The sequence below is a fragment of the Oryza sativa genome, chromosome 8 (assembly GCF_034140825.1).
Source record: "Oryza sativa Japonica Group chromosome 8, ASM3414082v1".
NCBI lineage: Eukaryota > Viridiplantae > Streptophyta > Magnoliopsida > Poales > Poaceae > Oryza > Oryza sativa.
Window position 1 is genome coordinate 1,036,210 of NC_089042.1, and position 139,542 is coordinate 1,175,751.

General features: G+C 43.0%; 16 protein-coding genes, 2 long non-coding RNA genes, 2 other non-coding genes and 1 pseudogene across 29 annotated transcripts; 13 read left to right on the forward strand and 8 right to left on the reverse strand.

Annotated features, from left to right (window-relative positions):
* The first annotated feature begins 14,564 nt into the window (after positions 1-14,564).
* Positions 14,565-15,207, forward strand: LOC4344531 (auxin-induced protein 15A). The gene has a single exon (XM_015794116.3). It carries the CDS (start codon positions 14,695-14,697, stop codon positions 15,022-15,024), a length of 330 nt encoding a protein of 109 aa, XP_015649602.1. The 5' UTR covers positions 14,565-14,694; the 3' UTR covers positions 15,025-15,207.
* A 2,124-nt stretch (positions 15,208-17,331) lies between these two features.
* On the forward strand, positions 17,332-17,403 carry TRNAG-UCC (transfer RNA glycine (anticodon UCC)). Its single transcript has one exon. It is a non-coding gene; the product is annotated as a tRNA-Gly (tRNA).
* A 1,214-nt stretch (positions 17,404-18,617) lies between these two features.
* TRNAG-UCC (transfer RNA glycine (anticodon UCC)) lies at positions 18,618-18,689 on the forward strand. Its single transcript has one exon. It is a non-coding gene; the product is annotated as a tRNA-Gly (tRNA).
* A 1,890-nt stretch (positions 18,690-20,579) lies between these two features.
* Positions 20,580-21,288, forward strand: LOC107277215 (auxin-induced protein 15A). Its single transcript, XM_015793669.3, has one exon. The coding sequence runs from the start codon at positions 20,728-20,730 to the stop codon at positions 21,034-21,036; it is 309 nt and encodes a 102-aa protein (XP_015649155.1). The 5' UTR covers positions 20,580-20,727; the 3' UTR covers positions 21,037-21,288.
* Positions 21,289-21,955: 667 nt separating this feature from the next.
* On the forward strand, positions 21,956-24,998 carry LOC4344534 (probable adenylate kinase 7, mitochondrial). Its single transcript, NM_001422888.1, has 4 exons — positions 21,956-22,413; positions 23,499-23,639; positions 23,786-24,037; positions 24,590-24,998. Exons 1-4 carry the CDS (start codon positions 22,060-22,062, stop codon positions 24,740-24,742), a joined length of 900 nt encoding a protein of 299 aa, NP_001409817.1. The 5' UTR covers positions 21,956-22,059; the 3' UTR covers positions 24,743-24,998.
* Positions 24,999-25,638: 640 nt separating this feature from the next.
* On the forward strand, positions 25,639-29,940 carry LOC4344535 (COP9 signalosome complex subunit 3). The gene is made up of 11 exons (NM_001422889.1): positions 25,639-25,957; positions 26,084-26,205; positions 26,343-26,589; positions 26,672-26,729; positions 26,805-26,894; positions 27,856-27,918; positions 28,322-28,411; positions 28,605-28,763; positions 28,839-28,960; positions 29,509-29,581; positions 29,671-29,940. The coding sequence occupies exons 1-11, from the start codon at positions 25,770-25,772 to the stop codon at positions 29,737-29,739; spliced, it is 1,281 nt and encodes a 426-aa protein (NP_001409818.1). The 5' UTR covers positions 25,639-25,769; the 3' UTR covers positions 29,740-29,940.
* A 1,224-nt stretch (positions 29,941-31,164) lies between these two features.
* On the forward strand, positions 31,165-35,102 carry LOC112936168 (FLUCTUATING-LIGHT-ACCLIMATION protein 1, chloroplastic-like). Its single transcript, XM_066303861.1, has 6 exons — positions 31,165-31,823; positions 32,963-33,065; positions 33,702-33,757; positions 33,881-34,057; positions 34,184-34,297; positions 34,421-35,102. The coding sequence occupies exons 1-6, from the start codon at positions 31,200-31,202 to the stop codon at positions 34,748-34,750; spliced, it is 1,404 nt and encodes a 467-aa protein (XP_066159958.1). The 5' UTR covers positions 31,165-31,199; the 3' UTR covers positions 34,751-35,102.
* Positions 35,103-37,289: 2,187 nt separating this feature from the next.
* On the forward strand, positions 37,290-40,898 carry LOC136351398 (FLUCTUATING-LIGHT-ACCLIMATION protein 1, chloroplastic-like). The gene is made up of 6 exons (XM_066303473.1): positions 37,290-37,847; positions 39,447-39,550; positions 39,694-39,749; positions 39,879-40,052; positions 40,206-40,319; positions 40,571-40,898. Exons 1-4 carry the CDS (start codon positions 37,341-37,343, stop codon positions 39,881-39,883), a joined length of 672 nt encoding a protein of 223 aa, XP_066159570.1. The 5' UTR covers positions 37,290-37,340; the 3' UTR covers positions 39,884-40,052; positions 40,206-40,319; positions 40,571-40,898.
* A 2,738-nt stretch (positions 40,899-43,636) lies between these two features.
* On the forward strand, positions 43,637-46,816 carry LOC4344536 (FLUCTUATING-LIGHT-ACCLIMATION protein 1, chloroplastic). The gene is made up of 6 exons (XM_026019933.2): positions 43,637-44,421; positions 44,574-44,682; positions 45,549-45,604; positions 45,763-45,924; positions 46,082-46,198; positions 46,393-46,816. The coding sequence occupies exons 1-6, from the start codon at positions 43,729-43,731 to the stop codon at positions 46,489-46,491; spliced, it is 1,236 nt and encodes a 411-aa protein (XP_025875718.1). The 5' UTR covers positions 43,637-43,728; the 3' UTR covers positions 46,492-46,816.
* A 2,110-nt stretch (positions 46,817-48,926) lies between these two features.
* Positions 48,927-49,932, reverse strand: LOC107277996 (uncharacterized). The gene is made up of 2 exons (XR_001548051.3): positions 49,664-49,932; positions 48,927-49,373 (listed from the first exon to the last, which is right to left on the reverse strand). It is a non-coding gene; the product is annotated as an uncharacterized lncRNA (long non-coding RNA).
* A 290-nt stretch (positions 49,933-50,222) lies between these two features.
* On the forward strand, positions 50,223-51,732 carry LOC4344537 (uncharacterized). Its single transcript, XM_015793325.3, has one exon. The coding sequence runs from the start codon at positions 50,312-50,314 to the stop codon at positions 51,092-51,094; it is 783 nt and encodes a 260-aa protein (XP_015648811.1). The 5' UTR covers positions 50,223-50,311; the 3' UTR covers positions 51,095-51,732.
* Positions 51,733-59,468: 7,736 nt separating this feature from the next.
* LOC4344538 (zinc finger protein CO3-like) lies at positions 59,469-61,740 on the reverse strand. The gene is made up of 3 exons (XM_015793558.3): positions 60,991-61,740; positions 60,728-60,913; positions 59,469-59,764 (listed from the first exon to the last, which is right to left on the reverse strand). The coding sequence occupies exons 1-3, from the start codon at positions 61,675-61,677 to the stop codon at positions 59,723-59,725; spliced, it is 915 nt and encodes a 304-aa protein (XP_015649044.1). The 5' UTR covers positions 61,678-61,740; the 3' UTR covers positions 59,469-59,722.
* Positions 61,741-64,803: 3,063 nt separating this feature from the next.
* LOC4344539 (photosystem II core complex proteins psbY, chloroplastic) lies at positions 64,804-66,044 on the reverse strand. The gene has a single exon (NM_001403370.1). The coding sequence runs from the start codon at positions 65,601-65,603 to the stop codon at positions 64,986-64,988; it is 618 nt and encodes a 205-aa protein (NP_001390299.1). The 5' UTR covers positions 65,604-66,044; the 3' UTR covers positions 64,804-64,985.
* Positions 66,045-66,172: 128 nt separating this feature from the next.
* LOC4344541 (succinate dehydrogenase [ubiquinone] iron-sulfur subunit 1, mitochondrial-like) lies at positions 66,173-69,709 on the reverse strand. 3 transcript variants are annotated; one of them, NM_001403369.1, is made up of 3 exons: positions 68,967-69,709; positions 66,537-66,708; positions 66,173-66,420 (listed from the first exon to the last, which is right to left on the reverse strand). In NM_001403369.1, exons 1-2 carry the CDS (start codon positions 69,638-69,640, stop codon positions 66,537-66,539), a joined length of 846 nt encoding a protein of 281 aa, NP_001390298.1. In that variant the 5' UTR covers positions 69,641-69,709; the 3' UTR covers positions 66,173-66,420. The 3 variants fall into 3 exon arrangements, with proteins under 3 accessions (NP_001390298.1, NP_001390297.1, NP_001390296.1); NM_001403368.1 differs by having other exon boundaries at positions 66,231-66,708; positions 68,967-69,702; NM_001403367.1 differs by lacking the exons at positions 66,173-66,420; positions 66,537-66,708 and adding an exon at positions 67,634-68,226.
* Positions 69,710-85,525: 15,816 nt separating this feature from the next.
* On the forward strand, positions 85,526-90,805 carry LOC4344542 (protein STICHEL-like 2). 8 transcript variants are annotated; one of them, XM_026027503.2, is made up of 6 exons: positions 85,526-87,008; positions 87,197-88,372; positions 88,488-88,704; positions 88,947-89,132; positions 89,288-89,497; positions 89,916-90,805. In XM_026027503.2, exons 2-6 carry the CDS (start codon positions 87,221-87,223, stop codon positions 90,548-90,550), a joined length of 2,400 nt encoding a protein of 799 aa, XP_025883288.1. In that variant the 5' UTR covers positions 85,526-87,008; positions 87,197-87,220; the 3' UTR covers positions 90,551-90,805. The 8 variants fall into 8 exon arrangements, with proteins under 8 accessions (XP_025883288.1, XP_066159441.1, XP_015649700.1 ...); XM_066303344.1 differs by having other exon boundaries at positions 85,526-86,769; XM_015794214.3 differs by having other exon boundaries at positions 85,526-86,500.
* Positions 90,806-91,941: 1,136 nt separating this feature from the next.
* Positions 91,942-95,293, reverse strand: LOC136351349 (uncharacterized). The gene is made up of 3 exons (XR_010734373.1): positions 94,072-95,293; positions 92,830-93,027; positions 91,942-92,434 (listed from the first exon to the last, which is right to left on the reverse strand). It is a non-coding gene; the product is annotated as an uncharacterized lncRNA (long non-coding RNA).
* A 1,491-nt stretch (positions 95,294-96,784) lies between these two features.
* LOC4344544 (MA3 DOMAIN-CONTAINING TRANSLATION REGULATORY FACTOR 1) lies at positions 96,785-101,458 on the reverse strand. The gene is made up of 4 exons (XM_015794215.3): positions 101,313-101,458; positions 100,921-101,218; positions 99,167-99,261; positions 96,785-98,948 (listed from the first exon to the last, which is right to left on the reverse strand). Exons 2-4 carry the CDS (start codon positions 101,183-101,185, stop codon positions 97,158-97,160), a joined length of 2,151 nt encoding a protein of 716 aa, XP_015649701.1. The 5' UTR covers positions 101,186-101,218; positions 101,313-101,458; the 3' UTR covers positions 96,785-97,157.
* A 1,486-nt stretch (positions 101,459-102,944) lies between these two features.
* LOC4344545 (fructose-bisphosphate aldolase 6, cytosolic) lies at positions 102,945-104,572 on the reverse strand. Its single transcript, XM_015794216.3, has 2 exons — positions 104,451-104,572; positions 102,945-104,186 (listed from the first exon to the last, which is right to left on the reverse strand). The coding sequence occupies exons 1-2, from the start codon at positions 104,476-104,478 to the stop codon at positions 103,126-103,128; spliced, it is 1,089 nt and encodes a 362-aa protein (XP_015649702.1). The 5' UTR covers positions 104,479-104,572; the 3' UTR covers positions 102,945-103,125.
* A 2,002-nt stretch (positions 104,573-106,574) lies between these two features.
* On the reverse strand, positions 106,575-107,750 carry LOC112939885 (UPF0481 protein At3g47200). Its single transcript, XM_066303491.1, has 2 exons — positions 107,576-107,750; positions 106,575-107,455 (listed from the first exon to the last, which is right to left on the reverse strand). Exons 1-2 carry the CDS (start codon positions 107,748-107,750, stop codon positions 106,575-106,577), a joined length of 1,056 nt encoding a protein of 351 aa, XP_066159588.1.
* A 16,217-nt stretch (positions 107,751-123,967) lies between these two features.
* On the forward strand, positions 123,968-125,568 carry LOC4344546 (UPF0481 protein At3g47200). Its single transcript, XM_015794221.3, has one exon. The coding sequence runs from the start codon at positions 124,039-124,041 to the stop codon at positions 125,404-125,406; it is 1,368 nt and encodes a 455-aa protein (XP_015649707.1). The 5' UTR covers positions 123,968-124,038; the 3' UTR covers positions 125,407-125,568.
* A 4,417-nt stretch (positions 125,569-129,985) lies between these two features.
* On the forward strand, positions 129,986-131,400 carry LOC107278533 (UPF0481 protein At3g47200-like; annotated as a pseudogene).
* Positions 131,401-139,542: the final 8,142 nt, after the last annotated feature.

Here is a 139,542-nt window from a genome sequence, read left to right on the forward strand (position 1 = left end):
CTGTACGTAGGACGGCTAGCTTTGAGATTTCGTGCCACATACCCAAACCTTTTTTTACTCTAATTTTCTCTCGATGGCTATTTAGCAATGCCGGTAAAAATAATCAGAAGACTTGGGTTGGAATTTTTTTGAATTTTGGATTTTGTCATGGTTCGTTGTATTTTTCCACGGAAAATTAAGTATCCCTCTGTATCAGGAGTATAAACTTGTGTACGACTTTATCTCTTTTTTGTTCCTGTTGACCAATATCAATCCTTCATTATTTAAAAAAAATAATCCGCCGTTCTATTAGAGATTCAAACAGTTGACCAATTAATACGGTGCTCTAAAATACAATCCTACTAATTAATTTTAAGTCAAACGATAATGCTGCTTAATTTACTGGGTTGAACCTCTGATCATACAGTTCCATCTGTCTTCTTTTATGTAAACGACTATTCAGCACTAATTAATTTGTGTGATCGGCTCCCATTTTCTATGAGCTGACCAATGCTGCCATTTGTTTTCATTATTAAGGTAAACCTACTCATTTTCCTTGAAGAATATTTGATCGATCTTGCCTTGTGACAACCGACAAATCAAAGACCATTCGTTTCTTCAGTAGCTTCTTGAGGTAAGGTAGTCGACTCAAAGATACATAAATTAAATGAAAAAGTACGAATTATCTCCTTGAACTATTGCGGTCGACCGAATTACCCCCTGAACCACAAAACCGGATATTCTTCACCCCCAACTATGCAAACCGGACGAATTACCCCACTCTACCCAATCCGCTGAGGTTTTGGTCTATGTGGCGTACGCGTGGCAGTCCAATCAGCATTCTATCTTTATATACTAAAAGTCCATTAAACTTCCTACAAACACTCCTAATCCGCCATGTGGCTTCTACAAACGCTCCTATACCGCCATGTGGCGCTCTAACAAATTATAGAAATTCTAAGGAAAAAATAAAAATCCGACCATCGATTTTCCCTTAATACGGTGGACCCACCGTTTCACACCATTAGATATCTATCTTGTAACAAGGAAAAAAAATCACAAAACCCATCCGTATCCCCTCCATCACGTACATACCGTACGTACGTTCCCCACCTTCTCTCTCTTTATTTCCATTTATTTATAGGTAGCAAATTTTTCTATTAAAATATTAATATTAAATAATTAGAATTTCTTATAATATATTTGATTTTAATTATGCCATGTGTTGGAGTGTGTGTGTGTGTATATATATAAGAAATATATCATTTGCATATAAACTCATATCCTTTATATAATAACTAAATATTAATACATATTATGCAATCGTAAATGATCTACTCTCTCTCCTTACTCACTTTATTATCCTTATTTCTGGCTAGCAGCTTAGTATATAAATAATTAATATATAATTCTTATTATATAATAAAGATTTGTTAAGCAGATCCCCATAAAATATCATGCAGATCTATTTATTATACATCCTTTATAGTGTTTCTAGCTCATCACATGGCACATCTAATATATTATAAAAAGTACTATAAATGCTGCGAAAGAAACATTTAATCAATGATTTTCATTTAAATAGATAAACCTATTATTTTCAACCATAAAATCTATCTATATAAAACTTTTAAATAAAAAACGTCTCCTCCCCTTCCTCCTCCTTCCTCTCATCTTACATTATTCTGGAAACATGCATATGTAAATTAAAACTACAATGTCAAACAAAAATTAGAAATTCAACTATTAAATAGTGTTTTGTCAAGAGACAGCATCCCTGCTTTTTTTTCCATGTCATCCGAATTGACATAATAAAATATGAAATAATTGAAAAAAATCACATGCACTCATAATTTATATGAAATATGCCTTTTACCATGGAATCATTATTTTTTTACCATTAGATTTATCTTAATAGATAGACAAAAAGAGAAAAGGCCCAATCCCAATCCTCCTGTCCTATTACATTATATCCGTACATATGCATGTCTGCGCCCTCCCCCCTCATGCACGAGCACAACCTCGCCTCCTATTTTCCTTCTCTCCCATTGTCCTATTTTTATGCTTATTAATTAGATAGAAAACATATTTTGTGATAGCAGTTTCTAAACAACTATACCACCTAAACTAATTTTTTATCTGTGCACCTCATTAGATTATTTGCAGTAAACTTTCATGAGTCGAATCCAAATTAACTACTACCTCTGTCCTAAAATGTAACCATTTTTAGCTATGAATCTGAACACATGTGTGTCCAGATTCATAGCTAAAAATACTTACATTTTAGGACGGATGTAGTATATTTAACAAGTAAAAGAAATAAATTACTTTAGACCATATTTTGGAGGCTAGCTATTGGTCAGTCATAAATATTTAGGAAAAGCCAAAGATTTTTAAACCATATGATTAACAACATGTTGCTTACATTACAACAATGTGAAACACTTTTAAGTAGTTAGATAACACATTTGTGGAAAATAACAAATACCGACGAAGAATATTTGTGGAGAAAACATACTTTGAAGTATGACGGTGCTATCCGGTTAATATTATGTTCTTATAAGTTTTTGAAACATGCAGACCACAATAGATGCCCGCGCGAATGTGCGGGCTACCTTCCTAGTTTATAAAAATGTTGTGGGGTCCACTTGTCATACTCTCTCTCCTCTCTCACTCTCTGTCTCTCTCACTCATCCTCCCTCTCGCGTGCGGGTCAAGCCGTAGCGGTGGCGCAGGACGACGTGGACGGTCGGCGCGCGAGGGCCGGCGACGGGCACCGTCGAGGTGCTCGGCGACGACCTCTTCCGCCTCCCTTCCCCCGCCGCCGCGCTGGTGCGTGCCACGCTCGCGGACAGGTCCTTCCGCGCTCGCCACCACACGCCGCCGGTCTTCCTCTCTGCGGCCTCCGCCTCCGGCCTCGTTCCTCCCTGGCGGCGGCTGGGCCTCCGCCTAGTGGGAGCTCCTCCTGCTCCGCAACCACGGCGTTGCGAAGAAGCTCGCCGTCGCCGACCTCGCACACCTCTCGCCCCCCGCGCCGTCGCTATCCTCCATCCCCGCGTCGCCGCCCACCATGAGCTCCGGCTGCCTCCTCCACGGGCGGCCAAAGGGAAGAAAAGGGCGGCGATAGCTGGATTTGGGGGAATCGGCTCGCCTCCGTCCCCAGCCGCGTGAAAGAGCTCCGCCGCTGGCCATCCGAGTACGCGCATGAGAGAGAGAGAGAGCAAGGGGGCTGGGAGAAGTTGGGTTAAACAAAGGGATGACAGGTGGGCCTAGGGATTTTTTTTAATTTTTTTTTGCTGACTAGGTTGCCACGTTAGCGCCACGTGTGATAGCTCAAATCAAAACCGCCTAGAACAGTGTTCATGGGGTCGTTTGTTTGGTATGTATAGTTTATGGTGTAAAATGTTCGGTATTTGAGTTTAGAGAGGTAATTCGGTTGACCGCGATAATTCAGAGGTAATTCGTACTTTTTCCTAAATTAAATGCCGGTGATGACTGCATAAGTGTACTATAATAAATCCACTCATTATTATCTCGCATCTCACATATGTCCTAATTCGAATTAACCAATGCAAAAGGATATCGATCGAACGAATAGATAAGTTTGTACCATACTTGTATTCGAGCATGCATCCATTGACAGTGTATGTCGAGGTGAGCATGGATCGACATGAATGCGAGGCATAATTGAAAAAAAAAGAGATCGAAATGGCCATGATTCAGATGAAGACAACGACACGTCACGTAACCACGCTAGTTAGTTGCTGCTTTGCTTTGATCGTGTATATATATGTCAGTGTCGCACATCCTGCCCAATTTGGACCATATATAGTGGAGTACATCTTAGCTTAATTACTATTACTACTGTAATGATGTTTCATCATACGACTCCTGGATCCGCATGATATCCAAGATGTTTGCATCCGAATTGTACGAAATTTGATCCTCTTTTTTCTCCTTTCATCATCTTTTTGAAGATCGGATTGGATAGAAACCCTAGGATCGATCGATCGATGGATTTCAGGATCATGCACGCACGATTCATGGGGAGAGAAAACAGAAAAGGGAGGGGAGAAGAAAAAGACACTGTAGAAAAGAAGAAAGAAGAGACAAGAATCTTTGAATCTCTGACGGCGACGCGGGGAAGGAGAGAGAGGCGCCCCCACCATGCACGCAGCCGAGCGGTTTTCGCGCCATCGGGGCGGCATGAATGGAGGTGTTTTCGCGCCAAAATAGGGGCCGCGCGGCGCGGGAAAACGAAGCCTAACCTCCACGTGATGGAACTATGGCAGTGTTTGGTTCCTCTGAACTTCCAAAAATTTCGTCAGATTAAATGTTTGGACACTTGTACTAAGTATTAAATATAAAAAAAATCAATTGTCTAGTTTGCATGTAAATTACGAGAAGAATCTTTTAAGCTTAAGTACGCCATGATTTGATAAGGTGATGCTATAGTAAACATTTGCTAATGATAAATTAGTTAGGCTTAATAAATTCATCTCGCGGAATCTGTAATTTATTTTATTATTAGTTTATATTGAATACTTTAAATGTATATATATATACATACATACATACATACATACATACATACATATGTATGTATGTATGTATACTTCAAAAAATTTTGGCACATAAACTAAAGTGGGCCTATGAATCGTTCACATTAGTGCTAGGAGTAGTACTATGACCATCCTATCCTTGGAGAATTTGGCGCCAAGGTTTGCAGAAAAGGGCAGGGAGCCTCCTCGTACTACTAGCGGTAGGCTCCAGATCCAACAAAAGAAACAAGACAAAAAGAAGACAGAAGAGGAAACTGTACGTATATATAGCTGTGGTCACATGATCGTACAATAGTAAACACGGGCCCCGTTTGGAAACTCGCAGCCATCCTAACATGAAATTCAAATACAAAATGTGCATGAATGCTAGTAATTCGCACACACGCGCTAGTTAGTAAGCTACTCCCTCTGTAACAAAATAAGTGCAGCCATAGTTTTTCACGCCCAACTTTGACCATTCATCTTATTTGAAATTTTTTTGAAAAAAATTAAAAACATAAGTCACGAGTAAAGTACTATTCATGTTTTATCATCTTATAACAACAAAAATGCTAATTATAAAAGAATTTCGAATAAGACGAACGATCAAAGTTGGGCGCGGAAACTCATGGCTGCACTTATTTTGAGACGGAGGTAGTAGCACATAGTACCTTATCAAGAAGGGCTATGTTAAGGTTAGGGTTTAGGGATTGGGTTGAGAGAAGGGTGATGCTGGAGAGGAGAAGGTGGACAATGTGAGCTTAGAGCACCCGCAATGATAAAGTAAGGTGCTCTCTATAAAACATGTACATCTCAGCAATAGACTAGATTAATAGTAAACCACCTCAATAGTATGTCTATATGGGTATCTATAGCTCTCTCATGCATTGCCTCGTTTTTCTCTATAGACTATTTCTAAGTTAGTAGATAGTTTTGCTCTCTCTTTTCATTTAATATCTTCCATGTAGAAAAATATTCTGACATGAATCTCTTGTAGAGAGCCTATAGATAACCATTATGGGTGAGGAATAACTGGAAAGACGACAGACAAAGGCGGGTGGTGAGGTGGCAACGGCAGCGCTGCTGAAACCATGGGGGTTAACACTTGGCGGTAGGACAATGTTGATAGCCAGGAGCAAAGCGAGACGAAGGGAAGTGAGGGTGCCACACTTTCATGTTGACATCTTTCGACTTTAGCTAAGTCTATTGGCGGTGGTGGAATCAGAAGAGGCGAGAGATTAGAAGAGTGTGGAGGGAGCGAGGCACTCAATTTGTTTCTTACGGCACCACCGCTTGCGCTCAATGAAATGATAGAAGGAAGGCGGAGAATAGGAGAGGAAAATAATAACATCATGTGAGTTGGGCCATCAGAAGTTCGGAACGCTGATTGACTTCATATGCACGACTTAATCCGTCGATACGTGCATTATTGGAACCCAAGAATGTGTTACTCTTTATGTTCCTAAAATATATACCTTTTTTGCTTAACAAAAACTAAGATCGAGAGAAAAAAAAATCCTTTTCAGCCACCCCATTGATTGAATTTTGAATTATTTGGATTACTTTCTTGAGCACATGAGGTTAGCTGAAAATAATTGGATTTATGTGCATTGAAATCATTGTTAAAAATTGCTTATATTGTACATATAAAATATAAACATTAGAATTGTTTATATTTGAAAAATAGAAAAGGAGCATATTTGGAGAGATTGGGAGGCTTGGAGCGAGCAAATTAGTGGCTAGCGAGTGTGGATCATACCCACTCATTGCCGGATTGCTGCAATGTTTTTACTTTTAGGGGGTGTTTAGATTCAGGTGTAAAGTTTTGGCGTATCACATCGGATATTATATAGGGTGTCGCATGGGATGTTCGAGCATTAATAAAAAAACTAATTACAGAATCCGTTAATAAACCGCGAGACGAATTTATTAAGCCTAATTAATCCATCATTAATAAATTTTTACTGTAGCACCAAATTGTCAAATCATAGAGCAATTAGGCTTTAAAGATTTATCTCGCAAACTAGTCGTAATCTGTATAATTAATTGTTTTTTTAGTCTATTTTTAATACTTTATGCATGTGTTAAATGTTCGATGTGATGTGAAAAATTTTAGGGTGCCATATAAACATGCCTTTGTTTGCGTGTTCGCGGAATAAAAACTCATTGCCGCAATGTTTACATGCAAGAGTCAAACGTACATTCAAGTCAATTGACTAGTGTGGTTCAGTTGCCAACTTGCCATGTCCATTTGTCTGTCTGCGGATTCACGTTAGTACTACTACTAATATCAATGTGTTCAGATACATAAGGAAAAGGAAATTTTGGGGATCACATCGGACGTTTGACCGAATATTGAAAGGAGTTTTTGGACACGAATAAAAAAACTAATTTCATAACTCACCTGAAATCCGCGAGACGAATCTTTTGAGCTTAATTAATCTGTCATTAGCACATATAGGTTACTGTAGTACTTATGGCTAATCATAGACTAATTAGACTCAAAAGATTCGTCTCGTGATTTCTCCCCTAACTGCGCAATTAGTTTTTAAATTTATCTATATTTAATACTCTATACATGTGTTCAAAGATTCGATGTGATATTTTTTGGAAAAACTTTCTGTAAACTAAACAGGGCCTAAGATCCATGAGAGGGGCACTGTAGCACATGGTACAAAATGCGCTGTGTTCTTTTACTGCTGTGCAACATCGACGAGCATGGATAGCATTGATGAATCAAAGGATGGATTGGGAAGGGTTTTGCTGGCTGGCCGTTGGGATGGTCTATTCCAGGAGGCAGCTTGCCTAGAGCACACGGTTTCTTTGGAGGGTCCGGCTCCAGCTGCACTGCCAGCTTCACTCGATCACCGTGCCTCTGCCTCTGCTTGGTTTGTGTGCAAGCAGCAGCAGTAGAAGCAGCAGAGGCAGCACGCCGACGGCATGTGGCGTGCTCGGCCGGCCGCTCCGTCTCTTTCTTTTTTTCTCTCCTTTTTTTTGGTTGGGTTTCTTCGCTTTCACCGGCCTGGTCTCGCTGACCGGCCAGCACATCTGTGTGCTGTGCCTGTGCACTGTTTGAAATGAAATGAAATGCTGCTGCTATATGCCTGTAACCTACTCCATCCGTAAAAAAAAAAGACAAACCCTAAATTTCCGTGTCCAACGTTTGACTGTCTGTCTTATATGAATTTTTTTTATAATTAGTATTTTCATTAGTGTTAGATGATAAAACATGATTAATACTTTATACATGACTTGTCTTTTTAATTTTTTTCATAATTTTTTCAAATAAGACGGACGGTCAAACGTTGGACACGGAAACCCAGGGTTTGTCTCTTTTTTTAATGGAGGGAGTATTAGTTTTGTCCGACAGAAATTTCAAATCAGTAGCACTAGTAATCCATCCGTGTTTTTTTAAAAATCAAACATCAAACTTAGGTATATGTGTTTGGATATGCCTTCCGTCCCCTTTTTTTTTTAAAAAAAAGATTAACCCTAACTACGTATTTGGACATAACACATAGCTAATATTAGAGCATGTTTGGTAGAACTCTAACTCCTAAATTTAGCTAAAGGAGTTGCGTTCAGGGTGGAGCTGTGAAACAACCTAAACCTAGCTCCATCTCTCTATTTTATTTTGTGAGAATGTTTTATCCAGCTTCATTCCCATTTTAGTTGGAGTTGAAACTGTTTGGCTTTGCTCTACCTCTAGGAGAGGTGGAGTTGTGCTAAACATGCTTTTAGTTTTTTTTCTTTTTGAATGGAGGAAGTAATTCCGAATTTCTTTTGCCGGGCGGGTAGTAGCCATAAATTTCTAGAGTGAGTAATGGTTTTAAATTTAAGAGAGTGTTTATTTCAGTCAGTGATAACTGACATTATCCGTGAACCTTCCAAACTGGAATAGTTTGCCGACAAATGAAGTAAGCCTGCCACCGCCGGCTTTTGAATACCGTAATAACTCGTATGGAGTATATGCATATGTAGCCGTAATAACTCGGGGGAAAAAAAGAGAACTTTGTAGGTCTCTTCTCATTTCAGATAAAAGAAATGGAGGCCAAACCCTTGCTAAAAACAAAAGAACTCGGAATAAAATGCAGTGAAAATTTGAAATTGTTTTATTTTTCCTAATAATTCAGTGCTCTGCGCGACGTGTGGTACGGCCCGTGCGAGGATTTGGACATCATTGGTCGCATAAAATGCAGCTCAACTCGCGGTGCAGCTAGCCAAAACAATAAATGCACACATCCATCAACCGGCTGGTATGTCGGATCGCCGTCAGATGATCGATCGGATCCATCCCTGCCGTACATCTCTCTCTATGCATTGCCGTGGCAGCCAGCTTGCTGCATCGCACCATCCTTAACTGTTTTAGGAGTACTGCTACTGCAGCTGCAGGCTTGACGAAGATTTATGAACAGATCGAACGGTCGGCATGGCGAGGAATCAATGAAGGAAGCTAGCGCGAATCACGAGATACCCGCGCCCTGCGCTGCATGCGCGCATTCATTTCAACGACCTCGCCGGCGCCGTCGTCGGCGACGGTGGTCGCCCGGCCGGCGATGGCCCACAGCAGGAAGGGAGAGGGAAAGCAATAGTGGTGCGATGCAGGATTTAACAAATCGTTTGGGTGGGGTTGCCGCTATCCCGCATTTGGCGGTTATCATGAGGTATAACTATGGTTTGGTTTTAGAAAACTGAAAAGATTAACGTACGTGATAATTATGATAACCATACGGCTTTGTAATCCCGGGTGTTTTGGTGGAGTTATGGGTGCATAAATCCACCACCACCACCAGGGTTCGAATCATAACGCTCACAAATATTACACATATGTAAGTAAACTTTTAATAGGGTTTTAGTGAGATCAAGGACACGATGTTGATTTCTGTCTTTAGAGCATGTGTTAGGGGAACATATTCGTAAGAGTGGGAGTATGATGTTACGTGTATAGTGGTGTATGTGTGTGCGCATGTGCAGTGTAATCTTAAAACAAATACGGAGTACAATTTATCTTCTTTTCTTCTTTTCTTTTTTTTTTCATTGCCGAGTTGCTAAGCAAAGCGAAAGCAATGGTGTCTGAAAATGGCACGCGGGGAACACGTGTGTTGTGAGGGGATGAGAGATGAGGTGTCTGATGAGTCTGATCTGGGGGCCGGACCCCGGTCGGTGTTGGGTGGATCGACAGCTGGGCGTCATCTTGGGGCCCTACCTGTCACCTACTCCTTCTTCCTTCTTCAAGCAAGCAACCTCTCTGTCTTCTGTCTCTGCAGCGTCCATGCTCCATGTCCGGACTCCCTACTGGATTCATTGAACGCCCAACAGTGTGCAGATCCTCATCACCTGAACCCAAAAAAAAAAGGCATATGCTTATGCTGTGTTTGGTTTCTGGTGTTGAAACTAGAGTAATTATATCACATAAAACGAACGACTCATTAACACATAAATAATTAAGTATTACTAATTATTTTGTTTTGAAAAGTAGATTAATATGATTCTTTAAAAGCAACTTTTATATATATATATATATATACACCGTTGAGTAGTTTAGGAAGTTTATGCGAAAAACGAGAGATGTGAGTTATGAAAAGAATGGGTAAAACATATGAGTGTTTGAGATAAGAGGATTAGTGAAGATTGAAAAGAATATGTAAAACGAGATGAATTATTAGTGTATGATTAATTGATTATTATTTATTTTAAACTTCAAAAGAGATTAGTATGATTTTTTAAAAATAACTTTCATAAATAAAAAGTTTGTAAAAAAAACACCGTTTAATAGTTCAGGAAGCGTGCATGTAGAAATGAGAGACTTTTTTTTCACTCAATCTGCTTATGTCGAACGCACTCCATCAGTTCTAGAATTTGTTTTTTTCCCTCCCATTTATTCAAAATAAACCATTGCATCGGAGTTTATGAAAATAAAAGATAAATGCATTGGGAGTGGATAATGAGAAGAATAATTTCATTGAAATTTGATAAAGTGGGGGATACTATAGTTGTCGAGGGGTGACCCTCTCTAGCGGGAGGCTGTGAGGCCCCTCTTTGAGAGTTCGGCCGGGGGCAGCGGGTGAGATTCGAGGATTTGGTGAGTGAAACTGTGTGAGATCTTGATCTCGGAGGCTCCTCCAAGACGATGAGACAAAAGAGGTTTATACAGGTTCGGGCCGCTATGAAGCGTAATACCCTACTCCTGTGTTTATGATTCTTCTGTGCTTAGAAAGTCCCTGAATCCCTGGTATGCAAGCTAGGGTTAGACAAGCTTTGGCTCAGGGATCCTCAGTCCGATCCCCCCTCCTCGCTAGGCATGGTCCTCCTTTTATACTCTAAGAGGATACTACATGTGCTGCGAGTGCTACCTAGGGAGAAGGGAAAATATTCTCTATATTAATTACATGTCTTCTGCCTTAGCCTAGAAGCTATCTGCACGTCGGTTGCTACGCGGGGCCCATCAAATCATGCATGGCGCCCTTGTCATTCGTCATTTAATGGATGAGAACTTCCAGGTTCTCGTTCACACCAGAAAACGGGAACCCGGGTCAGTTCAGAGTGGTTGGACCAGCTCTGACTGGGGTAAGAGGCTGTGAAGCCCCTCATCATTATGATGGGACGGGACGGAGCACGCCGCTCACCGCCTGACACACTGACAGGACGGGGGTACACAGTCGCCGTCCCATCGGTCATTCAACCGGTCACAGACCGGTCAGATGCGCAGCACGCCGCATTAAATGTGACATGATGCGGTTGCATAGACCGCTTTAAATGCAGTTAGGTGGGCGTTAGGCACGCCCACCTAACCCTGTACACGTGGGTTGATACGTGGAGGGGGTCAGGGAAGCTCGACCCCAAGCGAGGGCGGCCTCCTCCCTCTAGCTTGGAGGGGGCAGCCGCCGCGCCACCCCGGGCTCGACCCCCCTCGGGGGGAGCCACGTGGGTTTGGGGGCGGCCCAACCCCAAGCTGGGAGGGAGCAGCCGCCGCAACACCCCGGGCTCGACCCCCCTCGGGGAGAGCCACGTGGGTTTGAGGGTGGCCTCCTCCCTCTAGCTGGGTGGGGGTAGCCACCGCTCCACCCCGGGTTTGATCCCCCCTCGCGGGGAGCCACGTGGGTTTGAGGGCGGCCTCTTCCCTCTAGACGTGATATCTCCGGGCCCATATCATCGACAATAGTGTTTTTGGTTTTGTATTGGTATATGAGGGATGTGCGAAAAATGAAATTATTTTGGTACTGAGGGAGTAAAATGCTAGTAGGTCAATTTGGTATTGAGTTTGGATTGACATGTTTCCTCAGCCCAATTCTCTTCTTCTTATTCTACTACTTAGTTGACAACCCAGTTCTGCTAGCGGCCTACAGCCATCTTTTTCATTGCTATTGGGCCTACATATCACGAGTACTTACTTTACGGCCCAGAATACGGTAGCCCACAATCTCCTACAGTCTCAACCTCAGAATAGTAAGGCCCGTCAAAGATTATGGGCCCCCACTACCTGTCATTGCGATTGTAACACAGTGAGGCCCAAAATGCAGTCAATACGGAGGCCCACGTCGGACGGGCCACACACACCATCCGTACCACACTTTTTCTCGGGTTTGGTCCCCGCTTTTTACAGAAGGTTTAGCACGTAGAAATAAAAACTTACGGCATGTTTGCTTTGCGGTCTTAAGTTGTCACAGTTTGTCACGTATGATTGAACAATTAGACAATTGCTTAGGCAGTTACAGTTCTAGCAAAATTCCCTCCAAACAAACAAGCCTCACGCGTTAATGACTCAGAGAGATATGACAAGACTCATGGCTGTGTCTTATGACATAAACCGGATATGTAATTCATTTCCATTATCTAAAAAAAGAGAAATATGACAAGACTAGCTACACATACATGCATATTACATCATTAATCATTTTTAAATAATAGAAATGGATTAGATGTCCGACATCTGTTATAAGACACACAATCACAAGTTTATATTAAAAAGAGATGAAATATAAAAACAAATAAAAAAGCTTCTACTTATACTTCACTTACTTATAAAGCTCGTTGATTGAAGTCTGTGTTGTAGCTAGTTTCAAATATGTAGTTTGTTATTATCTCAATTCTTCTCTTTCAACTAAGTACAAATATGTGGCAACTAATATTAGCTTTCTTTCAACTATTTTTTTTCCAAATTTCTACTAGCATTTAAGTGAGAAATAAACTACTCCCTCCGTTTCAAAATGTTTGACACCGTTGACTTTTTAGCACATGTTTGACCGTTCGTCTTATTAAAAAAAATGTAAAATATGTAAAACTATGTGTGTACATGAAAGTATATTTAACAATGAATCAAATGATATGAAAAGAATAAATGATTACTTAAATTTTTTTAATAAGATGAATGGTCAAACACGTATTAAAAAGTTAATGGTGTAAAACATTTTAAAACGGATGGAGTATGAAATAGAGTTTAATTTTATACGTGTAGTGAGACTTACTGCATCTCTAGCGGTGAGCACGTCGTACGTACAAAAACCGATTATCCAACATTCATCACAAGGCGGCATATGCAAATTACAAGCATGTTGCAGGTTGCACAGGGCTGGCCGTACACTTCTACTGCTACCTCTGAATTCTCAGGACCATCCATGATCAAATTGATCGAGAGACATGCAGGTTAATTTCTCTGTGCCCACATGTACTCTCTGCAGATTCATTCAGGCCCAGACAAATAATCCCCTTTCCTGGTTTCCTCCATATTCTCCTCGATACCAAAACCATCCATCCATGAATCCATGTGAGATGTGATCTTGGAGCCCCCGGTTTTGGTATCCTCCAGCCGCTGTTAGCCTACAGTTTATTGCTCGAGAATTCTGGAGCATTCGGATATCGGGAGTAGATTCTGATTGCATGTTTTGTAAATGGTTATAATTTTATTTAAAAAACCAACAAGTTACATATTACATTCCACAAACATGCATGTTAAAATTTAACTTCTACAAATTGCAACAGAAAAAAAGCTATATGTAGTTAATGTATATTTGTACAAGTTAAATTCAACCTTATATATATTTGTATATCTTGTTGATTTTTTTATTTTCTTCATACTTATTTGAATGACATACAAATAATGAGGGGATGTATTAGAGTATAGAATAATGTCCCTACGGCTATCATTTCAGTATGCAGCCCATGTGTGCGTGTGTCTGAAAAATCCTAAATAATTCAGGCCAATTTGCACACGCCCAGCAAACAATTCAGGCTGCTAGCTATAGCTAGCTAGCTGACCGTCCAATCATTGCAGGATAGATGCCGTCGTCTTCTTGGAGAGCTCCATGATCGAGTGGCAGTAGAATCCCAGTGCGAGTGTCGTTGATGCGAGTGGCAGCCATGGTCCATGGTTGGTGGAGCTGCCTCTCGAGCGAGCGAGCTTGCTCACTGTGCAATGTACAATGCACTGTACTGTGTCATAGTTGCTGAACCCAGACATTGGCAGCTGGTCCAGGTTCGATCATCTATATGGATGCAGCTGCATTATATTCACGACCATGCCACATATGTAGGCACAACTACATAAGAACTTGTATGGTCCAATATATTGAGTACAAATGATTTAATAGTATAAACTACTTTATTTTTTCACTTAAAATTTATAAGTTTTTTTACACACACCTGCTATGTAACTTATATTATTTAACTGGTAATTGGTCATAACCAAAGTACATAGATTTTTTTAAATAATGATTAGAATTGAGCAGCAATCGTTCGACTGCAATGCGTCTCTCATGCGCATAAATGAGATCCAGTGACGGCATGAGCATGTCCCAATTAAATCGGATTAACTCTCAACCACGAAATTACTCGAAAGTGCTTTTTAATTTTCTATCCTTTTTGCACATCTATATACTACTAGTATATAGAGGCAGTATATACCGTAAAGTTCTCTCTCTCTTTTTATATTGCATGACCATGCATGCGTCCATGTGACATGTCCAGCTTGCCAACAAAGAAGCTAGGCTACTGCAGTGATGCTGATCGAGTGATCATCGAGCTCACGGCTCACCTATAAATAAGCAGCTTTGCCTCTCACCACTCTCCACTTCACTTCACTTCACTCTTCAGATTTCAGACAAACACATACAGCAGCATCACCAGCTCAGTTAATTGCAAGCAAGAATAAACAAGCTCGATCGATCACTGTGATAATATGGCGGGGAAGCTGTACCAGCTGATGTCGAGGATGCACCTGGCGAGGAGCCGGTCGTCGTCGTCGTCGGCGGCGACGGCGGCGGCGGCGGCGGCGGACGTGCCGAGGGGGCATTTCGCGGTGTACGTCGGCGAGAGGCGGAAGCGGTTCGTGATCCCGACGGCTTACCTGAAGCACCCGTCGTTCGTGCTGCTGCTGAAGCGGGTGGAGGAGGAATTCGGCTTCGACTGCCACCGCTGCGGTGGCCTCACCATCCCCTGCGCCACCGAGGGCGACTTCGCCTCCTTCGTCGCCGAAGCCATCGCCTCCGACGACCACCACCACCACTAGCTCGCTGTTAATTAGTTAATTAGTAGCTTCTAGTTAATTAGCTAGCTATGACGGCTCGGATTTTTGTGTTCTCTTTTCTTGTTGCTGAGGATTAATTGGAATCCTTCTTGCTGATGAGATCGTTCGTTGTACTACTTGTATGATAACATCATTTGATGGAAAGTTGTTGCCAATTTCGACCCATGTCCAAGTAATTTTTCAAGAATGTGGGGTCGGAGTCCAATTCTCCGAACCCCATGTTTCAACGTTTGCCCGAACTAAATCGGTGAAAAAAAAAGAAAAAAACAATCAGACAGAATGATACGGTCATTAACCTGGATACATACATCATTCCTACAGGATGGGGGAATAGAGTAATTTTCATCTTTCAGGATGCAGATAATCGAATAGGGAACTTAGCCCTCAAATAACCTAATCTGAAATTCGCTTCGACAGAGATTTAAACTCAGAAGCTTGGTATGCTACTCAGGTCACTTACCACTAGGCTGCGTGCAATCTAGTTGGACTCTTCTCTGTACATGGAGAATTAAACAGACACAGAAATCCGGATTAATGGGATTATGTTTCATTTTTTTCTCTCTCATCGTTTAAGAACATCATCGTTTCAGCCATCCTGAACATTTTGTCAGGCATCGTTGGATCTGCAAGAACGGAACAGAAGGTTCAGAGTGAAAAGAAGTGTTGGTGGGGTTCGGAGTTTTATTCTCGCGAACCCCTTTTCTCATCGTTTTTATGCACTAAGTCAATGCGAAAAATTATGAGAAATTTTTTTCAGAGGCTTTTTAGGGCCAGGTGTGAAAAACTGCTAGTCTGCAAGAACGTAGCAGAAGGATCAAATTTCAGAGTTAAATTTTGGCGATTCTTGGGGAAAAAAAAACCTGTAGGGTGGGGGTTCGGAAAATGAAACTCCGAACCCCTAGTTTCCTTGTTTTCCCGATCGAGCTAAATCTATGTGAAATAACCATGGAATGGAAGAGACGTTAGAGTCTTAGAGACAGGGAGTATAGTGATTTTAACTCTCTATTAATACGAAGATACACAAATCCAATGCGTTGTGATTTCAACCTGCAAATAGCCGAGCTGGACACTGCGAGGAAAAGAGACTGAAATCCTGATAAACATGAGCTGCATGCATTCATAAACATCACTGTCCAGATTTGCATCGTACATTCAGAGCATTGGTTGAAAGCTTAAAATTGTGGGGGAGAGATAGAGAGAGAGTGAGACAGTCCTAGACTTGGTGCCCATCACAGAGCTTTCAAGACTGCACAGAGCACTGAATTTGCTGTGCTTTCCTGGATTCAGACTTCCGTATCATTTCCTGGTATACGGACGGATGAAATGAAACCGGATGCTAATTCATTATGCCGCGTGCAGCTAAATGATTATATATGTGTTTCAACTTGTCATTTTTTGTTACGGAGAGACAGCGGGTGCACTAGATGGTCAGAGTGCTGTTCCTGGAGAAAGAAGAATTCAGCAACAGTTGCATATGAAAGTAGCAGGCCTTATTATTTTCTCCGTTTTTCCCATTTAAAACAGGCATCATCAGTTAATAATTATGTAAAACAAAATATGGTCATCCGTTATGTATTAGGTTTGGTACCCCCAGCATTGATCCTATCCTAATAAAAAGAAGTTGCAGCAAAAATTGCTTATCAGCTATATGAGATACTTTTTGCAAGCTGTTTTTTTGGCCCAAAACTTTACACCCCTGGATCTAAACACCTTCTAAACAGGGCCTGAAACTTTTTGGAGAGAGACAGATTGGGACAGTCCTAGACTTGGTGCCCATCACAGTGCTCTCAAGACAGCGCAGAGCACTGAATTTGCTGTGCTTTTCCTGGATTCAGACTTCCGTATCATTTTCTGTTATACGGATGGATGAAACCGGATGCTAATTGATCATGCCGCGTGCAACTAAATGATTATATATGCTTCAACTTGGCATTTTTTTTAAGGACAGACACCGAGTGCACTAGATTGTCACTTTGTCAGAGTGCTGTTCCTGAACAAACAAGAATGGAGCAACAATCGCATATGAAAGTACTAGGCCTTGTTGCTTTTTTTTTCTTCCGTTTTTCCCATTTAAGTGCTCATCTGAAACACATGGTCTGTCTCATGCACAACTCATTGACGAAAAGATAGTCATCGGTTAATTATCTAAAAAAAAAGATACCCATCAATTATGCATTACTGCATTAGGTTCAGTACCTCAGCATTGATCCTCTTCTGACAAAAAAAAGATGCACCAGAAATTAAAGATTTGTTGATAAGATTGCAGTTTTTTTAAATCTACCATAAGATGCGTTTGTAGTCCAACGGTTAGGATAATTGCCTTCCAAGCAATAGACCCGGGTTCGACTCCCGGCAAACGCACTTTTTTGGTACTGAAGTTTGAAAATTTAAACGAAACCGCTTCATCTTGCAGGTTTTCGAACTTTTATTTGTACTGAAAGTTTAAAAAAATTAAACGAAATCGCTTCATCTTATTGAAATTTATGACTTCGGTGTGTACTGACCAGGAACTGAGAATGAACTTTTAAATACAGCAACTTCCAGCAAACGCACTTTTTTGGTACTGAAGTTTGAAAATTTAAACGAAACCGCTTCATCTTGCAGGTTTTCGAACTTTTATTTGTACTGAAAGTTTAAAAAATTTAAACGAAATCGCTTCATCTTACTGAAATTTATGACTTCGGTGTGTACTGACCAGGAACTGAGAATGAACTTTTAAATACAGCAACTTCCAGATATTTCTCTGTTACAGTGTTACTATTATTGAGTTTGAACAACAAAACTTACAAAATACGGCCCGGCGAAAAGAAAAATAACTTACAAAATACGAGTACATGACAAATTGGTAAGAGCAGACAACTCATCGATCTTCTCATTCAAGTTTCAGACTATCTGAACTTTCTGAAATCGTGTGAGATAGTTGTGCAGATGCTGAAGAAGCTCCTGTACAATGTGTACATTGGAACAATTTTTCAGCCAGCGTATGTGTAAACTACAAACTAGTCAAGCAAGAGGCGTCTTAAACTTCAGCGCGGTCATGCCTAACTTATTTTGAAATATTGGCCAAAATTCAACTTTGAGCACCGCCAAATCAGGTCAAAGACTAACAAAAAAATGAACGAAAAGGAATACATTTCAAGGGGCAGCCTTCAAGCTGCTGCTCTCTTAACAGTATACAGAGTACTTAATAGGCATCGCTGCCTGTCAGATTCAGACTTGCATCCATGACATAGAAATTAAGTGCTTCCTGTTCTCGGTTGACTTTTTCCACAGTGGACAGAAATTGTCAACTTCGAACTGAAACACATGCCTGCTGTTTGATTAAAACTGAAACATATGCAGCTAGCTCTTGAATCGAAAGACAAGCATAGGTGCCGTTGATGCTATTGTTCCCTATCCAGAGTCAAGAACTTTAATGGAAACACATGGGATGCATATTGCACATAAGCATAAGCTAAGTTTATTGTTCATATTAAGACGTGTACTTTATGAACTACTCCTACATCATCATAAAAAAGAACGAATTAAGATGCCCCACTGGTTGAATATTTGTTTTTCATTCAGATGTACGCATAGCGTTTGTAGTCCAACGGTTAGGATAATTGCCTTCCAAGCAATAGACCCGGGTTCGACTCCCGGCAAACGCATCTTTTTGTTAGCTGAATCTTTGGCAAACGACTTGGATTTCATCTCTGCATTTTCTAATTTGTTAAGCTCGATCTTTGGCCAACAACTCAGACTGCCATCTGCTTGTAATCTAGATTTCATCTTAGGACATTCTCTCTTTAGTTAGCTGAATCTTTGGCAAACAACTCAGATTTCATCTCTGCATTTCTTCTAATTTGTTAAGCTGGATCTTTGGACAACAACTCAGACTGCACATCTGCTTGTAATCTAGATTTCATCTTAGGACACTCTCTCTTTTGTTAAGCTGAATCTTTGGCCAACAATTCAGAATTCATCTCTGTTTTTCTTTTGTTGCATCTGCTCTTTTTTTTTGTTGCTCTTGTAATTTATATTTCATCTCTATTGTTTTATTCTTTTTTTGGTTGCACCTGATATTTTGTTGTTGTTGTTGTTCTTATAATTTAGATTTCATCTTAATATATATCCTTAGCTGATGCAAAGACCGGAAGTTTTACTTCCTTTGTCCAACCTCAGTCTTTAACTTCAGTAATCGAACTTTGACTGAAAACAAATTGTTCAGCAAGAACCTCAAAGTCATAATTCACTGCACAATCATGCAACACAACCTCCCGATCCAAGATCTGCTTATGCAGTTATGCAACCCCAGTCATCACTGAGCCTACATCCGAACAAGTCTGTCAGGGAAATGTGCCGGATCATGTACTTGATCTCGGCAGCATGCCGCATGTTCTCTTGCAGTTGCAGCCATGATAGATTGATCGACACTGTCACTCATTTCGCGACGAGTCGCCTTAGCTGTCCAGCGATCGATCATGCGCCGCTGCACCGCACATTGCGCAATTCTAGGCCACAGAAGAGCCAATACCATATTACCATGGTCAGGAAGCTGTGGGTGCCGAGCTGGATGATATCTTGATGCAGCAGATGTCCTCTGGGATGTAATGTACTACTGTGCCTGAACTCTGAACACCTCTGAAGATTATAGCCTTTTCAGTCTGAAATCTGAACATTTTGGCCTTCAAATTCAGAGATTTGGCTCCATTGATCCTCCATTTTCAGGTCCTAATGATTTGGTGGTCAAGCACATGAGGATGGATACCCATACGGCCATGTCTCTGAGTATTTGTACACGAGTTGAATTGAAATTTTGCACACTTGGGGGTCCATCTGCATGTCCACTTGTTGCAGCAGCAGCATGCTGGCTAAACAACAAGCATTTTCTCATGCAGCATGCCAAGTGAGCCGGTTTTGTTGTGACGTGAACGAACGGCCACCACCAGTTCTTTTTTTTATGCAGGATTTATATTGGAATGGCCATTGATATTGATATATTTTTCGTGTTTGTCGCGCGACGGGATATGCGTCTTGCGTGGATTTCATTAAAAAAGTACTAGTGTTTCTACTTTCTGCAAAAAGAAAAAGAAAAATCAGCAAACTACTGAACCCTGCACTGACAGAGAACTGAAATAAAAAAATTCTTTCAGAAAATGATTGACTGAAAAATTAGACTATGACAATCGGTTAGTTAGGTATGTTATCTGAAATGCAAACATCAGAATTTGAAAAAGCACCAGGACTTCTCACAAGGGATGACATGAAAGCTCAACAAGAGTCCATTTTAGCAGCATATGTGGGCATGCTGATACAAGGGATTATAATCATTAAAAGTCCTCATAGAAATCCAGTCTCATTCTAGTGAGAAAGGAACACATCAGAGAACCATCATGTGACACTGTCTCTTGGTCATCAGTCATCACCACGATAAACCTTGAGAAACACTTAATTCCATTTAGTCTTAACCCTGCACTAAAACGAGCACTATATATACGGCATCACCCTTGTCGACCTGCTGCAAAATTCAGAAGAATTCACATCGAAAATTCAGAGTTTCAGAGACTATAGTGCGCAGACAGACAGTTATCAGTTGCCGTAACTATCACTGTAGCAAATACTGCAAGGACGAGTTCAGACTGACATAGTGACAGTGAATCTGTGATCCAGTGAAGCTTAGCTGCAGCTGTGAGAGAGTGAGCTAGAATGGGAGGTAAGCTGCAGCATCTCATGGAGAGGCTTCACCTGGCTGGGAAGGGCGGCGGCGGCGGCGCGGCGAGGGACGTGCCGAGGGGACACTTCGCGGTGTACGTCGGCGAGGCTCGGGCGAGGTTCGTGGTGCCGACGGCGTACCTGAGGCAGCCGGCGTTCGTGGCGCTGCTGAAGAGCGTGGAGGAGGAGTACGGCTTCGACCACTGCGGCGGCGGCGGCCTCACCATCCCCTGCTCCGAGCGCGACTTCTCCGCCCTCCTCGGCCGCCTCGCCTCCTCGCCGCCGCCGCCGTCGTGGCGTTGATCACGACGAGCTCATGACGATGACTTAGCACATCGATCGATGAATGGCTAGCTAGCCGTGTTCCTGTTCTTGGTTTCTTTCATCCACGGCAAACGTTGGAATTCGTAGGATTTTTCTATTTATCAGTGGCGTGTAAGTGTAATTATGCAGCCATTGGTGTGCCGAATCAGCGCTTAATTTTTTAAGAGTGAATCAGCGCTTATTTGAAAAACATTTTAGGACTTGTTCATATGAATTTTACATGTTTTTTTAGGAATCAGTTCAATTCCCCCAAAAATTCTTTAAAATTCTTACATAAAAAAATTAAAACATTATAAAACAGTAATACTGTTCCAACGAAATAGCTAACCATGCTAACCTCATAATGGTACCTATGAGTATCGTGTATGGTACCATGATACTAGATCCAATACCGATATTGCGCTTACGTCACACTACCGTTACCACACATAAGTTATTATGTTAGAATGGTACTTACTCCATCTACTTTTGATAGAGATATTTTCAAATATGAAGAAATTACTTTTGATAGACATATTTCAATCCAACTACCTATTCTTTTAATGACTTTCTTGAATTTAATGCGTGACTCTCCATTCGTCCACACTGCATAGGCATCGAGAAATGTAAATATTAATGAATTGCTTGTTTATGTTTAAATAAATGATAGGTATAATTATTTATCCTTGGTCATTATGCCAAGATGAAATATAATTATCAAAAGTAGATGGAGGGAGTATATCGTTATGTATGCCCCTATGTAGTTTGCCCTCAGTTTTTATTTATGGGCCGGTCCATATCCGACACGCCGGCCCTTTTACTTCCCTTTGTTTTAAGGCCCACAACCATGTCGGCCCATGTGAAAGCCATCTTCGCTTTTCTCTCCGAAGAAATGGCTCTCCTCTTCCTCTTCACCTCCACCACCCTCTCGTTCTCCTCCTCCTCCCCGCGCCGCCACGCGCTCGCATCGCATCCACCAGCGCCCAAAAACCCTACACCTGCAAACCCTAGCCGCCCGCGGTAATGGCCGGCGTCCTGCGGCTCGCCGGCGCCGCGCGGTCCCCACTGGCCCGCGCGCTGGCCCCCGCCGCACGGAGGATGGGGGCGTCGGCGGCGGCGGCTATGGAGGACGAGGCGTACTGGACCGAGTGGGAGGAGGAGGAGGAGAAGGCGAGGGCGCGGGAGTCCGCGCCCGTCGCGGAGATGTGCCCCACCGGCGGCGGCGGCGGTGGCCCGCAGTGGGTGGTGATGGGGAGGCCCGGGCCGCAGAAGCACGCCCACGCCGCCCGCCTCGCCGAGGTGCTCGCCGTGCCGTACATCTCCATGGGGACGCTCGTCAGGCAGGAGCTCAGCCCGGCGTCCTCTCTCTACAAGAAGGTTCGCCCGCATTTCGCTCCAAGCCACCCGCTTCTTTATACGACTCTTTTTTTTCCTCGATCGATGTTTCTGCGCTTCAATTTGTTGCGATTTGAGTTTGTCCCCTCGATTGATTTGGCGATCACATATTTTTTTCGCTTGATTATGTCGTTTCGAGTCGGAATCGCGCCACACATTTTGGAAGGTTTCTTTCTCCCAGCAATTTTGGAAACTTTTCTTGAGGCGAATCTCTAACTCTAATTTGAGCTTTTCCGCGAGGCTTTTGCTCAATTAATCATAAAGTAGGCTAGATTCCTGCGTTTCCTGGCCACTCTTTGGGAGTGCTTCTGGAAATTTCTTGTCACATATCTTTGGATCATTACGAAATCTTCGATATTTGCCTCATGTTTTTCCGTAAGTCCGTAGCCACAACTTTTCACCAGAGCAAGCAAATCCATTATTTTTTCCTTATTCCCCACGAAATTGGCAAACCAAACAATTTCCGAGCGTTGTTTAACAGCATTATTACTCTTTGATTCTTCGATTTCTCTGGTGCTTGTAAATTATAATGGATCGCATGATGCTGAGAGAAAGGGCGTGTGGCGGCCATGTCCTGGTCAGCGTCCTCCCCTCTGCACGAATGGCTGCGGGGGCATCTCCGTAATTTGCTTGCGTCCACACGATGCCATGGGGGCAATTCGGGGATTCCACACAATTAGGGTTTCACGTCGTAAAGTTTGGAACTTTCGATCTTGGAATCTTTGTGGCGGGCGGCCGCCTTCTTTTGCAGGCTTCCCATTTTGCCCTCTTTGTTGTACCTTCGTTTGGCTGGCTCTCCTGTAGCTTTCCCTGAACAGCTGATAGTTCAGGTAGTATTCGGTAGAGCTTCTCAAGTTATCATCGCAGACAATGCCAAGTTGAGAACCATATATGGCTTGGTTAATCAGCTAGTTGGGTAGAGCAGTTTGACAAGTTGAGAACCATTTCACAAGTGGGCAAAGATATATATTCTGAATGGAAATTTTGTGGCTTTGGGGATATGTTATACAACAAGTGTTTCAGGGTATTGGAATATGCTGAATTGTTTCTGCATTTGACATGGACAGATTGCAAATTCGGTGAATGAAGGGAAACTTGTGCCCGAGGACATTATATTTGGATTGCTGACGAAGCGTCTTGAGGAGGGATACAATAAGGGTGAAACTGGATTCATCCTTGATGGGATCCCACGCACTCATATGCAGGCGGTAAGTTCCTGTTTGCCTTGTCTGCTTGAACTAAATAACAAAGTTCTCGGTATCATGTAATTAGCATTGACATTAGATGTATTGAATTTAGTTATGTCCAACACAGTTACTAATTTCATTGATCTGTCTGTTTTTGAATGTTTCAGGAGATTCTCGATGAGATTGTGGATATCGACTTGGTTCTGAACTTCAAATGTGCTGATAACTGTTTTATGAAGAGGCGGTTTGGTGGTGACATCTGCCCCCACTGTGGACAGCTTTTTGATTTTAGCAAAACTGCGTCTTCAGACCGTAATCCGAGCCTTGGGAGCTGTACATGGCCTTCTCAGGTGCAACATGCTGCAGTTTTAGGTCTGGAGGACTCGAGAATGGAGAAGATGCGTGCTTATGCTGAACAGGTATTTTCAGGCCACCCAAACTTATTGGGTCTATTACTAGCATTGATCTGATGAGCTTTGCATTGCACCATGCACCCAATGAGGCCTGCTTTATGTATCACCTGATTGCATACCTAGGGATGGCAATGGGTTGGGTTGGGTTGGGCACGGACGGAGCAGGAACATGCCCGACCCATAACCGAATGGGCCAAGGGAGAGATGGGGCCAAAAATCAGCCATAGATATACAAAACTTGGGTCGGGCATGGGTTACCCATGGGCAAAATAGAAAACCTGGCGGCACCCACTAAGGTCTTGGGTCGAGCGTGCCCCTGGGCAAAAAATCGAACCCATGCCCATCGGGCACAGCGCCCGCGGGTACCTGGATCCATGGGCAAGATTGCCAATTTGCCATCTATATGCACACCCCTAAAAACTTGCATTTTCAGAAACAAGAAGTTTAAACTCTGAGAGGAATTGTGAGGCATGATACTAGTTCTTATGGAGTTCTCTAGCTTTGTTCTTGTAGTACAGTAACATGATAAACTCTAAATGTGAAACTCTCAATATGCAGACCAAGCTACTGGAAGACTACTACAGGAAACAGAGAAAACTTATGGAATTGAAGACATCAGCTCGCCCTGGAGAAACATGGCAGGGACTTGTCGCTGCCCTACATCTCCAGCATCTGGATGCATCCCCGACGCCGCACAAACTCACTATGTAAATATCGTTTGTGTGTTGTCTGAGAAAGATCAAAGAACTTGAGTCTAAGGATCTAGATTGTGATCCTAGCCTGCAACATATGTAGTATTCCTATCCTATGTTTGTGGATTCTGACTTCTGAGGAGTCAGCCGGCTGTCATTTTTGTCTCTCTGTTTTCATAGATATAAATGTAAGCGATTTTGCGGACGCACTTATATGTTTGTAATGAAGAATACTGGACTTGCGAGTGCAAGTATACCAGCTTGTTTTCCTCCTTATCAGTTCTTCTATACTGTCTTGTTTACATAGATGATATATCGTATCTCCTGCTTTGATCTTAGTTCTTGAGTATTCCATCAGTGAAGCCGATGAAATCTTGGAAGCGTCTGTAAGTTTTGGAAAAGAATACAGTTTCCTGTGTAATATCCATTTTTGCTAGGTCACCTGGGCACTGAGAATAGTTGTAAAACAGAGATTGTGGAGTGACTATCTGCATTCCAGTTTGGTAGCTGTTCATGATGAACCTCTGTTTCTATCTCAACTCAAGGTGTTTTCTGATTGTGGACTGTTTGACCTCCAGTTTGGACTGTAGGAATTTCGTCAGTTTTTGTAAAACTTGCATTCACATGCAAGAGCTACACAGGAAATTGATGTACAGTTTCTCCATATATTGTCAGGCGAAACCACCTCCAGTTCAGTGAATTTATGATTCAAATGCACACGAGCATCTGCAAATTCAAACTTCTGTTTTGAATAACAAAAAAAAAATCAAACTTCCTTTCGAAGCATATTTGGATTCGATTTTGTCAGATCACATCTGAATCTGCTACAAACGGCACAGATTACACCCCCCCACTCAAACGGACGGTCCAGATCCCCGCACAATTAAATCGATCTCGCCATCAAAATCTCTCCGCATCCAACCAAACAGGTCGACGCGAAGAGGAAGCCGCAGCACAAGAAAACCAAACCCCAACCGCGGCGACGCGAACGGCAAGCAAAACCCCCACACTTCCCGGCGGCGGCGGCGGCGGTGACGGCGGCGGCGATGGAGACGGTGGAGACGCTGGTGGCGCACATCCAGGGCCTCTCCGGGAGCGGGGAGGAGCTGGCCCACCTCCACAACCTTCTCCGGCAGGCCGACGGCGAGCCCCTGCGCGCCCACTCCGCCGCCCTCCTCCCCTTCCTCGCCCAGCTCCACCCGAGCGCCCACTCCCTCGGCTTCCTCTACCTCCTGTGAGTCCCGTCCCCTTGATGCCGCCGTCCGCGAAAACCCTAATCCCGTATGCTCGCCGAATCCAATCCGTCGCGCTAATCTACTTTTCCCCCACCTTGCGGGGGGTTGTTTCGTCCGTGATGCAGGGAGGCGTTCGCGTCTTCGGCTTCCAACCTGAGGGCGCAGGGCGGCGGGGACTTCCTGGTCACCACGGCCGATTTCCTCGTCTCCTGCTCGGCGGAGCAGATACGCTTGGCGCCTGATAAGTGTGCGTGCTGTTCAATGATCAAATCGAATCTATCTAATTCTGTCATGCATCGATTATTCGTTACTAGTACTAGAACATTATTCGTGGACTAAACATTCCACCTTTTTTTTTCTTCGATTTGTATTTTGTATGTGCAGTTCTGAGTGTGTGTAGGGTGTTCAAGAATGAGGTCATGCAGCTCAACGCGCCGATTAGAGGGATTGCCCCTCTGCGGGCGGCAATCCGCAAGATTCAGACTTCGTCTGAAGAGCTGACCCCGATCCATGCGGATTACCTTCTCCTGTGCCTGCTTGCGAAGCAGTACAAGGCTGGCCTAAGCGTCCTGGAAGACGACATACTCGAAGTTGATCAGCCAAAGGACTTATTCCTCTATTGCTACTATGGGTATATGGACGAATGTGCTTTATCCTTTATGGTTTTTTAATATGTACCGTTTGTTTACTTAACGGTTTTCCTTCTCTTGCAGGGGAATGATATACATTGGGCTGAAGAAGTTCACTATAGCACTGGATTTTCTTCACAATGTGAGGCTTTAAACATGTTAATTTTGTGTTTGATGTTTAATGGTTCAGTGTTTACAATGTTATGCATTTTTACAGGCTGTTACCGTCCCAATGTCATCATTGAATGCTATTGCTGTTGAAGCTTACAAGAAATACATCCTAGTTTCGCTCATTCAGAATGGGCAGGTATGTTCACCACTTCCTGCTTTGCGTCCTCTGCTGCTTTAGTGTGTGGAATTGTGGGACTTTTAGGGAAAGCTTGTTTTTCCTTAGCTTTGACCAGCGATCTGGTGCTCTCTAATTGATATACACCAGCTCTGGCTAAGATAAGATTTGTGGTAAAACATATGTGATATATGGTTGAGAAATTCAGATACCATTGCTAGATAAAGGTGAGTCTATATTTATGGTAAGCTTGTGAAACAAAGTATAATGCATGTAATGATAGGAACATGTACACAGGTGATGAAAGATAAGTTTAGTCAACCTCTAATTCCAAGCTAATTGGGTACTGTCCTTTTTCCTGTGTTAATGGGATAATAGGCTGGATGCCTAGGTTTGCATCCGCTGAATTGTGATCACAATCTTAGTGTTGCCATCTTTAATTGGTCCAATATTTTGGGCTCTCAAATGAAAACAACTACGGTTTTGTAAATGGGTTAAAAATTGGCAGCAGAAAAGCAGTATGGTACCCAACTCATAGGGATCCAAATCCATAAGCAGGTGGTTTAACCTTGATAGACAGAGATATACTACTCTAGTTAGTTTATCACTACTAAATTTCTGATCATGCATTCTCTTCCCACTTCTTGTATCAGGATATTTAGTTTTCCCGAAAATGTCGAATTTGCACACGTGCACTCAGCTTTAGCTTCTGGTCTTTAATGAGAGCTCAGATCTCCTAAAATTTGTTATGTTGATAGATCATCCTGTGGTATAAGAACTGCCAGTTGAACTGATGTGGTATATAATCTTCATAATTGTATTATGAGCTATAAGCTGGACATTTCTACATGTGCTCATCAAAAGATTTATTCTCTCCAATTTACTGGTTGCCCCTCCATAGCAATGCTAATAGGTTGTTATGTTCAATAGTTTATATAAAAAGGAGGATTACAAGCTGAGATTTATGCCATTTAAATGACAGGTTCCATCATTTCCAAAGTACACATCTTCAACTGCTCAAAGGAACCTCAAAAATCATGCTCAGGTATATTCAGGGAATCCTAGTTTCATCTGTCCCATGAAAGAATGTATGCTTGATAGTCGCATGCTGTTTAATGTAATGCTATAAGTGTTAGCCATGCCCCATGCTTTGTCTCATCGTTTGGTTTTTGATTTAGTGGTTTTTGATTCATTTTTGGCATGGTCAATGCTTTACCTTCTTTTTTTGTTTTGCTGCATAGTTTGTTCTCGGTATCAAGTACATTTGTTTTACTCACTAGAGGCAATGCTCACATTTTTATGTTCTACGTTACCGTCTATGCCACCCTAGATATAAAGGCTAAATTTTGCTCTTGATGCAAGTTCATCCTTTTTAGTGTTTAACTGCATACACCCTTTTTAGGTTGCTTCTGAAGTCATTAGTGCTCTGCGCTGTTCTTTTATTTCAGGTTTATGTTGACCTGTCAACATGCTACAGCAAAGGTAACTACTCTGAATTAGAGGAGTATATCCAGCTGAATGCTGAGAAGTTTCAATCGGTGAGTATTTCCTTTGTCAGTTGCTTGAGCTGCCCTCCTTACTATATCTATTTCCTTATCAGGAACTGTACTTAAGTTGCTATCTACTTGACGTGCTACGCATTATTTTGTTGACAGTTCTGCATGGCAAACCCATTTGTAGATTTATCTGAACCACCTCCTTCCTTTCCTCTGTTTTTTTTTTCTTTTTCAGGACAACAACCTTGGACTTGTGAAGCAAGTGCTCTCCTCAATGTACAAGCGAAACATCCAGAGGTTGACACAGACCTACTTGACTCTTTCGCTTGAGGATATTGCCAGCTCTGTTCAACTTAAAACCCCGAAGGAGGCTGAGATGCATGTGCTTAGGATGGTAGGTGTTTTTTGCCCCATACAGTCTGATCACATTATCTGTACTATCACATATTTTTACTTTTTGCCAATCCAGATTGAAGATGGTGAGATCCATGCAACCATAAACCAGAAGGATGGGATGGTCAGCTTTCATGAAGATCCTGAGCAATATAAAAGCTGTGAGATGGTTGAGCATATTGACTCGTCTATTCAAAGGTATGTGTCTTCTGTTTACCACTCTTGACTGCTACGTATATCTTGGGCATGTACGCAAGGTGCCAAGAGAAGAGAATCAAGGACCCTTCGTGCTGCTCTTCAGCTCTTGGCACATTGCATGTAGCTTTCACTTACAAAAATCGTATCTAGTACAATATGCAACCTTATGATTTTGGAGAACTTCACTGAGGTATATCATGGCCAGAGGGCAACCTTGTTTGTTTTCATACTCAGTTTCTGAGTTTACTCTTAGTTAAATTGGTGGCGTACTGGCTGTTTTTTTTAGATAATGGAAAATTTTACATTGCCGGCACACTAGGTGCACACAGCCTAATTTTTCAAATAAATCTAAAGAAGCATAACAGTAAAACAGAAAAGAGAAGGGAATAAAGCAAAAGAAAAGAAGCTACCAATAACTTAGTCAGCATAACTGCATATCCTTCTAATAGTGCGCCACCCCTAAGCTGAGTTGGAAATTAATATGAATGAAACATTAATCGTTTTTGAGTTGTATCAGATGATTCAGTCTCAAAACATATGTATGTCAGGTTGATGGCTTTGTCCAAGAAGCTGTCTTCTATTGATGAGAACATCTCGTGCGATCCTGCATATTTAATGAAGGTTAGCTCAGATTTTCATCAGAAAGGTTTCAGCTTTTTTTTTTTCGTTGTCACTGCCCACTGTTTCCTAAGTTTATGGATTTGATGCAGACTGGAAGAGAGCGTGGTGGAAGATTCGATTACGATGACTTCGACTCAGTTCCGCACAAATATTTTTGAGACGACCTCTGCATTATGTGACTCGAGGTAGTACATTAGTCAAACTAGTTGTTCTCATGATTGCCAGTTTGATCCGTACATTCCGCCCATCAAAATTTAAACCCTGTAAATTCTGGCGTTAAAGAATGGTGCTTTTGAACCAGAGACTGAATCAGTTGGTAGTTTATTCAATCAGCTATCCTCTTGGATGCATTTTGCTGCAATTCATCCATTTTTCTGTGGAGTTCTTTTCCTTTTTGTTGTTGCTGTTCACGTGGGGTAAGGTTTGGCCATTGCAGCGAACTTCATATAAGGCCGAAGCTAACACTAATAATGATGACGTGGAAATTAATTCACGTTTGCATGATGCCTCAGGAAGGTTATGAGTTATGACTTCACAATGTGTGCTTCTGTACTTTTGTTAGCATGCAATTGCTACAGTCAGATAAACATTTTCACTCAAAATATGTCTACCTTAAGATGGTCTATAGAAAATATTTACACCTTTAATTGCAATTTTAGGACCTTAAGATGGTCTATATTATTTATATACTACCATATAGAAAATATTTACACCTTAGAATGCAATTAAAGGATGGCAATGGTTTGGGTATAGCACGGGTAGAGTAAAACCATACCCAACGCCGTCCGCCCGAACCCTACCCACTAAAGTTAGCGAGCAAAACTTTCCTGGCCCACCCGAACCCTACCCACTAAAGTTAACGAGCAAAACTTTCCCTGCCTGTTCAGTGGGTATACAAGGGATCTCACATAAATAATAACTCAAAAGATAGGTAATTTAATAAAAAGAAATAAAATAAAAAAATTATCAAATTACTAGAAAAATACACGTGCGTTGCAACGGGTGAAGGATATTTTAATCTTATTATTGTTGTATGGTTTAGCTAAGGTGAAAATTCACTGTGGGAATTCATATTCTTTTTACAAAATCATCAACCGCAATTAGGGGTTCGATCGTCTCAAGTTAGCATGCAAGTTTTTTTAAAGAGACTTCTTATACGACTCCTGTATTTCTAAAAATGAACAAAATTAAATACCAACTCAAACACGGATCTGTATTTCCAAAAACGATTGAACTTAAAAACCGATTCAAACACAGATGACGTATCAAAAGTACCGGCAAAAACATCTTTAATTTTTATAATAGTAGAGATCAGTTATCAACGATAATTTGAATTACATCATAACTTTTTATATCAGTTAACATCACAAATAATACCAACGCTCATGCAAATCGGGTCGGGTATCCGCGGCAAAGTTGCCATCCCTTTCATCTTCTGTTATAAAGTCATCACGAATGTGCACTCATAAGTCATAAGTCATCACCGATCTCAAAGCAAATTAATGGCGTGACCCACAAGTAATTTTTGCAGTAGATTAGATTATTAGGGCAAAGTTACGGTGATTACGCGCAAACGGCAAATCGCTCCCAAACCCTAGCTAGCTAGCTAAACCCAACCATGACGTGGCCTCGGCTCACCGCCCGCTTCTCGACGGCGATCGCCGCCGGTATGCGCCGCCCTCCGCCGCTCCATCCCCTCGCGAGAACGCCATGCATCAGCACGCCTCCGCCGCCGCCATTGACGCCGTCGCTGCCGCGGCCGCCGCCCGGATCCCGCCTCCTGTTCTGGCCCAGCCGTGCGGCGGCGGCCATGGCGGCGCGCGAGGGGGCCTCCTCCTCCTCCGGGAGCAGCAGCTCCCACCATGAGGCCGGCGGAAGGAGAAGCCCTCTCGAGCTCTCCCTGCTGCTCACCGCCGCCGCCGGCGCGGCAGTCGCCGCGGCGGCCACCCCGCGAGACGCGCACGCGGCGTCCGGCGGCGTCATGGGCGGCCGCCGCTCGTCGTCCCCATCATCTTACTGCAGGAGGACGTCGTCGTCGTCGTCATCGTCGTCGTCCTCTTCGTCGTCGTCGTCGTCGCCGTCGTCGCGGGAGGACGAGTCCGTCATCTCGGTGATAGTCGCGGGCGCCGTGGTTGTGGCGTACGGCGTGGCTTGCGTTGGGGCTTACGTGGCGTGCGGTGTGGTTTACATCGCCGCTCACCTCCTCCGGCCCAGGTCGGCGACCACCGTCGTTAAGCTCCAGGTTAGTTAGTCTACCATATCACACCCAACCTAGCTTTGAATTGATGATCACGTGCTAATCTAATTGCATCTGTCACAATATGAGGGGAAACTATTTTCATCCCTCGAGGGGATATCCCCTCATTGTATGCATGTCATTCAAATGGTTATAAAAAAATTGAGAAGATATATTAACATGTGATATATCGCTCTACAAACATGCAAGTTCAAATTCAGCTTCTATATCTCGCAACGAAAAAAACAAATTTGACTAAGAATATACGTTAACTAGTTGTAGTTTAATTTATTTTTTCGTTGCGAGATGTAGAAGCTGAATTTGAACTTGCATATTTGTGGAGTAATATATCACATGTTAATACATTTTCTCAATTTTTTTTTCAAATTTTTGCATAATTATTTGAATGACATGCAAATAACAAGAGAATATCTCCTCGATGGATGAAAATCCACTCCCACAATATCAGTACTAATCTAAATTGTATTTGTCACAATTTTACTGATCTAAAAATAAATATACTGTAAGGATATATTTAATATGGATTAATTTGAACTCATTTGATGTTATAGATATTATTAATATTTTTTTCTGTAAAATTGATCAAATTTCAAGGGAGTTGACTTAGGATAATTCAAAGTGACTAAGGATAATAGCATATGAAGTGTTTTCATTGCATTGGTCTTGCGTGTTTCCTTACTCCATCATTCAAGAAGTGCTTCATATGGGTTGTGTGTGAAGTTTGTTGGGTTGCAGTTGATTCGTACGTGCCAAATATTCTCCCCAAATCTAGCACAAAATATTGCATATTTCGCCGTTTCAAGTTCCCTGTAGTACTAAGCTAACAAAAATTAGTTATTTTCCGGTAGTAGAGCTAAAAATAATTGTATTTGTCACAATTTTACTGATCTAAAAATAAATATACCATAAGGATATATTTAAAATGGATTCATTTGAACTAATTTGATGTTATAGAGACTAGCAAAAATATAATTTCATCTGTTACAATTTCACTAATCTTATATTGTAATTGTCACAATTTCAATAGTCTAATTTGCATTTGTCACACAATTGGTATGTATGCATCTATCGCTACACTAATCTCGTTGGGGGTTTGCGATTAAATTGTCTGAATTTTTTTTCAGGTTGCATTTCGTGGGCTGACAAAAATAATACAGAGGGATCTCAACGGGATTGCTAGGAAGGTGGACACTTCCAACCGGAGTTGGGACAAGTTCATGTTGACCGGTAATGCGGTTTCTAAATTCTTGTTTGCACCTATATATGGTTAATGCATCCTACGTTCGTAACCAGTCTTTTCTTTAGCTTTGAATTGAAGTCTGTCTTTTGTTTAGCTTTAAAGTCATCAGCTTCAGTCTTTCTTTTCTTTTTCAGTTATACATTTGATTCTATATATACTGCAATTTGCGATTAGATATACATTTGATCTGCAATTCTGATCAAATGGTATATACCCAATTCAACTTCAACAGAAGTTAGCTTGGGGTAGCATATAGGTATCTCAAGAGCCAGACCGCAGCTGTGAAGTGGCGATATCTTGAACTGAACTCGATTTTTGTTCTTCTTTCTTCAATCATAGCTAGATAGGTCATTTATATTTGACCTTTCATGCGCATGTGTGTGCAGAACATTTCAACAATCATCCAACAATGGTATCTCTGTAATCTGCATATATGTCTCTAGTAGATATGTACAATTTGTATCACTAATACATCAACTGCTAGCTTAGCTTTGGCTGTGTATATCCACTTTGGATATAGAGGCTGGATTTTATCCATTATCTTAAAAAAACTGCTAGCTTAGCTTGTTTATCATTCCTTGGTAGTTTTGTTTATGTATGTTCCTTGCTCACCATTTGTACAGAGACCATATGCTCCTTGAACCGTCACAAAGATATCTGCATCTCTTCAAGCTTATCGGTAAGAAATTTACACAATTTTATTACTCTTTTGGCGATATATAACATTCTTATTCCTACCTAATTAATTCTTCCCTTTGAGATGACAAACCTCATGTAATTTGGGCGTGCCATTTTAACTTAGGCTGACTTGCAAAAGAGACTGCTTTTCTGGGGTGATTGCTGGGAGAAACATTTTGATAAAATTTCTATCGAGGAGAGGAGCAAGTTTGATGAAGAAACTCTATACAACGTGCAAGGAATCAAGATGAAGAAAAAATATTTGAAACCCGGCCTCGGAAAAGAAAACGAGTATCTGGTGGTATGTATATATAAACTCTCCATGGCTTATCAAATGCATTTACACATGAATTTCTTTTGATCGAGGCATGTTGGTTACATTCTTTAACATATATATGATCTTGGGATGATTGGACAAATCATGCAGTTAACCATTCTTCTTGCTGCTGAGGGAAAATTGGAGTTCCCCATAGTCAGAAGCGCTTCTGATCTGACCACAGTACTGGGAATTCTCAACTCTATACATGCAAACAAAATTGAGGTATAATTTTCTTAAGTTTGAGCAGATGCTTCTACAGATGAGATTAGGGAACAGTAATAGTTTGTCAAATGCTTGCTTACTCAATCATTCCTAATTGGATTTGCATTGGACATATTGTTTCAGGGTATTCAAGTTTTATGGACTCCACAAAAGATAGGTGATATCCTTCCAGAAGAGAGGCTACTAAAGGACTATCCATATCTTAAGCCCTTATTGAAAGAATCCGATTCCCTTGGAGTTGCCAGTGTAACTGAAATCGAGCAATCTAACCAAAGATCTATAACGGAAGGCCAAGATTCCTTTGCAGTTTCTAGTGTGACCGAAACTATGCAGTCTAACCAAGGATCTGTAATGCAAGACCAATATTTTATTGAAGTTGCTAATGTGACTGATGTTAAGCAGTCTAACCAAGAATCTACAAAGGAAGACCAAGATTCTAAGCAGTCCAACTAAGAATCTACAAAAGAATGCCAAGATTCAGCAACTACTTGAAGAATCATCGGGGATTTGAAAAGTTATGTCATAGGTGCTACTCTCAGTAAAAAAAAAAGAGTCAACTTCTGGCTATGTATCTGGATATAGCTTATGTCCACATATATAGCCATAAGTAGACTTTTTTTTGACGGAGGGAGTATGGTGTAGTCACGGTAGCAAGATCTCAATTCTTAAAGAAATGAAATACTGAAAAAAAAATGACAGGTGTAATGATTTGAATGCATTCACTTATAGAAGCATTTTACGAACTCATTCCTCTTTGTGAATGAGAATGATTTTTAAATAGTTCACAAGCATATGGAAATTCGCCACTAAGTCTAATATGTGAGTTGTAATTTGTAAATTTACAACAGCCACAGATATACCATGCATGTCCGATAGTTTGGTAATGGCATTATAAAAGCATATTCCTCTGTTTCATACTATATATAAAGGACGTTTTGATATCTATTCATCATCTAAATTAAATAACATTTATATAATTTGGACACATATATGAAGCATATATATTTGGATTTAACTCGGTAGGATGGGCATTGTTAGAAACAACGATCGGAAACGATTTGGTACCATGAGATACCGGTAACTTGAGGTACTTTTTGTTGGACCGAAACAAATCTCATGGAATAAAAGAAATCATGGAATAAAAGAAAAGAAATAGTTTGTTGGACCGAAACAAATCCATGGGATAAAAGAAAAGAAATGGGAGGTGGACGGAACAGTGGTCTGACGGTATAAGAGAGAAACTGACTCAAATCGCTCAACGATGCATTTTAAATTGTGTTTTGAAGTTTCATTATTTTTCTGATTAAGGTATAAATTTTATCTCGGTTTTCGTTAGCATGTTTTTCAAACTAATAAACGGTGCATTCATATGTAATCTTTCTATATATAAGTCATTTTAATATAAATCGAGTTTTCAAGTTTATAATAATAATTAAAATTTCATTAGTCATGTGCCAATAGTTTTCCTGTAGTTCATGGCCTAACTTTATCTTTTATCTAAACGCACAACTAACGAGTGCCAAAATAAAGTAGAATTTACGATTGAATCTCGTGTTTGTTTCCGGCTGCACATGTTAGGGCCATTTTGGATTGATTTCAAAATGTGCCATACCAATTGTTTGGTAATTTAAATAGTAGTTTGATTGGTTTGGATTAGAGCCAATGCATTGGCAATACCCATACCTAATTTGGTAGTACTCTAGAACTTTCTTCACTATAAAAAGCATATTGGTAGCAAACCAAACACATATTATATGAACTCTATCCTACCAAAGAATTGGGGGTTCCTAGGAGGCGCGTGCGCGTCCGCTGCTTAACTTGCGCAGCCGCGCCGTCCCCCTGACGACTAGTCCGCGCGCTGCCGCCGCTAATTATGATAATTAGTGTTAATTACTGTTATTAGTATTATTTTTAAAACCGTAACAAACATAAATAATTCAGTTACCAATCATTTTAGAAAAGTAATTGAAAGTTTTAAATTTGTAGTCAAAAGATTTTGAAATTTGAGTTGAAAGTTTTAAATTTTGATTTCAACTTTTTAAAATTTTGACATAGAAATTTTCAAGTTGAGTTGAAAGTTTTTGAAATTGAAGTTGAAAGTTTTCAAAATTAAGTCGAAAGTTTCAACAATTAAGTTGAAAGTTTTTGAAATTTGACTTGAAAGTTTGTAATTTGATTTGAAAGTTTCGAATTTTGAGTTGAAAGTTTTAAAATTTTGAGATGAAAATTCTAAAAATGTGAGTTGAAAACTTTCAAATTTGAATCGAAAGTTTTAAAATTTTGAGATGAAAATTCTAAAATTGTGAGTTGAAAACTTTCAAATTTGAATCGAAAGTTTTCAAATACTGAGTGGAAAGTTTTCAAATTCTGAATTGAAAAATTTCAAATTTGAATCAAAAGTTTTCACATGCTGAGTGGAAAGTTTTCAAATTCTGAGTTGAAAGTTTTTAAAATTTTCAATTTTAAAATTAAATCTTATGTTAAAAAGTTTAGTTAAATGTTCTAATCAATGTATGTATGTATGCAGTGGGTTTTCCAATTACAATTAGCATATACTACTACTAATTGAGTGTGTCACTATTGAATCATCGTTAATCATTGTTGAAAAGTCACTAGGCCCAGCAGGCTCATGTCAGACATGAAGCTGAGGCGTTGCCGTCGCGAAACGCTCGCGACTTGCTGATCTCGCGCGTACGCGCGAATTACCAATATCGAAAGAGTTGGTAGTGCCAAAATTAATCTAGATATTGGTACTACTATTGAATTGGTAGGATAGAGAACCAAATAGACTTGTAGTCATCATCACGAATCTTGAAGCAAATTATTTGCTTGACACACAAGTAATTAATTTTCGCGAGATTAGCTATTTTTTGGGCTAATTTGTCGGAACAATTTACTGGTGATTACGTACGACAGATCGCTCTTGAACAAACCCTTGCTATCTAAACCAAACCATGCAGTGGCCTCGGCTTCCCAGCCGCTTCGCGACGGCGATCGCCGCCGGTCTGCGCCGCCCTTCGCCGCTCCCCCTCGCGAGAACGCCATGCCGCGCGCCGCCGGCCTCGCCGTCGCCGTCACCGTCGACTGTATTCCGCCGCCATCTCTTCTGGCCCAGTCGTGCGGCCATGGCGCCGCCACCGCCGCCGCCTACCCTCGCGTTCGCGGCGAGCGAGGGCGCCTCCTCCCGAAGCAGGGGCCCACTGATCTCTCTCTACTACTGCTCGGCGCCGCCGCCGCCGTCGTTGCGGCGGCCACACCGCGCACCGCGCACGCGGCGTCCGGGGGCGTCATGGGCGGCCGCGACACCTCCCCATCCCCCTCCTCCTACTCGTCGTCATCGTCGTCGTCGTCGTCGTCATCTCCGTCGGTGAGACACTACCACTACTACCCGCCATCACCGACGAGGTCATCATCGCCGCCGACTCCGGCGGCCCATACCACCAGCTGCCCTATATGTCCGTACGTGCTGTTGGCCGCCGCCGTCGGTATCACTATCATCTTTCTCTGCACCTTGGCCAGCAACCAGAAGACTACCGTCGTCAAGCTCCAGGTGAGTTTATCGACCATACAAAAATACCCAACCTAGCTTTAAAGTTTAAATTCAATTGGTTTATAACCTTAATCCCTCAATATTCATATTTAAATTTTGAACTGGTCACCTTTTTTGTAAATTGTTTTATAAGTAAATTTCACAAAACTACAAATACTTTGATCCAGGGGCGGTACCACCCATTAGGCGGGGTTGGGCGGCCGGCCCAGCTACGACCCGTGCCGCCCCAACCCTCCATATTCTTCTTGGGCCGCCTACCACCACATCCAATTCATAATTGGCCCATAAATAAGCAGCCAAAGTGTCTAATTTTAATCCTGCGTATGTGATGCTTTTCTGAGTCAATTTCTCGACACTGCTCACCCCCGTCCCCTTCTATAGTTAGGTGCCTAATGTTTTTCTCTCTCTCCCTTCTAAGCAAAATAATAATCATCTTATTCTGGGTATGCGATATCTTCTCATATATTTATTTTTTAAAAGATATCTATCAACCATTCTTTATGAATTGATTCATATTTACAAATTGATATGTTTACTAGTATCTTTTTGAGAGAATCTATTATATGCCACTGACTTTGTCACGCGTCTACGATTTTAATATCTATCTTTTTATGTATGGCGCAAAATTTATTACTTTATTTTAATATCATTTTTGTTTTTTTGTTTGCCTTAATTTATTGATTATACTATATGTTTATATGATTACAACATAAATATGATATTTTTGCGTTTAGTTGTTCTTATTGAGATGAGCATCTTCGCCCCATTTTTATTTTAATCCTGCATCCGCCACTGCTTTGATCAATCTATCACAAAATTACATATTTAAAAAAGTATATTAGAAAACTACATATTAAACAATATTTTTTCACAAAACTATAGATTTATTAATATATCATATTAATTAGTAAACTACAGATTTAATATCAGTTTTATCATATAACTATAACTTTTATAAACTCAATAGTGTTATATATGGATATAAACTCTAAAGTATACTTGGATAACTTCGTTACTAAATCTGTAATTTTATTATACGATACTTTATTAAATCTAAAGTATACTTTGATATTTTGATTAAATTATATATAATTTTGTGAAATTTACTATTTTATACTCCCTCTATTCAAAAGTCTAATATCTATTCCATTCTATGGCTTTTCCAAAAGTCTTAAGTTCTATTTGTTATCACTATGTGTTAAATTAAATGGTTGATCGAAACCTAAAAAGCTATTTTTGTATTTATTGGTTGCATGTTCATTAATTTTGTCACATGGTGGATGAGTATTATATTCCTTGGTCTTGGTGCCAAAAGAAATAGGTATTAGACTTTTTGAATGGAGGGAGTAAATACTTAAAAATGATGTCATGATATTATGTTGCATCGTAAGCACAAGCTAGCGTAAAGTTCCGTTTATCGTAGTCTAACCAATTGAAAAATTATTAATGTTCAAAGTTGAATAATGCCGGTCAACTGTGAAGAACGTAGAGCGTATTAATTTAGACCATTTTGATCAGTGATCTAATTGCATTTAATTTGTCCCAATTATTGTGTATCACTAATATCATTGGGGGTTTGTAAATTGTCACAATATTCAGGTAGCGTTGCAGGCTCTGGCAAAGACAATGCAAAAGGATCTCAATACGATTGCTGCCAAGGTGGACACTACTAAAACAGCGTCGCTACAAATTCATGTTAACGGGTAATATAATGCGATTTGTTGATTTCTCTAAACCCTAAATTCATTCTTGCAGTCGGCTGTTATACATTATTGATTCTACACTGCACAATTTGATACTTAGAGTAGAAGAGAAATTTATATATGTTCATGCCCCATTTGTGCAGAGACGATATGTTCCTTGAACCGTCAGAAAGATTACTGGTTCTCTTCAGCCTTATCGGTAAGAAAAATATACAATTTTCAGAACCTTTAATTTCGAGACAAACGCAACGTTTTTGTGTTCCACTAATTTATGACCCTGTGAATTAACTCACCGTGTTTTGTTATTTGGGTGTACATTTAATTTTAGGCTGATGTGAAAAAAACAGTCGACGAAATCGATTCTTGGGAGGAGCATTTTGATAAGATTTCTATTGAGGAGAGGAGCAAAACTGATGAAGAAACTCTATTTAACGTGGAGGGAATCAAGATAAGTAAAAAATACTCCAAAAATCCTGAAAGCTGCAGAAAAGAGTACATAGTGGTATGCAAAATTTTCCTAAGCTTGCATATATGCTTACAGGATTTTTTTTTTCTCGTCAGTGGTTGCCTTGGAACTCTATATCTAATTAATGATCGATTGAGGCATGCTTTTTTACTAAGATATTTGTTTGGGGATTATTGTCAAATCATGCAGTTAACCATTATTCTTGCTGCTGAGGGAAAACTGAAGTTTCCCCAAATCAGAAGCGCCGATGATCTGCGATTAGTACTGGGAATGCTCAACGGTATACATGCAAGTGAAATTAAGGTATATTAGCATGCATGTTATTCATTTCATTTACACGTCCTCTTATCTTATATATATGCACCAATTTTTTAAATAAATGAAAATGGTTTACATATCTGATTTCTGACAATCGGCACACAAACACACAACCAATATTTAAAATTAAGGATACTGCATCTCCTGCAATGCAACCTCATTAATTCTTGTGAGTAATCATTCACTCTCAAATTAATCATATCCTAATCCTAACTATATTGGACCTATTGTTTCAGGGTGTTCAAATTCTATGGACTCCACAAGAAGAGGATGATGCTCTTTCAGAAGAGAGGCTACTAAAGGACTATCCATATCTGAGGCCCCTAAAACAAGTTTTAATTGGAGAGTCAAAACAACTTTTACTTGGAGAGTCAAAATTCAAACAAATTTTGTTTGGAGAGTCAGAAGAGAAGCAACTTTTGCTTGGAGAGCCAAAAGAACCGTCAGTACAAGAAGATCCTAATAATACTAAGGGATAGGAACTTTGTTCTTGCTGTTTTACTTGCATGCAAAAAAATGTGAATTATATGGAGTTTATTAGAGGTGGATGTCAGTTCGATCTATGTACCCACTCATATTCAAATCTCAATTAATTTCATCATACCTAAAATAACATTTTTAAAAGTAGCAGGGAGTACTTAAACCAAACAACCTTAATACAAAATCAACTTAAAATTTTCATATACGGTCTATATTTTAAAATTTTAAGAGTAAATTTCACAAAACTACAGATACTATGACCAAATTATCACAAAACTACAGATTTAACTCAGTGTATCACAAAACTACACATTTAACACCAAATTTATCACAAAACTACAAATTTAAGATGAAGTGTCACAAAACTACATGTTTAGTAACTAAATTATCACAAAACTACATGTTTAGAACCAATTTAGTCACAAAGCAATAATGTTTATAGCTCCAACATAACAATTGTGCTATAAATTTAAACTTCAAAAGCTGTAGTTTTGTGATAACTTCAATATTAAATATGCATTTTTGTGATACTTAAGCATAAATGTGTAGTTTTGTGATAAATTTGGTGCTAAATCTTTAGTTTTGTGATACAACGCCTTAAATCTGTAGTTTTGTGATAATTTGGTCAAAATACCCGTAGTTTTGTGAAATTTGCTCAAATTTTAAATTAGTGTGTGCTCAACATGTATAGCGGTGGGTTTTGTGTTACTAATCACAGTAGTTAGTTTTGTGTAATTTCAACCATAAAACATGGGTTTCGTGACATTTGTTCTTTAGAAACATAAACGAACAAACAGATTGACTGCTGCTACTTGTCTGCTTCTTACACTTCTGACACATCATACTGAATTTACAATTGAATTTTCTGGATCACGGCAAGAATATCTTATTTAAGACACACTAAATAATTTGGAGCAGTGACAATAATGGTAAATTGCGTCTTTCCGAAACTTTAATTATTCAATAATTATTAACAGTGAAATTTGGTAATCGGCAAAGACATCATCGGCTTAGAATCATTATCGGCTGTAGCATCTCGGAATCAGCCGATGGGAGTTATCAAGTCGCCAATAGTCGGATTCCTGCTATATTCGGTTAAGGAAATCAATCTACTAAAGGAAGCTTATCTCTAAGTGACCGAGTTTAAAGAGAATACGGCATGGCAATTTATCTATTAATTAGGAATAATTTGTTAGTTTCTTTTTATCTTTAGGAAAGTGTGTTTAGTGTCCAATAAGGACTTTATATTTTCCTTTTATCTTTAGGTTAGTTTCTTTCTTGTCCGACAAGGACTTGTATCAACCCATGGGTATAAATATGTACACCCGGGGTCTATGTAATCTATCTCTATGATCAATACAATTCGACGCATCGCCACCCTTTTTACTTCTATTTTTGTTTTTTACGTTCTGGCGGAACTTGGCACCCGACGCGGGGCTGCATCATCTTCAATCTCCGGCGAAGGGATAAGTCCAATGTTCCGTCGGCCCAAGCAATTGTCTCATCTACATCGGCGTTATTTAAGGCTGCATCAGTACATTCGACCTCTTGGATTGCTCTAGTTTGGATGATATATTTGCCTACATATTTATCATATGTCTCTATTAATCTAGTCTTAGCATATCAATTTAGCTCTATCGGCTGCTTCTCATTTTAGGGTTTCTGCCGATATCGGCTAAATCGCGTTGCTAGATTAGATTAGCTCATACATCTACCACCCTAAAAATCAGTCAACTGCTTGATTGTCTAGATATTATGTTTCTTTTCATACTTAGTGCTGCATCAGTTAAATTTGATCTACTAAGTCATGCTTAGAACCATAATCTCTAGCCTACTTCTTGATGCCAATAAGGGTTTCATCGGGGTTTCAGCCGGTGAGTTATCTGGACGTTGCATCGGCTCATAAGGATTGCACATACATATAAGTTGGATTTCGCCGATGACAACAAAGGTTTCACTGTTTAATCTAATCTTGTGGATTTCATGACATCGGACCTCTAGACAATGTGTGCTTTAACCTTCGGATCGATGCTTATTTATCATATCATTGCTAGCTGATTGGTTTATACTGGATTATATTGTTATTTTATTACATCATCATCAGTCGATTGCCTTTATATCATTATCTACATTGGACATATAGCCGATTGCTTAAACCCTATCGCTATCGGCTGGTATCAGCATCGACTATTATTGGCTACCGGCTAGAACTACTCCATCGGCTTGTCAGCCGATCGGCTGTTTTGATCTACTATTTGCATATCTTGTCAGTTGCAGGATCAAACTGACTGACACGCCCACATCTCATCATATTTGGACCTGCACTGGAGCTAAGCATATCTCCTAGGTCGGGGTGTTCGATTTTTTCGTCAACAATAATTTAATCAAATGCATATTCACTTAACTTTATGTTAATTTTTTAGATAATGGAAATAAATCATGCTTCACTTAAAAAGAGCTACAACCACTTATTACACAAACTTATTCAACAACCAACACACACCATAGAGTTCACAATACACACTCCGAAATTAACAATACTCGGAGCACAAAATAGACACCAACACAAGATAAAGAAAACACAATTATTGAATCCTAGTTGTAAATCTCCACCCAAAGTTGACGAAAATATGCATGATCGTTGACTCAAATTTGCGATGTGCATTATTTATTAGCTTGATCTGAGCCCAAACCAGAACCAATGCATATAAGATTTTGATGATGATTTGTAAAAAAAAAACATATTATTTCTATTAAGTCATAGAAGAATATATAACAGATGATCCTACGAGGATAAGTTTCTTTAATACATTTGAATGGATTAGGCTTCGTTTAATCCAGTATGTATTCAGCCTTCACTCGTTAAGCCCTAAACCCTAAACGCTCTGTCTCTCTCTCCTTCTCGACCACGGCAATGGCGATCGCCGCGCGCCTCCTCTCCACAGCGCCATGCCGCTCGCCCTCGTCGTGGCCGCTGCCGCCGTCCAAACCCTACCTCCGCTTCCCCTCCGCGCCGCTCCTCCTCCTCCTCCGGTCACCCGCCGCCGCCTCGGTGATCCATCTGAGTCCTCCGCCGGTAACTCCCCTCGCCGTCGCGTGTGATGATCGGCACGCGCTCCCCGACTCGGACGAGCCGCGCAACCGGAACCCACCTGACCATCCCGCTCCGCTGCTCGCCGCCGCCGCCGCCGCCGCTGCCGCGGTGGCCAGCCCGCACGCCGCGCTCGCCTTGTCCGGTGGATCCATGGGCGGGTGCTCGGACACCTCATCCTCCTATTCCTCCTCCTTCTCCTCCTCGTCGTCCTCCGATTCCTTTTCTTCGTGGTCCTCGAGCAGCGACTCATGGAGGTCATCGTCTTCTTCCTCCTCCTCTCCGCCGAAGAAGAAGAAGGTGGTGGTGGTGGAGAGCGCAGATCTGGAGACTCACGAATCGGTCGGCACGGCGGCTTCTCCGCCGCCGCCGCCTCCGGTGGCCCTGACCCCGTGGGAGAAGTTCTGGATCAGCGTCGCGGTGGTGCTCGGCGTCGGTGGGCTAGTGTTCGGCCTCATCTTCCTCATCAAGAGAAGCATCCCCCCGCCGAGGACCATCAGTGTGGTCAAGCTTCAGGTTAATTTCTCTGAATCTGATCTTAGAGTGTCCATGAGCAATTCAGAGTTTCAGACTGGGTTTCTTGATATGATCAGTGATCGATCACTGATTCAAAATTGTATATATACTGATTGGATGATCTATCTTCGTCTCTGTTACTCGCAATTTAGATTGCATTGGGTGGTGTGGCTGCGGCGAAGTCGTTCCAGAAGGATCTGAACCGGATTGCTGAGAGGGTGCAAGGCTCTAGCCGACGTTGGTACAAGTTCATACTGAGCGGTAATGCCTATTCTGAATTTCTTGCACATCAAATCTATTTATTCTCCTCGCAAAAAAAAAAGAATCTATTTATTCTGAATTCTTGCACATCGAATTCTGCTTTGGTGGTTCCATGCTAATTACTTAATTGCAGATGGATTATATTTGACACTAGCTAGTAGCTTTAAATATAAATCGCACTTAAAATGTCTTTAATAATAAGACAAGTAGCAACAAAATTAATAATATTTACATAAATTTATTGAACCAAGACAAATGGTCAAACTTTGTAGCCAAAGTCATTCACGCCAAATATTTATTATCGGAGGGAGTAGTATGTTAGTTTTACTGTTTTAAACCGGAATAATATCCTGGCTTCTGAATCTGAAGATAAACAAAGTCACAACGTCAGTCTCTTATCTAGGTTGCCCTCTAATGAGGGTTTCAAGTGTGCAATCAGCTCCACATATAGGATTAGTTGGCAACTTTTATGGATCATTAGGAGTAGGAAGGGGAAATATATATTTGTGCTTAGGCCACACACGGCACGCACCTTGCAGAAAGTTCAGAGATATATATATTGAGCATGTTTTTCCATGTGTGCTTATGGATGTAGATCTGTTCAAGAAGTACTACTATCAAGTAATAGCATTTTTTGCAGAAATTAATCTATTTGTGCATAGGACTCAATTTAGTATTAAAGTGATGGTAAAATATTCTTTTTTGTCGGGATGACCGAAGGAGATGGTAAAATGTACCTATAATAAGGTTATAAAATAATGTTACTGTTAACACTTCATATAACTTAGATACTTATGACCACTATCAATTGTCCAATGTATCATGGTAGCTTATTTTTTATGTTCTGGTGACTCATCTTATTTCAGATACCATATCTTCATTGCACCGCCACAAGGATTACTGCATCTCTACAAGCTTATCAGTAAGAAATAAAAACAGTTTTAACATTCTTTTGGTAGACTGACAGACATAGTTTGTGTTCGCTTCTAGTTTCTCTCCCTCGATTTGACAGCCTTTGTATGTTCCGCCCACTGCAATTACGTACTGAATCGTATAATTTTGCTGAACCATTTATTTTAGGTTGATATAAAAGACAGCGACTCTTGGAATGGTCATTTTAAGAAAATTTCGTTGGAAGAAAGGGGCAAATTTGATGAAGAAACGCTTTCTAATTTGGAAGGCGTTAAGAGAAATAAAGAATACTCTACAAAGATGGATGGGAGCAAAAACGAGTATATAGTGGTATGTTAGACTTGTTACTTTGTGAAATGCTTCTTGAAATATTTGCCATCGATCTGCTGATTATGATGATAAAAGGACACTTTCTTGACAAAAAAAATGGCGTTCTTATTTGTTTGATGTCTAATGACTGATTTGTTCTGATCTCCAAATCATCCAGTTAACCATTCTTGTTGCTACGGATGGAACAATGGATTTCCCCAAATTGATCACAAACGCTGCAGATCTGAAAGTTGCTTTGACAAAGCTCTACTCTACACCCGAAACAGGTCTTGAGGTATGGGGAATATTTCCATTTGTATTTCGTAAATCGTAAGCTAGCACAACTGCTTCTTGGTATATTATTGAACAAGCTAGGGAAAACGCAGCTTGAATTTACTAGTTACTCATATCACTTTTACCACTTTTCTGATAAGTATTATTATCTGTTTGTTGAGTGCCTAATGAATTGGACAAACTAATTTTGTTCAGGGTATTCACGTTTTATGGGCACCTCAAGACAAGGATGATATTCTTTCGAAGGAGAGGATGCAAAAGGATTATCCATATCTGAAGCCCTTGAGTGTCTGATTAGGGCGGCCTTCTCTTCGTGTCCTTGGAGGAAACCCATACAAGAAGTGAAGAAGAGCATTATCATAGTCCCAGTTATTTTGTAGTTAGAACTTAGAAGAACACATACAGATCATTAGGCAATTACACTATTATAGGTCTATAGTCTATATACTCCTATATACTGGTAATTGAGATCAGCTCATTGTTTTGGTTGCCAGTCAGGAATCAGGGCACCTTTCTAAGCCTCAGGAAATGCTCTGTAAATGGTGATGAACTTGTAATAGAGCACAGTGGTACACAAGAATTTTCAGCTGATTAACATGATCAAGGTTGATTTTATAATTCCATGGAACTATTATTGTATTTATTACCATATTTTCATATAAAATAATCTCAAAATGGAGGAAAATAATCTTAGACTCCATACTCCCTCCGTCCTAAAAAAAACCAACTAGCTATGTATTTGGACATGCGTCATGTCTAGATGCATAGTTAGGAGTTTTAAGGACAGAGTGAGTATGTTACTCCAGCAGCTATAGTGATGTTGATTTGAGAAATTTAATATGCTATTTTTTAAATATTTACATATACTCCTTCCGGTCTGAATATTTGGCGTTCCCCGACCCATCGCCGGAGGAGAACTCCCGTGCTCGCCGCCGACGTTGCTACAGCTGTGGTTGGCCAGCTCCCCGTGTTCGCCTAGACCGTTACCATTATAATTGTCATATTTTCATGAAAAATTCTTAACATGGAGGAAAACGTTCCAAGCTTCCATATGACACTCTAGGAGCTAGAGTGATGTTTTATGAGATACAGCACTCTTCCCTTGCTATACTCCCAGATTAACATGACACTTTTAATACTTCCTCCTTCTTTAATAATGACGGATAACATTGATATACTTAAATATTCTGAGTAAATTTACTTTACACCATTATAAAAATTAGAATACAAAATGGGTCTGATAATACAATTTTTTTTTTATAATATAAATACAGATTACATGTAGATTAAGGGGCTGTTTAGTTCCCCAAAAACTTTTTCTAAAAACATCACATCAAATCTTTGGACACATGTATAAAGCATAAATATAGATAAAAAGAAACTAATTGTACAATTTACATGTAAATCGCAAGATGAATCTTTTGAGCCTAATTAGTCCATGATTAGGCATAAGTGCTATAGTAACCAACAAGTGCTAATGACGAATTAATTAGGCTCAAAAGATTCGTCTCACGGTTTCCAGACGAGTTATGAAATTAGTTTTTGTCGGAGAATGAACTCCTTCACCAGGGAACCGTGAGGCCCCCCCTTTGTGAGTTCGGCCGGGGGCAGCGGGTGAGATTCGAGGGCTTGGTGAGCGAAGCTGTGTCATCTTGAGGGGGTTCAATCCCCCAAAGACAATGAGACAAAATGGGTTTATACAGGTTCGGGCCGCTAAGAAGCGTAATACCCTACTCCTGTGCTTGATTGATTGAGTGTACAACACAAGTGCTTGGGGTTGCGAGACTCAAGCGCCAGTTCGCTCGAAAGTCCTCCCCCCCTCTTCTCACTAGGCCTGGACCTCCTTTTATACCTCAAGGGGTTATCACATAGACCCAACAACCTAACTTCGTCAAAAATTATTACCATCTTTGCATATGCATGTCTTGTTCCTTAACTTGGAAGCCGCATACACGTCGCCTCGGTCGTGGGGCCTACCAAACAATGCTGCCTGACACAAGGGGCGCCCATGTCATTCATCATTTAATGGGTGAAGACTTTTAGGCTCCTATTACACCGGGAAACAGGAACCTATCTTTGACCAGAGCGTGAGACCGACTCTGGCTGGGATAAGAGGATGAGAACCTCTGACCATCATTATTTGATGGGACATGTCAGGCTGCACGCCGCCTGACACACGAGCAGCGCATAAGTGCACTAGCCAGTCACATCGGTCATTCGACCGGTTGAGTACACTGCACGCCGTATTAAATGCGGAGTGGCGCGACCGCTCAGGTCGCTATAAATGCGGGTAGGTGAGCACCTGTAGGCGGACACCTAACCCACAGTACGTGGTGACCTAGAGAGGGGGTCGGGGGAGCCCGACCCCTAGTCACGGGAGGGGGCGGTCGCCGCCCGACCTCGGGCCCAATCCCCCCTCGGGGGAGGGCCACGTGGCGTTTGGGGCAGCCTTCTCCCTCTAGTCTCGACCAGGGAGTGGCCGCCGCCCTACCTCGGGCACGACTCCCCTTAGGGAGGGCCACGTGGCATTGGGAGGCAGCCTCCTCCGACTAGTCTTTGGGAAGGAGTGGCCGCCACCCCACCTCGGGCCTGACTTCCCTTGGGAGAGGGCCACGTGGCATTGGGGGGCAGCCTCCTCCCTCTAAACATGATACCCCCGGGACCATATCACCGACAGTTTTTCATTCGTGTCCGAAAACCCCTTCCGACATCCGGTCAAACGTTCGATGTGACATCCAAAAATTTTCATTTCACCAATTAAACAAGCCTTAAACGGACAAATCTTCTTCAGGGAAAAAAAAAAGAAAAGAGAAAAACGGTCACATTAGAGCATCTCCAAGAGTATGGCCAAATGCCACTCCAAGCTAAATTATAGCCAACATATGAAAAAAAAAAGACCTTAACTCTCTGGCCAAGCCATCCCACTGGCCAAATCCTGCTAGCAGCTGGCCAAATCTAGCCAGCCACAACCGCTGGCCAAACGGTGGGCCCCATGCCCCCTCCCCTTCCATCCAGCCGGCCACCGCCGCCCCCGCCGCTGCCGCGGCCGCATCCGGCGCCGCCGCCCCCATGCCCAGCCGCATCCTTGCAGATGTCGGAGATGCACAGCAGCAGGCAGGAGGAGGGCGTCCTCCTCACCTTCTCCGTCGCCGACTGCATCGCAAGACTGCGTACTACTACAAAGGTGAGGCAGAGCAGCATCAGGCTCCAAGAACGATTCAAGATGGTTGAGACAGGAAGTAAAACATGCGCAGATTCGAAGGCGAAAGTATGCGGGTCTTCGAAGGGATTGATTCCAACCAGATCAAAGCCAAGAACATGGTAAAGTCTGCCTTTCTTCAGAAGGTTTTGGGTTTTAGCCGATTGCCAAGAAGAAAAACATCAAAAATTGCAAACAAACAAACAAAGAACTTCGCCGTATATTCTTGCACAGTCATGAGTACTCAGTAATCACTAATCAGTGTACCTTCAGTGACCAGCCCAAGAAGCTCCAAGAACCGCCATTGAATTCTTGCGCGCCTGCACGGATTCAAGGAGCCAAAAGCCTAAAAGAAAAAGCTGCAGCCCGGCCGCATCCAGCGCCGCCGCCCCCGCGCCCGGCCGCATCCGCCGCGGCCGCCTCCACGCCTGGCCATGCCCCCACGCTCGGCCACATCCGACGCGGCCGCCCGCAGCCCTCCCATCGTCGGCGTCGCTCCTCTCTGTCTTGCCACGCCGCTGCATCCGAAAAGTGCCAAGAAAAGAGAAAAAGGGAGAGAAAGAGGAAGAAGGTATAGCAGAGGCTGACGTGTGGGTCCCAGTGTCGGAGAGTGTAGTTAGAGAGGCTGTTGAAGTGGGTAATGAGTTTAGCTTGACAAATCAATTGGAAAGCTAGCTATATAAATGCTCTTACATTTGGACACGCCAAATAAGATGACAGAGAGGAGAGAGGGATGCCGCGTGCCAAGCATGAGCGCGACCGCGTGGGAGTGGGAGTGTGGGACCCACCCCTTAATCCCCAACAGCTCACGCCGCACAACAAAAATGAAACGAAACGAAACGAAACAAATCCACCGCCACCGAACGGACGCCATCACGCCGCGCACCGGACGCGCCGCGCCGCGCCGCCTCCGCCATGCCCGCCGCCGACGCCAAGCCCCGCCTCCACCTCCACCTCCCCCGCTCCCTCCTCCTCCTCCTCATCCCCTTCCTCTCCCTCCTCCTCCTCTACTCCTACTCCTCCTCCCCTCCTCCTCCTCCCGTCGCGTTCGCCGTCCCGCTCTCCCCGACCCCGCCCTCGCCGCACATCCGCATGCGCCGCGCGGGGTTCCGCTCCTACGAGGACTACCTCCGCCACCAGCTCAACAAGACGCTCGACCCGCGCCTCCGCCGCGTCTGGGCCACCCGCGACTGGCACCGCAAGGTGGACGCCTTCGCCCGGGCCTTCGCCGCGCTCCTCCGCGACGACGGCGGGGGGAAGCTCCTCTCCAACGCCTCCCGCGCGCTCTGCGTCGGCGCGCGCCTCGGCCAGGAGGTCGCGGCGCTCCGCCTCGTCGGCGTCCGCGACGCCGTCGGCATCGACCTCGCCCCGGCCCCGCCGCTCGTCGTCAGGGGCGACTTCCACGCGCAGCCGTTCGCCAACGACACCTTCGACTTCGAGTTCTCCAACGTGTTCGACCACGCGCTCTACCCGGGCCGCTTCGTCGCCGAGATCGAGCGCACGCTCCGCCCCGGCGGCGTCGCCGTCCTGCACGTCGCGGTGCACCGCCGCGGCGACAAGTACTCGGCCAACGATCTGCTCGACGTCCACGGCCTCGTCGGCCTCTTCCGCCGCTCCGACGTGGTCAGGATCTCCAAGGTCGACGCCTTCGGCCTCGACACCGAGGTCATCCTCCGCAAGAAGAGGTCTTCACCCTAACCACCACCACATCCACATGCAACTCTCTCAATTCTCCACACACAATTCAACTCTCCAAACAGAAAAAGGAACACAAATTTTCTTCCAATTTCCACTCCGATTTTTTTGGGTTCGATTTGTTCTTTGCAAATGCTGCAAGTGTAGTTAGTTAATTAGGTAGGCGATTATTTTCTACTAGGACATGCATGCATCGTAGGCAACAAGTTACTAAAAAAACTGAAAATTTCCCGGTTAAAAGAAGTGAAAGAAGAAAGTTAAAAAGATTAGTAGTGATTTGGTTGTCACTTTCCCTTCTTTTCTTGATCACTTTCACCAATTGTTCTTCCCTTTCTCTTTTATCCTTGTCCACTTTACGGAAAGATTCTTTGATTGATTTGGGTGGGGGTGTGTGATCAGTAGCTGTACTAATCGAGTATATCGGCGGCATAACTGTGTCCGTGCACTGCACATCAGCTAGAATAATACTGTCATTGACATTTGCAGCTGAGACATTGATGTGGATGCCGTAGCTGTTGTTGAGTTGTAATGTGGGGGATAGTACGTTGGAAACTTGGAATTTTGCAGGAATGTATGGATCATGTATATTCTCTTTGTTTTATGTATAAAGAGAGAGAGAAAAAAATCCCATCTTATGTTCATTTTCTGCAAGGATATTATTGTCACGAGCACAACAGGGCCATGAAAACGTTCTTGCATTGCATGGAGTACATAAATGTGAGTGCTTGGATTACCCCTAGAAATCACCTGCATTTATTCAAATGCTAATGTTTTAGTGCCAGAAGTTGCAATGAAAGTGACAACTGAGAGCAGGTACAATAGCAAACTATACAATAGCAAACTATAAGTCAGCAATAAACACATTTCGATGAGATAAAAGAAGAGAGAGAAAATCAGTGGACTACAGATTTGTAGCCAGCTGCAGTACAGACTCTAAGATACATATGTATGACAGGTGGGACCAAGTATGAATTGTGTAGTATTCCCTCCGTTTCAAAATGTTTGACACCGTTTACTTTCTAGTACGTGTTTAACCATTCGTCTTATTAAAAAAATTAAGTAATTATTTATTCTTTTCATATCATTTGATTCATTGTTAAATAAACTTTCATGTACACATATAATTTTACATATTTCACAAATTTTTTTAATAGGACGAACAGTCAAATATGTGCTAACAAGTTAACTGTGTCAAATATTTTAAAATGGAGGGAGTATATGTTATACGTAACTATTGTATGAGTTAACTACTAAATTGACTATACATGATTTGGAGAAAGTAGTTGCCTATAATATTAAACTTGCTCTGAGAAGAGGGATCTTTTCAGTGTTCTGAATCTTTCCTACTGTGATGGGAATGACAAAATTTATCACAGAAATTACGGCGGGTATTCAGGTAAAGGCATCAGCTGGAGCAACCCTTTTGGCTCTTTTGGGTGAGAGACTGACAAAAGAGTACTAGAAACTTGCAAGAGCATAGTAGCCTAGTACTCCTGTACTGTGCATGGAGTGCAAATTAAGTCAATTATTTGGGACAGCTCTCTTGACCTGAAATGAGAAACCATCTTTGCCTAAGAGCAAGTTTAATAAGTTTAATAGTATAGCTCACTACTGGCTCTAAATCATCTATAGCCAATACAATAGCCAATTCATACAATAGTTGCTTACTATACTATTAATATCTGGTCCCACCTGTCATACACACATTACGTCTTGGAGTCCGTGCTGCAGCTGGCTACAGATTTGTAGCCCGCTGCTTTTATCTCTCTTCCTTTCTCTATTTAAAATATGTCTATAGCTGGCTTATAGTCTACTATTGTACCGCTCTAAACGAAATTTCAGAAACATGCATTCATCCCAATACTGCGGTTTTTTTTTTCTGTTCACACAGAACTGTACAGTGTACAAGAGGCAGGGAAGGAGGCACATGCATGTGACAATTTTTTAGGAGAACTAAAAAGTAGTTGTATGGGGAGTGGGGATTAACTAACCACCTGATCAGGCGGCCTAATTAATAGCAAGGCCAGCTCAGTGCATGAGACAATTGTCCCCCATACACCAAGACACGATCCACACAGAATGTGTCACATGGCCTCTCACACACACCAACAATTTGTACTAAACTTCGGTAAATTTTTGTATAGCTGATGGATGCCTGCCACAGAGTACTCCACTAGCTTAGCTCGTGAAACTGAATTTGAGCTCCAAATTCACGCGCAAAAGGAATGGGGGAAAAATGAACGTTGATTTTTACAAAGTGTTACTCCTGCCAGAATATTACTATCATAAATTTATTTACGGGTCACAAATTTGTTAGAAAAACCATGCGCTCATGAATAATATGCACGCACAAGTTAACTTTCACCAAAAATTTAGTGAGATTAAAATCGTGCTGCTAATTTTCGTCTCTTTAAGTGTGTGTTATGGGACGTATTCGTGTATGTGTAAACGTGGTATTGTGTGTGTAGTTGTGTGTACGCATATTCATTTAGGCCCCCTTTGATTCAAAGGAAATTCATAGGAATTTTAAAGGATTTAATTCCTATAGGAATTTTTTCTATATAGCGCTTTGAATCAAAGGAATAAATCCTATGGAATCCTATAAAATTCCTATGGAATGCCTCTTCCCATGCAAATTTTGAAGGAAATTTAACATGAGGTTCTACCTCATGTTAAGAATCCTTTGAGTCTTTCTCTCTCCTCAAATTCCTGTGTTTTTCCTGCGGCTCAATCAAACGGTCATTCCTATGTTTTTCCTGTGTTTTGCAATCCTCTGTTTTACACTTGTATTCCTATCAGAATCCTATGTTTTTCCTATTCCCCCGTTTTTTTATTCCTGTGATTCAAAGGGGGCCTTATCGTATAATCGAGAAAAAAATATAAACAAAGTACTACCTAAAAAATTATCGAACAGAGTGGGTAAGGCCTTGTTTAGTTACCAAATTTTTTTCTCAAAAACGTCACATCGAATCTTTGTACACATGCATTGAGTATTAAATATAGATAAAATAAAAAACTAATTACACAGTTTATATGTAAATCACGAGACGAAACTTTTAAGCCTATTTTGTCCATGATTAGCCATAAGTACTACAGTAACCCACATGTGCTAATGATGGATTAATGTAGACCCCCGTTTTTATAACAGGAATCAATCGTGTAAACAGTACCATTTCCCTGGATCAAGTAGTCTGGTACACACGAATTCATAGCTGAAATACCAAGTGCACATACACGAGTGTCTAATACGAATTATTACATCATAAGCCCGTAGGCATAGTCTTAAATCATCGGACCGAGCGGTCCGGAATACATCCAAAAGCAGAAATAGATAAGGCAGCGGAATTCAGGCAGCGGCATGCCATTGCCACAGGCAACGACCATACTAAGACCTACTGAGTGCCATCGTCTTCATCTCCCTCCTGGTAGTAGGCATAGGGATCCTCCGAGGCTTCATCTCCCGCTTCTGATTAATTTTATATTTGCAAGGGTGAGTACCAACCGTACTCAGCAAGCCATCACAGCAATGATGCACATGACAGAGGAATTCAAAGGATGGCTATGGTTCTTTCGCGCAAAGCAAGTTTTGCAATTCTTTTCACAAGCCTAAGACCTAGCATAGACTGATCAAGTTTTTAATACCAGTGTTCATATTAAACAATGACGGTTCTGTCCACCATCCATTGTGATCCCAAGGATAGCTTCCCGTCATTGAGTCGTTATGGTTTTCTGAGGACGTCCACATTCCCGCCTCTCAGGAAGTGGCTCCATCAGCATAAAAATCATCATGCAATATCCCATCCCACACAAGTTAAAGAATTTAGAGTCTAGCCAAGTGTAATACATGTCCCGGTGCTCAATAACCGCGAGCACGGCTATTCGAATAGATTCGGTTTACTCACACTGCAGTGGATGTACACTTTACCCGCACTCCGCGACTGCCCAACACATGAGCCTCATCCCAACACATGAGACGCGTCACGGCAAAGCTTTTCGATAACCTCGCATTGGCAGTACCCGCTCCATGAACTTAAATCCTCATGCACTCTAGGCGTCCATGTTTCTAGCAGTGAGAGGAGTTCTGGCGCTCCCGGGGAAAGAGAAGTCTCACACGCATATTAAATTATGGTTCAAGTTAAGTTCTCTCTCTCACACACTCATGGCAGTCCTACCAATGGCAACACCGATGTAGGGCACGCCTCTCGGCCCTACCTCAACGGCTGTCCCATCGTAACGCACCTGCCTCACTCAGGGGTGAACCATCTATGCAGGGATACTGCCTCCGCTCGGCTATCTAATCTGTTAGGTCTATACCCATTCGAGAAGTACGGTTGTACGGGGGTCGTTTCATGCTTAACTTCATGGCTCGGTCCTTAATTAACTGGGGACGGTACTAGCCTTTTCCAGATACCACCCAAATCCTCCATCCGCCCCAGTCGAAAACAGTTGTTTTAATTTTATTTCTCCTTTCACAAATCATGTCATCAACATCATGGTAATGTGGCGCTCATGTCTCCACATGCCGCATCTCAATTACCTTCCCGAAGGTAATTGCCCAAGCATATAGCATTTGATAAATATGAGTATGCATGATTCTAGAATAGCATTTCTAAGCAATTGTCATAGTTGACTAGGGACTCATACGTAAATATGGTTACAAAGATTTAAGGGTAAACAATAATCAAGGCATGGCATAATCACAAGTAGGATGTTCATCATTGCATGCAATTTTATTTGTAAACAAAACAATTTCGCAATTGGGATCAACATGTTCAAGGAATAGTGATGACTTGCCTTGCTCAAAGTCTTGCGGGTCTTGGCCTTCGCTTGGATCCGCAACTCCCTCGGGCTCTATAGTTACGTGCAAAAATTGATTTGAATTCGATTAGAATTCAAATAAAAATCCAAATAAATCCAAATGGAAGTCGAACGCGAAAGTCGATTCTTTTATATTAACTTTACTATTCGCGTACTAGGGCAAACCCAATTTCGATTCAAACTATTTTGCGGGTATAAATGTTTTGTTCTCACAAGTTTTTAATTTAATCTACCCGAGCATTATATCCATATAATAGGTTAGAAATTTCTATCGCGAGCTAAATATCGGACGGAATCCTAGAATTATTATACGATTTAATTTAGTCTATGACTAAATAATTAAATATAATACACGGGTAAAATTCCTAGTAATTAAATCCGAATTTCTACCGTGAACCGATGACTTATAGAGATTACCAAAAATAATCTATAATAATCTATAAGAATTCATCTAATTGTTTAGTTATTAATTATATCTAAATTACTACCAATTTTAATCTAATTTGATCAAGAAACATATTTTTATAATTAACTCGGAATTTCGACCGAAATACTATTACGCTCGAGGAATTTCCAAAAATAATCTATGATTAACCCCGACCATTTTTATTTCCTAAATCCTCCTAATTTCTCCCCCAATTTCCCTTCTATTTTCTCCTTTTCTTCTTTTCTATTTTCCCTCTTTTTCTCTCCCTCTCTTTCTTTTTCTCTCTTTTCTCTCCCTCTCTTTCTCGGCTCTATCCCACCCGAGCGGCGGCGGTGGACGCAAGGGGAAAGGAGGGCGGCTCACCGGCGGCGGCAGCGGCGACGACGGCGGCGGCGACGGTGGCGCACGGCGGCGCGGGAGCGGCGACACGGCGGCACGGGAACGGCGGCGCGGAAACGGCGGCACGGCGGCACGAGAGCGACGGCGCGGCGGCACGGGAACGGCGGCTCGGTGGCACGAGAGCGGCGGCGCAGTGGAGAGGGAAGAGGGGAGGAAGGGTGAGATGGGGTGGGGGAAAATGGAGAGGGGGGGGTATTTGTAGAGAGGGGGGAAAGGAGAGGGGGAGGGGCGGCGGCGTGACGCGACGGCGGCGCTCTGGACGGGACGATGGCGACACGCGGGCGGCGACGCTATGGCGGCGCGGGGCTCGGAGCGGCGATGCGACGGGCGGCGGTGCGGGGCTCGAGACGGGCGACGCGACGGGTGGCGTGGGAGCGGCGTGACAGGCGGGGCGATGACGGGACGGCGCGGGGCTCAAGGGCGACAGGACGCGACGGCAACGCGGTGCGGCAGCGGCAATGGGACGGCGGCGCACGGCGGCAATGTGACGGCGCGCGGCGCGCGGGCGGAGATGACGACGGCGCGGCGCGGCTCGGGGCGTAAGGCGGCGCGGCACATGGCAACGGCGCGAGGCGATGGGACGGCGCGCGGCGCGGCAGCGGCACGGCTCGAGGCGGCGATGGAACGCGCACGCGGCGACGGGATGGCGACAACGACGGCGCGGCAGTGGTGGCGCGCGGCGCGAGGCGACGATGGGACGCACGCGCGGCGCGAGGCGGGACGCGACGGCGACGGCGCGGCCGCGGCGATGAGATGGCGATGGCGACGGTGGCTCGGCGGCAGGCGACGAGGGAGAGGGGGAAAGAGGAGGAGCTGGGTTAGGGGACCGCGTCGAATACCTTAGGTGCAATGAACAGTACCGTTTTCTAATTAACCCGATTTTAGTGTATTTTCCATATAAATTTGATTCCACAATTCTTAATTTTGCATATATGCATTTTACTCAATATTTGTGTTATCTTAACTAATGAATTCACCCTAGATTAATATTACTCATATTTTATTTTTATATAATTTATTTGAGTTTTAATTAGGGTTAATTCTTATTCCATCGTATTTAAATTTAATTGATCCAAATATAGTCGCGATAATATTTTATTTATTTCTATCCCCACCTAATCTTTATTTTAATTTGTATGTATTTTACCAATTTTGTTTTTACGGTTTACTCCTAATTAACTATTCTTTACTCACGATTAATAATCTTCGAGATCAAATCCAGGTAAAATAGACGAATAAGATCGGCATGATGCAATTAATTTAAAAAGTTTTTGAAAATCCGTATTTTTAGAGTTTTGATTTTGTCGGTCGAATTTTCAGGGTGTTACAATTAATTAGGCTTAAAAATCCGTCTCGCAGTTTTTAGACGAGTTATGGAATTAGTATTTTCATTCGTGTCTAAAACCCCTTCCAACATCCGGTCAAACGTTCGATGTGACACCTAAAAATTTTCTATTCGCGAACTAACCAAGTCCTAAAAGTGATGGGCTCTCAGAAAAGCCCATAAATTAAAAAAAAGGCCGTGTGCTTGTATTCACATGAGCGGCCTTGTTTAGTCCATTTGGGCCTTCTACTATTCCACGGAGGCCCAGCCCATCTCGCGAGGCTCTGTACAACAACGCTAACGAGAACCGTCCATTTCTCCTCGGCTCTCTCCCCACCGTTCGATATTCACCGTCTGATCTCACGCTTTTTTCTTTTACCACCCCGAGTCCCGACACGAAGTACCTGTTCACTTTGGTGCCATTTTCAATCTTACCAAATTTTGATAAAGTTGTTTAAAAAATGGCTATTTAGTTTATTGTCAAATTTTTATAACTATATAAGAAATACTGCCAAAATTTTGACAATTTTTAACAACTATACCAAAAATTGGTAATGTTTTTTTTACGTCAAAGTGAACAGGTCGAAAGCTGTTGGTTACACCACCTTTTTACAGTTTTACTGGGAACAGCATAAGTTTGACCACGGATGCTGCTCCCCACGCACGGCCAAACCGCCTGCCAGTGGGGCCCACCTGGCAGCCACAAGCAAAAGGACAACACACTGAGTACCGATGCACGCTGACAGGTGGGGCCATGAGTCACTCACGTGAGCTGACACTGGACTTGCAGCGGCGGCAGAACGGTGCATGCAACGGCTCCACCGCCACCGGAAGCATCTGCTCCAGCTGCATACTACAGTATCATCAGTAATTTCTTCAGAAAAATTACACCAACTAATACTATTACTCCGCTAATACAGTCCATTTCCAGGATGATTAAACGGAGCAGATCAGTTGAACTGTGCACTGGTTAGACGATTCTGATCCTGACATCTCTTGCCCTTGATGAATTCCCTTCGATTGCGTTCTGTTTGAAGAGTTTCTGTCAGTTTATTGGTTCTGTTTGAAGAGTTTCTGTTAGGTTTTTAAAGAATCTCTAGCTCCCTAAATAGATTCCTATTTAAATTTTAAGAATATATAGTTATAAAATTTTTTAAAAAATAAACTAGAAGTCAAGGGATAACAATCCCAGTTTTCTAGATTTTCACCGATTATTTGGTACTCAACAGTTACCTGTCCAAATCTCGAATTCCCCAAATAAGGCATTACTGGTTCTTTACAAATAATGGAAGATGATTTTGCCCTATTTTGTGGAGAAGCCAATATTAAATCTCTCAACGACAACCAGCACCTGAAGACATTACAAAATGTTGAACTGATCGTTGATGAACAGTTGGGCACATCATGGCTGAACTGAACTGAATTGCTGTTATTTTCATCCTATGAGACATAATCCACACTGCATCTCTGCACCTGAAGGCTCACAACTTGCAGCCCCAGGGCAGAAGAACTGATTTGGACATGATGAGGACTGGAGAACTAAACAAAATAACTAACAGATCATGTACACGCGAAGAAGCGATGGAGAGATGCATAATGATGCATCCACCATGGCATTGGAGAGAGCAGGGAAGGCTATGTAAGCAGCTGGAGCTGGCTTTCTCTATGTGATTGCGGCGCCTTCCTTCTCCTTTATGAAACGGCCCTGCAGTGCAGCGATGCAAGAAATGCCAAAAGGTTTCATCAGGACAGAGTTTCATCAAGTAAAAGAAATGTATGGACTATGGGTAGAAGATGGTTCTTGCACTTCCAGGATGCAAAGTCTAGCAGGTTTCAATTCATGAATCAACACTGTTAAGTTCTTAGTTTGTCGGTTTGCGGACACACAGTTATATCAATGAACATAAATTTTACATAAGAGATTCTTCTATCAGCTAGAAAGTGAAACCATAAAGTGCATTTTGATGCTTTCTAGTTCAGAAAGTGAAAGATCAACATGTCCAGCCACGGATGTGTGAATTCATCATGTTTTTCAGTTCAGTTATCACCTAATACTAGAAGTTCAATACTATGTATGATCCATTGGCTTTGCTCAGAGTGTGCCTGAAGTGTACTAATCTTCTGATAAGCAATTAGCAGACAACTGAAGCTTTATTAAGGAATTTCAGACAAAAAAACAGAAATATATCATGAGAGCTAACTAAAAAAGGATATAGTGGAAATGCCTAACCTATTTTTTTCAGATATTAGAAATAAATTAGCCTATACAATAAGGTCTGAAACCCACACTTCAGCAGCTTACATCTACTAAGAAGTAGAATCTAATCCTGTTGCCTCCAAGTTAATTAATCGTTCGATTCCTAGTCCCTACCAAAGTTCCATGCTTACATTCCTTATTCAGTATTCAGTAATTCCTGAAGATAATAAACTGAATCCAACCAGTTAGACTAAACTGATTCGGAATGATAATGCTGGTCCATGCCAAATCCAAGATGACAAGATGAATCATTTACACTACAAAGTACAAGTCTTTTACAGTTTATGGGACTGGAGACAATTACTGAAGAATCAATAAATGAGCAAATCCAGTTCAGCTCAGTTCAGGTAAGAATTTTTCTGAACTTATGAAGCATGCAGCAACTAGTTCAGGTTGAGATAAGTTGGTCACCTTCAGGCGCGGCCGCTTGACGGCATTGAGCCGGCGAACCTCGTACCGGATCCGCTTCGCGAACAGCCGCCCCTGCCGCTTCTCCTTGTACCGCCTCACCTTCTCCGCCCTCGCCGCCGGCTCCGCCACGCTCCATGCCGCCGCCGCCGCCGCGGGCTCAGGCGACGCCGACACCTCGACGAACACCTGCACGAGCATGCGCCGCCGGTGTCAGTGTCACCACGGGGCGTGTCCAAGAAGAGTGGGGCGAGTGGGGCGCTTACGGAGTCGAGCTCCAGCTCCGCCGCGGCGTTGTCCGTGCCACCGGCGGTGGCGGCGGCGGCGCCGCCGATGTAGAGCGAGCCGCGGCCCGCCCAGGCGGCGAGGATCTCCTCGTAGTCGAGCTTCAGCAGCAGCGACCGCGCCGCGGCGCCGCCGCTTGAGGCGCCCGTGCTCGCCGCGGAGGAGCACGAGGACGACGTCGTGGTGGTGGTGGTGGTCGTCGCGCTCGGGGACGAGCTGCTACAGTACACCCACCGCTCCCGCCCCCGTAGCGCGCGCCGCGCCAGGTCATCCTCCTCGCCGGAGAGCTCCTTCCCGCCAGAAACGCCCGGCGAGGCCGCGGACGACGACTCGCCCCCGCCACCGCCGCCGCCGCCAGCGGAGGCGCCGAGGATGTCGGTGAGCGACGGCGCCGCCGCGAACAGCGTGGACGGCTCAGGATGCAGCGCGAACGGCTCCATCTGCGGCTTTTCCTCCTCATCCTCACCTCCATCCCCACCGTCCTCCGGCGACGACGGCGCCTCATCCTTGGGCACCAACTCCGGCGACCTCACCGCCACCACCACCACCTCCTCCTCCTCCTCCTTCTTAATCAAGAACCGACTAAGACTCAGATACTTGGTCCTCCTCTTCACATTCCCCCTCCCTCCCCGGCGACCCTTCCTCCGCCGCGCGCCGCCGCTCGCCATTGCCCCCCTCCCAACCAACGCAAATACCACGCAACCTGAGGGACCTCGCTGCAAAAAAAGCGCGGGAGAAGAGAAGCAGCGAGCCAAGCTATTTGGAGGGAAAGTGAGGGGGATCTCTCCGCTTTTCCGTGATCCCTTGCTGACGTGGCGAGTCGGGGTGACGTGGCGGCGCGCCATTGGGCGGCCGGATTGCGGTGTCGCCTTTTCCCCCGCCGTACTCGATGTGGTGGGGTGGTCGGAGGAAGAAAAAAGGAGAGGAGGATTTTTATGGGAATCACGGGGGTTTTGTGATGGATTAGGGTGGATGTTCACGTCATCGCCGTTGGATCTGTACTATCAGTCATCAGCTCCTATTTTACTCTAGAATATTACTCTGTTTTATGTTATGAAATTATCTTTTAAGAAATTATAGATCTCGAATGGAAGTTAGCATAGTCGATCATGTCTGTGTCTTTGACTGTTATGTGTTCAATGTCGATCCTTAGTTTGGTGAACTTGTATAGATATAGAAGAACGCCGTTTTAAGTGAATCCACATGGAAATGATGTTTACTCGTAGACGATCGTTTATTTTCTTGTGAGTATCCTAAATTATTTTCGAGCTTGACATGGAACACAACTATTATATGTTCTGATAGTACAATTTGACTTCAGCTATTTTTTTCTTTCTGACATATATGTATTTACTATATTTTTTATCCAGTGTTTGTTTCACCTTGCTCCAAAATTTATTCAATTTTACTAGCTCCAAAATTTGTTCCTCTTTCTCTTTCTCTTTCTCTCTCTATTAGTAGGAGTAGCTGCTAAGCTGTGCCTGTAATCCTGTACTATCAGTATGATGAAGCAAAACGTGCAGATGCTGACGTGGTGGGCCATCCCGGCCGACACATCACGGCGCATATATGTGATCTGCACTGCACGAAGGCAGTACTACGACAATGCGTCCATACAGGCAAGGCAAGGGCACGGCGATCCGATAGATGGCCAGAAGGGTCAAACAAAGGCCGAGTTTACTTCCAAACTTTTTCTTTAAACTTTCAACTTTTTTATCAGATCAAAACTTTTCTATAGACACAAACTTCCAACTTTTCCATCACATCGTTTCAATTTCAATCAAACTTTTAATTTTGGCGTGAACTAAGGCTGTGTTTAGTTTCTGAAATTGGGGAGAAGTTTAGGGAAAGTTGTTAGTTTGGAAAAAAAGTTAGGAGTTTATGTGAGTAGAAAAGTTTTAGATGTGATGTGATGTGATGAAAAGTTAAAGGTTTGAGGGAAGTTTAGTCTGAACTAAACAGGACATAAATACACCCAAACAAAACAAGGAGGTAAAAGTCAAAATGTTTCACTGTACAACACATGTTTTACAGTTCAACCCCTCTCAGTGAGAGGAAAACTCAAGGGCGGCCTCCGTACTCGTACTCTCGTAGGAGTAGTGGCCGTAGTCTCGCGGGACGAGGGAGATGGGGAATACGAGGACGCATCGTGGCGTGTGACGACGCAGCCAGGCAGCCTTGCTGCTCAGCCTCACTGGCTTTCAGGCGTCTTCCTCCAAGCCAAGAGTCAAAGCCGCAAGGGCATGCGATGCTTTGACCTTGACCGTCTAGGTACTGTAATTTATTTTTCTTTTCCCCCTACTCTGTAGCAGTTTTTAATTCACAAGAAATTTAGTTTAACTAGATAAATACCCCGTCATGATGCTGCGGGAAATTAAGTCGCATAATTATCGACGAGTGGTACTCATGGACCGGATGAGTTGAGTATTTGGGTACGTTGAAACGAGTATCTATGTAGTACGACATCAAGCAGACAAAAGGCAAGGATTATAATGGTTCAGACCCCACAAAAGGCAAGGATTATAATGGTTCAGACCCCTTGTCAGGTAATAGCCCTAGTCTGGTTTATATGAGATTGATGATGAGGAATCACAGATTACAAAGGAAGTAAACGAAACAGACGATACCGGCGAGATCGTAGTTGATGAATTGGACAAGATCCGACGACTTGGCGCCGTGAACTCCGGCCTCGTGAACTATGGTGGGTGTGTAGGCGATGAAATTCGATGCCTTGCACCCCTCCCTGGAGGTCCCTTTTATACCGTGGATCATCTTGACCCCCAAGTAAGGCCTGGAGATATTTGATCTGGTACGGTATAACAGAATATCTATTCCTTCCGAGTAGGATTTTGGAAATCACTTATCTTGTAGAGATATTTATGTAATTTGCAACAGATTCCAACAACGTATATGGAAACAATCCGTATACGTGAAGGTATACCATATCGGTATATTCCATAAGTCGTAGGATAAAAGGTATGCCTTATCTGTAACCCTGACAATAATATATACAAATAAGATGCAATATGAATATTAAAACTAAAACAAATAGATACTTATGAATTTTAAGGCCTAAAAATAATTGAGATTACTTGGTGTTATGAGAGAAGAAAGACGTGACAATTTGAACCATAGATCTATCATCCAATAGCTAGAAATAATTAGAGTGATGTGGCTTACTGAGAGAAAAAAGAAATAGCATTAACAACACTTAGTGGGATGAACTATATAAATATATGAGATAAGATTACTAGGGCAGGATATGAGAAATACCTAGAGGTATTCCGGCTATCCCCACAAAATGGTGGGCTAGATGACCTGGATTCAAAATATCACTCCTTTTAATTATTTGATATTAGGTTATTCCTTACTATTCGCGTCTTTTACTAGGGCAGGATATAACGATTATACTTGTCAGCGGCAAAACTATAGAAGTGTAAAAACTATATAACTGTGATAAAACTATATATGTGCTCTCATAGAAATAGGAATTTTTTTTCAAAAGGTTCGAGTGGATGAAAAATAAGTAATCCACTCAAACCTAAGTAAGAAGGATGTAAGAGAGTCGGCTCGTGAATTCACTTATAGTACATATAAATAGGAAACATATAAATGGGAAACTAACATGTTAAGATTATCCACTTATTTGTACTTTAAGTGGGTTCACAGGTCGATGTGTCGATCCACTAGTATTTTTTTTCTAGTAAGTGTACTATGGTGTGCATGTGTGCTCATCTACCGGACTGGGGAAACAAAAACAAACATTGATCAATAAGACAAATAAATTAACTAGATGAATTCAAATAAGAAGAAGAGCTGTACTGAATTTTTGTTCAAGGGAAGAGAGGATTAGGAACAGGATTAATTAAGGCATAAGTACACCACATTCCACGTCACTACCACTCCACTCCACTCCACCACCCTCAAAACACACCACGTACACACATGTACGGATGCAATCTTCAAGCTCAAGCTCTCAGTCTGACCGCATGCGGTTTAGCTGGTTCAACGCCGGCTGCAGGATGTTGTAGAGAACCCAGGCGATCGCCGGCGCCACCACGAACAGCAGCAGCAGGCCGCGGTTGTCGCCGCCCTCCGCCGCCGCCGCCTCCGCCGCCAGCCTCGCCACCTCCTGCGCCGCCGACGCCTCGGGCGGGAACGCGAGCCCGGCACCCGCCGCCGCGCCCAGGCCGAGCCCGGCGACGAGCACCTGCTCCGACCGCATGCGGTTCAGCTGGTTCAGCGCCGGCTGGAGGATGTTGTAGAGCACCCACGCGATGGCCGGCGCGATCGGCAGCAGCAACGCCAGCCCGCGGTTGTCGTCGGCACCCGCCGCCGCCGCGGCGACGTCCGCGATCTGCTGCGCCGCGAGCGCCGCGTCCGTCGACGCCAGCGCCGAGAAGAACGCGCCCGCCATCGCCGCCGCCGCCACGGGCGCCGCCGCCGCCGACGACGACGACACCGACATGCCCTTCTTGGCCAGGCTCTTGAGCGAGATGCTAGGCACCCTGCCGCTCCCCGACGGCGCCGGCGATGACCGCGCCACGATCTTGGACGGCTTAAGCATGGCCATCGCAGCTATGGTGGTCGCCATTGACGCCTTCTTCTTCCTCCTCTTCTCTGAGCTCTAGCTCACTTGCAACTATGGCAGCTGCTGTTGGATGCAATTTCTGAGATGGTGAGTGCAATGTCGCTGCGTTTCTAGAACGGTGGATGCGATCGCGGCTTATCTGCATCAGCGATGGAAGGAGGCGAGTGTGTGCTCCAGGTTTGCAGCCTTATCTCGCGCCTCGCGACGCCATTGGCTGGGAGCAAAACGGGGGTGGGTCCCACCTGCTGGTGAGATGGAAAACCTTGGGAGGCTTGGCCTGTCTGAATCATTCTAGTGTTATCTGGAATATCCCACCATTAGCAATTTAGCATTTGGTAGATGCATCATTACACGCTTTAATTTGCCACTATGATTGTTATAATAATTTTGTGCTGGATTGTCTGAATAAACAGTGTCCTATTAAATTTGGGCCTTTGGATTTGCATCCTACAGCCACAATATGACCGCCTAAGTTGCAGTAATACCAAGAACTGCACAGGAACCAAATCCGATTCGTTTTGCTTCAATTTAAGATTCACTATATGGCTAAACCCGATCACTAACCAGAGATTACGGAGAATGCTTGTTGATTTCCGGGTTAAAAATATGAAGGGCATGTTCAACATCACAAAAACAAAGGTAAAATCCATGAATTACTTCATGCATAAACCGCACGACATAATGGAATGGACGGTGAACAACAAACCGAATTAGATACAGAACAAAACGTAAAATACGGTAGCAAATTATTCACTCCCTACAATGCTCCCTCCATCTGATGGAAATGGAAGTCATCAGATCGGAGGCCCAGAAGGGAATCCTGCGTTCCAGCAATTATTCGTCAGGCGATGGACTAAAAAGGCAGAGAAACAAGAGGCTGGCTGATTACAATTTTTCGACAGAGTTTCATCTCATGAAGAGAGATATACTGCTCACTCAGGCCTCGAGCTGGAGCTTCTTGATTGTGTCGATGTGCTTCGCTGGGTTGAGGCCCTTGGGGCAGGCGTGTGTGCAGTTCTTGATGGTGTGGCAGCGGTACAGCTTGAACTCGTCGTTGATGGAATCCAGGCGCTCCTTAGTGAACTGGTCACGGCTGTCCTGTATCCACCTGAAACAGGGAATGGATGTTCATAGGACAGAGCAATCACAAGGGTATGGGCATTTGCAAAAATTGGGGCAGGACAAACGGCCTAAACCAACAGACCAGTCATATCAGATCATGTTTAAGATTTTTGCTTCATGACAAAATTAGATCAGACAAAACAAAAACCTGCCTTAGCTTATTTACACTATAGAATCAAATACAATAATATCATTATATATAGACAGCAGCTATAATGATTATCCAAGCTGCAAACCGGTCAATTCGTAAGATGATCTAATACAAAACCCAGTTCACAACTGCACATAGAATCAGGCAAAATTGCACAATATGAACAAAATTAGGGGACCTGAACCAAATCAGACACTAAAAGATTGATATGTTAACTAGTTCTCTTTACAAATATAATCAGGCAGTGAAAACTGAGTTATTCATCTAGAAGATTTAATACTTGAACATCAACAAACAAGTTACATCAAACAGGAACTCAGCAGGAACAGGAAAGGAATTTGTTGCTGAAATCTAGGGAAAACAAGGGAGGATCCACTCATTAAGCCCATGAACGGTGAAATTATGAAGCACTACATCTTGAACTGATGGCACAACAGGTCAAATGCCTTAATTAACAAAATTCCATGTTTAATGCGATTGCAAGAGCAACCAGTAGCATGCACCAGAGTTCGCTAGAATGTGTGATTATTAACTTTCAACAATACATAGGCACAGCAATAACATATAGAACAGAATTCAAGTAACCCAAAGCTAAGCAAATTAATCTACATACTGCGAAACAGTTATCAGTAAGTATAACTAATTCTACAAGTAAACTGTCAAAAGTAAAGGTATTTATCATGACTGAGCGCACCTTGATGGTAAAAAAAGTATCTCCGAATTCAAAAATACCATATATATAGGGGCAGGGGAAAAAGAATGGTCCAAAACTTTTAACTTCATAAATGCTCAATAGGCAGAAAAACAGTACAGTACATTGGTTCAACTAAATAATTGAAAGAGTGCCAGATTGGCTGCTGGTCATAAGATTGAAATATAGTTTCAGGTTGCAAACACTGAAAAACTGCATGGAGGCAAACTTATTGTGCTGGACTACTGCAGAGCTAGTGCTTTGATCTACTGGTTGTTAGCATCTACCAAGACGCTTTCTTAACACCCAACAATTCACCCTTATTAGCCAATGACCGGAACACAATACGAGACATGCGGAATTTCTTGTAAACAGCGCGCGAGCGGCCCGTGAAGATACAGCGGTTTCTAAGGCGTGTCATGGAGCTATTTCTTGGCAACTTGGACAGCTTATAGCGAAACTGGTCCTGCATATCTGCTGGAAGATCAGGGTCCCTACAAACAGCCTTATAAAGCTTTCCTTTCAGTTCATATTTTGCTGCAAGCAATCTACGTTTGTGATCCAGCAAGTTTCTCTTCTCCGATACCCCGTGATATCCTCGAGCTTGGATGTGCATGAACATGTTGGGTTTTGGTTTGATTAGCGTCCCCAACAGCGGAAGCCTAAAAAGGGTGAACGTGTCATGGACTTAGCAACATCCTAAAGCTTACATAAAAAAACAATAATCATATTAGACAACTATAATTCAAGTTAAGGCAAATAAGTGCCAAAGGAATGCACACCAAAAGTATTTAACGTCGTAGATCAGCTAAATCATCAGCCGCTGTATGCTAGCAGAGGTGGAAACTACGGAAAGCAATCAAACACTACCACTATCCAAGTATGAGTTTTACCACAGTGAGGCTTGCAAACTATTCCTTGGTTGGATATCAAATTTCTGATCAGTAGGTCAGGCACAAAAGGCAGAATACTTGTGGGGCAGCGAATGCCTTGAATGCGCCTAGTCAGTTATGACTATAGAACCACACACGTGTTTAACACATTTCATCACCACACTGTATTCACTTATGATCATCCAAACCGCTTTACCAAGTTTCTACTAGCTACCAAACAAATATTGGATCGTCACATAAGAGGATCACGTAATTCATGACCACATCAGAGTATCGGAAAAATAAACTATCGTCCTAATGAAAATCATTTCCACACAAGCATCGCCTAAACAAGCATCCAGGTCAGATCAATCTACGCATCAATCAACAAGCAAACCATTTCACAATCACCAGAGCACAATTCATCACCCGATGAATCACAAACAAGTCAACTAGCAAACGGATCCAACGAATCAACAAACAAGAACAACATCACGACACCAAGAGCATTTGGGAAGGTGGTGGTATACCTGTTGGCGTGGAGGAGCGCGGCGGGGCCGAGGTACTCCTCGGGGTTCCACCAGTAGGAGGGGCAGGAGGTGGAGCAGCAGGCGCAGAGGATGCACTCGTACATGCCGTCGAGCTTGGCGCGGTCGGCCTTGGTCTGCGGGATCTCCTTCCCGGGCTGCGGCGGCGCGTCCTTGCGCTTGAGCCACGGCTCCACGCTCTTGTACTGGTTGTAGAAGTTGGTCATGTCGACGACGAGGTCCTTGATGACGAACATGTGGGGGAGCGGCGAGATCGTGGAGGCCGAGGACGCCGACGAGATCTTGGTGAGGCAGGCGAGGCCATTGTCGCCGTCGATGTTCATCGCGCAGCTCCCGCAGATCCCCTCGCGGCAGCTGCGGCGGAAGGTGAGCGACGGGTCCTGCTCGTTCTTGATCTTGAGCAGCACGTCGAGCACCATCGGCCCGCAGTCGGAGAGGTCCACCTTGTAGTCCTTGAGGTGGGGCTTCGTCGACGGCGAGTCGGGATCCCACCTGTAGATCGAGAACGTCTTGGTGTTCGCCCCCGCCTTCGACGGCGGCGGCGGCGGCGCGGGGGACGACGAGTGGGGCTTGGAGGCGACGAGGCGGGAGGAGAGCGCCGGGGAGAGGAGGGCGCGCGCCGCCGGCGAGCGGCGGAGGAGGGCGGCGGCGGCCATCGCGGCGGATTTGGGGTTTCGCCTTCTCTTTTTTTTTTCCTCCCTTTCTATCGGGGTCAGAGGGCGTGTGCCCGGCTTAGGCACAGCTGGGTATATATACCCTGAGGCGTTTTCGGGTCACTGACATGTGGGGCCAGGGGTAGGAGGGATCGGAATGCCGGTGGCGCTAGGGTTGGGGGAGAGGATGACATGTGGGCCCGGGGGTTTTGGGTGTTGGGCCGTTTCGTGGTCAAGAGAGTGGAGATGTGGACTACTTATGGGCCGCTGGGAAGAAGACAAAGGGAAGTTGCTTAAGGAACAGGGTTGCTTTCTAGAGAGCCAGTTGATTTGGATTTGATTTTTGGGGAGGTTATTTGAATTTTTTTTCTTTTTGTTCTCTTCATTTTAACTCTGATGTCATTGCTATGTATAATGTCATTTGTTGCATATGATGAAACTAAATTTATAGTGCGTATCTGTTTTGACTCTGATGTCATGCTACATGTAATAGGGGAATAGCCTAGAGAGTTCAAATATAAATGTGTATTTTTGTTCAAATTATACTAGTATAGTACCAAAACATGACCGGCTAAAATGCAAATAATTCTTTCTCAAGCTGGTTTTTAGATCAAAGAGCTTGCTTATATAGCATAGCCGGATGATTAAGCACCAAGCGAGCTCCAGGGCCTTGTATCAGAAGCCCATATTGCTATACTCCACCATAAGCTCCTAGCCCACTAAAGGCCCGTATTTTACAAGGCCATTCTCGATCTTGATATCCTTACGCCATCTATCTATCTATCTATCATATACTAAAAGTCTATTGAACGACCTACAAACACTCTCAAGACGATACGTGGCATTCTTATAAACGCTCCTAAACCGCCACGTGGTACTATTTAATCTCACCGTCGATTTTCATTTAAATTGGTGGACCCGTTATTTTAGACCATTAGATTATATCTATATCTATACCGTTGATTTTCACTTAAATTGATGGATCCATTATTTAGATCATTAGATTAGATATTTATATCTCTAATACTAATACTTTCCACCTATACATACGAGAGAGAATAGGTTCGCCAAAAAAAAAAGTAAGTACGTAAGAATGAAAAGGAACAATAAAACCTACATACGTACGGTAAAAGAATAAAGCCATCGTGTCAAAAAAGATAGAACCAAAAAAAATATACGTATATAGTATCATACAAAAAAAATAAAAAACTCCCATATACTCCCACATATTAGTTATTATTAATAAATTTGAAAAAAATAAATATATTCTTCGAATTAGTAAAGGTGTCTCATGTGATTATCAACAATAAGTATTGAAAATAAACCAAGCGCTAAACTATAGATGTTTGTCAAAATATAAATGTTTAACACCATAAACACACATGGTGTCTACTCTATACCAGGAATCTACTCAAAACTTAAAAAAAAAAATCTTTTGATCATCTCCATCTTCTCTTTTAGTACCGTCGAATTACAACTTCGCTCATTTTCAAATTGCATAATGTTTAACACCATAAGCACGTGGTGTCTACTCTATACCATGAATCTACTCTCAAAACATAAAAAAAAAACATTCTTTTGATCACATCCATCTTCTCTTTTTCCTTTCATGAAGGGCATAAGCATGAATAACATAGTTTGCTACGTTGCTATAAGTATAACATGGACGTACATATGGGAGTTAAGGCGGTCCCAGTGGAGACCACAGTCACCAATAGTGCTCAACTTACTACTTACCGATGCACAACTCGATAAGGATGTGATAGTAAATTAGGCATTAAAATTGTACTCCAGGTTAGTCTGGAGGTGCACAACTACATCGATATGGGACCCATGTTTCAAGGCAATAGACAGAGAAAGTCTCGCCACTACAATCGGCTTCACGCATTAGAGAAGCATTTATGTATAACTTGATGTTATTCTATTAATTTGTACAAGTGGTATTTTTACAATATTTATATATAGTTTTGAAAATTGGTGAGGCACGAAACACTTACGTGTAGTGGATATTTCAATGTATTAATGATGTATTAGGCTTATTTTATTGATACATTACATAGTTCATCTATGAATAGATACTTGGCTTTTAAACAGTGATAATAGGTTGAAGTGACAACAAGAAAATTTGTATGTAACCAGAGGCAAAGTGATTTTATTTAATCTAGGAGATAACCTTATTACTTAAATATATTAAAGTATGCAATATATTTCTCGGCTTATAAATGGTGAGATATTACCTTTTTTAAAAATTGTCTTCATAAAACTGCCCGCGCATCTGCGCGGGCTTTCTTCCTAGTTAGGAGTAAATTGTTGTTGTTCAACAATTCAAAACAAAAGGTCCCTTGCGTTCAAGACATTTTATTTTGATATTTTTGAAACAAACAACACCATCCACTGTGATGTTTCATATTAATATAGTACTAGTACAAAATTACTACTATAAGACTAAAATTATGGGAGTTAATAACGAAAATAGAAAAACAAAACCACCACCACATGCTGTAGCTCCTACACAAACCAAATGTCTAGTGCCACACCGACGGATGCCACCACCACATCCACATTTTAACCACCCGACAACACCTTCAAACAACTGAAATTAGTGGTCCGAGAGGGGTTGCAGAGGTATAGGGCAAGCAACAAGAAAGATCTACTCAGTACTCATTCCTCGTACAAACCTACCGTCATCCATAAGCATTGCCCCAACTGTTTAAGGTAGAAAGCCAAAAACAGAACCTTCTAGATGACACCTTCAACGAGGATGTGACGCCATAATGCGTTGTCGCCCGCCTAAGAAATCTGGACATGGTTTTCACTTGGAGTGTCCTACCAAGGGGAGAGCGAGGCTCCTCGGCAAACGTATTCTAGAGGGATCACAGCACTTGAAAGTGTTACCGTTGCTAGCCTACAATTTATTGGACAACGCTTTTACCTGCAACCTATACACCCCTGCAATCGCAACTGCATTACCCCACCAGCATCCAACTACCACTAGTGTGAAGAACCCTTGCACAAACGCCCCTCCACCGGCTAGCCTTATCTCACCTTTGCATGGTAGGATCGCCGCACAAGCCAAAACCGTCACAAAAGGGCGAGCACACATGTCCCTCGCTGTCGTGGATTGGTCCTACTGCCACCGACCTCACGAACCCTCAATGTTGTTCTCGTCATGGGCCAGATCATTACAAGGCCGAGCATACCCATCCTACCCACATTAGATCTGGTCCATCACCAATCACAGATCGTGTGATGCCCCGATTTTCGTTCGGGATTAAAAATCGTTTAAATAATGTATTTTCTAGAAATTTAATAAAAGTTAAATCAATTTAATCAAGTGAATTATTGAGGGAATTAGAAATTTCCTTTTAAAAATCATTGGCCGGGAATATTTTGTAATATTCTTTGTGCCTTCAAATACTCTCCAGATTTTTCCGTGAATTTTCGGAGCTCAAGAAATAATTATAATAATACAAAGTTCATATAATCAAATAAAATAAAAGGAAAACAAATAAAATCTCCCTCCATCCCCCTTGGGCCATTTTCGGCCCAAGTCCCTTTCCCCCCTCCCGCGGCCCGCGCCCCCTCTCTCCCTCTCTCGGGTCGTAGGCCCATCTCTCTCAAGTCTTCTTTTCCTCCCCCTTCCAACTGTCTCTCTCCCCCTCCCCGACAGGTGGGACCCATGGGCCCCACCTGTCATCCCCAACCTTCGGCCTCCCTGGCCGGCAACCGCCCATGCCGCCATTGCCGCCCCACATAGCGGCGTTTTCTCGCGCGCCCATGCCGCTCCCGCGCGCGTGTGCGACGTGGTCGTCGCCCACCTTCTTCCCCACCATTTCCCCCCACTCGTCCCACAAAAACCGGCGCCGGCCGAGCCGCCACCACCCCACGTCGGCGTCCCGCTTCCGTCAGCCGATCCCGCCTCTCCCGGCCACGATTTCCACCTCCCGAGCTCTATAAAACGATCCCCGCACCTCCTTCTCTCTTTTCCCCTCTCTCCCGAGCCCTCCCGTGCCCGGAAACCACCGCGACACCGCCGCACCCCATCGCCGCCGCTCGCCCTAGTGGTCGCCACGCCGCGTAGCCACCGCCGTAGGCTCCGCCGCACGGTGCCACACCTCGGCCCCCGCTCCGTTTCCCCATTCCATCGCCGGAACCACCTCCCCACCGCGCTCCCTCTCTCCACCACTCACCGACGAGCTCCGGCCGCCCCTCCTCGCCGCTCTAGCCACCGCCGCCACCGCCGGCATCGCCCCGCCGAGCTCCACCCTGGCCTCCGCTCCATTTTCCCCCTCCACCACTGGAACCGCCATTGCACCACCACACCCGAGCCGCTTCAACTCCTCAGCCACCAGCCGCTCGCCGCTGGCATTCGGAGCCACGTCCGGCCGTGCCGACGCCCCCTCCGTCTCCGTGGTGTCGAGCCGCACGTCGGCCACCCCTCTGTCTTCGCGAATCGCCGCCGAAAATACCTCCCCTCTGCTCAAGGTGAGTTCGGCCTTTCCCGCCGGGTTCCGGCCGCCTTTTTGCCGTCGTTCCGCGTCATCTCCCTCACTCCAGCTCCCTTCTATACCTTCCCCAGCTCCTGCCGGTTCTTGGCCACGCTGTGGTCTTCGCCGGGAATCGCCGGAGCGCCATCCCACCGTCATCTCGAGGCGTCCGCCGTCACCTTGCTCGCTGTCGGCCGCCTCCTTCCGCTGTTTGACCTCTCGGTGAGCACTCCTCTCCCTCTCCCTCTTCCTCCCCTTCGCTGGCCGCCTCCCGGGCCTGCCCGTGACGCGCCGTCGCCGCCGGTGGCCGTTCGACCGGGTCGCCGCCGCCGTGCTCCGCGCCGTGCCGCTGCTGGCTGTGCCGGGCAGCCGGCTTGTAGGATCAAGGAGGCCGACTAGAGGGGGGGTGAATAGGCGGTTTTAAAACTTAATGGCACTTAAACAAAACTAACCTAAGTTGCTAGGGAAGGTGAGGTGCAAGGTTAACTAAGCAACTAAGTTAAGTTTTGCAAACCTAAGTGATATGGGCTTAAATATGTCTCTATGAATATAAATAGCACAAATGTAAATGCAACAAATAAATGAGACAAGAGACAAGGAATTTTTCACCAAGGTTCGGAAACTTGCCGGTTTCCTAATCCCCGTTGAGGCGATGTCACACCCTAAAAATCCTAAATATATAAATTGTTGTTTAATTGGAATTATTAGAATTTATTTTAAAAGCCTAGAAGAGAAGATCTAATTTTAATTAATAAATTCCAATATAAAATGGGGCCAGATAAAATTTCATTAAATACTTTGCTTAATTCTATAATTCCTAGATTTTTCTGGGATTTATTTGAGCTAAGGAAGTATTTTTAATAAATGGAATTGCATTTCATGAATAATTTAAATAGAAAAATGTTTTTAAAAGTCTCTTTTGGCTTTGGGCCGAAAGTCGGCCCAAAACCCTCTTTCTCTCTCCCCGGCCCAAGTCGGCCCAGTCCGCCGCAGCCGCGCGCGCGCCCTCGCTCGCTGACAGGTGAGGCCCGCTTGTCAGGTCGTCGTCTACCTCCGGCCGCCGCCGCCCGAAACCCTAGCGCAAGCCGCCGCCGTCTCCTTCCAAATTCGGCCGATCCTTTCCGTTTCCGGTGAAATCAATTGAGAGGAAACAATCTTCGGGATCTCCTCTACCTTTTCTCTTTTGGAATCATCGTCTATCTCGCTTTGGAAATTTGTGGATTCGAGGTCGAATCGGATCGGTCTCTTTCCTTCAAACCCCGAAGTTTCTTTCTCGTCGCCGGCCGCCGTGGGCCTTTGCCACCGCCTCCTAGACCCTTTAAAAGGATCCCCGGTGTCTCCTCTACCCGCCGCCACCCTTGTTTTCGCCTCTCGCCGTCGGAAGCGCCCTAGCGCCGTGTAACCTCGAGCCGCCGTCGTCGCCGCCGCTCCAGCCATGCGCCGCCGCCGTTCCGGTCGTCGTCGTCGCTCGGGGAGGTCGCCTTCGTGGTCGCTGTCGCGTCGCCGTCCTCGTCTGCCCCTTCGCCGTCGCTGAAGACCCGTCGCCGCCGTCGACCCGATCTTCTCCGCCGTTTCAACCTCGACGCCGTCGCCGTCCGTTGATCTTCCGCCGTCGCTTTGGTCGCCGGTGAGTTCGCCGTGCCGTCCGCTACCCGTGGGTGTCCTCCGTTCGCGCCGCCGCGCCGTCGTTCGCCGGCGAGCAAGTGCGCCTGCGCCGCCCGAGCCGCCGCCGGTGGTGACGTCACCGCTGACGTCATCGTGGCCGTTTGCCGTGAGCCGGTCGTGGACCACTCGATCTCGGCCGTCCGTTTTGGATGGATCGATCTCGGCCGTCCGTTCCCGTGAACCGCCGCCGTGCACCCGGTCCACCGCAAACCCTAGCCGCTGACACAATAAACCCCGTTTTCCTTTTCAAAAATAATTCATTATTGCGTCATAATTCAATTAAAATCCATATAAGTGTTTTAATCCGATTAAATCTTCAAAAATTCATAACTAATTCATCTTAGCTCGGATTTAGTTGGTTCAAGTCTCTAAATTTTTCTAAAATTGAGATCTACATGTTAAAAATATCCACATTACTGTTCGTGCTTGTTTATGTGCTGTTTTGGTGTTTTTGCTTTTTTCTGTTTAGATTCCGACGTTTCCAGAGAGTCCGTTTTCGCAGGAGAAGAATTTGAAGAGTTTCAAGGCCAGCAAGGCAAGTCACCCAGATCCCAAACAACCCTTTGAGCGTATTGATCCCGTTTAAAGCTACTGTTTCTATTCAACTATTGCATTTATTTTCGAATGTCATTGGGTGGAATTAACCTATTGTTTGTTATAGCCCTTTTTGTTATTGGTTCCTTTATTCCTTGATACCTTGGGTTATTATAACTTGACTAGTTGGGCTTTATATATTGGTTCAGCTAGATATTAGATGTGATTGCTTAGCCATGCTTAGAAACATTAGCACACTATTGGGATAACTTATGATTCACTATTATTTAAAGATGGCTTAATGATAGTTCACGACGGACAATCATGATTGGTTAATTAATTAATGTGCTAACTAAAACCTGATAATGGTGGGTTGTGAGCACATGGTTTTGAGAGTCGTGCTCATGGCAATTAAGGACCGGTTCACGAGTTTCGGTTGTGAAACATTAACCGTGCCAACCACAAGCCAGCGTGGGCAACGGCTTTATCTTTTGTATAGCATGGTTCATTGCGGGGCACCAGACTGAGAAGTGGCGGAGATAAGCCCACAGGGGTCGCTGGGGAGTCCATGCCTTGTTTATAAGGGGGTGATTATGATCCAGGAATGGTGCACTGCGGTGGATTGTGTTATGTAAGGGGTATTGTCACAGCTCCTTTCCGAGGTACCGTGGTGGTATTAAGGCACATGGTGACATGATGTGGAGCTGTGTCTTGTGGGTACAGTGGTACACCTCTGATCAGAGTAAAACTATTCGAATAGCCGTGACCGCGGTTATGGGCGGGTCTAACAATGTCTTTCGTGATTAGTCTCAAACCTCTCATCATAATAAAAGATGCTATAACTGGTAATAATTTGTTTAGCTCCTGGTTTGGAATGGTATATTCCTGGTTTGGAGATAGATCTGTACAGCCGGGTGTGGTTGTCCAGAATGGTTGGGCCTATACAACAGGGTATGTTGTATAGCGTTGGATTAATATTGTTTAATTTTTACTTAACTGTTTTATTAAATTCTGAAATGTTTGCTAAATGCTGTTTATGCAAATGGAACCCTATTATGCCATCCTTTGGTATCCTTGTGCACTTGCATATTTGCTGCGTGGCTTGCTGAGTATGTCATATACTCACCTTGCAATCATTCATCAGAGGAAGAGTTCTACAATGATGCTGATGGTGTGGAGGATTAGGTGTAGCCTTGGTCAAGCTGCCTGTGGAGTGGAGCCGTCTGCGCCGTTTATCTTATTTTCCGTTGCTTAGATCTTTATTGATTGAGAGGAACTATCTACCTCTGTAATGACATTTTATTCGCCTATTAATTAGAGTAATAATTGTACTCTATTATCAATTTGTTATTGTGTGCCTCGGCTGATTCCTGGACGAGGGTTCACACACATGTAAGCGTTTGGAATTTTGGATAGAAATTCCGGGCGTGACAGGCGAGCCCAACTCCACCGCTCAACCACGAAGCCACCGCACGCCCCCTTTGTCAAGGGGTGGGCAAGGCGGGAGCCGGCCCACGGAGAGGACTACCCAAGCCTCGATCACTCGGGGTAGTTCTTCCTTCACTCCGAAGGTGGTGAACTCCAAATCACTCATAAACGGTGCCGGGCCTCCTCCACAATCTCCTCGGAGAGGTCACCGGGCAACACCTCCACAAGCCGTCTAGGAGGCGGCAACCTACAAGAGTAACAAGTCTAGGATGCTTGCCGAGGATGATCAAGTGCCACACTAGCTATAACAATCAAGCAATGCACTTGGATTGGCTTAACTCACTCTCTAACACCTCACTAGATAAACTAAGTGTACAAGGGTGTGAGAGCTCTTGCAAGGGTTCAAGATAATGCAATGGAGTGCCAAAACCTTACCCTTGCTGCTGGGGAGTGGGTATATATACCCCCAACCACCAAAACTAGCCGTTGGAACCGAAATCCCCAACTTTGTGCTCTGCCGGTCAGACCACCGTTGTGAGGCCGGTCAGACCGGACTACTTCTAGCCGTTACAGGGCAATCATTGAGCCCACTCAACCTGGCCGGTCTGACCGCAGTGTAGTGGTTGGTCAGACCGTCCACGGCTCGGTCAGACCGCCGTCGGCTCGGTCTGACCGGTTGCGGCTCTGGCGGCTCTGTATCGCCACCAAAAACTAGACCAGTGCAACAGACCAGTGGGGCCGGTCATACTGGCCTTACCACGCCGGCCGGTCAGACCGGCCTAAGGCCCACGGTCAGACCGCAGGTCACTTTTCAGCTCAACCGACCGTTAGTAAAACGGCGATATCTCTTGACTCGGGTCTCAGAATTTGGCGTTCTTGGACTCTATGGAAAGCTTATTCAAAGGGCCATCCAACCCATGAAAAATCCATCCAAGAAACACAACTTAAGTCAAGGATAAATGGCTCACACTCCAAAGGATATCCACCGGACATACCCACAAGATGTCACTCACTCCTATTGGACATGCCCACTTCTACACTTGGTTAGACAAGCCCACAAAATGCACCTACATGCATATGAACTAATATGGCACAAGATCATCCACAAGCTCGCTTCATAGACCACTCTTGATAGTACGGCGCCTATCTAGCAAATCCGGTCTACACCAAACACCAAGACCGGGAAAATACTAAGAAAACATTCTTAGCTACATTATACCTTTGCCTTGCGCCATCCATCTTGGGGTCAAGCTTGAGCCGAGATCAACACTTGTGACCATCCGGTTGAACCATGTTTATGCCGAGGTCTTGTCCATCCTTTGTCAAGACTTTATTCTCATCACAAGCTTGACTTCATTCTTGCCAACATGACGATGTCCTTGGCTTGGTGACCACTAAACCATGGTGTCATTCATTAGCCTCATCGTAATGGGACCTATTCCTTTTCACACCTCAAAGGAGAACATTAGTCTCAACAAATCGGTTGTCATCCTTCACTTGATGACCAACCGGTTGCATATGAAAGATATGTATATGTTTGTTGAGTATTCATTAACATCACAAGTGTCATATACTCGTATGCAAGCTCAAGTGCAAAGATCCAGTATAAATAATAGGTGAACAACATGGATCTAGAACATGCACAATAAATGTATAGGATTTGCTCCCTCTAAATATATGCATACAAATAAATATACAAGAGATGCAAGTGTATGTATAATTAGAGAATGACCAATGGGGGTTTATCTTATACATATAGAGAAGGCATATGTATGTTCTCAATGTAAATGAGACTAAATAAGATAACATTCGAGTAAACATTAGTCTCACACTTATATATCAATAACATGGAAATCATATATATGAACCTATCAAAAAGTAGGAGATAAGAAGTGGTACATATCATTTTATCTCCATGCATTTCATCCTTGTCATGATTAAGGTCCATCACAAAAGAATGCATGTCTTCCACATCTCATTATCGGGAAATAACCGACAACTTATGCAAAAGAGAGGTTAATCCCATAAACATCGGTTTATCATCTATCACCAAAGTAACAATTACACAAATTGTTTAATCCAAGATCTTTCAATCTTTTCTCTCTTTGGTGATGGATAATAACCCGATATAAACAATATAGAGAGATGAGATGAAAAATGATTTCAAATCAAGATAGAAATATTATAATAAACAAAATATAGAATAAGCTCCCCCTCAAGATGTGCATACATATGGATATGAAGGAACACATATGCACATAATCAATAAAGATCAAATAGGAAGCTCACATTATATTTTGGATCCACAAGAGAGACCAAGTTAGAATATGTGAAGTTTAATACATACCTCTCATTATTTTTACTTTCATATCTAAATGAGACTAGTCAAAGAAAGGCTCATAAAAACGTTAGTCTTATATAATTAGATTTGTCATTAATCACCGAAACCAAATTAAGGCACTTGAACTTACACGGCTGCCGCCTCACCTTGCCGCATCGCGCCGCGCCGCCGCTCCCTAGCGTGCGCCGCCGCCGCCCGCATGCGCCGCCGCCCCCCGCGCCGTCGCCGGTGGCCGCGTTGCCGCGCGCCGTCGCTCGGTCGGGCCGGCCTGAGCAGTGCCTGTGTCTCGGCTGCGCCGCCCCGTGGCCGCCCGATCGGCTAGGGCCGATCCGGGCCGTCGGATCCCATGGACCGACGGTGGACCGACTCGGTGGTCCCGGTCCACGGTGGACTGGTGCCCTTGTGCCGCTGACCGGTGGGGCCCGCTTGCCAGCGCCGCCCTCCCCCTTTTGATGACGTCAGCAGCAACCATTCCCTTGAGAAAATAATTAATAATTGCGCAATAAATCGAGTTTAATTCTAGAAATTCATTTAAACGGCTAAAAACTTCTAAAATTCATATCTAATTCATATGAACTCCGAATTGAGCCGTTCAACTTGCAAAATTCATCTAAAATGTAGCTCTACATGTTTGTTTACTTTTTTTGTACTGTTTACTTGGTTTTTATTAGGGTTTTTCCTCGTTTTGCATGCCAGCGTGTAGTTTCCGTCGTTTCGGAAGATCGCGGTCGCGAGGATAAGAGTTCAGAAGATTGTTTGAAGAAGCAAGGCAAATCACACATTCCCCTTGAGCATTTTGATCCTAATTTACAAGTGTTTTACCATTTGCAAATAATGCATGTCTTGCTAGTTACATGGGATCTGGGAATTACCTATCTGCTCGCTTGTGCCATGTTTACTTGATACCTGTCCTTTGTCAACCGTGGGTGATAATTCGACTAGCTTGTGTCACTTATGTTGATCTAGCTAGAACTATATGCTTAGCCATGCTTAATTACCACTAGCTCAGTCGATGGGATAATTGCAGTATTAGACCTTGTTAGTATCAGAACAAGCTGCGTGCTCGAGACATTTGGCTATGTTTCATGGTCGTAATTATCCAACTAAAATGCGACTGAATGGTGGGCTGTGGGTGCATGGTTTTGCTGGTCGCACCCATGGCAATTAAGGACTGGTTCGCGGGATGCACTGGAAGACATACAACGCTTGCCACAAGCGGGAAAGGGTAACTGCCTGACTTGAAGTATAGCTTTTCTCTGGCTGACGCATCCAGGCAAGGATGGGCGTGATGGAGCGGGGCGGGCCCTGCGACTGCCTCTGTCGCTTCCGGATTCACCTAGGCACGAGAGGGGACTGCCCGCTGCCTGCTAGGGGCGGGGGTGAAACCTGAGGTGTGGTATGCTTGGTCAGAGTGGGGTATATGAAGGGTCTTGTCATAATCACTCGACATGGTGACGTGTCCGGCCGGGCACAGTGACATGCCGGTGGATTGTGTCTTGTGGGTACAGTTGTGCACCTCTGGCCAGAGTAAAACTATTCGAATAGCCGTGCCCGCGGTTATGGGCGATCGACCAGAATCACCGTGATTAGTCTCACACTTAATAAATCGACCCAATGCACTGTAGTTCAGGTGGGTTGGTTGGGCCTGTTCAACGTGGTGTAGCGTTGATCAGTGGAGATTTAATATTACTTTAATTACTCAACAGTTTTACCGTTTTGCTTAATAAAATACTTTACAATCGCCTTTATGCAAATAGCCACAAGCCATCCTTGTATCCCCTTGCACGTCTGCATCTTTGGTGTGGCTTGCTGAGTACGGTGGTTGTACTCAGCCTTGCTATTATTCCCCCTTTTCAGAAGTGTAGTGCTTCTGAGCTGAAGACGAAGTTAGAAGACCAAGGCTCAGACCCAGTTGAGTTTTGCCTGAGGAGTGGAGTTGAAGCCCCGCTAGGATCGCCTCTTTCCGCTGCTGTCGTTCTCTTTCGGTGTGAGGACTAAGTGCCTCTTCTGTAAATATTTTACGCTTTATTTACGTTTGGAACTGTTTATTACTTGTTGTTTTGTGTACCCTGGCTGGTCCTGGACAGGGATTTAATACACAAAAATAGTCTGGAAATTTGGGCTAAATTTCTGGACGTGACATATCGCCGCCGCCCCAAACCTTTGTACCCTAGATCATCACAAAGGTTGGGTGCACTCACCCTTCCCTGGCATGGGATCTGACACGTTGTTGTCTCCTGTCCTCCTTCGTACCTTGTTGTGCACCCGTTGTGGATGATGGATGCCCACCATCACCACCATCGTGAAGGGAGGAGGCTGCAACCATCAATTGCCAGTAGGGCCCACGAAGCACCGGCCACCTTACCTTCAAGGCCACACCTTGTCGCCTCGCTTCCCTGGTTGCACCTGCACCTCGTTCAATGGGTTGCTAATCACTGCACAACCTCGACGACGCATTGCTCTCACCGTCAAGTTGTCACTTGCACCTAACACCGCCATCGTGATTTGTGAGCTGGGATGGCACGCCGCGGCACCGCCCCCTATTATCCAAAGCCCCTATATCTATAGTTGAGAGCCCCACCGTTGCTATCCTAGCACGCTACACGTCTTGTCGCCCGCTCGCTCTAGCGATGGCAAGGCAGAGGGAGGGGGAGATGGGCGGCGACGGTAGCACCACCCGTGCCGCCCTCGCGGGAGTGAGGCCTATGTTCAAGACATAATTTTAGTACTGAAAAAAACATATTACTACTATTCAAGTTCCCCTTTTATCAGTTCATGTCCTCTAAAGAAGGATTCTGGTTGTGCAATAAGAGATCGTGTGGTGGGGGTCCATCCGTTACATTGAAACCTCTCTCGGTTCAGAAGAAGTTGGTGTACATGTAGTACCGTGTCCTGCACCAGACAGGTAAAATCAAGAACCCCGTTGAAGAGGCGTTTAATTACTCCTGCACCATGAAGAAGATCCTGTCCCAGCGATGGGGTCACTGTATCTGCGTTAATATCACTTCACTGACAGTACAGTAGTACCTTCCATTGCCAGCTTAAACGAGATCTAGCTAGCCAGCCAGAGCTGTGATACTGCCGCTCGTACTTCACCTAGGGTTCATGGACATTCGGTGGCAATTCAATGGAGAATTTTTCTGAAGATTTCGCCATTACAAGTCACAATCTCATGGACAGGAAGATCGTGCAGCAATGCAACACAAGCATGGAAATGAGCCCGTCTTGTCTGCCTCCTCCAGAAAATTCAGGCGACTGGCGACAGCACAGGCTCCTCTACGGCTGATTGCAGCGTGTGCAACTCTTTTTACATGAAGAGGAAGAAGAAGAGAGAACAGTGTTGGTTATACTGTACTTTTTTTTACATTGTTTTGCAATTAGAACAACTGTACCAGTTTGCTTAGTATAATTTTTTTTACTATTGTGCCCATGTGGGTGTCGAATGATGATTAGAATAAGCTAACCAGGTGAGTAAACAAATCTCTAATGTGTCTAGCATAATTATGAATTTATGATAGCCTTTTCAACGTTGGGCTCGGTTGTCAGCTGTGTCTGTTTGCCCCTGTTGTCTTAGCTCCAGCGTAAGCTAAACTGCTAAACCAAGAGTCAAACTAATTAAGGTCGAATCTTTTCAGACGAGACGACCTACTGTCACCGCAAGCTACACTGTTTGTCTTACCCCCTATACGGCTATACCTCTCTACACATTATGATACTATCTACTACTACTGATTTGATTATGATTAGAGACGTATCATCCACTCCAAGTGCAGATAACATAGTTAAAGTTATAAAGTATGAATACTTAAAATAACTTCGAAATGCTGTTTGACTGTTTATTAGCCACACAAACATTTTTACAGTGGATAATTAATCCTCAGTTACAAATGAAAAGATTAAGTTGGAGAAATGCATGATGAGCAGGGCCGGCCATGTTTCTGATGATGATAACCCGATCGATCAACTCTTGAATGATGCAAAGATCAAGAGGCTATCGTTCTGTCCTACAAGTTAATAAAGCGACAAATACAAATGCATGCTTGAGTTGATTGGATTCGAAGACTGTGCCATATGCATGTTGGACCATTGATCAATCACTAAACAATGATTAGAAAATCACCAAACAAGTCGCCGGAACCAACTAGTCTTGGTCCCCCCCCCCTTGTGGATCATTTCTACCGAATCCTTGTTAAAAGAAGAGAGAAACAGATTATGGTGTTGGAGTAGTTTCCCTGCTCAAAACCACATCGATTGCCAGCTGCTTTTATATCGGTGAGAACTGAGAAAGGATATAAGAAAATTCAGAACACATTAATTAATTATATCTGACAATGTTGTTATCATACTGATAAACTAATATAGCAAGAAAGCATTGTTGGCATGCGGCAACAAACACAAGTAATTTGCCTCTAGCTATATGTTTTGAATAAAAGCCACAAATCTTCTAAACCATACTCCTGACAAATTTTTAGTACACGACTGATTACTGAACATATTAAGGCCAGTTTTAGAGTTTAGTATACATATAAAAGCATGAAACAGATTTTCAAAGCTCACACATAATCAAATGACGTGTAATTTGATCAACTAATAACTTGTACTAGTACTCCTACCACCCTGATACAAACTTGTACTATGGGTTAATGACAAACATTTTCCGAGTCAAAAAAGTTAAATCACACCTCAGGCTACACGACAATAGTCCTATCTTTTTAGTCATCCTGTTGCCAAAATTCTATGACAGAGGATAAAAGAGAATCACAACAAAATAAAAAAAAGAAAAAAAACAAATTATTGCAGCACAGGTGGCAAGAGATGAAAAAAATCAGTAAAAAAAAAAAGCAGCAGCGGTGGGGTCACGGGGCCTCGCATGCCGCAACAGTAAATCTGACGACACCGCCACGCCCTTCGCAACGTCTCCCCCCACCCACGTCGCCCTCTCACTGACAGGTGGGCCCGGGGCCCACCTGTCATCAACCTGTACCCGCGCCACCGCCGCTCCACGCTGTCCCGTCCGTTTTACGGTTCGGGGTTGTGCCACGGACGGAGCCACGAAATGACGGAAACGCCCCTCGAATCCCCCGCGTATTTACGGGTGGGTGCCATCGTGGCCTCCTCTTCTTCTCCCTCCTCCCTCGGCCTGGACAGAAAACTCGTGGCTCGATAACTCGTTCGACTCGTGCCTAGCTCGGCTCGGCTCGTTTAAATTTGTCAACGAGCCGAGCTAGGGTTTTAGCTCGTTTGTTATAACGAGCCAGCTCGAGCTGGCTCGTGAGCTGCTCACGAGCCTAACGAGCCAAGCCCAACAGCCAAAGATCCCAGCTGCCCAATAGTCCAAAGAGATAATATGAAGCGGTCGAGCTGGCCCATCAAGAAAAAAAATAGCACTAGCCCTAGATGGAGAAACACACGCACGTGACTTGTCTACGCACTGTGATTCTGTGAATCCCAGATCCCCTTTCTACTCTAGCGCCGCTTGCTCTCCGCTCCTCACGCCGCCGCGCGACGAGAGCGCCGCTCGCTCCCCGCGTCTCACGGCGCCTTGCGCCGCCCGCCGACGAGGTCGCGTGTAGATTGCTCGTAGGCCATAGTGACGCCAACCCTCGCCTCAATCGGCCCCGCTGCCAGCCCTCGCCTCCGTGGCTTCGTCGGCATCAGTGCAACTACACCCCGAGGGAGCAGGAGTCAGGAGGGTGAACGAGACCACCCAAGCCATCATTTGTGCATCTCTTTCAAGATGATTATCTCTTTGCGTATTTTTATTGATTCCTCATTTGCATTTTTCAGTTCTGGAATGCCCCTTGATTTCTGTTGCAGTAGCGGTTTAATCCGGCCACTGAATTGCATTTGTTTTGCAGTAATCGATCAGTGCAAGCTAGTGATATATCATCATATCCATTTTCCTTTGAAATCTGTTGGTTTGTGAGCATTTGCCCTCTTCCTCCTCCCACTGCACACGCCACTACTCTTTTTCCTTGTTGTGGCTCACGAGCTAAACGAGCTGGCTCGAGCTGACACACGAGCCGAGCCGAGCCGGTAATCTAGCTCGTTATCCTAACGAGCTAGACCGAGCCGAGCCAGCTTGATATCCACCCCTAAGCCCGCCTCCTCCCCGCGCCTCCCGGGGCAAAACTACCCCTCACCTTGGCGCGTATTTACGTCTCTGCCACTCTAGTCTAGTCTCGCCTAGTCCCCCCTCCTGCTGCTTCGCTCACTTGCTCCTCTCGCTCTCTCTCTCCTCGAGTCTCCATGCCGTGCTCGCGCTATTAATGTGGTGGTGGTGGTGGTGAACGGAGGAGGGAGGGAGCGGCGCGCGGCCGTGGCGGTGGAGGTGGAGGTGCGGAAAAGCCGCGGCGTTGTTGTCTTGCGTCGTCGTCGTTGTGGTTGTCGTTCGTGTTTGGGGGGGAGGTAAATGCTTCGGTTCCGAATCCCCATCTTTCTCTTCCGTTCTTGCTGCTCTCGGTCGGTGGTGTTTGTTTGTTTGTCCTTTCTCCTGGATTCTTCGGCCTGCGTGCCACGTCGTCTGGAGCTGCGAAAATGTTTCCAATTTTCTTTTTGTTTTTTTGGTTCTATCTGTTCTTTGAGGTTAATTCCTCTATGGGGAATTGTGCGTCGTTTCCTCTCTTCTTCTTTTGCCCCCTTTTGCGAGGTTTTTGTACCGCCTGCGAGATCGTTCGGTATGTACTATGTAGGCCTTGAAATTCTCCATTTCTTTTGTTTCTTTTTTTTTCATGTTCTTGGATGCATTTTGCATTTGAGTTTTATTATGCTCTCCTTTGCAAGTTGCAAGGTTTTTCTATGGATGTTTGCATCCAGGCGCCCGATTGACTTCCATCTACAATCTGCAATTTTTTTCTTGGCTCCGCCTATCTCGGCAAGTTGTTTGCATGGCAATGCTGGTTAGGTAAAACCGCAGGTAGCGATTGTTTCTGCAGATTTTGCGTTGATGGTTTCTCTGCTCCTTGCATACAAGATCGAAAAAAGATTAGTTTTTTTGTGGAGTGTGCACCATGTTTGAAGATTGTGTTGACTGTGCAATGCCTAATTGCACATCCTTTCTCTACTGAAGACTGAATTGTTCCTCGTTATTTATCTGCATTGCAGCATAGTTCATTGGGGCCTTGCAAGATGATTGAGGGGAGGAGGCACTCCGTTGACATCCCGATTTCGAGGGCTCTACTGGCCGTCATGAGGTCCAGATCTCTGAGGGACCCTGAGACCAACTCGCTGGCCAAGTTCTCGGCGAAGAAGACCATCTGGGAGGGTTGTTCTCTCGAGGAAGATGACCTGGAGGGGAGCAATTATGGTAGGCACAGCTTTAGTTACAACATGTATGATCATCTCCAGAGGAGGAGGGAGGAGTTTGGGGACAGCGCGAGGTCTGGTCGGCTGGTGAACTCGCCGATCAACATCATCAAGGCCAATGCGAGGGTCAAGGCGGCGCTTCATAACCAGACCTGCTCCTCGGTGATCTCGGGGATGTCAAGGGCAACAAAGGACAGGGCATCCTCTTTGATGATTGAAGGAGAGCAATTGGGTCGGAGGGAGGGAGCTACATTTCAAGAAAGCGCGAGAAGTTTGCTTCAAAAGTACCGGCCCAAGGCTTTCTCTGAGCTGGCTGGACAAAATGTTGTTGCTCAGTCTCTTTCAAGTGCTGTTTTGAAAGGAAAACTTGCTCCAATCTATCTCTTCCATGGTCCACATGGCATAGGAAAGACATCTGCAGCTAGAATATTTGCCGCATCACTGAATTGCCACTCTTCAGGTGGGAACCAGCCTTGTGGGCACTGTGAGGAATGCATGGCCATATTCTCAGGAAACAGTAGCAGTGTGATAGAGATTGATGCTTCTAAACTGGATTGCAAATCTAGAGTTGCTGCCTTGCTGAGGAATGCCTGTGAAGTTCCTGCTTCTTCGCACTTCAAGGTTCTTATTGTGGATGATTGCCAACACATGGATAAGGAGGGATGGTACTCTGTCTACAGTAGCCTTGAAGGCATCCCTGACAGCTCAATCTTTGTGATGATCACATCTGACATTGATAAACTGCCAAGTAATTCAGTTGGATGGTGCCAGAGCTACAGGTTTTGCAAGGTAGACGAAGCAGAGATCGCCCTCCGATTGAGTAGGATTTGCATAAATGAAGGTATGGAGTTCGAGGCCGAAGCACTGGAGCTTATTGCTCGCAAGGCCAACGGTTCCATTCGAGATGCAGTTCAAATGCTTGACCAGCTTACTCTGCTAGGAAAAAGGATCAGCAAATCAGTAACATATGACCTAGTAAGTTAATCAATCAGCTTTTCTAGCCTTGAAATATTTACCACCATAAAATAAATTGCCTTGTTTCATATTCAGTGAACATACATCAACTTGCTATGCTGTTTTTTTTTTTCAGATAGGCGATGTCTCAGATGAGGAGTTGCTTGATCTTCTTAATCTGGCTTTTTCATCGGATGCTGCTACCATTGTCAGGAGGGCTAGGGAGCTTTTGAGCTCAAAGGTTGACCCCCTGCAGTTATTAGCTCAGCTTGCAAATCTTATCATGGATATTTTAGCTGGGAGGCACCAGTCAGATTCCCAAGAAGTTAGAAAGGTTACTGGTAAACATACATGTATGCTCCTTCCCTCCCAAACAAACTTTAAAATTGTACAATCTACACACGGATTACCTGCAGATCTGTTATTGTTAATGCCGAACATAACACTGCAATATGGAGTCCTTATCTTGAAGATAATTCCAACCTTTAAACATGACATATTAGCTTAGCATTATTATATATGATAATTATTATGCTCACAGTTCACATTAATGTGTCATACACATATCATCTAATCCTGTATCTTAACTTTACAGCGGCTGAAATTGATGTGCACAAACTTAGAAATGCACTGGAAATACTTTCTGAAACTGAAAAGCAGCTGAAAACCACAAAGAACCAGTCTACATGGCTTACAGCAGCGCTGTTACAGTTTAATATGAGAGAGCCGTACTGCCTAGATGATGCTGCAGTTTCAAGCATGTTCACAGAGAGTCAGACAGGTAAATGGCATTCTCTACTTCATATGGTATTACATTAGTGTCAGTTATTTTGTACCCATGGGGGTTAATCTGTTTCCTGTATAATATCGTTATGGAACGAAACTCTGATGACTGAGTCACTTTCTCATGCTCACTGAAAGCTATTTATTATGCAGATGATGGGGCTGCTATCTTGAAAGACGAAAGCTTAGATACCAGTTCTCATCTTTGCTATCAGAACAAAATCGGTTGTTTAGATATGAACTTAGGAGATCCAGATGTGCTCGAGACCATATGGATTAAGGCTCTTGAGAACTGCACGTCTAAACCACTTCATAGTCTGTTGAGAAAAGATGGGAAGTTGTCATCCCTGTACACCACTCAAGGTAATCCATGTAACTGTGTGTTGGATCCTTTTTCTTCTGTTTTGTTTGGGAGGCAGATTCATTTGTCATCTTATCTATAACAAGAACATTTCCATACTTCCTACTATGTTTCCTGCTGATCCATCATACGTCTTATTCAGCCAGTTGATCAATGTTGCTTTCCAGAAAGCACATGTTTGTCTGAACTGATGTATGATGTGTCATGTATAGTAAACAGGTATATCTGTGGATAAGCTAGTGTTCTTGATAAGGTGGCAGATAATTGTCAGTATGCTTTTAACACATATCTTCCCATAGTTCTGTAGTAATTGCCGTTCAGCACTGGCCATGAATCCAAACTGCATGTTAGTAGCATCATTGCATGCCGGCACTGCAGAATTTTCAAGTCGAACTCATTCTGTTTAATTTTGGATTGCAGGTGTAGCAGTTGCTGAGCTGCAGTTCTGCCACCCCGAGGATGTACCTACAACAGAGAGCTTTTGGAATCCATTTGTGGTTTCTCTGCAGAATTTGCTAAAGTGCAATGTGGATATCAGGATCAATCTTTCCCCAATCTCCACCAGCAACAGAGTTGTATCCAAGAATTCATCAGTAAGCCTGGTCATGCAATCCAGAGAAGATCAGGAGACAGAAGATCCAGTTGCCGCAGGTTGCAGAACAGTAGCTTCATCAAGAAAAGAGTGCCCTTCTCCACTCGCGGTGCAACCAAAGGAGAAGCCGTCGCACATTCTGGGGTGCCTCCATGCTACAGATGGCGACGCGGTGGATACCGAGTCGAGGATCTTGAGCTATCAGAAGATTTCAGTCATACCTGAAGCATCCACTCCAGGAAATGGTTCCTTCAAAGCTGGAGGGCACACACCAAAGGTTGACGAAGCCAGAGCTCGCCGAGGCTGTTTCTCGAAGCTTCTACAGCGCCGTGCTGGTGCTCCTTATCAAAATGGAGCTTTGCCTCGCAGGGGACTGTTCAAATGCTGTTTCTGCAAGATCAGACCAGACTGCAAGACGAAAGTGGAAGAAACTGATGGGTTCCAAGGGCACAGTAAAAACTGAAACAAGGGTTGATGATCAAGATGATGAATTTCATTTGGTTGAAGCTGACTACAAGTTGTCCATTCTTGTATACTGTTATTTTAGATGGGCTCTGGGTTAAGATCACCTCAGTTTAGATGAAAGTATGTGAATCTGTTAACTGCATCTCTCTTGTGAGTTCTGACACAATAGATGCGCATCACTGACTGAAATGTTTTGAACATCTCTGGTAGTAGCTCAATGATTGACCATCAGTTGGATCACATATTCACATCCTATTTTGCCTCGTTGATAAACTATGCCTTTCTTTATCTGAGTTAAATCAATCATCAAATCATGGTGTAAATCAACTGCAGTTGCAGAGATGGTCCATGTTACTCATCTGGACTGCTGTTTTTTCGCGGCGGTCGGATTAACTTTCCTGGGCCCCATATATCAACGGGCCCAGCGAAAATGGGCTTCACGTAAGTCCAAAGCCATGCGAAGCTCCAAGCCCGTTGACTGGGCCGCACGTAATCGAAATCCAGTTGCGGCCCAATCATTGTGGCCCACAAGTCAGAATCCCGTTAGGCCTAATATGGGCCGCACGTAACTCCTACTCCCGTTATTGGGCCTCTTGAAATCGAAATCCCGTTCTGGCCCAATATTTATGGGCCTCACGTCCCAACATATATATAGGCCTCACGGAATCGAAATCCCATTCTGGGCCAATTAGTATGAGCCGCATTTAAGTCTGAATCCGATCTTACAAAAACTGCATTCTTTTTTTTTCCTGCAAAAAAGAACAAACTGAAATCTTCTTTCTTCTTTGATTCAATTTATCATCTAGTCACTCTCCATTAAGCCACAAAATTAAAGAAAACTCTTCCTGTGATTGCGCGTGCCAGTCCACTATTTATTTCCGAACAAATTGCACCGACGATTTATATACTGTAAAGCAAAATTGCGTCTTTTCCTTGGTTCTTTTTTACCTCCATCAAGCTCGAGATAGAAGATCTGCTAGTCGAAATCAACGACGACTGAGATACTGCAAGCAAATACAGCAAGGAAGCCAAATTTACGTAAAGGAATTGTTAGCATTCTCAGCAAGAACAAGTACAGGCTAGTTGCGGAAGAGTGAGACAAATAAATGATCAACCGCGCACACGCCACAAATACTATCAGTCACCAGCCAATGTCGCACACACTCGCGCCGTGCCACCGTCCATAGTTGCAGAATGTGGCATTTAATTACACGAATCAACTTTATGAATCCATTCATGTTCTCGGAGCAGCAGCAGGGAGGACAAGAGAGGTTGAGGAAGAAGCACCAGATATACTAGAAGTATAAGCGCGGCGCCACGCCGCGCGCAGCTGCGCACACAAGGATATGATTAACAGCTTAAGCAAAGCTACTGTTAAACATATAGCTATTGTTGACCAAATGTTGCTATGTAATTTTATTTAGCTTTCAAAACACATCTATGTGTAACATAATGCCAATATCTTGTACACCAAAAATAGAATCATTACATAGCTTCTTAAATTAAACAAAGTTTTAGGAAACTATCAGGGCTAGTTGAACAACATGGGCCTAACAAAAATAAGTCCACATGGTAACCTTTTTTCCCAACCAATTCCCGTTCCCCAGACATACAGGATGTAGGACCATATGTCTCGTACATTCATAGTACCAATTGCTCATATAAAAAGAAATTACAAATTAAAAAATTTGGAAAGTAAAGATGCTATAACGGAAAAGGGCTCTATTGAGTTAGCTAATATAGAGGCGACCAGCCCAATATCATCAAGTTTGAGAATTAGTATAAAACCCAAAGAACACAATTGCTTGCACTTAGAAAAGCAGTCATTCAATTCTCTGCTATGCCAGCAACTCCAAAGTCCTTACATGGAGCACATCCTTACCTGCAAGCAAGAAGGCACAACTGAATTAGTTTGGTATGGGAATAATTTGCAGAAGTAAATAAGATAAATAATTAAAAATAAATAAAGGAGGATAGGAGTAGAATATATTAGCTAGGTAATCCATGCAAGCCATGGAACAACAGAGATCATGTATTCTATGTGGGACAACAGAGATGTATTTTTCAACAACTCTTTTAGGACCTATGCACATATAATAAGATACACGATACATAAAGCAATTTGGGATCGATCTAATATATTAGGGCATGTAGGTAAGCAAAAGGATTGCAGCAAACCATTTGATTGTACACCACTTTTGGTAATTCGCCCTAGCAACCAAAAGTAGGTATTTTCTAAGCTTCTATCTGCGATATTATGATGAGAAAATTAATTACCTTTTATGGTGCTTCGTACATTGCTTTTTCTTACCCCTGCAAGAGAGGTGAGGAGATCAAGCAGCAACCACAAGCCATAAATCGGTTGCTTACTGATCAAGGGTCTGCGATCATCCAATGAATGCTTTGAAGTAGGAGTATTGTCAAGGACTGTAGATCTGGTTAATAATAAAGTCAAGTGTGGCAAAACACCATAACCTATAAAAAAACAGGCCCTATTAAGCTCTAAAAGAACCTAATCCAATTTTCAGTATGCAATGAACGTTAGATGGTAATAGATCTTCAGTTCCAATTGAGCTTTAACTGTCAAGCTAGGCATGAGAGCCTTATAGACTTTAACATGTTCTGAAAGGATGCGGCTCAATGAGTTATAATTTTATTTATAGTTTTACAAAGTGCAACATTGTAGGACAAAATAAATATTAGGCCCTTCAATTTTCGCTGTCAGTTTCATGTGTTATGATAGCATCAGGGAAATGCTAGGTAGTTCTGCTCTATATATGAAAATTACAATTAAAAGGATGGCTATTGACTGATAAGAGCGTTAAATCACAGTTCATGTTCCATTTTTCCAAAAGAACAATTCTGTAAGTATGTCTACCTTTTGAAAGCATGCTTGTTAGCATCACAAGTAAGACCAATCACTACATCTGGCCTCACATAGATAACCCAATTAACCAAATACAATAGTGTAAAAGATAATGCAGATAATCTGCCTAACCAAAATCCAGGTTCAAGGAGCTCATTCACATTCAGAAAAGTTGTATATCAATGAACCTAGAGCATGAAAAGCCTAGTAGGATACTATAATGAGCCATGCAATTTTTTTTAACAAGAAACAGACTAACACGAGGCACATACAGTGGTCCAATAATAAAAAAAAGAACACCACCGAGAACAACTGAACAAGTCAGCATAAAAACCACCAGAACCCACAATAATTCAATACTTTCCTGCAGTTTGAATAGGTAAGATGCAGTCGAACAAAAAACCTGAATGATTGCATCACCGCCGAGGCAGTAAAACATGCACATAAAAAACTCGTCACTACCGCTTTGCTTTGGGATTTGTTAATTCAAATTGCTTTGCAATCGACCAAAATAACAGCCTCAAGTGTTCTTAGGAACACGTTCAGGAAAAAAAAAGGTTTAGGAACTTCCAGTACATCGCAAGAACCTGGTTGGACAAAAAGAAACTTCCAGTAGTCTGAAGAATAAAGACTCCATAAAACTCATCACTTACACAGATACGGCAAGGTCGTCGTCGCCGCCCGCAACGCTTAATCATGGGCTGATGTCTGCTGTCATCCAACCAATGCGTCCGTATTTCGGAAGGAGGAAGAGCCGACAACAAAACTTGAGCCACAGCGAGTTGCAATCGTCCGGCCCTAGACCGGGGCCAATCCGGCGACAAGGTGCCAGATCCGGCATTCCCCGAGGACGGCTCAGCGTCGGGAGTATGGGACGGTACAGACTGCAGCCATAGGGTTGATAGGTAGAAGGGGCATCGGCTAGCAACGTCGACCGGGAGGAAGAGGACCGCCGGTGGTGGGGTGGGAGCGACGGCGGCAGGAGGCACGGGTGTTGGGGGGGGGGGGGGTGGTGGAAATAGGCACCTGAGCGGGAGGACGACATGGCGCGGGGGGTTAGGGGTGGTGGGTAGGGCGGTTGATGGGGCCGCCGGCGGCCTCGCTTTCGTCCGCTTTGAGCGCCCACCGCCGGCTGCTGAGGCCTTCGCCACCTTGCCACATCCGCTGGCCCTGCTCCTCGCCGCTGACCTTGCTCGTCAAATCCGACACCCCACCGAGCGGGGCGAGAGGGCGAGAGAGAGGAAGCGGCGGCATTGGGGAGATGAAGAGTACGGGCGGTGACGACGGCTAGGGAAGAACGAGGAGGCGGCGGTGGCGCATGAAGAAGGGGCTAGGGAGTACCGGCTCCGACGGGCGGCGGTCGCGCGGTCAGCTCCGCCGCCACCTCAAGCCCTGATGGACGCGTCCGCCTTCCGTCCCGTCGACGTCACCACAAGGGGAGGGGTAAGGAGGGAGGAGGCACCGGCGGCAGATCGTGGTGTGTGTGGGCATGCGGAGGCGACGGGTGACGGTGGCGGCAGCGGAACCCCTCGCGGGGAAGGCCCTCCGCCGCTTCGTCGTCCGAAGCTATCGCGGCCATCCTCCTCCGTCGCGCCGTCTCCTCCGGCCGCCAGATACAGCGGCGGCGGAGCTGGATCCAGCCGTGGGAGGGCCGGATCTGGCTACGGCGGCACCGGAGACGAGGCCACGAGCCGCGCCGTCGCACGGCCTGCAAGGAGAGGCAACGGAGAGCGGGGGGAGGACGGACGACGTCGGCGGCGGCGGGTGGAGGGCGGACGACGACGGAGGTGACTCGGGGAGGGCGGACGGAGGCGAGGGGAGTCCCGCGCCGGCGCCAGCGCCGAGCACGGGGCGTGGGTGGGGCGGCGGCCGCGCGGTGAGGGAGTAGGGAACAGCCCGTGGTTAGGGTTTGGGGTATAAGTGGTTGTTTTTCGAAAAAACCCCTTAGTTTTTAATATTTACAGCTCTACCCCTAAAACGGAATTTTCTCTTCTTCACATTGTATATTTGTGAAATAGGAGGGCTTTTTCGCAACAAACACAACGGGTGTGAACCAGTCCAAGGACGTATACGATATTTCGTGGAAATACAAGGACTTTTTTGCAAAATATCCTTTTAGTCAAACCGGCTCCAACCCGCGCCCAAAAAAATCGTTGGACCGGTGACCGCTTACGAGCGGTCACGCAGGCGTACGCGAGGAGCCGGAATGAGGAGCGACGTGTAAACCATCCAGATAACCAAAAAAAAATTCATAAAAATGAGAAAAACAGTGGGGTTAGGGGAGTTATTGATTGATGATTCACACCAGAATGACGCATACGCTAGCACATGATGGCTTCAGCATTCAGGACAAACAACATATAGGAGCGTTTTGGTTTAATACCAAAATATTGCCATACCAATTTTTTTGGTAGTTTAAATAGTAAATGTGAAGATTTGGTTTGAAGCCAAATGTTTGGTAATACCTATACTTAATTTGACACAATTCTAAAATATTCTTCGCCACAATTTAAAATTTGGCTCTCAATTGGCATAAACTAAACACACTCATTTACAGATCTATCCTACTAAAATATTGGTAGTGCCAAAACTTGTCTAGAGTTTGGCACTACCAATATATTGGTAGGGTACTAAACCAAACTAGCACATACTTCTTCTGTTTTAAAATAAACTAGTTGCCTAGTATTTAATTGAACACATCCTAATAATATAAATCTGAACAGTCGATATCTCTATAAAGATTCAATTGGATAGTAGATAGCTAGTACATTCTTTTTGGTAAATTGGAACCATGCCATTATAATTTTTTAAAGTTTGAGATATGCCATTGATATCTCAATGACATATAGGACCCACATAAGTCAATGACATGTGGGTAAGGATGGTATATCTCAAATTTTACAAAATTATAATAGCATGGTTCCAATTTTCCCTTTGAACGGAGGTAGTACCAATGCTGAGGAAGAAATAGGGTCTTTCTGCTCGTTCATCGCTACAACCTTGATGCCTTTGTCGTCACCTAGCTGCTCGCAGAAGCCTAGGATGCTTGGAAAATCCTTGGAAATGAAGATGTGATATACCATTGGCATGTTGATTGCGCCAAGATGCAAAACAGTACAGCTGGCATGTTGATTGCGTCTTTCTGATGATTGATATACCACTGACCCAACAGCCCAACAGATATGATTCACTGACACAATGTTGGTGCCAATCCAATCCCCATTGTAAAACCAGCTAAACAAAGCGCAACTGTGCTCTGTCGCCTTGATCATCACAGAAAGACAATTAACATCTACTCCTAGTATTTTTTTTTTAAAAAAGAACACATCAAGCTACTTATCGCTGCAGGCGAGAACGTACAGTAAATGAGGTAAGCAACAGATGCAAATGCTGAGGCAGGGAGCAACTTTTACATGACGGGGGTTCTTTTCTCTGTTTTTACTTGTGAAGTAAAAAAGGGTCTATGGGGGAAGTTAAAAATGGAATGCAACTAACAACAGCAACGGGTGTGTCAGAGGTGAAAGATCTAGACACATAAGCCACCACAACAACCACAAGTAAGAGGGGCTCGCTCCGCTACCTACACGCGCAAGCACAACGACAAGCATCAGAAAACGCAAATGAAAATCATCAACTTGGAATATCTTGGATGCAGCAAATATCACGGCATGTGCCTTCTTGCTTCGTTGTTCATCGGTCCGGTCCAGCTTGATGCTTCCTGCTCACTCATAACATTGGTTCAAGCTGAAGTAGCGACGCCGAATGAGGGTAGAAGCCATCCGCTCTTCTTGGCATGCTCCACATAGGACAGGAACTTCTCCCTGGCATCAGGAATATCGAGAGCCAGATCATCAAGCCCATCCCTCACCCTTGAGAACCCCTTGGTCATCTGGTTGATGGTGATGATCCCTTCACCAAAGCACTCCTGCAGCAGACCGAGGATCCTGTCGTTCTTCTTTTCCATTGCCATGACAAGCGCCTTCTTGACCACCTCATGATTGAAGAACGGCATGTGCAGCTCGCGGATGCAGTTGCAAGCTTCTCCTACATCGCCTCCGCTCTCGTACTCCTCCAGAAGCTTTGCTATCTTGTCCTTTGTGTCCTCCACAACCCATCCTGTCCCACCGCCCCAGCATCTCAGAAGCCTCTCTCCTGCATGGCGGGCAGTGGCAAGGGAGCGCGCCATGTTCAATGTTTCAGCCCCGCTGCAGTTTGGTGGAAGCTTGCCGCTTATCTCATCTAAGTTCAGAGGCGCAAGCACATCATCAATCACTGCTCTGGCTAGGAACAGTCCCAGCTCATCTGAGGCATCCAATATATCAAGTGCGGTATCTTCTGCAGATTCAAGAAGCATTATGAAACCCTTGACAATGTCTTCTGTTGAGAACAATTCCATGCTTAATGAGGATAGAAGAATTGAAGCCATCTCTTTCTCCCTGTTTTTGCGGTCCATAGCAATTGTTATAAGCTTCTTAATAAAGACGGGGTTGTACTCTGGAGAACCAAGCTCTTTGAGGCTGCGAATAATCTCAGGTACATCATCAGAGAGAAAGTACTCATGAATCATAGAAACAGCCTCTTTCTTGTACCTCCTCAGCTTCTCATGTTCATCATCTTGGACATCCCCATTGGCACCTACATGTACAAACGAAGAGTCGAGCCATCCTTCAGAAACTGCTTTTGATACCAATGTCTGGAATTGAGATTTTGCAGATGGTATATCAAGAGATAGGTCATCAAGACTATCTACAACACGAGAAAATCCCTTCATCATCTGACTAGAGCTTATCAGCAATTCCTCAGATGCTTCCTTCAGAAGCTTGACAATAAGAGCTTCTGCAGTTGGACTCTCCATTCCAAGAGTGAGAGCTCGCTTGACAACCTCATGGTGAAAAAATGGCACTGCCAATTCTCTGATGCACCTACACGCCTCAGCTGTGTCACCATTCTTAATATATTCCTTAAGAAGATCAGTAATCCTCAACTTTACAGCGTCTACTGTGGTGCGAGTTGAACCACCCCATCGCCGTTCAAGCAACTCTGCATGGTGGGGTGCTGAAAGATAGCTCTTTTCTGCAATCTGTACAACTTGCATCCCCTTTGAAGACTCGGAGAGACTCGCTTTTTCCCTGCTGAGAAAAGCAGGTGGCAGAATGTCATCAACAACAGCTCGTGCAATGAAAAGAGCAAGAACATCAACCGCGTCAAGTATGTCAACAGCCAAGTCATCAACAGCCTCTAGCAGCATCACAAAGCCTAGTCTGATTTGGGTAGAACTGATCACATCACCATAAAGAGATGATAAAAGCACTGACGCCATCTCTTTCTCCTTGTCATGCCTATCCATTGCCATGGAAACAAGCTTCTTGACAAAGTAACGGTGGAAATCATCATAACCCAACTCTTTCAGATCAGAAGCAGCCAATTTAACATCACCAGTGCTGAAATATTCCTCAATAATTGGGGCAACAGATTTCTTGTAGTCCTCTACTGGGGTTGAAACAGGGGCTTCAACTAGTTCATATGGTTCCTGATTACCAGAAAAAGAACATGAATGTCCATACGTCTGGCTGGACTCTAACCACATATATTTAGACAATACTGGATACAAGCTAGATGTTTACCAGTTTCTCCAAAATAGCAGGTGTCAAACAATTCATCGGTACATAAATGTGCAAGTGGCTAGAGTTCATCGATACATAAAAGTGCAAGTGGCTAGAGTACATGGTCAAGACCATTAAATATTACCTCATCACTGTCATAGTTTGGGTCATTGCGGTCAAGGCATGCATCTGTGTCTGTATCTATAAGTTTTCCCCAGGTACCTTTGCCACCAGCACCATCTGAAATAGAAGCTCAGCAAGTCAGATATGAGAGAGAGAGAGAGAGAGAGAGAGAGAGAGACTAATCTTTGGCTCAGCAGAAGTAGAGATATAGATGTAATGAGAACAATATTGGAGAGTGCAATAACTTTCCTGGTGAAATTGTGTGTAGAATCCCAAATACACTAACTCATTGGAAATTTAGAACTAGCAGAGAATGGACACTAGAGAGTATTGTAGTGTCCTAAAAATCATAAAACCAAACTACTGATAAGGGGGATGAACTGAACATAAGAAATATTTTTATGTACTCCTGCATTCAGCGAACACCCACCAGCAAAAGGTAGGTTAGTTAAGCATAAATACTATAATGACAACCTTTGACCGTCCTAATCAATGGACAGTTCAGATGCCTTCCCTAATTAATCAGCATAAAACTCATTTATAATCATTGCCTTGAGCCATCACACTGGAGAAATTAACATGTAACATTATGCAGTCTCCTTTTGCCAAAAACTACAATATACAGAAGTATACAAGATTTGATGTTACTAAGCGATTCAGTTTATGCATATGTATAGATGGGGACTAAATGCCGTCAACTAGAATTGTCAACTGAAATTATAAGAATAATTCTTAATAAACATAGTCCAGACAGAGAAGGCAATCCCCACCCTATATGATATGAGAGTCCCACAGATAGCTCAAAATGGCACACAATTTTGTAAACAACACCAGGCAACCATTACTTGATAAACTAGAAACTCCTCCATAATAATTAAAACTGCATTAAGCTAGCAAAAAGATACAAGCAGAATGAGGGGGGAAAATCAAGTGTGTTGACGTGATAAGAGATGTATAGTGGCAGATGGACGTCCTGTCGCACATACATGACAAATCAGAGATATGAACTGACTGAAAGTTGTTATCAAGATCAAATGTGTACAATCGATGCCTTTATGATATGGCACCTCCAATCCTACTAGCGATGCGGAAAGAACATACTAGCGACAAAAAGAATCTCACGAGTAACAGAATAACTAATCCAACCAACTAATCAGAAATTACTAGATGCCCAAATCATATAATTGTCGTGACCCAACTAAATCCTCCTCCTATAGGTAGCTGAGAGAAACACCAATCAACACGCACACGGAATCCCATATTTGCATGCAGGAGTAACCATCAACACACCAAATATCTGATTACTAACCAAAAACTCAAAATGCAATACTTCCCTACTTAAACCATGACATTCCACAAATTCCCTAAGCAAACATTCAAGCACATTCATGTTTCCCCTAATCGATTTAATCAATTCTATATATGAATATATATAATAGACAAATACCACAATATATACCTACTAAATATAACTAAACCCAATACCATGAAACACTAACTCACACTACAACTGCACTGACATATTTCTCAAATAAACATTGGCAACTATATCAACCTAATGGGTAAAGTCACATTCCAATCATCCTAAACAAGACGCCACAACACTCAATATATGGATAAATAATAATCAGCAGGTAGCAATGATAATTATTAACAATAGCAGCAGTGGTCACATCCTATATCCTAATCAAGCATGCCAAATCTCTAGAACCACCACAACAACAGTAAGGAAGGCAATAAACCGAGCATAAATAGATCAAGCCGGAGCCACCTCACCTTTCTTCACCTTAATGGTCTTCCCGGAATGCGACCGCCGCACGTGCCTCACCCCACCCCCACCCCCACCGCCGCCGCCGCCCCTGGCCGCAGCCGCCGCGGCGGCGGCGCGCTGCTGCTCGTACTGCTGCAGGAGCGCGGAGGTGGAGCCCCCGGTCGGCGAGCGCGGGGAGGCGAGCGACAGCGTCTCGGCGTTCTGCACCGCGATCCGCAGCTTCTCCCGCTGGTCCTGCGTCAGGAACCCCTCGTTCCTCGGCGACGCCATCCCCACCTCAACTCCTAATCCCACCACCACCACCTGCACCCAAAAAATTACACCACGCATCAGCACCGGCCGCCGCCGAAATGGGGACTCGAATCCGCCGCCGCCTCCGCGGCGGAGGTTGCCGTACCTAGGGTTTCGGCCGCGGATCGAGCCTGAGCCGCCGCCGCCGCCAACCCGTGCGCGAGATTTGTGCAGGCGAGGCGAGTGGTAAATTTTTTTTTCTACGCTCCTTTTTTTTCCCTTTTTTTTTCTCTCCGAGCGAGTGAGTGAGATGAGAGAGAAAGGATAGGGAGGGTGGCATTTTATACGGAGGCGGATTGGGATTCGGGGGGACACGTCGCCCGCCCGCGCCCGACACGCCGTGGGGCTCACGTCTCGTGGGCCCCGCATGTCATGGGGGTGCGCGTGTCCTGTGGGCTTATCCTTTTTCTCGGCCCGCTGGTTTTTTGGTTTGGGCCGGCTGGCCGGCCGCTCATCCCTATCCTCTTTCCACGTGGCACTGCCAGCCTCACCTCGTGTCTCACCACACGTTTCACTGACATGTGGGGAACATGATACGGCGGACCCACATGTCAGTGAGTGATGGGGGTGTTTTTGAGGAGGTGGATCGGGCCGTGGGAGTTAGGGTTTTGGCCGTGGGGGAGGAAAGGGGATTAGGATCTTCTGCGGCGGTGGTTAATGGTGGGTGCGTGTGTGTTTTTCTGTGGGCGGTGGTTATGAATGATTGGGTGGAGTGGATAAGGGGATGAGATTCATGAGAATGACGCGTCGGGAATAGTCAAGCAAGATTCAGTGTGCACCTGACCTGATCTGACGATGAGATCAACCACCTGATACACACGTGATTGTTGATCCATGATCTCATTAGTGGTACCGTCTATTCAAGGTACAGACAACTGTATGTGCACCTAAAAATTTTATCATCTTTATTGGGAGAGAAATTCCCAGTTGTTTGTTTCTTCAGCTGGGAATTTTTATTTACAGTGATGATTGACTCTATCTGAGGTGTTGTAGGCTTGCCCATTAGGACACCCACAATGGTTATCTATAGGCTTTTTACAAGAGATCTATGTCAGCATATTTTCCTACTTGGAAGAGATTAAATGAAGAGAGGAGCAAAGCTATCTTACTAACCTAGAGATAGTTTATAGAGAAAAACGAGACAATGTATTAGAGAGCTATAGATACCCATGTAGACATACTATTGAGGTGGTTTACTATTAATTTAGTCTATTGCTGACATGTACATGTTTTATAGATAGCACCTTATTTTACCATTGCGGGTGCTCTTAGTATGCTCTACTAGTGGTGTCTCTTGAGCTTATCCACAAATGAAGTGCTAGTTAAGCAAAGGTTTGATTGATAGCGCCAGCTTTTAATGGAGGAGGTAACGGCGGCAGGGCAGATGCCGACTGGTTCTTGTTCTGCAACTGCAAGCCCAATCAACTACACCATACTTGGGCTGTCTCACCTGTCGTATCTGGGCCGTGTTATAGGCCGGCCTGATTAATGGCCCAGTAGTCAGCTCAGAACTTTGTTCAACTTAGATCACTGTAAATTTGTACAGGCAACTCTGTGCACCTAAAAACTGACGAGATCAGATCAACTTCAGTGAAAAAAAAGGGTACTAATTCTAATTAATCTTTGTTATCTGATACTCTAATCAAATTAACCACAAGTATAACCCAGATCAAAGTGACAGAACCAAAATCGCATTGTCCTGGAATCATCAGGTAGTACTCCACTTTTTAATTCACTGTTAAACAGCAGACAAAATCACTTTGAATTCATTTCAAAATTCAGAACCAAAACAAAACACTCGCTAAACAAGACCAAGCAAAAATCAAAATCAAATACGCGACATTGCGAGAGCATAGAAGCAATCGCAGCTTATTGTTACACTACATTATAAAACAAAAATATCAATTCGTCATAAAGCCTCAGTACTTGTAGTCCTTGACGTGGAGGTTCTCGGAGACGCCCTCGCCGGCGGCGGCGTCGCCGGCGTACGCGCCGAGCGTCGCCTGGGAGTTGGCCCTGCAGCGGGCGAGCAGCGCCGCCTGCGCCTTGCCGACGTTCTCCGCCTTGCCGGCCCACGCCTTGAGCGTGCTCTGCTGCAGCGCGCGGCCGAAGGAGAAGGTCAGCGACCATGGCTTCTTGCCCCTGCTCGCCACCTGGTTCATGGCGTTCAGGTTCCTCGTCGCCTCCTCCTCGCTCTGCCCGCCGGACAGGAACACGATGGCCGGCACCGCCGGCGGCACGGTGCGGAGGAGCGCGCGGACGGTGTGCTCGGCGACCACCTCCGGCGGCGCCCTGGCGGCGTCGGAGCCCGGCGTCACCATGTTGGGCTTGAGGAGGGTGCCCTCGAGGAGGACGTGGTGGTCGCTCAGCGCCTTGTAGCACGCGGCGAGGACGCGCTCCGTCACCTCGGCGCAAGCCTCGATGCCGTGCTCGCCGTCGACGAGGATCTCCGGCTCGACGATGGGGACCAGCCCGTTCTCCTGGCAGATGATGGCGTACCGCGCGAGGCCCTGCGCGTTGGCGTCGACGGCGAGCTGCGACGGCCTGGACGACGCCCTGCCGATGCTGAGCACGGCGCGCCACTTGGCGAACCGCGCGCCGGCGGCGTAGTACCGCCTGCAGCGCTCGCCGAGGCCGTCGTGCCCCTGTGTCGTCGTCTCGCGGTCGGTGCCGGCGAGCTCGACGGTGCCCTTGTCGACCTTGATCCCGGCCAGAACGCCGGCGGCGGCGAGCACGTCGACGAACGGCGTCCCGTCGCGGGTGCTCTGGTAGAGCGTCTCCTCGAACAGGATGACGCCGCTGAGGCAGTCCAGCGCGCCGGGCGCCGTGAACAGGAGCTCCCGGAGCGCGCGGCGGTTCTCCTCGACATTCTCCACGCCGATGCTCGCCAGCCGCTTCCCGATCGTGCCCGTCGACTCGTCGGCGGCGAGGATGCCCTTCCCCGGCGTCCCAATGTACGCCGCGTTCCTGATCAACTCATCTGAAAAAAAACAAAAAAAAAACCCATAAATCATTGATCAAGAAGCAGAAACGCATGGCTTACTCATCGAATCAAGAAATGCATGTGTTGCACAAGTGTTTTTTTTGGATAATGGAATATAAATCCATCTCCGCCTTCGCTGAAACGAGCTACAACCAATTATTACACCAAATCGCTCAAAACGAGTGCAACTCAAAGAGAACTTAAAAAAAAACTTTTCCAAACATAAAGCGAACACAAAATCATAAACGAAGCTTACTGTACCCTTGTACTTGCCGCAGTAGGCCGACATGATTGACAGATGAGAGAAACGAAAGCTTCTTGGAGGAGAGGTGATCAGAAGGAAGAGGAAGAAGAAGAAGATGCAGAGATGGCGGGAATGGGATGGAGAAAATTCTTGTGGCGTTGTGGCCTATTTAAACAGCTCGGAGCTCTGAAGCTGGAGGTGTCGGAATGTTGGGTGGTCAGAGGAAGCAGACATGGTTTTGGCTTTCTCTGCACATTGTTTTTCGTTTTTTTCTCTTGAGAATTATTGGCGCCATGGGGCCATGGAGAAAACTGTGTTGCTTTTGTCCTTGCAGTATTTTATTAGCGTTGGAAATTAGTCTTTCTCCAACTAATCGGAAGGAGAAACTAATGAATATGCGTGGAATTCTAGATTGATTGGTTGTTATTTTTCCTCCCTTTGAGCTCATCGATCATGACTTCTCCCAGTTGAATTCTCCGTCCAAAGAAATAGGCTCTCTTGTTTCTAAGCTTCCAAGTTCCAACTTGTTCTCTTCTCCTGACAGGAAAGTTGACCCTCGTGAGATCTTCTTCTTCAGAAACATGTTGCGTAAATACCTTATGGAAATATTTTGATTTGCTGAAACCAAGCAATTCAGGGTATCCCAAATTTCTGTGCTTTTTATGTGATGCAGACCAAACAACTTTTCTAATTTCTATGCCGGAATTGCTAGAATTATAGCGTCACATTTTTCGCTTAATTTCAGTCATTTTATCCCTATGTGATTGTCTCTCTCCTATTTGTTCCTATATGTAAGGATGCTTTTTATATCTTCTATCTATTTAAGATAATAAATTACTTTTAATCCTAACTGGATAAAACCCATGTTTTGTATGATAATATATAGTAGAAATAACATGTAAAATAGCTAGACAATATAATTTTGTAATACTTTATATAATTTTCATCTTTGACCGACTATTGAAAAAAAATGTTCGAACAATTAAGATGATGTGGTTTATAATTCAAATTATACATAGATTAATCATTCCAAAGCAAAATTAAGGTGAGAAGAAAAGGAAGGAAGATATATAGATTAATCATCCGAAGACAAAACTAAAATGATATGACTTCATAAAATAAGAAAAAAGAGAGATAATTTGTAGCGTAGATCAACCATCCAAGAGCTAAAAATAATAAATGTGATGTAACTTAATGATAGAAAAGAGAAATAACATTAACAACACTTAGTGGGAATGAACTTTATAAATATATAGGATTCTCTTGTACATTGTTTATTAGAAAAATTACAGTGTAATGTATATAGGATTCTCTTGGCAAGTCGAGAAAATCCAAGCCCAAATTTGACTTAGAAATAGAAAAGAAAAAGATCAAGGAGGGCCTCCAAAAGAATCTCTTGAATATCAAAGCAAATGGGGATAGCATGTGAGTGCCTTCCTTTTTTTTAGCTAGCTATAGTTGTTTTGAGGTCTCACATGTAAATATGAGAAAACATAAAGGAGGATACAATTTGTATGATTACATGCATGGATCATGCTCTGATCTGATACATAGCTGCAAAGAGACCATTTGTGTGCAGGCACAAGTGACTGATCCCATGCATCTGCAGCACAACACCAGCAGATTCGTGGCATTTGAATTGACCAAATAATGTTAAAGTCATACACACGGAATTCAGATAGTGTTCATTACAAAGTCGGAATTAAGGTACAAGCAGGAATTTAGTTAGAAAAATAAAAGGGTACACAAGGATGGATTATGCCTACTGCTCCGATCAGGAGCAGTGAGCATTTGGGCGTACATATAAATGCAAAAGGTAAATATTTAGTAGGGATTTAAACCGACTTAATCCCCCTTTTTACCTGTGCTGTAGCAGCGTTTTTGATTGTTCTGTTTGGGATAACTCCCTGTTTTTGGAGCTTTCTGAGACTGCGGATTGCTTGTGTAATGATTTCTCTCTTCTTCTTAAGATGAAACAGGCAGAAACTCCTGCATTTTGCCTTGAAAAGGAAAAAAAGGAATTAGGTAATGGAATGGAAGTATGGCATGATGGTACTTATAAAAGCGCAGATTTATCAGAAATTCAGAATTCAAGTAAAAGCTCGGTGTGTACCGATCGATGAAGCCAGCTAGCTTGCTAACTATAACTGCATCTGTTGCTCGATAGAGACGAGTGTTTTGAAGATGCCGACGAGAACGCCGATGACGGAGAACACGGTGACGATGATCCTGTAGTTGTTGTAGAGGAACTTGTGTATGGGAATCCACATCCACCTTTTTCGCTGGTAGGCCTCAAGATGTGCCAGCAAGCATACGTGTTGCGGGGGGAGGCTAATGAGCCCGGCAAGGTTCTTCAGAAAACTGAGCGTGCACTTGTCACTGAATTTGCCATGCAATATACCCTTCAGCCGCAGCTCGTGTACTTCTTCCTTCCGGTTCATTAGCATCGCGAGGAGGGATATGTACGAGCTGACCGTTTGCACGTCATTCTTACCAGTAAATGCCAAGTAAGACTCGAGCGCCACCATGTTGAGGAGCCAGCATGCATTGAGGTCGTCCATGACCAGCGGTGGCATGGAGAGCTTGCCGAATAGGAGGCCTTTGCTTATTTTCATGTCCGCGAACCATGACGCCTCGGTGGCGACAACATCGATGCCGATTTCTGCAAGCTCGATGGCGCTGCTAGATTGTCGCAGTGCAGTAGTGACCCCTTCAGGGCGCTTGAGGACCCAGCTGCTTTCACCAAGCTTGCTCAATCCTGATTGGTAGTATCGGAGGAGGCCAAGGAGATGTGGTTTGCAGCTAATTTCATTCAAGTCGAAAGGATTAATGTTATCATCCAACCTGACATTGAAACTTGCCCCTGCATTAGAGATGAAGTTATCCACGGGCACGGGTACGGGCATGAAGGTCATCAGGGCCTCGAGCACAACCCACGGGATCTGGTTCTCCAGCATAAACATGTCCCTCAAGATGCTAGGTTGCTTGGAGCCGAACCAAGTTTGTAACAATGGGTCAACGGCTACATCGCACATATGAGCCATAAATTGCAGCAAGAAACAACCATCGCGTATCATCATAGCTGCAAACTCGGCTTTTCGAACGCCTACTACCGCATCGCCCTCGTAGCAGCTTCGGGCACCGCTTGCGATGGGGAGGATCTTCCAGTATACTTCATCTGCCGAGTGCCCTGTGTTCTTGCAGAAATCGCAGACGGCACTCCACTTGATCTTCTCCGCCTCCTGAAGGTGGCGTGCACCATGGTGGTAGGGGCCAATTGCCACAACACTCGGGACGAAGTAGCGGTAGTAATCCATTTTTAGATTTTGAAGAATCGCAGGATACCTGCAGATATGGAAGATGAATTACACCTTTGGCTTCTACATGCAGGGCTTGTGCACATCAACCATAGTTCTTGTGATTAATCTTTGTTTATCCTATATTAATTGGATGTCCTCCTAGAAACCTATAGCCCATACAAGAACACAAAATGTCAAGCAGTGGAGATAGGTAAGGATAACAACCCAGTTCAGCTCGGGTTGTTAACTTTAACGAGTTAAAATCCTAGCTAAGTGTAAGCTGTGAGTGTCTGCGTTTGTATTGTGCTTCTAAAAAAAATCCTAGCTAGCGCAGCTCGCTCGTTAAGCTCGTTATGCTCATTAATTAACGAGCTATATATATATATCTCATTTGTATTACATGTACAATTTTAAATTTACCATTTTATCATATATTAACGTAATAATAAACAATAATTAGCAAAGAAATCACTAAATACAAATATATAGTTTGACTATAACTAAAAGACTAATTAAGTAGTAGTTAACAAGAGTAATTAAGTATATAAAGATACGATGATATTTTATACTAGTGAGCTAAATGAGCAGCTCACGAGCTGGCTTGTTAAGCTTACACTGAAGTCTCTGTTAATCTAATTTTAGCATCTTAATTTAGTTCTATCGGCTATCTCTCGTTTTAGGGTTTCTGTCAGTATCAGCTAAATCGTCTTGCTAGATTAGATTACCTTAGACAACTACCACCCTGAAAATCAGTCAACAGCTTGATTGTCTAGATATTATGTTTCTTTTCACATTTAATGCTGCATCAATACATTCGATCTACTAAGTCGTGCTTAGAACCATAGTCCCTAGCCTGCTTTTGATTGCCAATAAAGGTTTTATCGGGGTTTCAGCCGATGAGTTATCTGGATGTTGCAACGGCTTATAAGGATTACATACAAGTTAGATTGGCCGATCACAACAAAGATTTTACTGTTTATCTAATCTTGTGAATTTCATGGCATCGGATCTTCAGCCGATGTATGCTTTAACCTTTGGATCAGTGCTTATTTGATCAACTCATTGTTAGCCGATTGGTTTCTACTGGATTATATTGTTATTTCATTATATTACCATCAACTGATTGTCAGATTCTACATCAACCATATAGCCGATAGCTCAAAATATTATCGCTATCGGCTGGTATCGGCATCGGTTAGAATTACTCTATCGGCTTATTAATTTGCTATTTGTATCTCTTGTCAGTTGTAGGATCAAACTGTCTGGCACGCACGTATCTCATCAACCTTTGGACCTACACTTGAGCTAAGCAGATCTCCCAGGCCGTTGTTTTCGTCGACTTAGTCCGTGCCAACACAGTTCCGGTACTATCGGCCGAGCGCGGATTTCTCGTCAACAGGTACATTCTTTTATATGGCCCTTTCGTATAAATCTGTTGATTCTTATAATGCACATTTTAATTTTTAAAAGTATCTGAGGTCTTGTTTGAATCTTCTGAAGATGAAGATTAAAAGCGGGCACGCAAAACAAGAAAGCTATTAGCGTGTGATTAATTAAGTTTTAATTATTACAAACTTGAAAAATGGATATATTTGATATTTTGAAGCAACTTTCATATAGAAAGTTTTCGTACAAAACGCGTCGTTTTGTAGTTTGAAAAGCGTGCTAACAGAAACCGAGGTAAAATCTTTATCTTCATGAGAAAAGAATAGTACCTAAGATTCTTTAAAGCGTTGATTTCTTGTAATATATATTCTTGACAGCCATAAAACCAATATTTTTTATAAAATACTTAAAACATGAATTTATCGGTATAGTTTTGTACCCTAATTAAATTTCATTAATTAAATGAAATTTAATTTTACTAACTATATATTTATCAAAAATCTACAAAGTTTGAATTTTTAAAATTAAAATATAAAATCAATGTGGGTGGTGGTCTTGGTGGAGTAATAAGTATATTAGTTATATATCAATGTAGTTATCAAGAAGGAAAGTACTATTTTTGTCATAAAGCATGTATGCATATGCATGTACCTCAAGACAACAAGCACATAGTAAATTTTGTAAGAGAAAGAACATAGGAGTATATTATATATTTAACATACAATCACTTAAATTATAGAGTAAGTACAACGATGGTTGGAGTGGTCGTAGAACTAGCAAGGAAGTTAAATCAAGGGTTAAATTAATTTTTAAGCCGTAGTGTTATAGTAATTTGTTTATGGCCCCGAAAAAAAAATCTAGGGATGTAATTTATGTTACCTAAAAGCTTTAGTTCGTATTGTGAAGAACTAAAGTGAACACACCAAACCAGGAAGACTAAGGTTGTGTTCGGCATCCCTTCTTCCCAACATCTCTCATTTGTTTTCTACACGCACGTTTTTAAAACTGCTAAACTGTGTTTTTTTTAAAAGTTTATATATGAAAGTTGCTTAAAAAATCAAATTAATCTATTTTTTTAAAAAATAGCTAATACTTAATTAATCACGCGCCAATGGATCGCTCCGTTTTCTGTGCGCTCTAGTCATGTTGGGAACCAGGTATGCCGAACACAGCCTAGGACATGTATTATGTATAAAAAACCGATGGTCACACACACACACTCTCTCTCTAGTAGCATGCATGTGTTTTTGCAATGTATGCTGTTGACTACTACCACTACTACTGCTACTAAACTAGTACTAATGTTGAAATGTACTAGTAGTACATATAGCATGAATGTACTCCGTGTGTTGTTTATACAAGAAAGGGAAAAAAAAGTTAATTAAACATTAATAGCTAGCTCGACATTTATGGTGGATGCATGAAGAAATCATTAGCAATAGTATTTGCATGGTAGTAGTACCTATGAATCATGATTTTATTGATGCAGAGGTGAACCTCTGCGCCGAGAGCAGTTTCAGTTGATTCAACATGCCTGCCGGAGCAAGCGGCAACAGAAAGGGTAACCGGAGTCACGGTCACCGCTACCTCGGCAGCGCTTGGCTTAGCAGCCATTGGTCGAACTTGCCCGGAGCTAGCAGCTTAACAGAGTTCCGATCAGTTGCTAATTCGCTACGGGGTAGATGCATGGCACGCTTCTTGCTCGGTTCTATATATAGTACTTTCGGCAGGCGGCAGCTCAGCTCAAAAGTCAAAACAAACGAGTAGTTGATGGTAACAACAACAAAAAAAATATATATTGCTGATGAAAAAAAAGGGGATAATTCACTTTATATTCTAGCATAAATTAAAGTAATTGAAAGATTCTGTGCCCAAAAAAAGGAAAAAAATAATAGAAAAGATCAATGATAGCTTGAGTTTTAGTTGACATATATAGCTCCAGCTCAGGATTGAAGTTTGGAACCCTTTGACTTCACACGGTGTACTGAAACGGTGATTTTGGGTGATTTGTAGCCTTATTATACTCACGTGGAGCTTATTATAGTCCAAGTTATATAAGATCATAAGATTTTGTTACGTGACATATAACCCCGTGCACTATGGTTTTAAAGTTTTACAAAACCACTCCAATAATCAATTTGGCATGCTCCTATATTAAAATTTTTGTAAAAACTTTACTTACATGAATGTAAGATTTATCTGATGGATAAAATACCCATAAATTTGAGATGTGATTGTAGAACTCAAAAGTATGGTAGATCAAAGTTAAAATGATTAATAGTGTGTTTTGTTAAACTTATGTGTCACATGCTAAAACTCATGCTGTTTTATTCAACTCAAATCATAATATTTAGGGTTAAGTGAAATTTACTATAACAAGAATTGAAAAAGAGAACCCCACCATAGATTTTAAAGCCTCACAAATTAAAAGAAAATTTTTTCCACCGTAAATTCTTAGGTCATACTTCATCCATTTCATAATATAAAGGCACAACTATTTTTTAGATGTTTCATAATATAAGGCATGTATGCATGCATGCACTTAACTAGTATCTTATCTCCACTAAATAATTATGTTTTAAATCCTTCACCTTCACCTTCAAGATCTCCAATTCTATTGAGTGCATGAATTATAATGCATATTGGTTCCTTATTCCACTAAACCTGTGTATGTTTTACTAGTTCTGTACTGTACTTGCTGTATATTTTTACTCATTTTTATATTTAATTTGGCTTTTAGGTACTTAATGATATGGATTTGTATGGGATAGGAGTAGCACTTTTGGACTACACATTTTATTGCACACTATTGAAATTTAGTTTTAGTTTATGCTTTAGATTAGCATTAGTTTTGCTTAGAACTTGTAGAGGTCATTTGTTATTATTTTCATGTGTTTTTTTAACTAGGATGGTTTGGAATGTATGGGTTATATCGTTATTGATTTATCTTATAACTGTCTGTCATCTAAACTAGGAGATAATAATTATTATTTTTTAGTGTTTGAGTTAAGGGTTATTGTGTCTTACATTTTGAAAGGAAAAGGAGTATTGGTCATCATTTATAGCCTCTCATATTGAGATAAATTTTCCTTGTTTGGTGGTTTGGAGTTGAGGAAAGGACTGAAATTCACCTACCTCACTACTTATGGATCCACGTGGCAGTGGGATGGCTGGTGATAGATTCATTGCTCACCATCAACATTAGAGTTTTTTTTAAAGAAGTTTAGAAAAGAGTAGCTCTACCTATAGCTCTAGTACGATCGATCAGCCTTGCCCAATTGCGCCTCATTAAAATGACTTAACGGCAATCAATTTGCACATTACTAGTAGTACACTACCAGGGAAGGTTTAGAAAGCAAATGATAATAATAGTACTACAACATGTGCAGCTGAAGTTGAGCATGAAGTGGATCCCTATGTTACCCTGATATGGGGATACGGATACACGATACGGGAATACGAGGACACGTCATTTTCTTAAAAACACCGATACGGGGATACGTCTATATATATTTAAAAAAATAAAAAATACAAAGGAAAAACATAACACATAAATAACTATAAGCCTGCAAATAGAGTTATACAAATTACATGACATCATTAGAGATAATTAGAATAAAACTTGTTCCGGATATAAGTTCAACTCAATAGAAGTTCAAGAGCTGCTTGCATTCATAGCCAGCGATGTGGTTGAAAGAGCTACATCCTAGACAGGTCCCATGCACCAGATCTTTTAATAGTACTATCCCAGGAGATCAAGCTCATCATGTAGCTTGCCCCTCGTAAATAATATGCTCCCATGCCTGGTCACAAGTGATCCTGATGAATCTGTAGCCGCGCTAGCAGTACATACTAGTGCTAGATAAGTGGTTAAGATTCCAATTCTAAAATTCACCGGATCTAAATGACAAGGAAAAACACATAACAAAACAACCAGGAAAAGAGGAAAGAACCAAATAGCCGGTGATGATGGACTGTACGCGTTGGGCTTGGTAGCCGGCGGAGAAGCTACGCCTGGTGACGGAGATGCCGCGACTACCGACGGCGGAGGCCCTGCGCCCAGGGGACCAGGGGTGGCGACGCGATGCACGGCTGGCGGTGGAGGCCCTACTCCTCAGGTGGCGAGCGGCGGCGGAACCCGGTGGCCAACCCGTGGAGGCCCTGTGCAGTGTGCCCCTGGTAGCGATGCAAGCGGCGCTGCAGGAGGATTGGATCTGCGCTTCTATGCTGCGAGCGTGGGTTCGTTAGTTCAGAAGTATGGGGAACGTATCGGAGAAGTATCCAAGTAATTTTCTTTATTTTATATCGTGGTAATTAGGGATACGTATCGGAGCGTATCTGATACGTATCCGTATCCGATGAAGTATCCGATACAGATACGTGGCTTGTGAGCCGTATCTGGTAGGTGGATCCTGCTGGAGTGACCTGCCTCCAAGCGCCAGACATACAGATATGTTTGGAGAGTCTCTATCTGTTGTAGTTTTTCTTTTTTCAGAATTTTTAACTCCTCAAAACAGTCTATATTTGGAGAAACTATAACTATTCGAAACAATCAGGCATGTCAAGGGTATACGACATGGTGACCCGCTATTCCCTTTCCTCTTCATCCTGGCAATAGATCCACTCCAGTGTATGCTAGACAAGACCACTAAAACATGAATCTTAAGCAAGTTGTGAGGTAGGGCAGTGCATTTCCGCACATCCATGTGTGCTGACGACGCGGCGGTCTTCATAAACACGATCAAGGAGGATGTATGCGCGTTCGCTGAGTTGCTCAACCGCTTTGGACAATCGACTAGATTATGCACAAACCTGCAAAAGCTAGTCCCACGTAGTCCTGATCAGGTGTGACAATTTGGACTTAGATGACGTCCTATAGGGCACGCCAGCTACCACAACCAACTTCCCAATGAAGTACCTAGGACTTCCTCTGACAGCTAGGCGGCTACAAAGAAGAGACCTCCAACCGCTTTATGATAAATCGATGAACTGCATAGCAGGGTGGCGGGGGAAACATAATGGACTGGCGGGACTATCTACCTTGGTAAAGTCGATCCTCACATCACAACCTGACTTCCTCCTGACGGGCCTGAAAGCTTCCAAAGAATAAGTCGAGATCCTTGACAAGCAGAGAAGGAAGTTCCTCTGGGCCGGCAGAGAAGCTTTGACAGGAGGGAAATATAAAATCAACTAGACATGCTGGAGGGCTGGGCATCCTAAACCTTGAAAAAGTTTGCAAGAGCATTACATCTCAGATGGTTCTGGCATGAGTGGAGGTCACCAGAAAAAGCATGGGTGGGATCAGGAACACCATAAGACGACACCGATAAATTCCTCTTCGCAGCGGCGATGACCTTAACAATTGGAGAGGAGCCAAAATAAGGTTTTCTGGGATTGGCTTGGTACCAGGGGCGACGCCTAAAGGATATAACACCGCTGGTCTACGCGACTACTAAGAAAAAGAGCGCAAGTCTACAACAAGCGTCGCAATCCGACCAATGGTTGGTTGACCTCAACCTACTGACAAGCTCAGGTTGGACGACGGAGCTAATTAGCCAACTCGTCAATGTCTGGGGTGTTGTCCACAACCTATAATTGACGGAACACGAAGAGGACAAGATCACATGGAAACTAACTAGCCACGGCGAATACACGACGGCTTCGGCCTACAATGCATAACTACTTGGCAAAGGAGCCAAGAGACGGCCCACCACCTCCTGGTGGGATGTATATACGTGAGGAGAATTTGGGCGGCAATAGCAGACTGGGCGACATGCAAACTACTAAAGCCAACGCAAATGGCAATAAACATCAACGCTCCTCGAGTGGTGGGAGGCTACTACAACACCAGTGAAGCACCAAAAAAGGCCCTACGGACGCTAATGCTGCTAGTCGCCTGGGTGATTTGGAACGAAAGGAACCGCAAGGTCTTCTAGCAAAAAGAGCTCCCGACGACCGGTATAATAATCAAAATGAAGGAAGAGGCCAGAATGGGCCTTGGAGGGAGTGAAACACCTCGCAGCTGGCTTACTCCCTCCGGTTTGAGATTAATTGATGTTATGGGTTACTCCCTCAGGTTTGAGTTTAATTTACGTTTTAGCTTTCTCCACTACTCTCTCCCTTCTATTTCTCCAGAATACCTCTCATGCATGCATGCAAACAGAAAAAAGTAACTGCTGATTGGAGTATTAATGAGGGGTATAACAGGAAATATGGATCTAATTAATACTGTCATTGGTATTTGCCATGATGTCCAAAACATCAGTTAATCTCAAACCGGAGGGAGTACGTTGTAACAATCTCGGGCCAAAGACCTTGAGCCTGTACTTTTTTCTTTCTTGTGCCTTGTGCCTGTACAGTTTTACTCCTTTATTCAATGAAATTGGCGGCTCGCCAATTCATTAAGAAAAAAAAAGAAATCATAAGATGGAAAACTTAACTTTTCCAGATTCTTATAAATTGGCCATATCTCTAATCTTCTCCAAATACAACCATAGTCTCGCTTGTTCATAAATTTGTTTGCTGTTCAGTGTAGTGGACTTTGGAGTTCGGAGTACCGTAGACACTCCCACACCAGATACTTCCTTTGGTTTTAGATATATATTACGCCGCAGACTTCTAGGCATAATTTGAACAACGCATCGTCTTGCTCAATAGTACATGAATCTGCTTTTGAATATCACATGAATAAACTAAGCTGCAAGTGTTGCAAATATAAAGTTCAAAAACCAATTCTAAATTACCATTCTTCTAGAACTTGTAGGTATTAAAATGATACGATATGCAAGTGTGCTAAATATGAAGTTCACAAAATGCACTCGGAATGACAGCATATCAATTTGCTCCCCGGCCCCTAGCGCGATATATTCTGTTTTGAACAGCGCCTAACCAAATTCCAAATATTAATTCCCAATTGACCAGCGTATAAACTGAAGTAAATGCCTCGCATGCTACTCCATGCGGAGTCTGTTGGAGTACCATGCGTTGAGAACTTGAGATGCATACGAATTAAATCCGTTGAGGTGCATGCTGATTGGATGGAGGGGGTATTAGGCCATCCCCAATCCATGACACTAACATAGTTTCTATAAACTCCACATCATCAAAAAACTAGTACTAGACACTACTCTTTCAATGCAAACATCACTATTCCATACTTAAATTAAATGCTACTTATCTCACATGATGTCTTGGATATTGTGTAGAAACCATGTCTCATGCAAGACATGGTTTCCTTCTCTTTCCTTATTTATTCACTTGCCATATTATTTTTCATTCTAGGTGGCAGCTTATTTAATACTATAGACACCATCCTAATCATTAGGTTGGGAATGACCTTAACAACAAATGTTGTGCACCAATCAATTCATTGAGAGATTAAATCAGTTCAGGTGCATGTGCACGCCGAGTCGATTTGGTTTCCTTGGTCTTAGCGTAGAGACGTTAGAGCAACTTTAATAATATACTCCATCAGTTTCATGTTGCAAGACTTTTTTTTTCTAGTAAAACTCTTTTAAGTTTGACAAGGTTTCTTGAAAAATATAATATTTCTAATACAAAATAAACATATTATCGAACTATATTCAATGATATATTTAATGAGACTAATTTAGTGTCGTAGATATTACTAAATTGTTCTATAAAAGTCAAACTTAAAAAAGTTTTACTTAGAAAAAAAAATAAAAACGACTTATCATATGAAACAAAGAAAGTAGCTAACTATTGATTATTAGTTTATATTAAAGCTAACATGTATAATAGGTTAAATAAAATATTAGTTTTATTTTCTCCTCTATCTCTTTCTCTCATCATGAATTGAATGTAAATATTTTGGAGCAAGTTTCACTACTGGAAAAACTATCTTTGATCAGTCGACCAAATTCCACAATAGTCCCAGTTGCAATAAAAACTGGGAGTAAAGATAATCTTTAGTCTTGGTTCAAAAGGTTAGAGCTACTTTTTGATCTTTAGTCTCTATTGGTGTTACCAACCGAGATTAAAGATTATTTTCAGTCCCGGTTCAAAAAAGATAGGCGGTGTCAGACCCCTTTATTATTTTTAGTCCTGGTTAGTAACACCAACCGGGAAAAAAGATCGGCATGGGCGGAGAGGACGAGGCGTGCGCGTGAGATCGAGGAGGAGGTGCATGGTAATTAATAAGTTCTATCTCCTCCTCCCTTTATCTCTTCCTCCTCTCCACCCCATCTCCTCATCTTCCTTCTTCTCTCCTCATTCACCCCATCTCTTCCTCTTCCTCATCTCCTCCTCCCCTCTCCTCCCCATTCTCAGGCGGCCTCGCGGAGGGGACGATTTGGCGGCGACTGGGCGGCGGCCTCGCACGGCGGCGGAGGCGGCCTGGCGGCGGCGGCGGCGGTGGCCTCGTGTGGAGGGCCACGCCCGGCTGTGGCCGGTGCGACGACAGGCGGTGGAGGCCGGCGCTGCGGCGTGCATTTTTTCTTTTCTTTCTTTTTTCCTTAATGAATGATTCGATCTGTGTTGAATGTGTGATTCGATCTGTGTTGTTGTTGTGTGATATGTGTTGAATATGTGATTCGATCTGTGTTGTTGTGAATGAACTATGTTGCTGTGAGTGATTTGGGATGACTATATTGCTGTGAATGATTTGAGATAATGGGCGTGAGATACACAAAATAGAAAAAAAAGAAAAAAACTTTAGTCCCGGTTATTTGAACCGGGACTAAAGATAGCGATATTTAGTCTCATATTCTTACTCCCGATTGGAAAATAGAGACTATATGGGGTTACCAACCGGAACTAAAGATCGATCTTTATTCCCGGTTATTTGAACCGGGACTAAAGGGGGTTACCAACCGGGAGTAAAAAGCATTTCCCCACTATTTTTTAATACTATAGTTAGCTCTTACATGAGAGCTAATACTTCTCATTTTTCTTTATCTCTTTCTTTCACATAAGTTTAGTATACTCCATCGATCCGTTTCATGTTTTAAGTCTTTTTTTTCTAATCAAACTTTTTTAAGTTTGACAAGTTTTCTTGAAAAATATAACAGCATTTCTAATACAAAACAAACATATTATCGAACTATATATATTCAATGTTATATTTAATGAGACTAATTTAGTGTCGTAGATATTGCTAAATTATTCTATAAATTTAGTCAAAGATGTTTGATTTAAAAAAATCAAAACGGCTTATAATATATATCAAATGGAGGGAGCACCCATATTTGCAGTGGCTTGTATCCAATTATCCGTATATTCATAGTCAAATTTGTTATTTTTGTTATAATTTGTAGAAGTCGAATTTAAACTTGCATGTTTGTGAGATGATATATTACATATTAACCTATAATGCATGTCAATTTTTTTGAAAATTTTTCATAAACTATTTAGATGACATGCAAGAAACGGGTGGACATTCACCCGAGTGTTTAAAACAGTTTCCCCCATACTTAGGCATTTTGTCATTTACTTTCACTGTTCCATACAGTACCGTCGAGAAAACATCTCTTCAGGTGACAACCCTTTTAGATGGGTATTTCTTGACCTGCCTCTACCCGAGCACCTGCAAAAATCAGGTGTATAAGAAAACGGCACGTAAAAAAAAACTTTACACGACCGAATATCTAGAGCTTCCTTCAAAAAAGAATGTTTTTATAGGCTATTTCTTAAGGCAGCCACATGTGAAAATAATTTTTGCATGCGCTGTTGGAATATTGGAAAAGAAAATTCAGTTACTATGCAACAATGCACCCCCATACACAAAAATTAGTAGATTTCTTATCCGCACACATACATATCATCACATTACAAATTTACAACCACATTCACGTTTACTAAACATTAACATACATAGTTTTAATAAAATCATACACATTATCCACATCAACATTCACACTTAGATACAATATATATATTGACATACAAAGAGTTTTAAACCATACAAATTCAATCTCCACGACTGGCTCGCATGAGATATATAGTATAATTTCTATCTTTGCTCGTAGTAATAAGGTTTTCACCTTACGGCAGCGCATTAAACATACTATCAATGATTAATTTTACAAGTAATATTGAGATGATATAGGATAAGGCAGGATAAAGTCATATTGATATATATGTTTTTTTAAGCAACTTTCGCATAGAAACTTTTTTTAAAAAAACACATTGTTGAGCAATTTGAAACACTAGTAAAGAACATTCCATCTATGACAGCCTCTAACATGCCTGAAATTAGTGGGCTGTCACGAATGAGTCATCTGTGACGGGCCAAAATATCGTCCGATTGAGATATGACCGCACAGACATGTTAGACGGGCATAAAACTCAGACCCGTCACGGATGACACCTATCAGTGACGGGCCATAATTTAGACCCAATTGAGATAACATTACATATCTTAATTGAGCCCCAAGTTGGCGCCCATCACAGAATTCAAATCTATCTATTATATTATTAAAACAGCCTTGAAAGGAGGCACCACGTTCGCTGTGAGGGCTAGAAATTCTCACATTAATCGGAGAAAAAGAAAAGGAGAGTCCAAATAGAAATACAGTTTAAAAACAGCTGAAATTCGAAATTAAAAAAAAAAGCAATATGGAAAGAAGAGTCCGTATAAGAACCTAATACGAGATTAATCAAAATATAGAATAAAAATAAAATAAAATCTGAAATTAGAAAAGAAAAGGAGAGTACAAGTAGGAATACAATTTAAAATAACTGAAATTCGGAATTAAAAATAAGGAATATTGAGAGAAGAGTCCATATAAGAACCCAATACAAGATTAATTAATATTCGAAATAAAAATAAAATCTGAAATTAGCAAAAAGAAAAGAAGAGTTCAAGTAGGAATACAATTTAAAATTAACTAAAATTCGGAATTAAAAATAAGCAATATTGAGAGAAGAGTCCATATAAGAACCCAATACAAGATTAATTAAAATTCAGAATAAAAAATAAAATAATATCCAAAATTAGAAAATTAAAAGAGAGTTCAAGTAGGAATACAATTTTGAAACACATGAAATTCAAAAATAAAAAATATTAAAATATTAAAATAAAAAAGGTTTTTAAAAAATAAATTCTGAAATTATAAAAAGAAAAAAGATTTTAATTAGGAATACAATTTATAAATAACTAAAATTGGTGATAAAAAATAAAGACTATTGAAAGAAAAGACCATCTAAAACATATGACGAGATAAATTAAGTAACAAGCCTATAAAGAAGTAGAGTGGTAGCGGTTGATAGTACATATAAAAATTGTTAATAAAACACCAAATAGAATCTTAATGACGATTAAAAGGAGGGACAACAGGCATGCCGTGAAGCAAACGAGCAAGGTGATTGCCGGGACTTCTAGAAAGTAAAAAAATAAACCCCATTTATAATCATATTTGATTTTTAAAATCTCAATAATAATAAAAAGGAGAAGCCGCCGATGGTTGGCGGGACCTCTAGAAAATAAAAAAAATAAATTCCAACGATAGTTATATTCGATTTTTAGAATCACAATGACAATAAAGAGTGGGCGGCATATGGGCCGTAGAGGAGTATACCGGCATCGTTTGACGGGACTTCTAAAAGTTACAAAAAATGAAACCCAAAAAGAAAATAAACTCTAAAAACTACAAGGTCCAATTAAGGTCCAGAACTTCTAAAAAGTAAAAAAAAACCTAATGATAATCATATTCAATTTTAAAATCTCAATGACAATAAAGAATGGAGACAACGGGCGAGCCATAAAGGAGTACAATGGCAAAGCCGCTAACGGTTTGGTGGGACTTTTAGAAAGTAAAAAATGAACCTGAATGATAATTATGTTCGATTTTTAAAATCCCAACGATAATAAAAGAGAAAAGACAGTGGACGGGCCGTAGAGAAGTATAATGGCAGCCTTTGACAGGACTTCTAGAAATTATAAAAATGAAACTCAGCGAGACAATAACCTCTAAAAACTAAGATTCAATTTTTAAAGGTTTCAAAGAGAATGAATAAAAATAGTGGTACATCGAGCAAGCAAATAAAGAAGTATATGATAGAAGTAAGGGGTAGCAGCTGTTGTGACTTTTAAAAATTATATAATTAGAAATACGTGGATGATAATGTTTGGTTTTTCAAAGTCTTAAGACAATGAGATAGATATTTAATAAATTTTAAGTAAAATCATACCGAAAAATATTATTTTGTTGCTAGCCGCGCAATTGCGTGGGCCACCCAGCTAGTTATATTATTAAAACAGCTTTGAAAGGAGGCACCACGTTCGCTGTGGGGCTAGAAATTCCCACATTAATCGGAGAAAAAGAAAAAAAAGAAAAGGAGAGTCCAAGTAGAAATACGATTTAAAAATAGCTGAAATTCGGAATTAAAAATAAGCAATATTGAAAGAAGTTCCATATAAGAACCCAATACAAGATTAATCAAAATTCGAAATAAAAATAAAATAAAATCCAAAATTAGAAAAGGAAAGGAGAGTCTAAGTAGGAATACAATTTAAAAATAGCTGAAATTCGAAATTAAAAATAAGAAATATTAAAAGAAGAGTCCATATAAGAACCCAATACGAGATTAATTAAACTCAAAATAAAAATAAAAATAAATCCGAAATTAGAAAAAAGAAAATAAAAGAAGAGTTCAAGTAGGAATACAATTTAAAATTAGCTGAAATTCGGAATTAAAAATAAGCAATATTGAAAGAAGAATCCATATAAGAACCCAATACAAGATTAATTAAAATTTTGAAAAAAAATAAAATAATATCCAAAATTAGAAAAACTAAAAGAGAGTTCAAGTAGAAATACAATTTTGAAACAACTGAAATTGAAAATAAAAAAAATAAAAACATTAAAAGAACACAATACGTTATTAACTAATTTTTTTAAAAATAAATTATGAAATTTGAAAAGGAAAAATAAGATTTCAATTAGGAATACAATTTATAAATAATTAAAATTTGTGCTAAAAATAAAGACTATTGAAAGAAAATACCATCTAAAACACATGATGAGATAAAATTAAGTAACAGGCCTATAAAGGAGTAAAGTGGTGGCGGTTGATACGATATATAAAAATTGTTAATAAAAAACCAAATAGAATACTAATGACGATTAAAAGGAGGGACGTCAGGCATGCCGTAAAGCAAACAAGTAAGGCGGTTGCCGGGACTTCTAGAAAGTAAAAAAAAACCCCATTGATAATCATATTCGATTTTTAAAATCTCAGTGACAATAAAAAGGAGAAACAGCGGGCGGAGTGTACAAGAGTATAATTGCAGAGTCGCCGACGGTTGATGGGACTTCTAGAAAATAAAAAAATGAATACCAACGATAGTTATGTTCAATTTTTAGAATCACAGTGACAATAAGAGTAGGCAGCAGACAGGCTGTAGAGGGGCATAGTGGCATCGTTTGATGGGACTTCTAAAAATTATAAAAAATAAAACTACAAGTCCAATTTTTAAAGGTTCAGAACTTTTAAAAAGTAAAAAAAACAATGATAATCATGTTCGATTTTAAAATCTCAATGAGAATAAAGAAGGGAGGCAGTGAGCGAGCCGTAGAGGAGTACAATGGCAAAGCTGCTGATGGTTTGGCGGGACTTTTAGAAAGTAAAAATGAACCCAAATGATAATTATCTTTGATTTTTAAAATCTCAATGACAATAAAGAGAAGAGACAGTGGACAGGCCGTAGAGTAGTATAATGTTAATGTTCGACGGGACATCTAGAAATTATAAAAACGAAACCCAACGTGACAATAAACTCTAAAAACTATAAAATCCAATTTTTAAGGTTCTAATAAGAATGAATAGAAATAGTAATAAATCGAGTAAGCAAATAAAGAAGGAGATGACATAAGGGATAGTAACTGGTGTGACTTTTAAAAACTATATAATTAGAAACACGAGGATGATAAGGTTTGGTCTTTCAAAGTCTTAAGACAATGAGATAGCTATTTAATAAATTTTAAGTAAAATCATACTAAAAGAATATATGATTTTGTTTGGGTGCTAGCTGCGCAATTGCGCGGACCAACCAGCTAGTTTTGTACATAATATAAATATTTTTGAAGTACTAATCACATCTATCACCTCATTCAATGAGTAACGGTATAATTATTTTTTTCTCAACCTTAATTTCAATTTAAAACTACACCATACTTTCACCTCATTCAATGAGTAACGGTATAATTATTTTTTTCTCAACCTTAATTTCAATTTAAAACTACACCATACTTGCTTTGTTTGTTAACGTAAGGAGCAGATGATGTGGAAGAGATAAGCGAGTGCACACTTGAATGCAATTGACCTTCGGTTCTATGGATCTCTGTCCATCTCCACGACACGTACACAATTACACAAACGGTCACCGCGACTGCACGAAGACATTGCCAGAAATCATAGAGAATGAAATTTAGAACGTACGAGGGCTTTCGGCTTCTGCCATCATCAGAAAAGTTTCTTCGCTGATTGATCGCCAGAAATCGCATGCAGTATAGTGTGAAGTTAAAGCAGCATATATACACCACCAAACAAACAAAGCAACGAATGATTCTAGAACAAACGGCTGTGCAGAGGGGCGGAGGCGGTTTCCCGCTGCGATGCTTGGCGAAAAAAGTGTCACACGCGAGGTGCCTGAAAGAACCAAATACCCCCCTAGCTATAAGATGGCTTGAAGTGCTTCCTTACAAAAAGATTAGTTTTGTCGATCAAGCTGAAGCAAAGCAACATGCTTGAGCCATCAGTCTTAGTATCAGCTGCTGACAGATAGCTCGAGAGTGTACCTTATACGTACATCTCACTCGATCCCAGAGAGTTCCATGCATGCTTGATAGCTATAAATACCTGCCGCGACAGCCTAGAAACTGAAACTACATATCTACTCCATTAATTAGCTTATTACCGTCAATCTTGAATAATTTGAGAGCAACATTTAGCTGCCCCAATGGCCGGCGAAGTGGTGGCAATACATGTCGACGTCGGCCATGGCGTCCCAGATGAAGCACAAGCAAGTACCAAGATACAGAAACTGGATGGCAGCCACATCACCCCCATTGCGCAGGGCAAGATCCACAGGTTCCCTCGAGGCCTGATTGGGATCGGCGGCTCAAACGAGCAGCGGTACATCGTGCCGACCTTCGTGGCCATTGGCCCCTACCACCATGGCAAGCCTCACCTGCACAAGATGGAGGAGGTCAAGCTCGCGGCGATGAACCGCTTCATCGCAACCGCGAACGGCGCCTCTGCCGGTGATGTCTCCGGCAAGCTCCTCTCCGTCGTCGGCGACGTGCGCGGCTGCTACGCCGACGACGAGAAGTTGAAGTGCTTCAGCGACGATGACTTCGCGGCCATGATGCTCGTCGACGGCTGCTTCCTCCTGCAGTTCATGATGGAGAAAAGGAAGCCGCTGTTCGAGGGCCGCGCGCTGTCGTCGGAGTACAGCATCCTCAAGGACATGATGCTGCTCGAGAACCAGGTCCCATGGCTGGTGCTCGACACCCTCATGGAGTTCCTGCCCATGGAGATGGAGGTGGAGCAAAATGTCCGCTGTTTTGTGGCCGACGTGGGAGACATGTTCCTCCGCAATAATAAGGAACACGAAGTCTCGTTGACAACCTCCTGTTTCAGCGTATTGTTCGAGGTCAGTCCACATAAAAGCAGCTTCCTCAAGGACTACAAGCCGGCGAACCTCCTCGACCTCCTCCGGTCCAGCCAAATATTTCGCATGCCAACGGAAGAGCTCTCGGTACGGCTGGTCGGCTCGTCGCTGCTGTCCAGCAGCGCCGTCGAGCTGGCCCAGATCGGCGTCAACCTGACGGCAAGCACGGCGGAGTGGTTCGGGGATATGAGCGTCAAGGAGGGCCCTGTCTACGGCGAGCTTTCCCTGTCGCCGATCTTTCTCAACGACGTGAGCGCCGGCTGGCTCGTGAACATGGCGGCCCTGGAGGCGAGCGGCGGCGCCACCACCGCGGATCAGTCGTCCTCGTCCTCGTCCGTGATGTGCTCGTTCCTGTCGGTGGTGGCGATGCTGATGGACAGGGAAGAAGACGTGCATCAGCTGCGGGCGAAGCAGGTGCTGTACAGCACGCTGAGCAACGCGCAGACGCTGGACTTCTTCAAGCGGATCAGCCAGCACCTCGGCTTCGGCCACCGCTACTTCTACATCTTGCAACAGATCAACAAGTTCAAGCAAGGCAGGCCGGTGAGGTCCGCCGTCCACAAGTTCCTGTACAAGCACATAAGGGCCATCAGCATCATCTTGTCCATCGCCAGCGTGCTCGTTGGCATCTTCAAAGCACTCAGGGAGCTATAGTAATTAAGCTTTCTTAGTTAAGCGTTGTTACTTTCTCCAACAAACAAAAAATATATAATTTGATTTAATCGTTTGGACACTTATACAAAGCCGTTTTTGAGTAAATTGTCCACGAATATTCTTTTAGTACTACTATTTATGTTAATAAATCTTTAATTGGTTTTGCTTAAAGAACATCCGACATTTTTTTGGGGTGACTTTCGATTTTCATACGCGGTGCTCCTTACCTGCTGAGCTATTAGCAATTTCGGTAAGTTACAAGCAAATTAGTATATATTAGTTGCTAATCAATGGAGTGCCGGGTCCACGCTTCCCTCACCGGAAGGGTCTTTGGCAAGAAGATCCTCTATTTCCCATACTCTTCATTCTAGTCATGGATGTGCTCAATGCGATGCTCCGCAAAACCTCCGACTCAGGCGGGTTCCTTTTGCTCAACGATCGTGCCTTGCGACACCGCGCGCCTCCCTCTATGCGGATGATTTGGTTCTCTTCCTCTCCCCGGTTCGACAGGATCTTAAGTTCATCTAGGGCATCCTCTTTGTCTTTGGTGCAGCGTCCAGGCTATGCACCAACTTTGTCAAATGCTCGATTACTCTGATCCGTTGTTCGGTTGAGGACTTGGAGTTGGTTCAGTCATGCTTTCCCTACGCGATTTCTGACTTTCCTTGTACCTACCTCAGCATTCTGCTGTTCGTTTGCATGTTGCCGAAGACGGCCCTGCAACCACTTGTGGATAAAGGGGCTATTTGGTTGATGCCCTGAGAAGAACTTGCCCTAGTGAAGACAAGCCTGAGGCTAGCTTGAACCTTGTTTGGTTGCTATCCTGAGATCAACTACCCCTTGCCTAGCCTGATTCCTTCTGACTTGCGGTTAGCCTGAGCCAGGCGACCCATTTTGGTCGCCTGAACTCCAGGCCGCAACAGCCACCGATAATTAGCGCTGCTAATCCGTCCTGCTGCCCTGCGCAGCCGAGTAGCCGACACCCCAGATGCCGCACCAACCCCTTGCCCAATCCTCCGTTCAACTGTTGCTGCTCGAAGCTTCGATGTCAACTAGATGCAAGCGATACTTGTGATCATCGTGCAATTGGATGGACTGCTAGTGTATATAGATGAGAGATTACTGTTGTAAAATGAATATGTATTATATTTTTACGCTTTGTTCACATAATAAACGTCATTCAATGGTTGTGTTTTGAGCTCAGGCACGCTTGACCTCAGGCCTGCAACCAAACAGAGTAATCTTAGGCTTGCCTGATCAAGCCGAACGCATCAAGATTTCAGGGATATTTCAGGCAGCACTTTTCTTCAGGCATGTAGCTGAGGGCACCAACCAAACAAGCCCAAAGTATCCCATTGTCTTCCACCCTGGAAGGGACGACTCACCACTCTGGCTGGCCACTCTATGTTGGTTTAGTATGTTCTCTCCTCTATTCCAGTCCATGTGTCTATGACGATCGGTCTTCCAGTCTAGGTCATTAAGGCCATTGACAAGAAGCGTCGCACCTTCTTATGGAAGGGTTCAGACTCGGCTCATAGGAGTAGTGCCAGGTGTCCTGGACGAATGTCTGTCATCCCAAAGCTTTCGGAGGGTTGGAAATTCCTGACCTTAGGATGGCACGGTTTGCCCTGCGTGTTTGTTGGCTTTGGCTTCAACGCTCATGACATCCTTACTGCGATGTCCTGAAGGCCCTAGTCGAGCAGACCGTCTCTAACATGTTCGAGGCATCCACCTACTTCGTATAGGGCGATAGTGAGTCGATGCTCTTCTGGTCTGACCAATGGATCGGCGTCTGCTCGGTGGCCTCCTTGGCTCCAGATCTCCTCTTCGTTGTGCCTGATCAGCGCCTCCGAGGTTCGTGCCCGGTTGCTTCTGGCTTGGCAAACAATTCCTGGGTTTCTGATATCCGCGGTGCCCTCACTATCCTGGTCATCTCCCAGTTTCTTCTTGTTTGGGATGTGGTGCTTCACATTCAGCTCTCGCCGGGTGTCGGGAATCGTCTTATTTGGCGTTGGATGAGTGACCAGCGCTACTCGACACGTTCGGCATACCAGGCGTTTTTCTATGGCCAGCACACTTTTGCCTGTGTTGTTCTTCACTGGCACGCGAATGATCCTGCTAAATGCAAGTTCTTCCTCTAGTTTGCATTTTAGCAGCACTGCTAGATGGCCGATTTCCTCCAGAAGCGTGGTATTGATAGCCACTCGGCCTGTCCCTTTTGCACTTAGGAGCTTTGAGTTGGCGAACCACATTCTCCTTGACTGCATGTTTGCTCGATAGGTATGGCTCTGTGTGCTGTCGCCTTCTGATCGGGCTGCCCTCTCTCCTCCTCGTGGCAGCTGGCTTCAGGACTGGTGGCCTTCTTCTAGGGTATGTTTACCTGAGCATCTCTGTGCCGGCTTCGACTCCATGGTCCTCCTAGTATCTTGGCAACTTTGGAAGGAACAGAACTCCAGGATTTTCGACTCTATGCTCTCTTTTCTGTCTCAATGGTTCTAGAGTCCATCCTCACTAAGGGCCATCTATGGTCGTTAGCTAGCGTTGCTTGTTTTGGGGTTTTCTTGGAGGGTAGTATGGCTCTGCCCCATTCCCGCTGATTGGAGTTGTGTTTAGCCGTCATAGTAGTCTCTTCCTTTTTTCCTTTGTTTTTTTTCTTGTTTTGTCTTTTCTCCCTTCCCTTGGCATAAGCTGGTCAGACTGATTGTGTTGTGTAAACAAACACTCTTTTCTTCTAATATATTGATGTGCACTACTTTTATGCATGCGCAAAAAAACATATTAGTTGCATTATAACTATAGTACAATTATGGCCCGCGCAATACCATGGCTAGCACCATTACAAAAATTATCTAATTTGTTTACACCTGATTATCATCTTATTGTCTTAGGATTTCAAATTTTATTTTTTATTCTGAATTTTAATTAATCTTATATTGCGTTTTATATGGATTTTTCTTTCGACGTTCCTTATTTTTATTCTGAAATTCAGTTACTTTAAAATTGTATTTCTGCTTGAACTTTTTTCTCTGTCTCCAATTAATGGTATTTATAGCCTCAACAGGAAATGTGATGTCTCCTTTTAAGATTGTTTAATAATATGATAGATCATTTTAGATTTATAGATACACCAATTTTTAATAGTGATCAAATTGGTATCTTGCTAACTTAATTTCATGGATGACAAGTGGTTAGTATTTACTATGGAGGGAAATATGTATTATTTTTAGCCTATAATCTCGCGAGGTGTGCACGCATACAGGGCATCCGATCTACACATCCATGTATGGGGCATCCTGATCTGCACAGGAGCAGTGTTGTTATCATCTAGGAGGCTCGAACCTGTATAGGGATATGTAGCATTGTTCCTAAGCAGCTCCAAGCACGCCAAAGCATCTTAATTAGAGCCCCAGACGTATATGAGGGCTCGACCGGGAATAGTGTCGGAGCCCTCCACTTCTTGTACGCTAGCTGCTATATACCATTATACCACCGTCGTCATCACATAAGGATGCTGGCGACGGGCACCGGCCGGCCACAACGTCTGCAGAGTAGTGGCCGCCATCATCAATTAATACTACACTTCTCCGCCTCATCTCCGTATAGGTTTTCCTGCACTAATAATTCTCGCTCTGCTTGACATGAGACTTCTTGTAACGTGTAAGAGACCTCAGGCATGCGTAGGCAAAAGTGCAGGGCATATGTGATAGAAAATCAGACAGAATGAAGGAACGTATAATAGCTTTAGCCTTTAGCCATCATCACAAAAGTTTCTTAGGCTCTATTTGTTCATAGGACTAATCTCTATTTTAAGTCCCTTTTAGACCTTAAGAATTCAAACATGGATGACTAAAAAGGAATACAAGTACATATTAGAACTAGAATCCATTAGTCCCTCTTGAAAGTACTTATAGGGTCTCTCTTTTCTCTCCCTAAAATGGCAGCCTCTCTCTTCTCTCTCCTTTGATCCACGTGCCTTTAGTCTATCTTAGTCCCTAGATCCAAATAATAGGGGACTAAAGTTTTTAATCTAGGGACTAAATGATCCAAACATGGCCTTAGTTGATCGATCTCCAGATATCGCATTCAGTAGTTTGAAATTAAAGCACAATATATGCACCAAACAAAAAAAAAAGCAACGAATTGAATGACTACAGAACTAAAGTTTGCAATGCTGCATGTTGCTTCGCCAAAAAAAAAGTGTCACATGGTGCCTAAAAAGAACCAGATACCCCCTAGAAGATGACTTGAAGTGCTTGCTTACATAAAGATTAGTAGTATCGTGGATCAAGCTCAGGCAAAGCAACATGCTTGAGCCATTAATCTAAGTATCTGACTGACAGCTCGACTGTACCTTATACGTACATTTCACTGCACTTGCATGCGTGCTCCCTATAAATACCTGCCGCGCGCGACAGCCCGGCCGGAAACTGAAACTTTGTTATCCTCAAACTTGATTTCTTAGTGAGCAATATATAGTTAGCTAGCCACCGCCATGGCTGACGGTGAAGCAGTGGCAATATATATCGACGTCCCAGGTGAAGCACACAAGCCACTTTGAAGGATATGAAAGAGAGGATGACCAAGAATACACGGTTGCTGGAGGGCAGCCAGCCACGGCGCCGCCATTGCGCAGGGAAAGATCCACCGGTTCCCTCGAGGCCTGCGAGGGATCGGCGGCTCCGACGAGCGGTACATCGCGCCGACCGTCGTGGCCATTGGCCCCTACCGCCACGGCGAGCCGCCTCACCTGCAGGACATGGAGAAGGCCAAGCTCGCGGCGGCGAACCACTTCTTCGCGGCCTCTGTGGAAGATGTCTACGGCAAGCTCCTCTCCGTCGTGGGCAAGGCGCGTGACTGCTACGACGACGACGACAAGGTCAGGCACTTCAGCGACGGCGAGTTCGCCGTCACGACGGCTGCTTCCTCCTGCACTACTTGAGCCGGGGCAGCGCGGTCGCGTCCGACCACACCATCCTCAAGGACGTGATGCTGCTCGAGAACCAGATCCCATGGCTGGTGCTCGACACCCTCATGGAGATGGAGTTCCTCAATGTGGACGTGCGCAATTTCGTCGCCGGATTGGGAGACAAATTCTTCCCCAAGAACGGAGACAAAGCTGGCAGGTGGTGGTCCGTCGTCTGGGCGACAGGCCAGCGTGGAAACATCACGAAGCTTAAAAGAGACATCAATGGCGGGCAGAGTTATGAAAGCTACCGGCCAGCTCATCTCCTCGTTCTCCTCCGGTTCAGCCAGATATGGCGGATGCCCGAACGAGAGATCAACTACGTGGCGGCCAACACATCGTTGCTGTCCAGCAGCGCCGTCGAGCTGGCCCAGATCGGCGTCAACCTGACGGCCAGCACGGCGGTGTGGTTCGCGGACATGAGATGATGAGATGAGACTAGTCAGGGAGAAGCGCATCTTCGGCGAGTTCCTGCTGTCGCCGGTGTTCCTGAACGACGTGACCGCCTGCTGGCTGGTGAACATGGCGGCGCTGGAGGCGACGAGCAGCGGAGCAGCGGCGTCGTACGTCTACGGCGACTTTGTGGTGAGCTCGTACCTGTCGGCGCTGGCGATGCTGATGGACAGGGAGGAGGACGTGCAGCAGCTGCGGGGGCATCGCGTGGTGCTCAGCACCTTCAGCAACACGCAGACGCTGGACTTGTTCAAGCGCATCGGCCAGCATCTCAGCTTGGGCAGCCGCTACTTCGTCGTCTTGGAGCAGATCGAGGCGTACCGGCGGAACCGGCCGGCAAGGACCATGGTCTACAAGTTCCTCTACAAGCACATCAAGGCCATCAGCGTCATCTTGTCCATCGTCAGCGTGTTCGTCGGCATCTTCAAGGCACTTAGGGGACGCTAGCCAATGCCAACCAGGCGAGTTTTTTTTTTTGAAAAATAAATAAAGGAATAATAATCTAGCCTCTCTACACCCAGATTGGTAGTAGATATTAATTGGTAGTACTGGATATATAGACAAGAACAATTAACATATCCTGCAGTCGAATTATATTAACTACTTTGATTAGTATTTTGGCTTTAATACTCCCTCCGTTTGTTAAGAGCAAAGATAATAGTAGAGCTCACTTCCTACTATTAGCCCATATATATAATAGATTAGGGAGAGGATTCTAGTCCCTCGAGGGGTCCTCGTATACCTTTTTCTTTCAAATTCGATGTAAATAGTTGTGAAAAATTCTGAAACAAATAATAATGTAAAGTATAATGATACCTACTAGTTCACCAAAATTTAAGTTCAAATTCGATCTATACACATCGAGAAACAAAAAAGGCAAATTTAGATATAACAGTATGCTACTATTCATACGCTGAATTTGTCTTTTTTATATCTCGACGTGTGAGTTGAGTTTGGACTTAAGATTTTGTGGAGTTGTATATATGTGTTGTATAAATGTTGTCAAATTTTTCTAGAATTTTTCATAACTGCTTAGATAGTTTTTAAGCAAACGAGGGAACATCCCCTCGAGGGATTAGAATAGTTTCCCAATAGATTAGCTATAAGATTGGCTACAAATTTCTTCTCCTCTCTCTATCTCTCACTTATATATTTAATATATTTGTCTTGGAGCTTGCGATAAACTAGCTCTTGCATGAGAGCCAATACCGTTGATTTTTAATTACCTCTCTTCTCCATGTAAGTTTATATTAGGCTTATAGCTCAGGTGCTCACTATTATACTTGCTCTAATACTTGAAATTTTGACTTTGCACTGTTTTATTTGACAATTTCTATTTCATTCAATGTCCTAGATGTATTGTTTATGACAATATTTTTGAAACGATGGTCAAAGTGGCAGCTAGTTGACTTTCAAGGATAGGAAGTGATTTATATTGATGGAGGACAAGATTTTGAATAATAAGTTTAGACTTCTCAGCCTTTTGAAGGTTTATCTGTTAATAATCAGTTTATGATAATCATCGGCGCTGGCGATGCTGATGATCTGATGGACAGCGAGGAGGATGTGCAGCAGCTGCGAGTGCGTCGCGTGGTGCTCAGCACCTTCAGCAACTTGCAGAAAGACGCTGTTCTTCCTCAAGAGCATCAGCCATCACCTCCGCTTCGGCAGCCACTACCTCTTCGTACGTCTTGGAGCGGATCGAGGAGTAACCGGCGCCGGAATCGCCCGGTGATAGCCGCCTTTCATAAGTTTGTCTACAACAACTACAGGTATTTGGGCGCCCTATCGTCCCTCGCCAACATCGCCACCAGCCCACCACCATTATCAAACTTTAAAAAAAACTAGGAAGATAGTCCGTGCATTGCGCGGGCATGTATTTTAGATTGCGTTCGAAAAACTTATATAGATCGAATTTCAACTCAATGACATTGCCATGTTTCATAAGTACTATTTCTCCATAATTTTACTTCATCGGTATTGCTTAGATAATTTTTCCAAACTATTTGTTAGCTTTTAAAATATATAATATTTAATTCATTCGTACAAACAATTATCTATGATCCATATAAACATCTCTCATATTTCAAAAGTATCTATTTAGTTTGTTTGGAAAAAAACATATCTAACGAATTAAACGTAAATTAAAAGTAAAATATTTTGTCTTGTTTAATTGAATGTTTATTGGCTTTTTTTAACAAATCCTAAAGCACTATTATTGTTATTGTTAGTAAACAGTTTTGAGGCTGCGTTCGGTAGGACATCTTCCCAACTCCTCCTCCTCGTTTTCCACGCGCACGCTTTTCAAACTGTTAAACGGTGAGTTTTTTGCAAAAGTTTCTATACGAAAGTTGCTTTAAAAAATCATATTAATCCATTTTTTAAAAAAATAGCTAAAACTTAATTAATCACGCGCTAAACGCTGCTTCATTTTGTGTGCCGGGAAGTGAAGGTTCCCAACCCTCACTCCCGAACATAGCCTTAGTTGGTTTATATTCATGCAAGTTGTTACATATTTACATATAAGTTAACAAAGACATATCGTAGATTATCGCTTCCTTGTAATACGTTTGACCTATAGTATCTTTTTTAAAAGAAAATATAGTTAACATGAGTTTGAAAAATTAAATTTAATAGTAATAAATATAATTTTTCAACTAACAATATCTATACTGCTACCATAGCGTGGCTTAATAGCCTGACAAACTCATAATACTATGGTATAGGATAGATGCAAGGCCATTAACATGTAAGTATTTAAAAAATATTATAAAAATAGAACATGTAATGGGCTGTCTAATTTTAGTGAAAGGTACGAACTTATTTGATTTTCTCCAAATAGTTCAATTTAGTCCCTATTGGTATTTTATATTTTAAATTTTATTTTATACCAGTTAAAACTATAGAGGATATGAACCTTTAAATTGTTGATTTAATTATGAATAGAGCAATAGTTAGATTAGAAATCAGATGAACAGCTAAAAAAATTGCATGTTTTAATATTATTGATTATTTCTCACTATAAAAAGGAGGGGTAAAGGAGAGAGTGGAGAACTCAAGCTGAGACAGGAGGGGAGGAGGGGACATGGGTAGTGTTGTGTTGTGCACATGTGAGGGGAGGGCGAAGTGGGGGGGCCTTTTTTTTCTAATGATTTAAGTGAAAATCGATGATCCGCTTTTTTTTGTCAAAATTTTTAATATCCTTTGCGTCTAAATTTTAAGGCGTAACACATGGCAGCTTAAGATTTTCTCTAATATTATATCTATTGGTTAAAATAATGGATCCACCTATTAAGTGAAAACTGATGGTCAAATGTCTTTTCTTACAATTTCTAAGGTCTTACTTTTAATTAAGATGTAGCACGTAAGTTACGTACCACTGTAAATGCGCTACAGAGGATGAACAATGATTGAGGTGATGTAATACTTATTGTCATTTTTTTTATAATGCTCTATTTTTTTTTCTATTTGGTTACCTGCAAAGGATAGGTGTGTATGCTTAAATGGTATATTTTCATTTTTACGAAGTGAAATATGAGTAATATGCATCTTGAATTATTTATTTAATTATAAACAAAATAACAGTTCAAATAAACTAAAAAACAGATATGACATAAGAATCATAATTATTTAGCTTTGTAATTATTGATCATTTTTTATTATTTTGGCCCGTGTATATTTTTCGCGTCAACATATGGACGCCGGCACCTGGGAGTCTAGCCACTTGAGGCAGCCGCGGTCCTGGCGCAGCAGGCTGCTCGATGACGGCGCCATCGGCGAGAGCTTGTGGAGCAAGCCGACGTCGAACACCGGGACGTCGAGGCCTCGCCGCAGTGCCGCGAGTTCGTCGTGCTCGAGCGAATCGAAGGTGTTGAGGATTAGCCCTGACGACGTCCTCGCCACCGCGACGGCCTGGGATACTAGCTAAGCATGAGCACCGCGTTTAGTGCTCTGGGACGAGAAAGAGGACGATACCGTCGCGGGCGTTGGGAGAACGGGATACCGGTATCTAGCTTTCTCGATTCACAAGGCCTATCAAGCAACACAACTTCCAATCCAAATCCCTAAGATCCACAGGGCCTCGTACCCCCGGCGTGCGCGAGGCGAGATTAACTCGCGCGCGAGATCAGCAGTACGGGTAGCGTTTCTCGCTTTTCTTTTATGTTTTCTTCTTGCTTTTATTTTTTTTTAGAAAAATAACTGCCCGCACATCTTCTTCCTTTTATTTAGGACACGGAAAATTAGGATTGGTACGGAAATTTAACTACAACAAACTTTTAAATTCAGGATTTAAAACTTTCAACTTATGTTTGAAAACTTGTAAGCCAAGATTTGAAACTTTCAACTCAATATTTTTTAAAATTTTCATCTCAGATTTTAAAATTCTCAAGTGAAGACCTAAAAACTTTTAATTCAGATTTGAAAACTTTCAACTCGGATTTGAAAACTTTCTGTTCAGTCTTGAAAAGTTTCAGTTCGGATTTGAAAGTTTTCAAATCAAAATTTGAAACTTTTCAACTAAAATCTAAAAAAATTCAAGTCAATATTTGAAAACTTTTAACTTAAATTTGTAAACTTTTGTCTCAAAATTCAAAATATTCAATTTAAATTTGAATTTCGTCTCAAAATTCAAAACACTCAACTTAAATTTTAAAAAAAAATTAACTCAAATTCAAAACTCTCAAGTGAAATTGGTGAAAGATTCAATTTATTATATTATTAAAACATCCATGAAAGAAGGCACCACGTTTGCTGTGGGGGCTAGAAATTCCCACATTAATCGGAGAAAAAGAAAAGAAGAGTGCAAGTAGAAGTACAATTAAAAATAGCTGAAATTCGGAATCAAAAGTAAGCAATATTGAAAGAGGAGTACATATAGGAACCCAATACGTGATTAATTAAAATTCAGAATAAAAATAAAATAAATTTCGAAATTATAAAAAGAAAAAACAGGAGTTCGAGTATGAATACAATTTAAAAATAACTGAAATTCGGAATTAAAAATAAGGAATATTGAAAGCAGAGTCCATACAATAATCCAATACGAGATTAATTAAAATTCGAAATAAAAAAAATTAAAAAATCAAAATTAGAAAAAAGAAAAGGAAATAAGAGTTCAAGTAGAAATACAATTTAAAATTAATTTAAATTCTGAATTAAATATAAGCAGTATTGAAAATAAAAGTACATATAAGAACCCAATAGTAGAATAATTAAAATTCAAAATAAATAATAAATAAAATCCGAAATTAGGATGATTGAAAAGAGAGTTAAAGTAGGAATACAATTTAGAAATAACTGTAATTCGGAATTAAAAATAAGGAATATTGAGAGAAAAGTCCATATAAGAACCCAATACGAGATTAATTAATATTCGGAATAAAATAAAAAATAAAATTCAAAATTAGCAAAAATAAAAAAGAAAAGTTCAAGTAGGAATAAAATTTAAAATTAACTAAAATTTGGAATTAAAAATAAACAATATTGAAAGAAGAATTCATATAAAAACCCATTACGAGATTTATTAAAATTCAGAATAAAAAATAAAATAATATCAAAAATTATTAGATAGGAATACAATTTTGAAATTCAAAAATAAAAAAATATTTAAAGAACATTATAAGGTATTAATTAAAATTTGGGGGAAAAAATCTGAAATTAGAAAAGAAAAAAGATTTCAGTTAGGAATACAATTTATAAATAACTAAAATTGGTGATAAAAACTATTGAAAGAAACACATGACGAGATAAATTAAGTAATAGGCCTATAAAGGAGTAGAGTGGTGGCGGTTGATACGACATATAAAAATTGTTAATAAAACACCAAATATAATCCTAATGACGATTAAAAGGAGGGACGACACACAGGCCATGAAGCAAACGGACAAGGTGGTTGCCGGGACTTCTAGAAAGTAAAAAAAAACCTCATTGATAATCATATTCGATTTTTAAAATCTCAATGATAATAAAAAGGAAAAGCAGCGGGCGGGCGTATAGGAGTAAGTTGTAGAGCCGCCGACGGTTGGCGGGACTTCTAGAAAATAAAAAATGAATTCCAACGATAGTTATGTTCGATTTTTAGAATCCCGATAACAACAAAGAGTAGGCGACGGATGAGCCGTAGAGGAGTATAGTGGCATCGTTTGACAGGACTTCTAAAAATTATAAAAAATGAAACCCAACAAGACAATAAACTCTAAAAACTACAAGGTCCAATTTTTAAAGGTTCGAAACTTCTAAAAAGTAAAAAAAACAATGATAATCATGTTCGATTTTAAAATATTAATGACGATAAAGAAGGGAGGTAGCGGGTGAGCCATAAAGGAGTACATAGCAAAGCTGCTGATGGTTTGGCGGGACTTGATGCAAACCCGCTAGGGTTTGTGGCCTGATCTTTCGATGAGAGGTAAGGGATAACTCGATTAGATGAAGTCGACGTTCACGGCCCGACTACAACTATCCAAAGACGCTGCGCCTTAGCAACCGATACACCGTCTCCAATGGTCGCCACGAACTTGTGGTGCGCGTCAACCCGGCCACGAGGGCACTCGTCCTGCAAGCAATCGAAGAACAAGCAAGAACAAGTAGGACAAGCACTGAAATTGCTAGATAAAGATGAAAGTTTCACTATCAAACACAATATGGTGGGGTTCCGATTACAGGCAGACGGGCGGTTTAGCCAACACGCGCGCTGCGAGCCGGTAGCAAGAAGCTATCTCTATCATCAAAACCCGCCTGTTCTTGGCGGCGACTAGAGGTATAAAAAGAGGGGAAGAACGACCATAGGGTCGTGCTCCAACCCTAGGACGCGCCCCTAATGGGCCCAACATGGATACACAGCCCATTGGGCCAAAAGAGGTGACGCAGCACCATGGACAGAAAATAGTCGGGAGTAAAATGATAATTGCGGCCGCTCCAGAACAGATATGGACATGTGGCTGGATCCATTCGAAAGTAGACTTGATAAGCTTTCCATGAAGTACTTGCACGCCCAAATCGGAGTTCGCATGAAGTCGTGGCGGCCGTCAGAAGTTGGCGCTGCCCTGCAGTCCGAATCCACCCCGCGCGAATCCTCTTCCCTTTGGATCCTCTCCATCGTTCCTGAGTAAAACACGAGTGCACGCGTCTCCGAGGTATAAAGACGAGGAATATGAACTCAAGAAAGAACTCACCTGATAATTTAGTTGACGTGCACGAGCGCGGGTAATAGGACCATCATGCTGTATATGGGGGGACGTGGATGTATCGATGGTGTTGATGTCCTCATCATCCTCCCCTTCTTGCATTTGAGTCGTCCTCGACTCAAGCTCATCTTCTTCTCCCAAATACGGCTTCAAATCTGCAACGTTAAATGTGGGACTAACCCTGAAATCTGCAGGCAAATCAATCTTATATGCATTCTCATTAATCTTTGCTAACACTTTAAATGGTCCATCAGCTCTAGGCATCAATTTAGACTTTCTCAAATCAGGAAATCGTTCTTTTCGCAAATGCAACCAAACCAAATCTCCAGGTTCAAAATTCAATTCCCTTCTACCTTTGTCACCAGCAAACTTATACTTAGCATTCATGCGCTCTATGTTTTCTTTAGTTGTCTCATGCAGTTTTAACATCAACTCAGCACGTTGCTTAGCATCAAAATTCAGTTTTTCAGAAGATGGTAAAGGCATCAAATCAATTGGAGCACGAGGCAACAAACCATACACAATCTGAAATGGGCACATTTTTGTAGTAGAATGCAAGGAACGATTATAAGCAAATTCAATATGAGGCAAGCATTCTTCCCACATCTTGATATTTTTCTTCAAAACAGCCCTAAGCATAGTAGACAAGGTTCTATTCACCACTTCAGTTTGTCCATCAGTTTGGGAATGACAAGTAGTAGAAAACAAAAGTTTAGTCCCCAATTTAGCCCACAAAGTTCTCCAAAAATGGCTAAGAAAGTTTGTGTCACGATCAGAAACAATTGTGTTTGGCACACCATGCAAGCGAACAATTTCTCGAAAGAACAAATCAGCGATATGAGAAGCATCATCAGTTTTATGACATGGTATGAAATGTGCCATTTTAGAAAATCTATCCACAACCACAAAAATGCTATCACGCCCCCTCTTGGTCCTAGGCAATCCTAACACAAAATCCATTGAAATATCTTCCCAAGGAACAGTAGGAACAGGAAGAGGCATATACAAACCATGTGGATGTAAGCGTGACTTAGCCTTTTGACATGTAGCGCAACGAGCAACGAACCTGCCAACATCTCTTCGCATCTGTGGCCAAAAGAAATGACTAGCAAGGATGTCATGTGTCGGTGACATGGGACCGGGAGTATCATGACTAGAGGCTTGGGCAGGAGCAATCACCCATGAGGCCTGACCCCCTCGGGGGGGTCGGGCCCGAGGGTGATGTGGCCGCCCCCCTCTTAGTCTCCCCGAGGGGTCGGACCGCTCCCGTTTCGGCCCCGAGGGTTGAGGCGCCCCGACCCCTTGGGGGTTTTGTGCCGCGTGTATGGGTTAGGTGAGCGCAGCGGGGCTCACCTAACCGCATTTATTGCGGTTTGGACGAGCGCGTCATGCCGCATGTAACGCAGTGCAGCACGCTCGTTTATCCGGTCTGTGACCAGTCACAGACCGAACAGATCGTGGGTTAGGTGGCAACAGGCGGTCTGACGCACGCCTCGCCCCATCCCGTCAGGATGAGAGCCTCTAAGCACTCGTCCC

Excerpts from the sequence above, each read along its gene's own strand:
- LOC4344539 (NM_001403370.1), bottom strand. The coding sequence starts at position 65,603 with ATGGCGACCACCATAGCTGCGATGGCCATGCTTAAGCCGTCCAAGATC.
- LOC4344531 (XM_015794116.3), top strand. The coding sequence starts at position 14,695 with ATGGCGGGGAAGCTGTACCAGCTGATGTCGAGGATGCACCTGGCGAGG.
- LOC4344541 (NM_001403367.1), bottom strand. The coding sequence starts at position 69,640 with ATGGCCGCCGCCGCCCTCCTCCGCCGCTCGCCGGCGGCGCGCGCCCTC. Across the intron at positions 68,227-68,966 it reads GCGCTCCTCCACGCCAACAG|GCTTCCGCTGTTGGGGACGC; the intron begins GTATACCACCAC and ends CACCCTTTTTAG.
- LOC4344544 (XM_015794215.3), bottom strand. The coding sequence starts at position 101,185 with ATGGCGTCGCCGAGGAACGAGGGGTTCCTGACGCAGGACCAGCGGGAG. Across the intron at positions 99,262-100,920 it reads GACCATTAAGGTGAAGAAAG|ATGGTGCTGGTGGCAAAGGT; the intron begins GTGAGGTGGCTC and ends CTTCTATTTCAG. Across the intron at positions 98,949-99,166 it reads CAAACTATGACAGTGATGAG|GAACCATATGAACTAGTTGA; the intron begins GTAATATTTAAT and ends TCTGGTAATCAG.
- LOC112939885 (XM_066303491.1), bottom strand. The coding sequence starts at position 107,750 with ATGGATTACTACCGCTACTTCGTCCCGAGTGTTGTGGCAATTGGCCCC. Across the intron at positions 107,456-107,575 it reads GATCCTCCCCATCGCAAGCG|CCGTTGACCCATTGTTACAA; the intron begins GTGCCCGAAGCT and ends TGTGCGATGTAG.
- LOC4344545 (XM_015794216.3), bottom strand. The coding sequence starts at position 104,478 with ATGTCGGCCTACTGCGGCAAGTACAAGG. Across the intron at positions 104,187-104,450 it reads CTACTGCGGCAAGTACAAGG|ATGAGTTGATCAGGAACGCG; the intron begins GTACAGTAAGCT and ends GTTTTTTTTCAG.
- LOC107277215 (XM_015793669.3), top strand. The coding sequence starts at position 20,728 with ATGGGAGGTAAGCTGCAGCATCTCATGGAGAGGCTTCACCTGGCTGGG.
- LOC112936168 (XM_066303861.1), top strand. The coding sequence starts at position 31,200 with ATGACGTGGCCTCGGCTCACCGCCCGCTTCTCGACGGCGATCGCCGCC. Across the intron at positions 31,824-32,962 it reads CCACCGTCGTTAAGCTCCAG|GTTGCATTTCGTGGGCTGAC; the intron begins GTTAGTTAGTCT and ends ATTTTTTTTCAG. Across the intron at positions 34,298-34,420 it reads TACATGCAAACAAAATTGAG|GGTATTCAAGTTTTATGGAC; the intron begins GTATAATTTTCT and ends ATATTGTTTCAG.
- LOC4344536 (XM_026019933.2), top strand. The coding sequence starts at position 43,729 with ATGGCGATCGCCGCGCGCCTCCTCTCCACAGCGCCATGCCGCTCGCCC. Across the intron at positions 44,683-45,548 it reads GTACAAGTTCATACTGAGCG|ATACCATATCTTCATTGCAC; the intron begins GTAATGCCTATT and ends ATCTTATTTCAG. Across the intron at positions 45,605-45,762 it reads GCATCTCTACAAGCTTATCA|GTTGATATAAAAGACAGCGA; the intron begins GTAAGAAATAAA and ends CATTTATTTTAG.
- LOC4344537 (XM_015793325.3), top strand. The coding sequence starts at position 50,312 with ATGCCCGCCGCCGACGCCAAGCCCCGCCTCCACCTCCACCTCCCCCGC.
- LOC4344538 (XM_015793558.3), bottom strand. The coding sequence starts at position 61,677 with ATGGCGAGCGGCGGCGCGCGGCGGAGGAAGGGTCGCCGGGGAGGGAGG. Across the intron at positions 60,914-60,990 it reads CGGAGCTGGAGCTCGACTCC|GTGTTCGTCGAGGTGTCGGC; the intron begins GTAAGCGCCCCA and ends ATGCTCGTGCAG. Across the intron at positions 59,765-60,727 it reads TCAAGCGGCCGCGCCTGAAG|GGCCGTTTCATAAAGGAGAA; the intron begins GTGACCAACTTA and ends GCTGCACTGCAG.
- LOC4344542 (XM_066303343.1), top strand. The coding sequence starts at position 87,221 with ATGATTGAGGGGAGGAGGCACTCCGTTGACATCCCGATTTCGAGGGCT. Across the intron at positions 88,373-88,487 it reads AATCAGTAACATATGACCTA|ATAGGCGATGTCTCAGATGA; the intron begins GTAAGTTAATCA and ends TTTTTTTTTCAG. Across the intron at positions 89,133-89,287 it reads GTTCACAGAGAGTCAGACAG|ATGATGGGGCTGCTATCTTG; the intron begins GTAAATGGCATT and ends TTTATTATGCAG.
- LOC4344535 (NM_001422889.1), top strand. The coding sequence starts at position 25,770 with ATGGAGACGGTGGAGACGCTGGTGGCGCACATCCAGGGCCTCTCCGGG. Across the intron at positions 26,206-26,342 it reads ACGCTTGGCGCCTGATAAGT|TTCTGAGTGTGTGTAGGGTG; the intron begins GTGCGTGCTGTT and ends TTGTATGTGCAG. Across the intron at positions 27,919-28,321 it reads ACCTCAAAAATCATGCTCAG|GTTTATGTTGACCTGTCAAC; the intron begins GTATATTCAGGG and ends CTTTTATTTCAG.
- LOC4344546 (XM_015794221.3), top strand. The coding sequence starts at position 124,039 with ATGGCCGGCGAAGTGGTGGCAATACATGTCGACGTCGGCCATGGCGTC.
- LOC136351398 (XM_066303473.1), top strand. The coding sequence starts at position 37,341 with ATGCCGCGCGCCGCCGGCCTCGCCGTCGCCGTCACCGTCGACTGTATT. Across the intron at positions 37,848-39,446 it reads CTACCGTCGTCAAGCTCCAG|GTAGCGTTGCAGGCTCTGGC; the intron begins GTGAGTTTATCG and ends CACAATATTCAG. Across the intron at positions 39,551-39,693 it reads CTACAAATTCATGTTAACGG|AGACGATATGTTCCTTGAAC; the intron begins GTAATATAATGC and ends CCATTTGTGCAG.
- LOC4344534 (NM_001422888.1), top strand. The coding sequence starts at position 22,060 with ATGGCCGGCGTCCTGCGGCTCGCCGGCGCCGCGCGGTCCCCACTGGCC. Across the intron at positions 22,414-23,498 it reads CGTCCTCTCTCTACAAGAAG|ATTGCAAATTCGGTGAATGA; the intron begins GTTCGCCCGCAT and ends TGACATGGACAG. Across the intron at positions 24,038-24,589 it reads TGCGTGCTTATGCTGAACAG|ACCAAGCTACTGGAAGACTA; the intron begins GTATTTTCAGGC and ends CTCAATATGCAG.